The 144,179-nt window shown below is 36.0% G+C and overlaps 4 protein-coding genes across 5 annotated transcripts in view; 2 read left to right on the top strand and 2 right to left on the bottom strand.

Annotated features, from left to right (window-relative positions):
* LOC134530589 (ATP-dependent RNA helicase vasa-like) overlaps positions 1-52,542 on the bottom strand; it is a 59,271-nt gene extending 6,729 nt beyond the window's left edge. Inside the window, exons 1-9 of the mRNA XM_063365563.1 lie at positions 52,213-52,542; positions 43,424-43,478; positions 39,182-39,923; positions 31,416-31,537; positions 30,947-31,132; positions 24,349-24,747; positions 18,260-18,455; positions 9,983-10,180; positions 8,781-8,953 (exon numbers count right to left, since the gene is read on the bottom strand). Of these exons, the coding sequence (XP_063221633.1) occupies positions 8,781-8,953; positions 9,983-10,180; positions 18,260-18,455; positions 24,349-24,747; positions 30,947-31,132; positions 31,416-31,537; positions 39,182-39,923; positions 43,424-43,471 (2,064 nt within the window). The 5' untranslated portion in view covers positions 43,472-43,478; positions 52,213-52,542. The remainder of the gene's footprint in view (positions 1-8,780; positions 8,954-9,982; positions 10,181-18,259; positions 18,456-24,348; positions 24,748-30,946; positions 31,133-31,415; positions 31,538-39,181; positions 39,924-43,423; positions 43,479-52,212) is intronic.
* Positions 52,543-70,966: 18,424 nt separating this feature from the next.
* LOC134530585 (uncharacterized) lies at positions 70,967-79,954 on the bottom strand. 2 transcript variants are annotated; one of them, XM_063365558.1, is made up of 3 exons: positions 79,753-79,954; positions 72,578-74,211; positions 70,967-71,480 (listed from the first exon to the last, which is right to left on the bottom strand). In XM_063365558.1, the coding sequence occupies exons 1-3, from the start codon at positions 79,826-79,828 to the stop codon at positions 71,463-71,465; spliced, it is 1,728 nt and encodes a 575-aa protein (XP_063221628.1). In that variant the 5' UTR covers positions 79,829-79,954; the 3' UTR covers positions 70,967-71,462. The 2 variants fall into 2 exon arrangements, with proteins under 2 accessions (XP_063221628.1, XP_063221627.1); XM_063365557.1 differs by having other exon boundaries at positions 70,967-71,153.
* Positions 79,955-86,364: 6,410 nt separating this feature from the next.
* Positions 86,365-117,514, top strand: LOC134530584 (uncharacterized). Its single transcript, XM_063365556.1, has 8 exons — positions 86,365-86,742; positions 93,996-94,135; positions 97,891-98,045; positions 100,787-100,898; positions 105,708-105,765; positions 108,814-110,606; positions 112,621-112,718; positions 116,969-117,514. Exons 1-8 carry the CDS (start codon positions 86,721-86,723, stop codon positions 117,141-117,143), a joined length of 2,553 nt encoding a protein of 850 aa, XP_063221626.1. The 5' UTR covers positions 86,365-86,720; the 3' UTR covers positions 117,144-117,514.
* A 4,622-nt stretch (positions 117,515-122,136) lies between these two features.
* LOC134530583 (U3 small nucleolar RNA-associated protein 15 homolog) lies at positions 122,137-143,611 on the top strand. The gene is made up of 8 exons (XM_063365554.1): positions 122,137-122,415; positions 123,634-123,726; positions 125,968-126,152; positions 126,603-126,907; positions 133,928-134,148; positions 137,692-137,987; positions 140,508-140,641; positions 143,182-143,611. Exons 1-8 carry the CDS (start codon positions 122,326-122,328, stop codon positions 143,415-143,417), a joined length of 1,560 nt encoding a protein of 519 aa, XP_063221624.1. The 5' UTR covers positions 122,137-122,325; the 3' UTR covers positions 143,418-143,611.
* The last annotated feature ends 568 nt before the right edge of the window (positions 143,612-144,179 follow it).

Raw genomic sequence — 144,179 nt, 5'->3', positions numbered from 1 at the left:
ATTTACGAGTGACATGGGGCTGTGTTGTGTGGTCTAGGGCGGATGTTGATTATATTAAATAGTAATATTTATATATACATCAAAAGGTACCAAAATGATTTATCTAATAGAATTTATTACTGAAGAGCAAATTTTGGGGCACTTTTTTTCTTTGTTAATTAAAAAATTTCGCTTAACTTTCGTTACGAATATATTTATCTCATAGAAAAATTCATTTTCGTTTCACTTTCGCGAAACTTGATAAATTTTCTTTCACTTCCATTTCGTGTGGATAAAGTCACTTTCGCACATCCCTAAACATTTACTGACTGGAACCTTGTACATGCTCTAGCGAAAAACCTCGTCACATTAACAACCCTAGAAGAGGCTGTCCCGCCACCCATGCCTCGACTATGCTCCTTGTGACTCAGCAGTGCCTCCTGTAATTCAGCCGCCCTGTGGAGAGGTGGCCATTGTGACGCCGACGAGCATCCCAACCCTTCCTCTCTCCCTTCCCGAGGAAGGAAGCTCCAGAGTAGAGGGACCAGCATTAGGGAAGGCAACACGTGTCACTGCTCCAGGACAATATCAAGCATATGGCGATGTCATTATCAAGAATACCGTGGTGTTTTATCACATAATCATCGCACATTTTATGCTATAACCAAGTCTGAGAAGAAATGGGGCAACTTTTATGTGAAAAAAGCATTTTGGTTGAAGTTGCTTTTCATTAAAACAAAACATGTATGTTGCACTGAAAGTACATTTAATTAAAAAGTATACAAAGAATGCCGAACAATTTAAATAAGTCATGCAACAAAAACATTTAGTTAGCTTAAAATATAAACATGAAACTGAGCTGTAACTAACAAAGTGTTTCCATAAGCATCATCATAGTACACACTAACTACAAGAATGCTGCTATCAAACGTAGTTTACGCGGCACAAGAGTGTGCCATAAGTGAGCTATCGATATATATATCCAAATATATGTGCACACACTATACAGGCATAAAACGTAACCAAACTTGCATGATGCCAACTAGTGCTGGCTACATTTTTATACATGCTACACTGCTGCAATGAAAATCAACATTAAAATGTTGAAAAACATATTATATATATATATATTTCTGTTTAATAAGCGGTAACATCCAAACGAATAATTGATTTCAACTTTAAATTACATAGTTTTATGGAGAGAAAAAATGTAATCTTATGGAGAAAATGGCGGGATTGAAACATTTGACTGTACTGAATAGGAAATTGTATTGTGCGGGTACAACTTAAAACTACTATAATTGTAATTAGTAGTGATGGGTCGAATCCCATTTTTCCCGAATCCGAATCCCAAACAGTACCTCGAATCCACCCCTCGAATCCGAATCCAGATCTCAAGGGTTAATTATAAAATAATTTATAAGTTAAGAGAAAAAATTAAACATTAAGCAGAATTATTTAACCCTTAAAATTTTTATTTAAAAAAAAACAAGGATTTTGACACTGTCTGGATCAAGACGATTCAGTTTTTGGTCACATATTTCTTGCAGTGCTGAACAAACGTTCAGAACACTGTCGCAGGTGGTGAACAAATATTTTTTGGACAGTTTATGTAGCCTGGGTGAACACGCAGACTGAGTTTTCCAGATTCGAGGATGTTTATTTCTGGGTTAACTGTAGGATCACGTAAGAATCTGGTCACTTCATCAATTGCTGTAGAAACCGACTTGGTGGATTTAAGGCATTCAGGCATTATCTGAGAGTACAGTGATTCACGTATCCACGGAAATCGGAAAACGAAATTCAACATCGACGGAACAATATTTTGTAGTTACAAACTTGACATTTGTTAAAAGTCCCAAATGAAGATAAACGCTTTCCTGAAATATTTAATGGAAATATTTAATGGTTTTAGGCCATAAGAAGTATTGTCGTGCGTCTTTTAAAATTAAGCATCACTAAAGCATAGTGATTAATATGCCCGAAGTTAAAAGTGACGGGGTGTTTTCTCTAGTTTATCCATTAAAATTATTTATATTAATATTAGTTATTTTTTGTGTTACTCAAAATGATCGGCTAACAAATTCATTGGTTGGCCATCATGGAATTCTCAGATAATACATATTTTAACGTTGGTAGTCTACACAAACCAAACTTGGTCCTAAAAAAATTCATAACTAGAACGTGTATCAGAATATTTAAAATTGAATCGCGATTAAAATAATAATTATATAATGTAGTAATTTTTGTCATTCATTATTTCATTATTACTACATGTGCGACCGTAACTTGTGATGAAAGTCAGCATTATTGTTGTATTACTAAGTAACAGATTCTTGGTAAAGTTATTTAAAAAAAAACAAGATTCATATTACTAGTCTAGATCCTAAATGTGCTTTATTTTATTTTTTAGCATATTCTGAGAATACATCTGTGATTTATGCCTTATTTAATGACAATGTAGCGACAATGCATCCATGTTCATGAATATGAAGTAAGTTTACCAAATCAGTACATGCTTCATAATTTTACATATACATATAATAATGAATTAAAAGTACAATACAGTAGAACCTCGTTAATCCGTGATGCGCTAATTCCGGAATTGGATAATCCGGGATGATTTAAAAGAGCAGAAAAAAAGAAGTAAAAATTGTCAGCGCTTAAAATTAACGTCACGCAGGCCGTCCGGCAAACACTGCAAGCCATCAGCCATCGCATGGGCTGCCAAACTCTGCAAGGCTGTTTGTATCAACCCTTTGTGTCGCCCCCCTTTCAGCTGTCACAAGTCACTCTTTAAACTTGAGGGGGATGTCCTGACTTATGCTTCCCGTCTCCTTTTGTTTGTTTCCACCCGCCAACGCATGGCAGGCGCCTGGCGAGTGACGTGTCTGGCTGGCATTCGGCTGTACGAAGGGAGGGGAGGGGAGGGGGGAGAGGAAGGGAGAGGGGGAGAGGAAGGGAGGGGGGGGGCTACCCAAAATTTATGTGTGCAAGGTCAGCACGATCTTATCTTTCTCTCTTCAGCTGTTGTAAATGACCGTGAACTAATGGCTAGGCAGTGCTGTATTTTTTTAAGCAGAGACACTGATTCGAAGATGGCGGGCGTGAATGGATTATCTGTGTTTATTATTTTTTTTACAGCATTTCAATTATCCGGGCATCGGCGGGTCCCAATTAACACGAATAAAAGGGAGTTTACTATTTTTTATCCATCTGCTGCCAAGGCGCAGTAGCCTCGGGAGATGTTACGTCACATGACCTTGGCCTTAACCCAGTTGCACGCAGGTATCTGAGAAGCTTGACAAGACCTTCCGGGCTTTTAATCGCTAGTCCGTGAAATTCGGTAATCCGTGATTATCAAGTATTAATTAGGTTCTACTGTACCTCAATAGGATGTGTTCCAAGGAAAATGTAAACAGGCCAAGTAAATGGTAAGTAGTGGTGCACCGATGCGGATACCGATGAATCGTAATCGGCGATTATGGGTACTTGCAGATTAATCGTAATCGGCGATTATCTTAACGATTACTTTGCCGATTATCTACGTCCCAGCGTAATTAAGTAGGTTTTTACCGTGTAATATTTTGTTACACATTTTAGGACGAAATACGGTATTATTTGTATATATTACAAAATTCATCTAACTCCGCCATATCATGATTACAGATATTTCGTTAAGTTTAATAAATCTCATTGCCTCGAACAAAAAAAAAATATTTTTCCTACACGTTTATTTACGTTTCGTCTTTTGTTTAGTGGCCTTGTACAATACTTATAGCCAGAGACGTAAAATAGATGGCACGCAATCAAAATACCACAAGCAGTTGCAGTGTATTCTATGACAATCAATCTTTTCGAGTCGTAGTAGCGGTTCAAAATCGTGGTCCCGATACCTTCTAGAGTTTATCTCTGCGTTTTACAAACTCGTTATGGGCATCTATGGTAACATTATCTGTTGTGTTATTTGTATGTGACGTGAAAAGTGAAAAAGTATTTATAATTTTATATATTCAGTCAACATAAATAAAATTGCATGTGCTAGAATTAGTTTTCAGACATTTTTATATAATTATAGTGAGATGGCGAGTAGGGAGAAAAAAAGTGAAGTGTGGAAACATTTTTCTATAAACTCAAGTGAACAAAATATAGCAACATGTTTACATTGTTAAACGGTAATTTCTCGATCCAACCTTATGTGATAGTCGATAATAATGCTAGTTTTCCGCAACAAAAACTTACCCACTGTAAATTACAATTATTAGACTGTAGTTCAAGTTGTTTACAATAACAAATATAAATAGAAGTTAATTTAATTTACACTTTGCAATGACTTAATAGTGTATTTTATATCTTTTTATACTGTTATTATAACTGTATTCTCAATTTTACCTAATCTTGTTATTAAATTCACATGGGAATAAAAATTTTTGTGTGCATTATTACACTTAAAAATTTTTTTTCATTATAATCGGTAACTGAATCGGTATCTGCCGATTATTGCTCTCATAATCGGTAATCGAATCGGTAATCGGTAAAGTCATATTGGTGCACCACTAATGGTAAGCATTTAAGTTTTTAAAGTACTACATTTACATCAATATTTTTCCTCGAATCCCGAATCTTTTCCCTCGAATTTTGAATCTTTCGAATACTAGAGATTCGGTGGGATTCGAGGATTAGAGTATTCGACCGGCCCATCCCTAGTAATTAGTTAATTTTTCCATTATAACTATGACATTGCCTGACTGCAACTTGAAAACTGATAACTTCAGCATGGTATTTTGTCCTGTGATCTTTGGCGAGGTCATGTTTACTACCTACACAAAGCGTTCTGAATCTTAACAGCAAGACAAAAAACATCATGCAATTTTTATGGAAGAATATTTTTCTCCAAATTCTGACGCTCTAAAATAAGGGTGAAGATTATTAGATAAAACACGGTAGCTTAGAAACTCTATAAAATTGATGGATGCATAGAATAGATTAAAAGACATTTCGGTTTCATGTAACATATGAAAATGTTTAAATGTACCTTAAGTAAATAAAGAACATGTAAGGTGAACAGTTTCCAGAATCTTCCAGAAGTTAAAATATATATAAAATATATATATATATATAAAATATATATATATATATATAAAATATATATATATATATAAAATATATATATATATATATAAAATATATATATATATATATATAAAATATATATATATATATATATATATATATATAAAATATATATATATATATATAAAATATATATATATATATATATATATAAAATATATATATATATATAAAATATATATATATATATATATATAATCTATATATATATAATATATATATATATATAATATATATATATATAATATATATATATATAATATATATATATAAAATATATATATATAAAATATATATATAAAATATATATATATAAAATATATATATATATAAAATATATACAGTAGAACCTCGATGATACGTTCCCGTTTCATACATTTTCCCGTGTCATACGCCGATTAATTTTGGTCCCGCCGAAAGTACTATATTTACAATGGTTTACTTTCCCGGAACACACACTTATAAAATCACGAATTTCCCGTTTCATACGTTTTTACAAAGCGGAAAAGTCTTAAAATTCACAAATTTTTTTGTTATATTCCTTAGTGGTGCACCGATATGACTTTACCGATTACCGATTCGATTAACGATTATGAGAGCAATAATCGGCAGATACCGATTCAGTTACCGATTATAATCAACAATTTTTTTTTAAGTTTAATAATGCACACAAAATTTTTTTTCCTCATGTGAATTTAATAACAAGATTAGGTAAAATTGAGAATACAGTTATTATAACAGTATAAAAATATCTATTTATATTTGTTATTGTAAACAATTTGAACTACAGTCTAATAATTGTAATTTACAATGGGTAAGTTTTTGTTGCGGAAAACTAGCATTATTATTGACTATCACATAAGGTTGCATCGAGAAATTACCGTTTAACAATGTAAACATGTTTCTTTATTTTGTTCACTTGAGTTTATAGAAAAATGTTTCCACACTTCACTTTTTTTCTCCCTACTCGCCATCTCACTATAATTATATAAAAATGACTCAAAACCAATTCTAGCACATGTGATTTTATTTATGTTGACTGAATATATAAAATTATAAATACTTTTTCACTTTTCACGTCACATACAAATAACACAACGGATAATGTTACCAAAGACACCCATAATGAGTTTGTAAAACCCAGTGATAAACTCTAGATGGTATTGGGACCACGATTTTGAACCGCTACTACGACTCGAAAAGATCGATTGTCGTAGAGTCCACTGCAACTGCTTGTGGTATTTTGATTGCGTGCCATCTATTTTACGTCTCTGGCTATAGGTAATGTACAAGGCCACTAAACAAAAGACAGAACAAAAGACGAAACGTAAATAAACGTATAGGAAAAATGTATTTGTTATTGTTCGAGGCAATGAGATTTATTAAACTTAACGAAATATCTGTAATCATGATATGACTGAGTTGATGGATTTTGTAATATATACAAATATTACCGTATTTCGTCCTAAAATGTGCAACAAAATACTACACCGGAAAAATTTACTTAATTACGCCGGGACGTAGATAATCGGCAAAGTAATCGTTAAGATAATCGCCGATTACGATTAATCGGAAAGTAACCATAATCGCCGATTACGATTCATCGGTATCCGCATCGGTGCACCACTAATATTCCTCCTGAAAAAATACGTTTTAATGATTTTATTTTGAAAAACGTTCATTGTTTACCTTTGCAAATGTAAGAAAATAACTTTATCGCACCATAGATATGGATGGCATCAGGAAGACTGTGCACCTCGCTACTAGCATCTATGGCCAGCACCAAGCGAGACTAGTGGCGCAAATTAGCAATGATTATGAAAATGGTCAACGCGCTTTACCAAGGCACGGATCTCATATTTTGTGCATTCATTAATCTTTGAACTGAATATAGCCGTTTGTTATTGTTTTCATATGATCGGATTTTTTTGTATTGTACGTTTCTCAAGTTAACATTTTATTGAAAATTGTTCTGTTGCATAAAGTTGTTTGTAAAATGAAACAAACAAGCAAAAATTTCTGATTTTCTTTTTACAATAGCCTAATTTTTTTAATTTCTATTTTAGGCTTGGTGACCTTTCCCCCCTCCAAGAAAGGACTGCTTTACTTGGTTATGGACTGTATTTTACATTTCTGGTGGTTTTATTATATGTATATATAATGATGAATTCATATCTTTCATTAATATAATGCAATTATTTACACATTATGTATTTAAGTTTAATCAATTATTGTGCTGGTATGCTAGATTGAAAAAAAATCTTATTATTGCCATTCCCTTTTCATACACTTTCCCGCATCATACACCATTTTTGTGCCCTCCGTTGAAAAGTGTATGATAGGGGTTCTACTGTATATATAAACTTTTAAATCTACCTGGAGTTTGTACGTTGAGCTGTAAGTTTAATTTAATTTCTTGAAGTGCAGTTTTTGAAACAAAATTACCCTCTTTTATCGCATAATCATTGCACACGCATAAACATCACACCCATATTTTAGGGTGCCAAAATTTGGATTAAAAAACCCTAGCATGAACGTCGCATGATGTTTTTGGTCCCGCTATTAGTTTCCAAGCGCTTTGTGTAGGTATCTTTTTTCATATAAAAATATGTATTATTAACTTAGAAATCCAATATTTATTCGGACATTACTACTTATTTCAATTACGGAAATAAGAAGTTGTCCGACGTGTAAATTTTCTTTTAACGACGTTTTTAAACATTATAACCTTTATCTGTTCGTCTGCGTCGCCAAATTGTACTGCTTATAAAAATGTAGCCAGGCTAGTTGGCATCATTCATGTTTGGTTATGTTGCCTCCTGTATAGAGAGCACACATAGTCGAATAACGATATCTTTTTGATTCATGCAACGCACTCTCTGTCAAGTGCCAAGTTAACTACATTTGATAGCCCTCACTCTTTCGTGGTGTGTTCTACGATGAGAGTTATGCGTTAGTTCACGTCACAGATACAAGTGGCTTGCGTTCGGGTCACAGATTTTGTTTTTCTATTTAAAGATGAACAAAGGTTTTTGTTGCATGACTTAATATAAATTGTTTGTCGTGCTCTTGTATATTCTACTTTTTTTTTAATAAACGTACTTTCCATGAACAGGTTTTGTTTTTATGAATAACTTTACCCAACAAAAAAAAATTTTTTCTGCATAAATGTCACACCCTTACTTTTCAAACTTGATTTTAGTATAAAATGTGCAATGATTATGCGAGAAAACACTGTAGGTTTATATAATGTACGGTCAAAAAATGTATGCTAAATCAATCTTTAACCGTCTGTATTCCTAGAAGATTCTAAAATACCACTATTATTTTGTAATTTCATGACATCAGTTGTGCATGGCCAAGGAGGTCGAAAAACACCTGGGGCATGGCAATTTACTTCTAATGCCACACAAATTTAAAATGTATGCAAACCATTAAGGTTGATGTGCCAAGTCAGGATTATTTGATTCTGTAGGCCTCCACTTTCTATTTGGCTCTTGGCTCTGCTGGTCCATTCTGAGTAACTCATTTCCATTAAACTATGGAGTTCCAAATTCCTAGTTGTTTGATGGGCACTGTCTTCCCAGCTTCAATTACAATTGTAGCACGAAACTGGGGACAATAGCAGCAACACAGCACACACACACACTGCTCCACGTGCAACTTACCTGAGATAGGATTCTGACCAGATCTCCCGCTAGCGCTGCGTCGTTCTCCGGGTCGTAGAAGCTGGTTGCCTTGCCTCTGTTGCCCACACGCCCTGTCCTGCCTATCCTGTGCACATATTCGTCGATGGCCTTTGGCAAGTCGTAATTCACCACATGCGCCACATTCTTGATGTCTGCAACCCCCAAGAGCACCAGTCAGGGTCCACCGATCAATTGGCATACTACATCACTAAATTACTAGACCTGTAATCTACACTTCACCCAAAGTATAACTGTATCTACAAGAATAATCCGCACACATTTTACGTAAACTGTACATTGAAAAAGCTCAATCAAAACTTGGCCTGTTGCATAGCACAAGTTCCATCCAAGTGGTTAACCTGCTGTTGTGGAATGAATGACATCTTTCAAAGGGTTTGAAAGTAAGCGTGTGTGTGAAAGACGCAGTTATTACCAAAGGTTTGCGGCAATAAAATTTTTATATTCAAGTGATAATTTTTTCAGTGTGCTTCTTAAGGTTTCCTGGTTTATTTTGTTTATAATCTTTGTAATGTAGCAATGTCTTTGGTCATTCATGGGTGAAATATTAATGGCACTTCATTGCAGTAAGCAAAACAGCCAATTTTTAGCTGCATCAATTATTTTAAGCATCGGTTGGAAACTATTCCACTGGTATACCATTGGTATAGGCAGGAAATTGTAAATGTCTGCCTATACCAATACCATTAAATGATTACGTTGGTACATTATTTCAACAATATGAATGGGAGGAGAAAACTGGTTTACATCTGCTTTGCAGAAAAACAATTCGGGAATTGAACTCACATCACCTTAGAGCAAGGCAAGGCAAGTGATCATAGTGGCCCAAAAAACTTAGGTTCTACAATGTAAAAAAAAACTGACTGGAGGCAAATTACTTTGGCAGTCTTAAAAAAAAAGCCACATAATCATGCCTGCTCTAGGAACATTTAATCTAAAAGCTGTCTGCATGAACTAGAACAATTGTTAGCTTTTTGGTAGAAATTAAATAATTTTTTTTGAGTAACATAATTGTAAACATTACACCTGTAAAGGTACAACCCTAACCCCACACACAAATTAGAAGAAACCTTGGTATATGGGGTCAGACGTGATTCTTCGTAACTGTTGAATATTTCACATGTATTAAATTAAAACTATTGAGAAAATAGTACAATACTGACCTAGGCCTCTGGCTGCAACAGCCGTTGCCACAAGCACATTCCTTGTGCCCTTCTTGAAATCAAACAGTGCTTCCTCGCGTTCTCTCTGCAATCTGTCTCCATGAATACTTGTTGTTGGCACATTCTGCTCCGATAGAAAGCTGGCTATGAAGTCTGCTGTGCGCTTCGTCTCCACAAAGACTAGAGTTTTTTCATCAGCTGTTAAAAACATTCAACAAATTGTTTGCTAACTAGGAAAGTTGCACTTTCAACTATACCAACCATAATCTGTATTAGAGATGAAAATTTAAACAAAAAATATCAATATGTTTAATAAATAAATATTTCATGCATTTGATTTGGCGATCAGTAACTGATTGCCAAATAAAATGCATGAGCGTTGTTATAATATTTTATTCAAACAAAAAGAAAGTAATTTTATCTAAGACGTTATTGACACGCAGCACTGCGTAGCGGAGCACAGCTAAATTTAGTTCCAAAATGCAAGGCTGGCTGGCTGGCCGGCCTAACACGCAGCCATTTTCACGCTTCACGGCTTGGTGTTATTTAGTAAATATTATAATATAACTATTTTGTGTTTTTATTTTAGGTTACGGAAATCTCTTGTTTATACGAGTTATTATAAACGGGGCACGATAAGCGTGATTATTATTAATACATGTGCGTTTTGCAACAAATTTTTCTTCAGTGAAAATCCATTGACATATCTTGTAAACAAATGTGGTACCGTATTTAAGTAAACACAGGATGTAAAACAAAATGAAAACAGTGCACGCTGTTTTCCAAGCTTTTTTTTAATACATAAAATGGTGATGTGACATAAGTGTCCTATAAACTGTTGCCACTATCGACAAAATCACGTTACGTTACGTTCATAAATGAAGGTAGGCCTAGGTTTAGTTGCACTTGTACCTATTATAGCGCCGTAGCATGGTAGCAGGTAAGGTTAGGTTTTCACGGGATTTGTTTTGTTTGAAGGTCATTATCAATTCTTGCTGTATTAATGACTTGGCGAAAACGTTAAGACAACCTATAATAAAGTGCTATAATGTCACGATGCTGGTACTTAACTCGAAACGTATTTCGAGTTTGGAACTTGATAAATTATGTGACTCGGTTTTCGAGTCTAGTCAATCTGACCCAACTCGGCTTGTCTCGGATCGACTCGACAAACCAAGACTCGACCCACCTCTATAAATTAGTTACCTCGCATTTATATATATATATATCATGTGGGAAAGGTAAACACATTCTTTCAATGTTACGTCTCACAATGTAATAACGTACAAAAAATGTTTATCTGGGCATAGTTACAATTAGAAGAGACAGGAAACAAAAGATGTCATCTTAGTGCCAAAAAATTTTTTGACATGAATTTAATTCAGTTGATTTTTAACTTTTACAAAACATAGTATTTAAATAGAATTCCTGACTATACTGACTGGCTGTTACATAATTTTATGTTATTTCTCTACTTTAAAAAAGAAGAAATTTCAAATAATAACGGAACAAACTGTTATGGTATGAACACAGTTAAAACAATATGGCCTCTCAGTTTCTTTCATGTGTTGATGGTACTGTTTTTGCCGCTTAAAATGCTACGATTTCTCGCCATTCGTATGTTTGAGGCCAATTACAATACAAACAAACCATGCAAGCCAAACACATTGCATTATAAGAGACTACAATAAAATTAAAACTGCAGACTAAATAACAAATTAAATTTGAATTGTAATAAAAATATACATAAATATTAGTGGTGCACCGATGCGGATACCAATGAATCGTAATCGGCGATTATGGGTACTTACCGATTAATCGTAATCGGCGATTATCTTAACGATTACTTTGCCGATTATTTACGTCCCGGCGTAAAGTAGGTTTTTACCGTGTAATATTTTGTTACACATTTTAGGACGAAATACGGTAATATTTGTATATATTAGAAAATTCATCTAACTCCGTTACATCATAATTACAGATATTTCGTTAAGTTTAATAAATCTCATTGCCTCCAACAATAAAAAATAAATTTTTCCTACACGTTTATTTACGTTTTGTCTTTTGTTCTGTCTTTTGTTTAGTGGCCTTGTACATTACCTATAGCCAGAGACGTAAAATAGATGGCACGCAATCAAAATACCACAAACAGTTGCATCGATCTTTTAGAGTCGTAGTAGCGGTTAAAAATCGTGGTCCCGATACCTTCTAGTTTTTATCACTGCGTTTTACAAACTCATTATGGGCGTCTTTGGTAACATTATCCGTTTGTTATTTGTATGTGACGTGAAAAGTGAAAAAGTATTTATAATTTTATATATTCAGTCAACATAAATAAAATCACATTTTCTAGAATTGGTTTTTAGTCATTTTTATATAATTATAGTGAGATGGCGAGTAGGAAGAAAAAAAGTGAAGTGTGGAAACATGATTCTATAAACTCAAGTGAACAAAATAAAGCAGCATGTTTACATTGTTAAACGGTAATTTCTTGATGCAACCTTATGTGATAGTCGATAATAATGCTAGTTTTCCGCAACAAAAACTTACCCATTGTAAATTACAATTATTAGACTGTAGTTCAAGTTGTTTACAATAACAAATATAAATAGAAGTTAATTTAATTTACACTTTGCAATGACTTAATAGTGTATTTTATATATTTTTATACTGTTATTTTAACTGTATTCTCAATTTTACCTAATCTTGTTATTAAATTCACATGGGAATAAAAATTTTTGTGTGCATTATTACACTTAAAAAAATCTTTTCATTATAATCGGTAACTGACTGAATCGGTATCTGCCGATTATTGCTCTTATAATCGGTAATCGAATCGGTAATCGTTAAAGTCATATCGGTGCACCAATAATTAGAGAGGGTGAAAAATCGTAAATACGATATAGCTGCGAATTAATGCGATTTGTTAATTACTTGCGATTAAATGCGAAAATCCCCTATTCCTGCGAATTGACACTAAAAACGTCTCGTAAACACTTTGCCGGGCAAAACTAACATAAAAAAATACATTTTACAATAATTTTTCATGGAAAATTTGACATTTTAAATGTTAATTTTTCACGTACATATAATCAAACCCTAATATTTACTCTAGAAACAAACCATGCCACCATGTTGCCAAAGAATTGCTGCCAACATTTTTTCGGCATTGTCAATAACTTTACAAACAATACGAGAGAAATAAAATATGGCAGCGGTATATTCTCTCTATGAAATTATCGAAGTTACTGCGAACGAGTAGTGTCGTTGAATCTCTTAGGCAACGGTACTACGTCGTTCGATATATCGATTGACGATTCTCGATGTATTTCCATAGCGCCATTTGCTACAGTACACATACGGTGCAGCTTATCTATGCGGTGCAGTAAATCTTTGCTTTGTTTTGACCGTTGGTTTTTACGCTGTTTGTCAACAAAGTGTAGTTTGCACGGGTTTTTGATAAAGTGCTCACATTTTACCATACAGTAATTGTTTTTACGTCTTTATGATAATATGGGGCGGACCAAGTCCGTTTCCGTACATTCGCGCGCATCGGAATATAAGGGCCATCATTTTTATGTTATTGATACGAATATTTTGATGTGTAAGCCGTGCAATCTTCGCATCAACTGGGAGAAAAAGGATACGTCGGAAAAACATGTTAAAACATCGGGTCACATTGACAGACTCAAGCAATTTTCTGAGCAAGATGACAGGAAACGGCAGGCAACATTAACAACCACACTGCATAACCAAAAAAAAGCAAAAATTGAGAAATAGGAATTTATTGAAGAGACTGAAAATGTTTCTCAAGGCTAATATCCCTCTTAGAAAAATCGATGATCCAGCTGTAAGGGAATACATCAACAAGTACATTCCTGGTTCTGGAGACATACCCCAAGCATCTACACTGAGAAAAAATTATGTCCCTGTGGTTGGTGAAGCACTTATAAAATTCTATAATATTGGTAATAAATGCTATAAAAATGCTACAAGTAAATATTTAAATGCTATAAATGACCAGAATAAATGCTATTTTTCACCCTCTCTACCAATAATAAATATGAATGCCCAAAATTAGAATACATTTTAGCCATCAGGCTTTCGATGCAACTACTGGCCTAGCTCTTCCAAGGTTAGTTTTAAGTTTTAGTTTCAAAATACTTAAATTTCATATTTGGTGTAGAACTGAGAATTATTTTTTGCTAGATTATGAACTGAAACTAGAACAGATATTCTTTAAGTAAAACCGAATTGGAACCAAACTGACTGATAAAAACCACAACCATACAGCTCTACTATAAAACCATCTAGTGGTCACAAACACAAAAATTATTAACCAGAAAGTTTTCGCGGCACCATCATTTTCACAATCAGACCAATGTGTTTATTTGGAAGGCATGACCAGACTACAACACAATAAACTATGCTCTTTTCTGTGAGCGATGTATCAATTGCTGCAGAAGACGAGGTTGAAAGACATGAAAACATCATTCATACAAGCAGTATGTTTTGTGTAGCATGTGCAGTTTCTTACAAACCTAACATGCACATTATATCCATGATATTTACATTGCAACAAATCATGTGTGGATTCATGTTAAGGTTAATTCTACTACAGGATGTTAGTTTGGCACACTAAAATGTTTAACAATTTGCATCTCTGCATTTTTTCATGTAAATTTGTAACCGTATATGACTTTATAAGTAGGGCTGTACGGGATAGGTAATTTTGGTTCGGGAAAAATTCGGGCGGGAAGCTATGATTTCCCTCGGGAAACGGGACGGGAACGGGAATTATTTAAAAGTGCAATATGTATCCAAGCAAATTTATTTATTTCAAAAATGGGCTATCAAAACCATATCATTTTAACTTTTAAAAGCCATAGTATTAAAATAATAATTTTGAAAAATAAACAATACTATGAAATGCCTCCATTTTCGTGTATGAACACCAGTTCCTCTGTATGTTCTGAGGAAAGGGACATACGCTTGGGGGATACAATGTTCCCAGCAGAAGAAAACACACGTTCACTTGCTGTTTCTGTTGCAGGGATGCCTAAATACTGCATTGCAACTTTACACACGTTAGGAAACGCATCTTTTCCTTTTTCTCTCCACCACTTTAGGGGATCATCACTTCTTTGTATAACAGGCATACTGAAATAGCAATCAGTTTCTGATGACATGATCTGGTTACTTGATTCACTCTCAGCAAGTTCGTCAAAAACACTCCAGAGAGAAGTAGAACTCTGTGCCAACTCACTGGTACCTGCAGTTGTTACTGAAAGAGAAAGAAACACCACATTCTTACACAATGCTATAGTGGCTTTTGTATAAATAAAATAACTAGGCCTACAAATAAATTAAACAATACCTGGTTGTGCCGTTGCCTGTGTGATTTCTTTTACTTTTTTATCCAGGTGGTTACGTGCCAAAAGTTTTTCTTCCGTTGGAATTACAACAGCCTTAAACCTCGGGTCAACTAACATTGCAGTATAGTATGGCTCTTTTCGATCGTAGCATGGAAATCGTGCTTGGAGAGCCAGAAGTACCTCATTTGCAAACTCCCATCCCTGTTTTGCATTGGTGTTGATGTAGGCCTTCAGACAATTTTTTAGAGAAAAAATGACCGGAATGACCATTGATGCTAATGGTGAACGTTCACCACAAAGTTGGGTTGTAGCATCATACAATGGTTGCAATATATTAATGTAAGAGTCAATAAGGTTCCATTCACTCAACTGCAGATTGTCCATGTTCAGTGTTGGTAAGTGACGAGAAAGAGGTATCTTGTTGTCAAACAATCTCTTCAGCATTAAAAACTCTGAATTCCATCTAGTCTGACAGTCTTGAATCAAGTTTAGTACCGGCAGATCTAGTTCTTCTTGAATTTGATGCAACTGTTCAGTTGCTCGCACACTGTGTTTGTATCGTCCAACAATCGAACGTGACTTTTTCAGTACCTCTTTGATCTCACATGTTACTTTAACAGCATCTTGCAATACAAGCTGCAGTGTATGTGCAAAGCACTGCAGCTGCGTAAACTTAAGTTTGCATAGTGAAAGTCCCAACTTAAGGTTTCGTCCATTATCACTCACAATGTACATGTCCACTTTGTCCCCTGCATTTTCTAAGTCCCATTCATTGAAGCACTCTACTAGTTTCTCACTAATTGCTTCACCAGTGTGTCCACCAGGAAAGCTGTAACACCCTAAACAGTACTTCTTCATGTCGAAATCTTCAATAAAATGACATGTCAGCGACATGAATGCTTCGTTGCTAGCAGATGTCCACAAATCACAAGTGAATGATAAAGAAGCAATTTTGGATAAACTTATTGCATTGGCAATATGTTCAGACATTTTTGCCTTTGTTTTGTTGTACAGTTCAGGTATTACTCTTCTTGAAAAAGTGTTACGAGATGGCACTGAATAAAGTGGTTGAGCTATTTTAAGGACTTTTTGAAATTTATGATTTTCCACTGTACTGTATGGCAACATAGCATCAGCTATCCATTCCCCAATACAGTTTGTCAGTGAAATGGCCCTTTCAAGTGTTGAAGGCCATTTGTAAGCTTCGTCTAAGCGAAGTTGCTTCTTTGTTGGTTCTAAAGTTTTTTCCCCAATATTTCCGCCTTTCCGTGTTGCTTCTATCTGTTCAAGTTCTTTTTTCAAATTTGGATGTTGCATCAGATGTCGAAGCAACCCAGATGTGCTACCAAAATTGGTTTTTAAAACCTTTTTGCATTGTTTACACTGTGCAGACACATTATCTGGCATTTTTTGGTAAAAAGACCAGATAGGAGTTTTTAATTTGGTGTGGCGACTTTCCATGATGAAATTCACGTACGTAAACACACACACCTTATGTAAACAACTTCACACTAAAATACTCGCCAACACAGATAATATCACAATGCGTTTAAAACCGGAGTAAAATACATTGAATATCTTGTTCTGTAGAGAAAGGAACCTGAATCTCTGGCGCTCGGCTTTGTGTGTGGAACAGCATCGGTGACAAACTTTACGATATGTAAATATTTAGAAATAACATTTCACCACAGTTTCTCTCAACTCCTATCTTTGCTTTCACCGTCGTTTGTCCTAAACACCAAATTTATGAACGTTCAAATACATTTCGATGTAATATACATCAGTGTCGCCAACGTCTTTCCGCAATATTTCTTATTCGTTAAAACGAACATCACCGAACATGCACGAAGACGCCATATTTACAAGACTTTGAACGTTCACATCACCAAACGTTTTACTCATGGCCGTATGGTACACCTTGGCAAGTGGCACAAAAAAAATGTTTACAATGGCAAACGAAGCTGAGAAATCGCCGTGGCCACAAACGAACGTAGTAAACTAAATACAGTTTACACAATTCGCTTTACTTTTGTTGTTCCGTCTAAACTTGTGTCACGGTTAGCTATAAAATGGAGCGCTAATGCAACATTAATTGCGGGAAATGCTTTGCATTAAACGGGAAAATAATGCATTAAAACTATAGGGAAAATGACGGTGCCAGTTAAAAAAATACGTTAATTACGCAAATTCGTATATCTCAGGTACGTAAAAATGAGGTTCTACTGTAATCACAGAAAACTTATGTTCCGTTACGACGACACCTAAAGATAGGTTACGCAGTGATTTTATCAGAAAAATTATCCATATACATTTTCGGGAAATATTACTTTCCCGAATAATTTCGGGAAAAATTCATTCCCGAAATTTCCCGAAAAATCGGGATCCCGCCCAGCTCTATTTATAAGCTGTGTGTCAGGGTTCTAGTGTACATGTTTCAGTAATAACAAAGAAACATATATCGCACACACATCTGTATTTCACTTATTTCTTATCACAGGAATTGGCTCGGACCACAAGGTAAATTGAGTAAAATATTTATTTGCTATACTGATCAAAAAATACTTTATGAAAAAATAAAATTAAAGATGGACCAACCAAATCCTTAAATACCAACAAATCTTAAAAGAATTATATATTCAAGAAAAAAGTAACGAAAACAATGGGAAGGAATTAAAAAAAATTAATACTGTTAAATTTCAAGTTCACTAGGTCAAATTTTTTTTTCTGCATACCTTTCCTGTTACCATTCCCTAAGATAGTTTACTTTTAACATGCAATTATACAGATAAAATTACAAATTCTGGAAACTTAGTTCATAAATGAAACATTTGGAGGGTTAAATGTTTCAACAGCATTGTTAATATTTTTTGTTTCAAAGGAACTTCTGGTAGGCGAAACTCACGATGCTCAGAAAGAATGTTTTTGAGGGTTTTCCTCTTCTCGAACTTGGGCACCTGCAGCACTATCTGCTGCACATTGGTGCAGGCCTCGCCCACATTGCCCACCGACACAAACAGGTAGTTATGCAGGAACTTGCCAGCCAGCTGCTGGATCTCAGACGGGAAGGTGGCCGAAAACATGAGTGTCTGCCGCTCCCCCTGGAACACACGTCCTGTCTTAGCATAGCAACGGCAAGAACCACTTTCAACACTCAATCTAGTTAGAACGGACTTGGCATGTGTTAAAACAAAGTTTTTCATAATTTGTATTTCCTTTCACAATACATGTAACATTTATCAAATCATAAAATATTGAAGTTTTTTTTTTATTCTGTGAACCTGGTTTTCTCAGGATACAATTATTTAATTTAGTTCACAGTATACTCCCAAAAATGTTGTAAAATGAGAATTATGCTTATAAAAAATTAACTCTTGAGGGACACCTTTTCTGAATGAAAACAAAAAGATAAATAAAACATAGTTTAGAGTTTAGGCTTCTGTTTATCCTATTTATTTATTGTAATTAAATTTTGTATCAAATATATTATTCATGAATATGGAATATTTTCTAATCAAATTTGAACAGAAAACCAAGAAATACCATGAAAACAGAAATTTGCAGCCCTTTATTGCGACCCCTCATGGTTCCCGAGAACAGGGTTGTGATAAAAATATTCGACCAACTGACCCACCCCTATTTCATATGACATTTTTCGTACGAAGACTGTGGTCAGCCTGACACGAAATTGACAATTTTTAAAATTCAATATAAATTTGTTTTAATAGCAGACCTCTTCCGAAAAGAAAAGATACCCATGAATAGTATATTGGACAACAGTCACCATTAGCAACAAACATGGCGCAAATGGATGTATTAATGAGCGCTACGTCCACTTGACACCAATTCCATAGGAAAATGAAATAAATTTTTATTAAAATTATAATTTATTAGACATGGACAGTAACTATATATTTACCATGCCACAGATGTCAAGAAGTTAAATGCTGTGACATTGCTTTGTTGTCGCTCTCGCTAGCGGACGAGACGTAAAATGTTATCGAAGTATGGAGAAGGGGGATGCAGGGGGAGAACAGCAGTCAGCCAGCTGTGCAATGTGTGCTGTGGTAAAAGGGCTAAAAATTTGTTTGCACTGTGAATTAATCTTTATTTTACCAACCCAAGTTCTACAAATTTCCTTAGCTGTCCAGATAAACATCGCTGCAGTAGTTGGAACACTAGAAGGGTAGGGGTGGACATGCATCTGGACAGTCGCTGTCCATCAGTAAGATTTGAAAAAAATAAATAATACATTTTTGCGTAAATCATACACTATGATTAGAGACGGGTGTTTTCAGTGAAAAAATTTGCACAATTTCGTTACTTTTTACGAGATGATTTCGGTATATTTCTCGCTATTTTATCAGTAGTTTCGTCAAAAATTTCGTTGATTTTAAAACTGCAATATGAGGTTTATAAATATACAAGCAACAATTCAACAACTATGCAGAGCATTTCCGTATTCTACTGGCAGACGGCAAGTTCCCAGCGCCTTAAAAAAAAATAAAAAATAGTGGTGTATAATTTGTAACCTGTAAGGCCTACCACAATTCCGAGTAGGATAATTCACAAGATATTATTGCACAATTTATACAAATTTTTTTTGCCTGCATTGTTCAGGTTTTAAAAAATGCATATATTTACTAGGCCTAAACATGTTACAAAGCACAGTACTGGGACTGTTTTAAAAAATTTACTGACAAAAAAAAAAAGCTCAAGTCCTAACCTAAAAACAAATAAGTAACGTATATATTTACCTATGGCTAGGTTATATCAACTTTTTCCAATAAGTGCTGTAAAAAACGTGACTCGCAGCTATATGAATATTTCAAGAGTAGGTAGGCTTAACAAAATTTATTTTCGTAACATTTCTGTTTATCTGCTTAAGAATGCACAAAACTGTTAAAATATTGTACGCCCTACCTGCAATGCACTTGTGCATCCATTGACGAAGTTTCGGGTCATCCAGTTTTTAAATCGGGATGTTTGCTTCGATAAAAGCTCGAGTTGTTGACATAATGAACTCATTCTTGTCAAATTTTGCTTTTTTTGCCGTCAACAAGGCTGATTCCAGCGAAACTTGCCTTTTTTGCACCGGATTGTTAACTTTCCTTGTTTCTGTTATGCGAGGCAGTGTTTTTTTATGTGTTTCAAGCATGTGTCTTTCCATTGCCACTCTATTCTAATGTTGCAGTACTTGCACATGAGAATTTTTTGCACTTTGTCAAAGACATAGAATCCTTCGCTCGCAAACTTCGCCGCCCTGTCAAATACTGTCACAACCATTTTAAAATCAACGTTTTACAAAAATAAACCTTTGATTACATCCAAGCCATTTTAACAAACTGTGGCGAGTGGCGACTCTGGCGAGGCGATAGCGCGACACGAATACGACTTCCTAGACTATCGAAAGTCGTTAAAAATCGATTATAATCGACTACTGTTATCGAGTCATCAAAATACGGACGTTTAGCTATTTTCAGTGTGTTTTTTCTTAATTTTTTTTCGTGATTTCTCTAAGTAATTGATAATTATACATTTTTAAGTTATGGATATTAATTTAGTTAATATTTCGTGATTTCGCGCATAGCGAAAAACACCTGTCTGATTCAATCAATGTTAGTGAAACATGCACCATAAGTAAAGCAACAAACACATCAATTGTTTAATGGACGCTTACCTGCACAAAATCTACTTAATACCTAAAGGACTAAATTAATTTAGTATTAAAAAAACAAACAAAAAAAGAGCCTAATACAGTCAAATATAGGTAAACAAGAGCTATAATCCATTGCTTTAGATTACAATTAAATATTTTTTTTTTTAAACATCACATGAATGTACACAAATAAAATAAAAAAAGAACGTGGAGTCTTATGTTGTTTTAATCTATAGTAATATTCTTACGTTGCAGCTCTTCCGTAAATATGTAATTCCGAACACTAAAGACAGTCATTCCTCTATGTACCCTGAAAGCAGCAATTAATTTCTGAATAGTTTGAGAAATTGCCTTTTGTAGGTTACCGAGGCAATTTCTTAGAATATAGCAGTAGTTTTTGTGCACTCGCCACTGTACTATTTGGCTGTCTGAAGTCAGGAACATTTTCCAGAACAAATTTTCAGCGTGATCTGCTACACTAAACAAACTGCTATGTTCTATTAAAAAACTGCTGAAACAGCATTTCGCTTGAATCACATCTGTTGCACTGGTACGGCTTGCCAAATTAAAACTTTTTTTTCCCTCTGCAGAATTAACATTACTAACATGTTTCAAACACTTCAAGTTATTAGAAACATTATAAAAATCACAACAGGACATGCTGCAAAAAAAAATAAAATAAATTACAAAAAAAACAAAAAAAAAACCCATAGTTTGGGCCTTTTTTCACTTCTATACAGAAACAGTTCTGATGTCAACCTAAACACATGTCCATACTGTTTTTTAGTGCTCGATAAATACCTATTATGATGGCATACGCAACCTCGCTGAATACTAAATATTTTCAAACACAAGCATTCATCTTTCGAAGACGTACCAAAAAATACAACCTAACACACATCACCATTTCCGCCCCGGAACTAGATGTCACGTGAATAAGTTTCCCTTTAGGTTATTTAACAGAGAGGAAAAAAAAAGACAGGTTAATTACAGTTGGTTCGCTCGATATAGTTCCGTTCAATATTTCTTTACCTTCTATTGTTTGTGTGACAAAATACTTGGAAGATGAGCTGCCAATTGTAACAGAAACAAAACGCAATCAATAAAACAATTTCTACTACCAGAAAAAATGGCCAAAATATATCTTAAGCTTGAAATGAAAATGATGTTCAGAATTTTTGTACAACCATAAAGTAGATTATTTTTCCATACAAATTACTGGAAAACAGTAAAAGTAGGCATGTATGTAGATGTTTTCCACCAGATAAACACAGTTTTTTCACAGCATTTTGAACGAAACTAACCACTTGGCACAGCGATGTGCACTGTTTTACAGACAAATATAAAGCCTCATCAGTTTGCTCAAGTTCTAATACAATTTAAACTTTTACAATAAAATTAAGTATGCCGATAACACCGTTGTTAAGACTAACAAACCACCTTTAATCTGTCTATTTTCACTCACTTTACATCAGTGAATGTGGAAAATAAAAACCCTTAAAGTGAATAGACCTAACACATTTGGGTCCATGCTCGAGCTCAGATCAGGCAGTGTATTTTAATACAACTAACTGCAATCAAGTCTAACTTGAGCAGACATTTCATGGACATATGTGCTTGCTTGAGCAGAAAACAAGCTTAGATTGTTACACCCGCTCTACACAGTCTTAGTTCTATCGGTTGACGCAAGACGTCACGTGCTGTACCGTTTTAAGTGTGAAGTGGCCTTGGGTATGCTGCAACATACCAGGCGAATTACAAAGTTTCTAATGCGGTGGAAATGGAAAAAAAATTGTGATGCAAGAGTGACATATTTAGGATCAGGACAAATTTAATACTTTTTCTGATTAAAAATCTGACAACTGCAGTTCTGATTCTTTGTATGAACTATTGTCTGAAAGTTCAGTTAGATCAGGTTTGCATACAATTATTCAAAACCTACCGAATGTGCTTGAAACACATCTTACGTACGTCTAAATACACCCAATTTTGATACTATCTTACCAAGGGTGATTTTGTTTTATATTAGAGATGATGTTGCAAAAAGCTGGAAACAGAAGCGCAGTGTTTCTTGGGAAACCTGATCTAATATTGTACTTTACAAAATAAACAAAACTGGCGCTGACCACGTTGATCAATTACTCTGTTACAATCCCTTACAATATAAAATCAATAAAATGGTGGGAATGAATTTTTTTCCACCTCTTTAATATCAAAATGAATTAATTCATTTTTTTCAAAATACCCAGGGTAAATGGCAACAAAACTAGCATGGAAAGTTACACACAAGCTCTTAGGAACCAGCTGGCTTTGTATGGTGCTACTGACTGATCTACAGATCGTCATTTTCTGAAGAAAATTTGGCCAACTGAAAATAAATACAACCCCAAAAAGATAAAAGTATGTTTCGATGTGGGCAAAGCCAACAACGGTAAACAACTGAGAAAGGAAACTTGTGGTGCAAAGACTTTGGTTTTGCTCTGTGCATGCCAGATTGCTTCCAAACATTTCATACAAAATTTAATTTTTAATTTTTTTAAAAGTATTTGTATTATATACTGAGGTGATTTGGAAATATGTGATAGCTGAACTGGCTTAAAAAAAAAGTCATCACATCTTAGAATACCAGGTGTATAAGAAATTTTATTTATGTAAAACAAAGTTTATTGTATTAATTAAATTATCTGTAAATAAAAATAGATAAATTATGATTTAAATTTGTTAAGAAGCATAAACACTACATTTTTTTATCATATTAAATATTTTACATATCATTAAAAGTATTTAAAAATAAGTAAAAACCATAAAAAAGTAGAATATTTTGTGTTAAACCAGTCTTAAGCAGTTGACTAATGTGAATAGACCTAACAAAAACCCAAAATATTTTTTCACCCCTACCCAATTGCAATTATTTTTAGCGATCATAATACTTCCCAAATTTTTGTATCCAGCACAACTGTACTTTCTACTTATTTTACACAAATCTTAAGCCTCTTTGTATAAATATACTTGAGTCACCACACATTTATTCACAAAATCAACCTAATATCATAATCAACAGGTCAAAAAAAATGTGTGGATCAAAAAAGTTAAAAAAAAAAAAAAAAAGTGTAATAAGATAAAAAATAATCAAAACCAAGAGATGTTTGAAACAGCAAAAATGCAAGTTATAGTAACAGAAACCAACACATTGTACATTGTACTCTTAAGATGCTATTCAGAATCAAACACCTAACAATCTTACATGGTAAGTAAGTGGCAGTTTACACCTAGAGATCTGCATGCACACTGGTTAACAGCCCAGCCACCATTAACGACCTGGACAAAGTACTCACAGTGGGGACCATAGTCGTATGACTCATGACCTTCTCGATGTCTGGCAAGAAGCCCATGTCCAACATACGGTCGGCCTCATCCAGCACCACGAAGCGTATGGACCCAAATTGTACGAGACCGCGGTTGACGAAGTCGTTGAGGCGGCCAGGCGTGGCCACCAGGATGTGGCAGCCCTCCATGAGCTGGCGGATCTGATGGCCGGTTACCGTGCCGCCGTACACGAGGCGTGTCTGCACGATGGACCCGCGCGCAAACTTGCGGGCTTCCGCGTGTATCTGGATGGCCAGCTCGCGTGTCGGGGCGACTATCACCGCGTGAGGCTCCGTGTGCTCTCCCGAGCGCACCAGGTCCCGCTGATCCTCCAGCATGGCGTTGATCATGGGCACCAGGAATGCTGCCTACAAGCACCGCATCATCAGCGCTGGTATCGCACACCAATTTGTTCCAACAATGCAAATACTAGGTGAGAACACACAAACTGGTAATGAGTTCAGACGTAAATATGGAGTCAAAAGTATTGAAGAATGAGAAATTACAGTTTCATGGTGATCCTCACTTGCAGATATCATTTCATACACAATTCCTTACCGCATTTGGCCTCTTACAATTAATTTTTTTACACATTTCGACTTTTTCATCAATTTTTTTATTTATTTTAAAATTGTAACATGACCACCGGCAGTCATAATCAACTTTACTGGTGGACACGACACTGAGACAAAACATAATTACAATTACAAAAATACAAACATCAATGTTGATATGTGGACTCCCACCCTCATCGGTACCACAGCAGGAAAAAGTCTGCAATTGCAACACGAGGCCAAGAGTGCCACACAGCAAAAGTGACAACAACAAATACAACTGGTACATAAGACATAACTACGAATAATGATATAACATACACAAAATATACACACACCTAGAACAAAACCAACCATATCACACAATATAGACATAAATAACAAAATAAACATAAAATGAAATAAAATAAAATAAATTACTGATGAAGTTAAACTTTTGGCTTTAGAATTCCAATAACTGTTATTCATGATTAATCTGTAAATAATGTCATAATTATTATGAATAGTACAGTATTTTTGTGGTTGCTGGGTATTAAACAGGTGTTTTCAGCCCAGTATTTTTAAGGAAGTAGAATTAATTTTATAGTTATAACAATTTTAACAAACAGAGAATTTAAGTAGACTACATTAGTAGAGTAAAAGGGATTAGTTAGATGGAGGAAGGTATCTATTATTTAGTAATTACATACTTGGTTTGTACATTTTCAAATTTATAACTTATTAAAGCAAAATAGAGAGAGAGGATTGAACCTGGATTGGTGGCATAAAAAGTAATAAATTTGAGTAGAGCAAAGTTTGTAAGAGGAAAAATGTAAATAATTAAAATGTTTGTAAAAAATAATTTAGAATCTAGAATGACACTTAGATCATTAATTGTAGAACATTTAGTGATTAGAGTGTTTTCTAAAGAGTAATCAAATCTAAATGGTTGGTATTTCCTTGTGAAGGATATTATATTAGTGTTTTTTTTTCTTTATTTAGTGAAACCAAATACAATTTACACCAATTGTTAACTTGTATAATATCATTTTGTAGTAAGATATAATCATTGAGTCTCGCTATTTTCCTATAAATTTTTAAGCCATCAGCAAAAAGTAATCCTGTAGAGTAGTTGAGAGACAAAGACAAATTATGGTTATTAATAGTAACAAAAAAGTTCTGTTTATTAAATAACTGGAGAACCAATTTATATTTTTTCGTTAAACCAAAGTTAAATAATTTGTTAAGTATAGAATGGTTAACATTAACATGTGTAAAAGTCTCTGGCTAAATCTCAGTAACAGGCATCTACCTGTCCTCTGTTGGCAACTTCTCTGTATATATAGGATAAAGAAAGGAAAGTTATAGGTGGTCAACAACCTTTTTTCTAATACCATGTTAACTACTTGATAAACAGTTGTTCATTTAAAAGTTTAAAAATTTAAGAATTTTTTTTCCTTCAAAATTTTTAGAAAAACCATTGTATGGAGATAGGTCAATAGTTATTATCAAGTTTAGAGCTTTTTTGTGGATAGGTATAACTTTGGCTATTTTCCATTGAAACAGGAAGACAAAGGTTTTTCAACTAATGTTAAAAAATATGTAACAAGAGATGTACAAATAAGTGGGAGAAACCTTTTATAGTGAAATCTGGAATGCCGTCCGGACTAGTGGATTTAGATGTTTCTAGTTTTAATACCCCAGTACACAAAACTTTCAAAAATTGTAGGGACAGGTATAGACACTAAGGACATACAGTAGAGCACCCCTCAACCGTAATTACCACAAACGGAACTCCCAATATCCGGAACTAATTTTCCAAAAAAATTAAAACATTACAAAACATCTCCAAAACATTTCCGCACTGGAACGAGGCGTTTTTGCTTTTGCCTGACTGTAAATGTCTTGTAGGCGCGTGCGCGTACGTACGTCTGTCAGAGAGCTAATTATAGCCTGTCTTTCCCACGCATTGCGTAAATATACAGCTGGTTTTCGCGACGGACGTGAATTACTATAAAGATGTTTATGCTATAATTAGTTTTATTGTTTCACTATGTCAAGTAAACGAAAAATTCCGGCCAGCCCGAGAGTATGTACACAGACTCCCACTATACACGCTGACACACATGATAGCGAGTAACATTTACTTCCAATGTGTGATGCTTTCAGTTTATAGACAATAATTTAGTACCTATACAAATATGTATTATGTACATATTTATACATCAATACAGTAGAACCCTGTTATAATGTTCCTGCATATAATGTTTTCCTGCTTATAATGTCATATTTTTAAAGTCCCAATATTTCCCCCATAAGGACAATGTATTTATTTCCTGCATATAACGTTCATAAAAAGTGTAATTTCCTGCTTTTAATGTTTGCTTTCTAACATTCAATAAATGGGGAAAAAGTGTTTTAAAACCAAATTATTCCAACACTTATGATAAAAAGTTTCCTTTATGTATGTTTATGTTTACAATCACTGCCATTCAATACATGTTTGTTAAAATACAATTTTATGCTATATACTGAAGGTACACAATGTTCATATTTACGTGTCAGTTGGCACCCTTAGTCAACTCTTCTCTTCCTTGCCATTCCAGTGGGTATTCAGATGCACGTACATAGTCCTACGATATTTAAGTTGCCAACCATTGAGCGAGGGCATAACAAAGTGTTTTCTATTGCTTACAAATAATTTTTTTTTTCATTCATACGTAGGAATCCCAAAATAAAACATTTTCAGGTGGCGAAAGAGTAGACATTCTCACTCTTAATGTTGTCATCATGAATCGTGAGACAGTTTTACAAAAAATGTGGCAGTGTATCTTTAAGGACAAACAAAATTTAACCAGGGAACAAGACAAAGTTGAAAAATTGTTGGCTTGTTTCAGAAAATTCATGTATCAAGTATACTATCTTTGGTTTTAACATTAAAGTTGTTTACATAGCTTGGTGAGTCCATTGGTACAAAGCTCGAACACTATTAAGGGTATTAAGTGCTAAATTGAGATTTCCTGCTTATGTTTTTTTCTTGTGCTCCCTTGAAAAACATTATAACAGGGTTCTACTGTATATAGTTAAACAGTCTACATTTACCTGAATTTCTCTATCTCTTGTGTTTTTAAACGATATGCTTGAAGTGTTATTCTTGTGTATGTGAAATGTAAACTGTGCATGGCAGTGACTATACACTCTCCAGGAAGTGTGAATCACTAGCAGGTCAACACAGAAGTAACACAACACTGCAGCTGTAGTCCTACTACCTCCCCCGAACCCTCTTCATCATCCTCTTCGCTCACGATCGCATCCACCCACAGAGATAAGAAACACCCGCTTGCCAGCTTGCTAGAATGAAGGTAATTCAACCAGCCCGGAGTTTTACGACCTGGCACGTTTTGAAAACAGTACGTATGTAGATCTACATATTTTTTATTGTATGGTTTTATAACTGTGGAAAATATTTACAGTACAACTTTGGCTATACATATAAGTTAATGTGTGCAGCATGTAATGGCTTTTTTCTTTGCCTCCCTACCGCAACTCCCCTTACCCGGAATTTTCCCATAACCAGAATAGACCTCCCCCCAATGATTCCGGTTGAGGGGTGCTCTACTGTATTAGTTGACAAAGGATGTTGGTGTAACCATTGGATAGTTTGCTATGATCGTTCGTAATAATGCCAAAAAAATTTTGGGTTTGATTTAATATAGTTATTAGTATTCCGATACCATCGAATTTTGTCCCTTTTTATTAAGGAGTTTACTAATTTTCGAAATAAGAAAAAGTGAATAACAGGGATTATTATTTATTTTATTGTTTATGAAAATGCTTCTTAGATTTTAAAGTTTATACTAAATCAGTATAAAACCAGATAGGAAATTTAGAGGATTTGTTGGTAGATATAGGAATAAACTTGTTGATTTTTATCAGATATACAGTTAGTGAATTGTTCAAATAGTTCATTAACATAAAAACAATTTTAAAAAAACAGACTAGTAGTGGTTTTTAGTCATAAAGACCGAGGAAATCAACTTTATTAGTTTCTGAATACTCATTGGTATTTTTAGTGAAAGATTCAATAGTAATGTATAAAGCAGGATGATATATATCTTCTTTGATAAGAACATTGTAGGCTTTTTCATTGAACAGATGTAGATAGATGGTTAAGCACAAATCTAGAAAATTTATATAGAGCTGGATAATATTACAGTTTTAGTCAGAGGATACATATTAAATTAAGTAAATGGTGCACCTTAGTGTTGTCATGTGTAGGTGCTGTATAAAAGGGGGAAAGATTAATCCAGGCAACGCCAGGTACATTAAAATCACCAAGAATCATGTCATCCTTAAATGATGAATGTTTATCTTCTAAAAACTCTATAGTAGTAGTATCCCGTGGGTAGATATTTATTATCAATAGTTAAAGTTTTGAAAGTAGACATTTATATTTTCAGACATACTGCTACAATACCTGGAAAATCAAGTGTCATTAGGTTGAACTGAGATAAATTTAGACTTAACGGCTGTTAAAACACTGCCACCTCTTTTCTTCGGTTAGTTGAGGATTTCTATAAATTCTAAAAACATGGTATTGGTCGGTGAAATAGTGTGATGTTACGCTGTTTCCATTGAGCCAAGTCTCAGAGAGGTAAAATAATATAATGAGAACTGACAATATCAAAGAACTCATTTGACTTGGTCCTTAATCCTCTGAAATTCTGGTAGTAAATTACCAACTCCTTAGGTTTTGGCAGCACAGTTTAAGAGTATAAGGTGCACCTCCAGGCACCTGAGAAGATGTGGAAGCACACACACTACCAGTTGAGAGTTTAGGAATGAGCCTCATCCAGTTCTTCATTGTTAGTTTCATTACCGATAATTGTTCCGGATGAAGTTTGCCGTAGAAGGGGCTCATCATGCAGCTGCTTGGCCAGAAAACGATATTTATCCTGTTAAGTCATTTTCAAGTAAAGAAACATGAAAAGAAGCATATTAATTATATTTGGTTCCAAGTTTATCACCTTAATTTGTGATGAATTTAGTTTGTTAGATATATAGTCAAAAATTTATTTTTTCTGGACTGATGTATTGAATCTCGTAATGAACAGAGCCTTGGTTTTCATGAGGGGTGGTATAGATATAGTTTTCAGTGTATGTGTGTTCCTGATGCCCACTTTCAAAGGCTTTTTGTTCTTCTCTGGCTCACGTTACGCTTCTGAAGTTATATTATTTCTGGGTTTTTGCACATGTTGTATTACTGTCAGCACGCTGGTTGTTGCTGAATGAGCACTTGACAATGCTCGAGTCACACTGAGTAGAATGTAGGTCATCAGTTGGTGTGTAGTCGCCCGAACCGGCAAGACACTCGGTGGCATCAGAAACCTCATTACTTACAGGATTCAAAAGCAACTGTACGAGGCTACCTGATTTAGCTGGACATTCAGACTTGGTCTAATGTGAATCAGTTCCCGCTCTATTTCATAGGTCTCGTTTCTGGAGTCCAGGAGATGCGTTTTCAGAACCCGGTTTTTGCTTTTCAGGTCCTCCACCGTGTCACAAAGACTTCATAAGCCTGAGTGACTCAACGTACGCAGTATCCAGCCTGGTAGTTTCAGGCTTCAAATCTAATCGGCAAATGTTGATCCAGGCATCCTATAATTGTCACAGACCATTTATTGGTTGGAGATCTAATCATGTTCATGTAGTCGACTCGATCCAACTCAGTAGAACTGACATAACTAAAAGAAAAACTAAACTCAGGAACTCTTGTTTGATGAGAGAAGACTCAATTCTGATAAAAACATTAGTACACTAAACAGCAGAGCAAGATGACTCACAAACACAAATGGCCACTACTGGACGCACGGCCACTACATTAACTTATTTTATGTTAGTTTTAGCACATTAACAGCTGGAAAGCAAATTTTTATTTATTTACCAGCAAAATCGCTGTACCCATAACGAACACCAGTTTGCATATGTTAGACTACGTAGAGATAAATTTCTGCGATAAAAAAAATGTACTCACAGTCTTGCCAGAGCCAGTCTGGGCACAAGCCATCAAGTCCCTTCCTGACATGACGATAGGTAGCGAGTGCTTTTGGATCGGCGTGGGCTTCAAATAGCCGCTCTTCAGCACATTGTCCATCACAAACTGCCTCAGGTTTGCAGCTTCGAACGTATTGATGGGGGGTGGAATGTTGTCTCCCGTCACCTAATTCGCACAGAACATTACATTACTTATAGTAATGCAATTCATTACCTTCATTTACTTTTAAACCACCCACAAATCAACAAATTAAATAAATACAAAACAAATAACATAACTTAATTGAAAATGTTGTTTTCTTACAGTGAAAAGCTACAAATAGATTTTGCACCAGTAAATATTTCATGATCATATAAAAGAGACACTGAGAAAAGATCTTATATTTCTTAAATAACAAGTAACAAGCAAAGTACCTACTCTCACACTACAATCACAAGTATACACGTACCTTGACCGGGATACTGTCATAGTTATCAAAGTTAATGCCGCTACTAATTCCAGAACCATAAATCTCGCTTTCGTCTTCCGTTGGTGCTGGAGGAATGTACCGTTCCTTTGGCTTCTCATCACCTGCAAAAATTGACAACTAATATAATTAGGGTATCCAGCAAAACATACAAATAGATTTCCTTAACTTTCCCCTGAATTCACCTATTTTATAATTTTTCACTGACTGAAAATACATTTGCATAGAAAACCACCCATAAAAAGTTTTGATCTACTTCCTAAAACTGACAATAAAGAAATATTTAATGATTCTTCATACTGTGACAAAACTGTCTAATCAGTAACTAAAGACTGGGAAACTACAGACATGATGTATCTTATATTACTCTCAAGCAACATAACATTTGGAATTCAGAATCACTTGCCAAAAAATACTTGGCAAACCAGAGCTAAACCCTAATTTAAAATTAAGTTTTATCCAACCATTGTTATTTATCACATACATTTTCACTTTTTATTTTTATTTTAAGAAATTCATAATTCCCTGAAAATTCTAAGTTTTCCCTGTTGTTACACAACATTTATGATATAAAAGTAATATCAATGAAATACCACTTCAGTTTTGCCAAATTCTCAGTCTAATCTAATTTTGTAAAATTGCCACATAAACTTGCCTAAATACTCAGCAGATCAAATTTTGGATTTGTGAAAGTTGTCAATGATCACAGGGTTCACTCTGAAGTATATTCAAACAAATAAAAAATCTTTCGACTGTTTTCATAATAGACACTTAAATGATCGTAATAGGAACGTGCCACAGCAAAAGATTTCAAGTAGCATTTTAAAAATTCTACAGAACATACAAGAAGTGGTAGGCCATTTACAATTTTTCACTACAATAAACTTTAATTTCAAGAAATGACATGTTCAATTAATACTTCAAGAGTGAGATTGAATGCTTGATTAAGTATGTGTCACATGCACACAAACTCTTCAGATTCTTAATTTTTCTTTTAAATTCCTATAAAAACAGTATTGATGTCCATTAGTCCAGCATGACCATGGTCCAGAACGTGCTGTATTAGAGAACGTTTACTGTAACACTGTTCAATTCGCAGCATTTTCAAGTAAAGAAGCCAAATTAGGGCATGTTTTTAAGTACGGTAGTTGTCATGGATTTGAAGGAGCACTCTTATAATCTGTATAATTTTTTTTCTTTCTGTGTGTACACAATGGCAATGGACTTGTATTAACAGGTACAATGTAAAAAATTAATAATACGAATTAAAAATAGCTTTTATGTTCCTGCTTATAAAGTTTTCCTGCCTATATTATTTAAGTCCTAACATTTTCCCCACCAGGAAAACTTATTTCATGAATATAACAATTCATGAATGGTGCATTTCCCGCATATAACTTTTGCTTTCTAAATTTAAATAAATGCAAAAAATAATTTCTTTAAACCCTAACTATTTCAACACTCATTCCATTGGTGAAGTTTAACATGCTAAACCATTTACTTTACAATTTTTAATTATAATCACTGTTGCATTCTAGATGCAGATTGTTCAATTAGGATTGTATGCAAAAACAAAATGAAAGTGTGTCAGAACACTAGTGCTACCACTTCAAGTGCCAGCTAACGCTGTGCATTCAATATACTGAAGCAGGGTTGCCATCCAGCTGGACCTCCAAAAATAGGGTGTTTTAGGGACTGACAGAATAAGAAAAGAGACCTTTTAGGGTCTTTTTAGGGACTGAAATTTTGCGGAAACCTTAACATTTCTAGAATTTTTCATACAATTTTATGGTCGAGTACAACAAATAACACAGTATTAACTCAGCATACCAAGTAATCCAGTATATAAAACTTGAGTCCCTGTTCTGCTACAACCAAAACCACAATAGATAATGTGTTCAATACCATCGTTAAAAGAATGGTCACCCTTCTCCCCAATGAGCAAAAATACAATGTGTGTATGTCATTCCATAATATTATACTTTATAGTTGAATTTACCTTGAAGTTTTGCGGTAAGAAATGTCAATTTTCTTATTTTTCTTTTAAAGTCTTGCAATCTTCAGTGTTAGAAAATATTTAAGAAACATTTTGTCAAATATTACTAACAAGTAATGCAAATAAATGCTGTTTTTGATTATAAATTAATTTAGGGGAAAAAACATTATATATTTTGCTCATACCATTCCCTTTCCACCATAACTTTTATTCTGGACTCATAACCCCTTCAATCATTCATTGCCTGTGCAAGACTTGCTTCTTCTTTTAAAGCAGCAATATCATTTGACTTAAGTGCCTCTTTAAGTCTTTTATTAGCTTCTGAAAATAACCTTTCAGCAGTTTTCCTTTTTTTCTCTTTTTTATTTCTCAAATCTTTCACTTCTCTTCAGCTTGGAAAATAGACATCTTTTTTTTCTCCAACATTATAGTATGCTGCTTTTCTTCAACCTTTTTCCTCTGTTCTTCCAGTTTTTTTGCTTCCTATCCTTTTTTTGCTTTATGCTCCTCTAAATAAGCACATTTCTGATGAGCACACCTTGCAAGATTCAGGAGCTCTATTGTTACAGGTACCAAATGTGGCTTGTTGTCATATATTTTTAAGGCTGAATTTACAATTAACACAGCATTGAGAGTGCGTTCTGACAACAAAGACCTGTCTTCTGTTAAAATTCTCACTGAAGTTGAAAACCCTCTCTCTACATCTGAATTTCCATGTGATACTGCCAATGCAGCTCGACTACAGTTGAAACTGTTGGATACTTTGGAGACCCTAAAGCATTTTTTAATGTCATGAAATGATACCAGTATTTGTCAATTCTTACTTCACACTTGTAAATTATGTCTTGATCTGGTTCTGACTGCAATAACTTCCACTCATCAAAAAGCAGGTTTGTATTTATGTTCAATGGAAGAGATTTGCTGATGGTAACAATATCAAGTGAACTCTGGTCTAACACTCTCTTGTTAGGCTGAAGACACTGAAAACATTTCAGTATTTGGTTTAAGTAATGACGACTTTGTCATTATATGATCTGCAACTAGATTATAAGCTATATAGAAGGTACCTGAAATAAAATGCTACAAACAACTTATGTTATACCAAGTTGGAGCATATGTGCCCCTCAGTTAATCTTCACTGGGGCTTAAGAATGTTATCTCCCCCATAAAATTTTAATTTGTTCACACAATATTTTTTAATAAAAACATTGAAAGAATAATAAAACAATATCAATACTGTAAAACTTACATGTAGTAAGATGCAGGAAAATGTAGCTCGACAGATGCAAAACTTTATGGATGTGTGGAAGCGTGTTGATGGCCACTGTTCATGACACATTCATAAAAAATTAAATAAATATGCTAATTTTCCAATGAATCCATTTCAAAATTTAAAAAAAAGGGACTTTAGGGACCTATCAAAATATAGGGACTTTTAAGGGACCTATGGAAAAATAGGGACTTTTAGGGACCAGTGGCAACCCTGCTGAAGGTACATAACATTTGCAGTTACATACATATCTACTGGCATCCTTGCTCTGGAAAAAAATAAATAAATAAAATATATAATTACATTCCTTGCCATTCTGTTTTGTTTTCAGATAAATGTACATAGTCCTAAAATATTTAAGTTTGCCAACTATTCCATAATGGCAAAAAAAATGTGTTTTCTATTACTGATGGAGCAGGAAGTTAAATTTATTTCATTTGTAGGAAGGAATCTCAAAAAACATATGTTCAAGTGGCGAAGGAATTGGACATAGGCATTTGCACTTTAAACGTCATTCATTGTCATGACAATCTTACATAAATTTAAAATATGACAGTTAAACAAAATAGACACTGGAAGTACTGTTGGCTTTGTTAAGCAAAATCCAGCATCCGGTGTACCCATCAGTGGTTTTAAAATTAAATTTGTGAGCGAGGATGACATGAGAGGCACGATCCACACACAGTCAGCGGGGCATTACACAGCTTGACTCCATTAGTAAAAACTTACACAGGCTTAAGTGATATTTCCTGCTTGTTTCCTTCTTTTTTTCCTCCACTTTTTGCCCACTTGAGAAAATTTTTAATAAGGCTTCTACTGTATTTCCTTAATAGCTATTCACTGACTAAAACAACATATTTACATAAGCCAAATTAAAATGGCACCTATATTTTTGTTCAACCAATATTTTATATATTGTATTTTTGACGTGACGTCTAATAAATCAAACGCCGGCTGCACGCACAAAAAAGTGTCCCGTTACGCACATTGTCCCGTTATGCTCATTGTACGCTTGCGCCGCATCTATCTCTCTTCCACTCGATTGGAACAACCATCAATTTGACTGTTTCAAGGCACATTAAACTTGAAACACTCCCATTTGTTTCCTACTTTTCCTATCATCGTCCTATCCTTAACAGAATAACACAGATTGGAAGATGTTAAATAGCAAACATGTATAAAAGTTATAGTTAAAATAATCTCTTCGTTAAAGTAATAAACATATTTGAATTATTGAGTGCAAATAAAAGTAAATTTATCAATTAAATTGTAGATTTCATTTCACTCCTCCTTTGTATTCATACAAAATAGTGATAATTCAATAAAAATGATTCAATTTTATTCATAGAAGTATGCAATCATTTCATCAATGTTTTGTTATGACGTTCTCATGTTAAACTATCGTCCGTAAACAGACTTTACACACAACCAATTTTTTATAAGTAATTTGTACATGTGCCTGGTATTGTGGCAGTGAGTTTAATTTTAGGCTATCACACAGTAACATGTAATAAGTATTAAATATTTTTTGCTTACTATACTTACACAATGATTCTACCACGTTCCAACAACAAAAATCAGTGACTTTTTTGGTGACTTTTAGGGAGCTTTAAAAAATTCTTTACAAACTGAAATTTTAAGTATTATGCATTCAATTTTTTTAATAGGAAAACAAATTCAATGTTTTGAAGATAAACTTCTCTACTGCAGCATTTCAATGGAAACAAATTAAAAAGCACTGGATAAATAGGATAAATTGTTCATGTGTACCTTGCATCACTGAGATGATTAAATTAAAAATGAACTTGTAAAGGCTTTCTTTTTATCCTATTAAAAGATTTTGCATCTTTCAACACCTTAAGATGTTCAGAAAACTTTGTGAACTCCAAGAATCTCTCCATCAGCAGGTGCTGACTGTGTGTGAGATAAGTTCCTGAATGGTAACCTTAGCTATAAGAGCTCTAACCGAGTATAACTATTACTGAAGGACACAAGCAAGTTGAGCCCAACACAATTCTCTTTCTCAGAGGACTCTTTTCATCAAGTTTGGCAAATAAAGATAATATAAATTTCTTACAGTAAGCCTAAGTTTCAGGGAATCAAGCTTCTTCACCTTTTTGAGACAAAGTGGCATCAACAGTATTTCATAAGATATTCATTCTCATTCTTGATATCCAGACTATGTTTTTCATCAAAAGAAATAACTCTTGGTGAATGATAGGAAGAAGAGAATCATTTCTATGAAGTTTGTCAGAAATTCTTACTCTCCTCAGCAATCATAGCAGAAAAATGCAGTTTGGCTTCCAGAACAATATTCCAAACCTGGCTTTTTCAGTGCCAATGCAGTTTGGCTTCCAGAACAATCTTTTAACCCTGGCTTTTTCAGTGCCAAGTTTCTGGGTGTTGGGAGGGTTTTTCTCAAGCTCTTTTCCTGCAAGGTATTTTCTTCAGAAATGGAATCATTTCTAGACATCTTTTGATTACAGATGAGTTTTCAGTTCACCGCACAGCACAATTTTTTTTTTTGAAAAAACCTCTGGTACCAGTAATCTGAGAATAAACAGCACACTGATATATTTTCTTACACAGTTGATACAATGCTCCAAGAAACTCATTAAGTTGGCAAACAATCTGTGTATGCAGTTTTGTGGGCACCATTACGTGCAATGAACAAGTACCAATATCTGAACGTTCCTTTTCATTATAAAGCATACTCTTCATGTAACTTTTGAGATCAGAAATTAACTTCAGATTTGCATTTGGTTCATCAGTAGATAGTTGAATTAAATGTTCTAGGAAAGTTTTGCTTTACTAACACACAATAGATCTTTTTCAAGCAAATCTACAGCCTTACAATGCTCAAGAAAAGCCAATGTTAAGTATAGAGTACATGATATGTTTTCTGAATCCCAATATTTAACAACAAAATCCATTTGCTGTTTTTGGTAAATATCATTCAGACTTTCGTCAGTGCAAAAAAAAAAAGCTTTTCTGTACACTATCAGAAAATAATAATGATGCAAAATGAGGCCCAATGCCCAACACAAAATGCTACATTGTCCTTTTGTAATTTTATTTTTGAAGCTATAGTACTATCTGGAAACACAAGTTCCAATGCAGCTGCTCCTGAGCGGGTTGAAGCATGCGTACAGATGCAATGAGCAGCTCACACTATCTCTGATTTAGTTGCACTATCACTAACAAGAAAAGTGGAGAGTTTTTGTTCTTGATGTGTCTCCCTCTCCTGGGATAGTACTATAAGATGTGTGCTGTGAACTGGGACTAGGTGCAGGCCGAGATGAATCATAACTGATTGCTGGGTACAGGCTTTGATGAAATAGTGATGTGCCTAATGAGGGTTGCAGGTACCCTTGTACAAAAACAGAGCTTTTGCTTCCTGTCTTATTTGTGAACATTGAGAAAGTTTTTTTTTCCCCATGGCATTTAATTGTGTTCATTCCAGAGTGAGAAACATCCACATATCTTTTGCATAGCATACAAAGTCTAAAACGTACCCTAACCAGCTCTTAGCCACAATTTCCATTCTTCTTCTTCTAACTAAATATCTTGGAAATGACTCTTCCCTGCCATTTTTATCGCTGATAAAAACACTGCAAAATACCAGCTGTAGGTGTCCTGAATACATCTACCAAACATTTTTAACAATTAAATTTTCACATGCAAACACACTGAAAATACAGAACATAATAAAAACATTGAAAACACATTGGTTTTGTAAACACACGTTCTTAAAACACTGTTACACCTGACTGGTACACTGTCACTTTTTATCGGTAACTTGTTACGCAGAAAACTGTCAATTCCGCAATAATTTACTAATTTTTTTGCTTCTACTGCATACAAAAATGTTACTGTTAACTGCACAGCCGACCTCACATGTCACAGACATGCTGCCATGTTGTTCACCTAACACTTCACTACCCATCATCATGCCACCCATAACAGCCACTTGCACGATAAAACATATTTGATATTTACATTCTTTGATTAAGTATTTGTTTACATCCAAATATGTTAGTTTTTCATGAGAAGTTAAAAAAAAAAAAGAATTAAAATTTTAATATAAAATGAAGCTTTAACGTATGATAAAAAAAATGCCTAGGCCTATTTGTTACTGACAAGCACCCACAGTTATAGATTGAAAATTATTTCTCACACTGTAATGAAAAAAAAGTGACCAATATGGGCACTTTTATGACTTATCTGTGACAAGATAAAAATTGCGACTTTTTTGTGACTTCCGTGACCTGTATACACCCTGATACACAACCAGTGTCAATAACGTTTTTTTTCCTACTTTTGTTAGTTAACTCATTTTTGCATAAAACAATCCATTTTAATGTGTAATATCTCTGCTACATGTGAGAGGTAAACATCTTGTCCATTATTACAAATAGTGCATTAATTAACATTTTGCCAAGTTATTAAGACCAAATACACAATACTAACTGTGAAACTTACCTTCTTCATTACCGCCACCATCTTCACGTCGACGGAAACCCCCTCCACCACCATCTTCATCGTTGTTCCTTTTCCGAAATCCACCGCCACTACCACCGCCCTCTTCGTCGTTGTTTCTTCTTCGGAATCCGCCACCACCACCACCACCCTCTTCGTCGTTGTTTCTTCTTCGGAATCCGCCACCGCCACCACCCTCTTCGTCGTTGTTTCTTCTTCGGAATCCGCCACCACCACCGCCCTCTTCGTCGTTCCTTTTCCGGAATCCACCACCACCACCGCCCTCTTCGTCGTTCCTTTTCCGGAATCCACCACCACCACCGCCTTCTTCGTCATTGTTCCTTCTTCGGAATCCTCCGCCACCACCGCCCTCTTCGTCATTGTTCCTTCTTCGGAATCCTCCGCCGCCACCGCCCTCTTCATCGTTCCTTCTCCGGAATCCGCCACCACCACCTTCTTTGTCATTGTTCCTTCGGAATCCTCCACCACCGCCATCTTCATCAAAACGTCTCTGACCGCCTCTTCCACCCCGCCCCCCGCCGCGACTGCCCCTTCCTCCATGTCCACGGCCTCCATCTTCGTCACGAGAACTATTGTTGTAAAATCCACCAGATGATGGTGTTGGGTCATCGTTCCAGCCATCATCACCACCCGAGTTTACTGAAAGGCCTCCAACACCCTGGGTCAGGAACGACATACCACGGCCTCGACCCATCAATGCATGACCTTTATCTGCTGGGTTATGCTGCAGAAAAAAAAAGAGAAATTATTAAGTTAAAGTGAAGTTTTTCTCAAATCTTAATTATAAAGAACAATCATGAGTTCAGTTTTAGATTTCAATGGATCATGAAAAAAGCTTAATACAAAAAGAAATGTAAAAAGACCAAGATATATAGTCTACCATACCTAAATATAAATATAGAAAACATTTTAAAAACTAAACATTTTAATTATCTCCTTTTGCAAGATTATAATTCTATTTATAGTTTCATTCCTCCAGTAAAAACAGTGGCTCTTGGCTTACAGACCAACTTAGCTGTGCAGGATCTACTTTTGTAAAGAGTAGAAATTTCAGTTATAACAAACAGCTATTTATAAAATATTTTCTAAGTGAAACACACAAAACTATCAAGTTTACTAATCTCACACATTAGAAAGTACTTAATACTTCTTTGGTGCAACATTCCATCATATTAAAGAAAACCAACAAAACTGTACATATCAAACCATGTACATATGTTCTAACACAATTTTTTCAGCTAATTCCAAAATTATACATAAACCTAAAGAAACCCAAATTACAGAAACTGTGAATGCTGGTTTCAGCATTACCATTAGAAAAAAAAGTACATAGCTATTAGAACAATATTAAAAATTAGGGATGTTTGAAGCTTCGAAAAACTAAAATTCAGATCGAAGCTTGCGGACTTTGAGACCAAGTTTACATGAATTTTCTTTCAAGGAATCATAAGAGTTAAATTCTTGTAGTTAATTTAACACTGACGTGAAAAGTGTCAAACATAAAATTAAGATTTATAAATTTAAAAACAGGCTCATTTGTACTGCGTTTTGAAAATAGTATATAACGATCAGCAGAAAGATTTATTTAACTATACACACATAAGAAAGGCTAGCATTACCTACAATAGACTATGTCTGTGACTTATTTATCAGTACACTTGAAAGATAAGGACATCTGAAGTACTTCTAATAACAGTAGTTGATTATTGTGGTAGCATCAAAAGGTTATTGTGGAGTCACCGTTTTTTTTTTTATAAATGTAACCAAATTTATGAATCAACTTTAAATTACATGAATGTTAATTTTAGTTTCAACATAAAATAAATAACTATAATGCAGTATAGCTGATGTTAAATATAAAAGTGTAGTTTGAAAATTAAAGTATTAAAATAAGGTTAAGGTAGTGATGAGTACCTATTTTGTTTACTTCTTTTTTGAAAAGTTATGGGTCACCACAAAAACTAACAAGAGTTTCCAAAACGTGGTTTTGGCATTTAAACACATGAATTTCCGGGTGCATGTCGAAATTCACACGTAAACAATGCCAAACTAATTACAGTGTGCTAATGAACAGTTGCGATATATTTGACTGTTAGAATTAGTTGCAGAATGACTGTATTTCCCCACCTTCAGTACACAAGAGACTAGTTTAAGTTTTGCTTCTGATAGATAGTATACAAATCCATAACCCCGGAACATTATTCCGATTGTGTGAATAGGGCCTATTTCACAGTGAATAGGGCCTATTTCTCACTAACCAGAAAGTCGGATAAATGACACCTAGATAGTGCCTACATGAACTGAGTGGATTGTCATGCCTATTTCACACTAACCCAACAACTGGGTAAACGACATTTAGCCAGCGCGAAATAAGGTACTAGCATGAATGGTCTTACATAGACATTGGAGGAAAAGAATAAATAGGATGCAACGGCCGATCTCTTAAATCACATCCTTCAATTCTTTGAAAACGTTCATCGAAACATTTCTTGTTAAAATTCTGTCATAACCCTTTTTAGTTTATCCCATAAAATGGGTGAATCCATGAACGTAATCAGTATTTCAGTACCAACTTCCACCATGCTAAAATTTTTTTTTTATATTTTAATAGAAGTAAACCAAATTATAAAACAAGGCGAGACTACAGAAGACAGACAACTAGATGTGTTCTCCAATACCTCTCGCACCCCACTACCTTCCCCGGCTTGTTTAGCCGACACTCACATGGTAGCTGTCGGCTTCCCACTGCAATAGCATGACAAGTCTAGTGTCATATACACAACCACGACATGTCGGGCAAGTATGAAATGGCTCGTACACTCCTCCCCACAATTGTGTGCCCGGCGTCATTCACCCGGCAGTCGGGTTGGTGTGGAATAGGCCTAACTGGTTTCAATGGATGTTATCGTGAGGAACTTTTTAAGCTACTTAAAATAAATAATTCATTCACAAACAATTAAATTAAAAATAATTCAATAAAAATATGCAATTATTGCTACCCCATAGTTAAATTTATTTTATTCATTGCTTTTTACACTAAACAGATGTATTTTGTTTATTTTGATACAGTCACACATACGGGATAAATAACTTTTAATGAGCAGCACCTTCCAGTTTGCAGTTTCGAACTGACATATTATAAATACTGAAAACATCTGAAAAAATAAAATACATTTTTCCTACACCAGTGTGTTAGTAATATAGATAATCTTTACACAAAAATTTGAATGCATATATAGCAGACAGTGGGGGAGGAAAAAACTTACAACTTTGACTTATAAATTTGGAATTTTAAAACCGAATTTAGTTCTGATCCTAAAAAAATTAACTTTAAACACTCCTATTTAAAGTATGTACAGGCATATGATTTTAATTTTTGTTACATGAAATACTTTACATTCATTTGAGAATGAACCACATGACTTATTGCATATCTTGTGTTTTAACACAACTGGACGGATCGGCATGCTAAATGGATTTCATCCTGTTACATGGTTGCGCACATTTTACTGATGCTAAATTTCCACCCTCAATCTGCCCAGTACAACGTCCAGAAATAACATTTATATGAAAATTATGCAAATTTAACTTTACAGCATTTTCCTCTAATAAATTGCTATGAGCTAGCTGTTCATAACATAACAGCCAGTTAATTTAAAATTTAAATTTCATTTAAGAAATGCCAAGGATGGCATAATGTACAATTTTTGAGTCTCTTGAGGTTGACAGATGTTAGTAGAAAAATGGAATAATGAAATTTATAATTGTGTAATTTTGGCAGCCATTACATAACAGTAAACTAAATAGCAAGAATCAATTAATACAGGGATAATAATTGATAAAATTTGAATGCAAAAATGTGCCTAGCTTCAAAATTTTCAAAATATTTCAAAAGTGCTATTCAGATTATGCTCTATATTTCAGTGAAGCCATACTTCTTTTATTTCAGAGACATGTTATTGACTTTTTTTTTAATAGTGTATAGCAACATTTCAGATTAATAGCAATAGCTCAAATAAAGTGAAACTATAATTGTTTTAATATTTTAACATTTGAATAGAAAGAAGTAATTTGAACTTATCTTGAATATAGTTCAAATTAACACATTGGTACAATAACTTGCACACTAGTTCATAGAGTTATACATTATTATATTTGCTAGACCATTTCAGTGAGCACAAAAAAAAAAACATTGCTGTCACAACAGAAAAATGTCAAACATACCTGAGCAACAGCTGTTGTCCCTCCAAAATCATCCCAATCATCACCCATGGTGTTACTGCAACAATTTTTTTTTACTATCAGAGCATATCATAAACATGTAAGCGTATAAAAATAACGAGTCAACATTTTATGCCAATATACGTTGACCAAAATCACTGTAAAAGAATTAATAATTTTGTTGTTTCCATTTTTTTTTTTACAAATATTTAACATACCGGTACCTGCTTACTAATATCAGGCATCTATACTGATAAAAAATTCAGGGTAAAAAGTCAGTATATATTTATGGAAAGTCTATTGTATACTACTATTTAAATTATTTGGAAAACAAACCAAATTAAATTTTTGTCTATTTTTCTATTTCATCTTGCACACACACTATTATTTCAAATTCCGTGTTCTGACTTATCAGTCAGAACTAAACAGTCTGAACTGTCTTGTGTGTGCAAAGACGGTGGACTTGTCAGTAGAAACTGATGAACTGATGATTTTCCATCAAATTGGACAATGGGCTCGTGAGCCCTCAGTCAGAACTGCAGTGTGTGGGAATAGTGTCTCTCCAGTCCAAACTGTCAGTCCATCCATCAGCTGAGTGTTGTGGCAGACATCTTTGGTTATACTTTGGTTGCTTTACTATTTTTCTTTTTCTATAAGTGCAACTGCAATTGCAACATCCCAAGTTTATTCCATATTCTATGATGAAATGATACATCCAAAAGCAACAGCAACCACAAGATTGAGCGTGTGGGAAGGCTTCAATTCAGTCCAAACTGCCAGTTCAGACTGACCAGTTCAAACTGGAAGCTGAAATGATCTTGTGGGGGCCTACTACAAAAAAAATATTTTGATGTAACATTTTGTATTACTAACATATTTCTCTAACTTAAACACTACACTGTATATTATTACAAATTTACACCCAAAAGGGCTAAATATAGTTTTACTAAAAACTTTTCTCATAAGCTAATCAAGCAGAAGTACCTTTTCCTTTTAACAATTTTCAGAAATCCCACACCTAATGGCTGTAAAAGGGGTGAATTATTATCTTTGACTACTAGAGCTTAAGGTACAAAACTATATACATATAACAAACAGTAATTTTTTTTTTTGTAAATTGATTGCAAAGGGGCGAAGGAAAATATATTGGTTAGACAATAGCAAATAACCCAGGAAAGCACTGAGCACAAATTACATAATGAATAATCTAGTTTTTTTTATTTTTTCATCCATTAAAATCTGAGTCAAGGGAGTGAAAAGGGGATAAGTTTGGATATATACTATACCTCCAAAGCTAAGCAGGAGGTAATAAACTGAGCACCAATAACATACATGATTTACATCCATTATTAAAAATTTTAACAGCAAAATGGGTGAAAAGGGGGCAAGTTTGGTTTTATTTTAACAACTTAAGATATACTTCGGAAGCTAACCAAGAGAGAGCAGGATGTCTACAAACACCTTGTAAACTAATTTCAGGTCAATTGCAGAACTTTTCAATAAAAGTTCATTACAACTTTACAAGGTCATTATATTTATAAAATATATAAATATAATATATATGTATATTATTTACTTATATATATATATAATTAGCAAAATAAACATAATAAAATAAGAAATACATGCCTTGTTCACAGAAGTATAGATTTTATTTCAGAAAGCTAAAACATTTCCACAAATAATTAGCACAAGATTTTAAGCGGATAGTGACCAAGTATTTATATTAATACTAGCTGACCCGGCAAACGTTGTTTTGCCATATAAATTATTTCTAGGGAATTTATAGCTGCAGTACCCGGCGTTGCCCGGGCTGAATACATGATGAAGGGTACCTTTTTCGAAATCAGATGTAGTTAGTAATTGTCTTCTTAATTTGAATGTCAAGTGTGCAAAATAATTTATATCACTTTCAGATCCCGACAGACGTTTCTCTGCCAGTTTATAGTTATTTACCTGGTCTGTATGTAATCTAGACTCTATAAAGTAATATAGAAAAAAGCTTAAAAATAAGAGATTACAAATATAGAAAAAATTCAATTATCTAGCTAATGCTCAACATGCATTGCAATGCCTCATTCAGCTATGTTTTGTAATATGTTTGAAGTAGTTACACATATACAAATCATCTATCCATCTCTCTAAACATATATTTATCTCTATCTACATCTTTATATATCTATGCATCTCTCTATCGCTATTTATCTCATTATATCTACATATTTACATATATACCTCACACTATCTCTATCTCTTCTATATATAAATCTCTATATAGCTATATACATCTATATATCTCTTTATCTAACCCATTTCATTCTCTATACCTCTCTCTATCTCACTCTATATATATCACTCTATCTCTGACTCTCTTTTATATTTAAATAAATTATGTCATTAGTGTGCACTTATACAACAAAAACAGACGAATTACCGCTATATAATATGAAATAAACACATTTTTGAAACGATTTGTGCTCCAACTATTGCAAAATAGTTATACCGTCTCAGAAACCTTCACGGGCATGCACATTACAACTCACCAAAATTGCATCGCAATTGGATGAATGGTATAGTAACGCATACGGCACAAACAAACGAAAATTAAAGACATGACAAACGCATCAAACGATGGTGTGTTTAAAATTCAAGGCAAGTAACTCTATCTATTGACGAAGTTAAGAACAAAACGGTTATGAGCGCCTTTATTTTGCTAGCCGCTGCGAGCTCCACTAAGCGGGCTGGTCTCACCAAGGAGAAAAATATGAATTTGCCAGACCTTACTATGTGTATGATCGTGTGGCAGACATAAAGAAATGACACTCCCTTACTATTTGTATGTCTATGACCTATGATTTTATCTGTTATAAAATGAAATTATCACTTTTTCACTCCCTTAGGGATGGAATTTCATATTAATATGTGGTCTATGTGTTAATCCAGGTAATGAGCTCGCTGTAGGCGGGGAAGGTTGTTCAAGTGTTAATTGATCAGCTATCGACCGGGGTTGAAAAATATAAAATTCTATTAAAAATTAGGGGTTGGGGGTAGAAGGGTGAAAATTTAGGGTTGTGTGTATTTTTTAATGCCACATTATAAAAAAAATAAAATAAAAAATTTTCTCCAAAAATTAAAAAAAAAAATTTAGGGGTGGACTACCTTTAACATTTAGGGGGATGAAAAATAGATGTTGGCCGATTCTCATAGATACCGGATAAGCACAAAAAATTTCGTCAAAATCGGTCAAGCCGTTTCGGAGGAGTATGGCAACGAAAACTGTGACACGAGAATTTTACATACTAGATGAGGCTAAAAAATTAAGTGAGGTGTCAAATAACCAAATTTATATTTGCAAAATGATGCTAGAAATTAAAGTTGTGACTTCCAGCACGGTTGCTGTTTTGCTTCAGGACGTTTTGTGATTTCTGTGACCTGCAGACACCCTGGTGAAGATTTTCAGCACGAGTAATATGTCATGTCCACTAGTTTGGCCTCGGCTGGTATGATAGCACAAGCCCCAAGTGCGCCACCCATCCTACATAATCTATGGGGAGGAAAGTTAGTTCGCCACCCGCCCCTAGATGGCAGACAAAGGGGAATGTAAATTAAGGAAACTTTGTCTACCTGCCCAGCCTAATTCAGGACAAATATGTAAATACCCAGTGTTGTATCAAGAAGCCTTTAAATTATACAAGTGAATGTAAATAGTATTGTAATTTGAATATGTATGCACAGGAAGGGTACAGATGTGCCCTCCCTGATGAATATGTACATACATTGTATATTTACTCTGGCTGAGCTAAGCCAGGGGGATATGCACAGGAAGGGTACAGATGTGCCCTCCCTGATGAATATGTACATACATTGTATATTTACTCTGGCTGAGCTAAGCCAGGGGGAAAGCTCTTCCCAGTAATTCTGGGTAAATAAAAGTGGCAAGAATACTTGAGCAGTATTATTTAGACAGCGACCTCTCTGGAGGACCGCTCCTCCTTCCTACCTCTCCCTGCTCTTGGGCAGCGACCCCTACTCGGGGACCGCTCCCGCTCTCTCCCCCCCCCCTGCTCTTGGGCAGCGACCCCATCTCGGGGACCGCTCCTGCTCTCTTCCCCCCCCCTCTGCCTGATCTCTCCCTGCTCTTGGGCAGCGACCCCTGCTTGGGGACCGCTCCCGCTCCTCCCCTCTGCCCGATCTTCCCCTGCTCTTGGGCAGCGACCCCTGTGCGGGGACCGCTCCCGCTCCTCCTCTCTGCCTGGGACAAGTCAAATAAACATACAAAATTAAAAATTCCTTTACACCACTTTCCAAAATTCAACTCTTCAAGGGGGATAATAAATGGTTTCATCACAAAATATAATATATAATAATGTGTTGTAATTTCCTAGAGCAATATTTTTTTGGTAAAAATTCCAATTTTCTTTTTTCAGTACTACTTGTGCTAGTAATTATTTAGTAGAGCGGTGCATCCTAAGAAAAGGCAAATAACTGTCAAATTTCTTTATAAGCAGCTCCTGCATTCAAAAACAAGACATTCCAAATGTTTTATATTTTACCATTGTAGTGAGTTTAATACAGAAGTGCAAGAACGTGAGATTTCAATTACCTACCAAAGTTTTGCAATTAAAGTATTGTATTCATGTACGTAAATTTGGCAAGCTGTTTTATGGTTGTGTACGTGATTTACAACTATAAGAAAAGGCTATTTTTTTTTAGTTACCTGCATTTGATTAATTAGTAAATTAGTATTACTGCCTATGTGTTTCTTGTAATTTAAACCCGCATAATGAGATGGAGGCGAGAATATCATTCTGCATTTGTTTTTTGCTTATCATCTGGTGTGTTGCAACGCATCAATTTGCTAGGAGAAGAAATTTATGGTTGTTCATAGTGGATTCGTCAGTTTTGTACCACTGTATTTTCTAAATAAGCATGGTTGGTGTTTCCACAGTTTATAATATGAGGCAGAACGTACATTGGTGTGATCTGCAATACCTAATTAGTTTTACATTAAGAGTGAAAATTTTCTTTAATGTTCACTTGAAATGGGAAACAAATATGGGGTAAAAACAAGTCTGTCGTGACCGTAATGTACCGACATTAAATGCACAGTCTTTTTGGAAAGTCTTTGCTACACTGTATTTGTAAGAATATCAAACAAACAATAGAGATGCTGCTAGTATCAAGAAAACAGTTGTTACTGCAAAGACTACCTCAATTAACCTGTCTTTATAGTAGAAATCACAAAAAAAAAGACGCTCTTTGATTACATAAAAACTATTTTCATTATTAATAAAATACCACACTTGACACCAGTAGCAATACCAAAACACACATTTAACATTGCACTATTGATATATCTAGTATAAACACTTTGCAAATCAATTAAATGTAACAAACTTGTCTTGAAACAACCACCACAAAGTTAGAACTAAAACAAAATTTATTTTAAAATAAGAACATTGGGTAAATATCTTACATCACTGCTTTTCCGCAAAGTAAAAATAAAATTACAAAAATACCATTTTGCAACACTAGACATTCCTGTATTTATCTTTAAAACAGCGTTAATAAATCCCTACTAGTTTCCGAGAAATCAGTTTATATCTTACATTTCAGTACCTATATTGCCGCCTCCATTAATTGTTTACCCGTGTCAGTGTTTTGGAGAACTTTATTCAAATATTGTGAATGGTCAATTAGGTAAGGTTAGCTACATTAAAAATACTTTCAAACATTGTGGACATTTTGGTTGGTTTAGTGTAGCTACATTTAAAAAAAATTTAAAATATACCAATTTAAGATGTGGCTATCCTCACCTAACCAACCGTTCCCATGATTTCACAATATTTTAAAAGTAGCTATACTAACCCAGCCAACCGTCCACAATATTTTAAAGTATTTTTTATGTCAACCTAAAGCAACACGATTTCAAAGTATTTTTAACGTCTCTATGCTAACCCAACCTACCATCCACAATATTTTAAGTAATTTTTTTTAATTTGCTAACATAACCCTCATGATTAATATGTCAGAAGAAAAAAATACCTTAGAAAATGAAATAAAATTCCATTTTCAAAAAATTCTAGAACTGGTTACAGGCAAAAACACACTATCCAACAGAGTGCATGCAACTAACAAAGGCTACAAACTGACAAATTTTCAGATTTTTAAGAAATGGGGTTTTTGAGTAATTGTCCATTAAAAAATGCACTTTGGTAAATACGTAGTGCACGGATTAGCGCCAAAAAAAAATCGTAAAAATATGAAATAACTTTCATTATATGCTCTTTTACGTCCTCTTTTCATAACCGCCCGCGGAGATAAGAAATTCCAAATACTTTAGGAGATATCGAATTTTTTAATTATCATAATAGGGCGAAATTCGTTAAAAAAAAGTTTTAATTCCGAAAATACTTTTATTCTGTGCTCTTTAACTTCCTCTTTTCATTAAACCCGGCGGAGATAAGAAATTCCAAATACTTTAGGAGATATTGAATTTTTTAATTTTCATCCTGTGCACTTGTGCGGCGTTCATTGTTGCTTGTTTACAAGTATGATTTTTTTTTTCGACGTACGTGATACCTAAAATGCACATAAAGTTCTGCCATCCCCGATTACTCCCGAACAATTCACCTTCGGCTAACCACAGGTTTATTTATTAATATTTATATTTCTAAACCTGTTTATTTTAATGTAGCTATACTTACCTAACTAACCGTCCATAGTGTTTTAAAGTGTTTTAATGTAGCTAACCTAACCGACCACTTTCAATATTTGAATTCATTTTTCCTGCGCAAAAATAAAACAAATCCCGAAGTTGGCTGAAGGTGAATTGTTTGGGTGTAATCGGGAATGGCAGAACTTTATGTGTATCTTAGGTCTCCCACGTAAACGACTACATCATGTAAAAAGAAAATTACGTGAGTTCTGTCGGTGGTCGTCTGTTCATCCTTTGTCCCGGTTTGTTAGGTCAGGTCAGCTACATTATAAATACTTTATAACTAAACAACCATTAAAATTAATTTTATTATTTTTAATTTCCGTTCAGTTTCAAAGTATTTATAATGTAGCTGACCTGACCTAATCTACCTTTGTCCCGTTTTGTTAGGTCAGGTCAGTTACACTATAAATACTTAAAACTATACAAGTAAAATTAATTGATATTTTTAATTTACGTTTATTTTGAAGTATTTATAATGTAACTAACCTTACCTAATGGAAAATTTCTGTTATTTAGGCATTCACGCGCACACGGAAAAATATAAAATGGCGACGGTCGAATGATTATGTACGTCTTGTATTGCAAAATAAGAACGGAGATATCTCCAAAAGTAATTGGAATTTCTTATCTCCGCAGGCGGTTATGAAAAGAGGACGTAAAAGAGCATATAATGAAAGTTATTTCAGATTTGTACGATTTTTTTTGGCGCTAATCCGTACACTACATATTTACCTGCACTTTTGTCAAATTTTGCAAAATTTAAGTTAAATGTTTATAATTCTGTGCATCATAGAATTAAAAACAATTTTTTCTGTAAAACTACTGGAATAGGTCTACATATTGCCAAATTACTTTTTATGAAAACTAATTATTCCATGTATTTTTTTTTAATCCAAAAAAATTCAAAATTTCCAAATTTTTTTAGATTTCCCTTTTTAAAGATATTGTTATGGAGCTGATTGGAACTATATCACTATGTAGTTCAATATAATAGCTACAAAAAAAATCAATTGAATCTGTTTTAAGTAGTTTTGAAATGGCGCTCATTTGAAAAGCATGCTTTTTTCCACCTTATTTTTAGTTTGAATAAACTTCAAAAGGCTATAACATGGGTAAAAATTTTTTTGGCCAAATCCTTTTAGTACACTTATTGTCTCCACTGTTTGTAACTGCTGTAATTTTTTGAAGCAAATCCGAGATGGTGACCTGACAAGCTCCTGCCTGAAATGAAATGGCTCAATTATGTCTAGTGTTGGAAAATGGTATTTTCATAATTTTATTTTAACTTTGTGGAAAAGCCACGACGTAAAATATTACCCAAAAACTGATTTGAGAAATCTTTTTTTTGGGAATCAGTTGCTAAACTAGAAATTTAACCTCCTTCCACATGTGAGTGCACTATCAGATCCAATACCTTTCCCACCGCTGATAATTACCCTCATCTGTAAAAATGCTGTAAAGTATTATAACTGCCACTAACCCAACCTAACCAATAGTTCAAACCGTTGACTGCCAGTAATAAAAATTGAAATATCACCAAAGTTTTACAGACTCAAAACATTTGAGGGGAAAAAATATTATTTTCAGATGTTTAATTCTATTTTATTCCAGAAGAGCCATTACTCTTGAAAAATTACCCTAAATTACTACTTCTGTAAATTTCAGTTCAGCTTCACTATACTACTACACCTGAAAAATTACAAATAAATATAAAATCGTATCTCAAGACCACTTGAAACATGCAAGCTTGCAATAACGTAAATCACACTGCACATAATTCCTATTACTTCCGTAAAAAATGCAGTGTCAAATAGGAATATGGAGTATGTACTACAAAGGAGTTTGACTGGATCGAGACATTTAAATTAAACACTGAACTACACGCCTTGATATTTTTGCTGAAAAAAACCCAACATTTAGTAAACGTATGATTCATTTAATTAAACAGTTATTTTTTAACCAATTAACTAATTCTTTACAAATGTTTCAAATTTTACAGCACTTTCAAGGTACTATAAACCCGGCTAACATTAACCAAACCTATGGCCTAATTTACCTGGACAATACTTACAGTTAAACAAATTGTTAAGTTCGGATAAATTATTATCTACTCCACCATCCACCTACAACGAATAACTACAAGTCAGTGAGCTGTGAGCTATGAACTGAAGAATTCAATTCTCATACCACACGACAAAGAATACCCCTCAGTGGCATGACCGGAAGAACACAAATGGCGATGTCCCGCCAATATGTAACTAAAAGTAAAGAAAACTAAAATGTTAAATATGTTAAACATTATTTTGGAAATTTCATATTATAGGACAAATTGTAGCTAATATGCAATAAAATTAACAAAACAATAAATAGCAATGAATAAACAAAAATGCATTCTATTTTCAAAGAGAAAAGCAAATTTAAACAAAGAGTAAGAAGTTAAAAGAATTTTAAAAAAATAGTGCGTGGAGTCCCTCCGTGTGGAAGAAGTGAAACTTCGTAATGTGGAAATGAAAATAGGAAGGGGTAGAAATTGAATTTTAGTGAAATCACATTGTATCAAATCAAACTACAAAAACAAGTAAATGAAATAATGAATATTATAAATTAAAATAGAACAATAAAATAGAACAAGTACGTATTTCAGCTGATTTCACGACGCTCTCACTGTTTACTTCGCTGCATAGCAAGAATACCACGTGCATATGCTTGGAATATTGGACACTACTCGTTGCTAACGCTCGCACTGGCCTGTAACAGGTATACCACGCGCATGCGTTCGAGTGCCACGCATTCACTCTCGCTCTGTCTCTTTCTATTCCCCCTCCCCAGGAGCGTTGAACGTTTAATGCAACAGTGCTTTCATACCCCCTCCATGGTAGTGTTAAACGTTTAATGCAACCTTGTTGCAAGTCGCATTAGAAGTTTCACTTCAAAAAATTAGATTCTTAAACATAGTAAACACCGTCATTTTGACTGTACAGTTATGATAAAAAAAGTTAAATAATCTAAACTTTACAAAAGAAATGTTCCAATTCTTTTAACAATATTAGTATCAGACATTTTGGGCAATTGGCAAGGAATCCACATCCTTTAATCACTATATTCCTCCCCTATCGTTTTAGTCATATCCACAGGTTACATGCATCTATCACTAAACCCCCAATGTCACGGGCGCCAAAACAATTTCCGAAACAGTGCTCATTTGGGTTTGCTTATGATCAACCTGTCCTTTGTGACTCGTAATCATGTTTGTTTGAATTCTTCCCTCCTCTTTCCAGCTGTCAGCTGAACTCATCCTTATGCAGTGCTATCTCTCAGCACCTCCTGGCACATTACTTAAACCCCCTCCCCCCCCCCCCCCACCAACAACAAAACAACCCACACAAACACCATAATTCACATATCGTCGGTCTAATTAGCAAACCTCGTAACTCCACTTTTTGTCAAAAATTGTTTTTTGGCACTATTATATACTCAGTTAAGTGTTCTATTACCATTCCAAAGATCATAACAATAAACAATCCCTATGGGCTACAATCCTATTTTCAGAAAACCTCTTATCTCCAGCTGTCGATTTTCTGCATATTAGCATACCTCGTAACTCCATTTTGTTAGTAAACAAATACAGTGTTATTGTTGGACTGTCTATTAATTTTTTTAAAATATTATTCTAATTGTTTCGATATTGTTTGAACGTATGGAGCAGGTACATTTTATTATTATCTCACACTTTAACTATTGTCCATCGGTTATTTATGCGTGCAAAACACTTATTGCAATAAATTATACTTTTCAAACTTTTGTAATACAGGCCATAATATCAAATGTTTTTGGAGGTAATGTCTAAACTATTTTATACAATTTAGCTATCCATTCTTCATTTCAGAATGTCAAGAGCCAATAATGATTTCGGCATGGATCTCATGAGTATTCCTTGTAGAACATCGTACATTCTTTACGATATTGGCACTTTCATTGTTTTCTTTTACTGTTTTAGATTTGAAAGCCAAAGATGGCTTCTGTTATCTGTGGAACGAGACTGAGATGGGCCTTGGTTCAAATGAGTTTGCTACAATAATTTGCAACTTCATCTTGTCGCAACTACCTTTGAGGAACGATGCCGACAAATTGATACTGTATTGTGATGGTTGCTGCTATCAGAACAGAAATGTGACTATCGCCAATGCACTCTTACAGATATCGGTGACAAAGTGTGTAACGATAAAGAAAAAGTTTCTGGAGGTCGGACACACACAAATGGAGGCAGACTCCATGCACTCGAAGAAGAAAAAAAAGCTGAAAAACAAGAAGATTAATGTTCCAGCTGACTACATTGCAACTTGCAGGGAAGCACACAGAAATCCACGTCCATATGAAGTTCATTATTTGACTCACAGTTTTTTTTTTTTAATTTGATCATGCTCAAGTGTATAGCTCTATCAGACCAGGCAGAATAACTGGGGATCCATGTGTTACCGGCATCAGAGCCTTGAAGTACACTCCAGATGGGGTTATTTCCTACAAGTTTGGTTTCACAGAAGAGTGGAAGAACTTGCCTATTCTCAAAAAGAACATTACTGATAAGCCATTTAATCGTTTGCCAGCACTGTACACTGAGAGGCTGAAGATAAAGAAAACTAAATACGACCATTTGCAGTCCCTGAAAACAACTATGGAGTCAGACTATCACTTATTTTATGATAGCCTTCCTTTTCAAAACTGAAGCATTGATTTTCTGAGGGGTAATTTTTTTTTTTACAATTTATTGGAGTAATATTTATTGCCTCAGTTATCAGTATTTAAAAGCTAGTTTTATCTTGATGTTCTTTCAAACGAATTCATAGTCAATGTTGATTTTATGTACTATACAATATTGCTGTTGTGTATTGTATACTGTCCTTACTGTTCAATATCGGAAATAACCCTTGTATTGTTAGAGATACTTTTTTATAATACACGAATAAATTTGGTGCTATAACTATTCATCTCAAAATTGTTCTAATATCAATATTAAGTTTACGCCAATAAGAAGATTTATATCTTATCAAACCTCGTATCTCCATATTTAGTTTGAATTTATGATTGTAAAACCTCGTAACTCCATTAAAAAAAGGTTTAATAATTAAAAACTGACACAGAGTTTGTTGACAAACGTCAGAGGGTGTTTTAACTTTTATGTGATGAATTAAACACATATTTAGTACAAACAAAAAAGTTATTCAGTTTTTTGCTTCTCTTGTAAAATTTGTCTTCAGGGAGTTACGAGGTTTGCTAATTAGACCGACGATATGAAGATTGTTCGCAAACACTACATCATCCTTGAGCGGCTAACCTATGTTGACAAAACAGTCAGCACATATCCTAACCTGTTCTACATGCTGTTTTATTATTTTCTACATGCTGTTTTATTATTGCTTAATTAATGCTCTGAGCTTTCTTTCATGTATTTATATAATACCTCAAGTTTTTTCTAACTAAAGTGATTCTTTTTGAGTAAACGATATTTGGTATTTATGTAACTGCTTAAGGTTCATTCTAGTGCCAGTCTCTCATTATGCATTGCATAATATTTACATTGTAGTTTATTTAAAGTGTACTGATGTCATCCCGCCTGCCTCGGCCAATGCAAAGGTGAGTGATTACCCGAAGCGCCAACTAGCGGAGTGTTACTTGAACTAGTAGACAAGACTCTTCTTAAGGATGGTTCTTGGTCATGTGGCTCGATGCAGCAGGTTGGTGGCTCGACAAAAACCGTTTGATCTGTACACCACTCAGGATGCAATATTTCTTAAGAAATAAAAGATGATTTTCCCGAACTACGTTTATTACGCTGACGACAGTCGTCATACCCTCCCAGATGCAGAGGCCGTACCTGGCCACCGACGCGGGCCTGAGGGGGCCTGTTTTCCCCCCCAGTGAACCCCAGTGTGTGCATCGGCTAGGGACGCACCCGCGTGCGCCCTAGCACGCCAGTGTTATTATGTAAATGTTTCTGTGTGTATATATTTCTTTCTAAATGACAGTGACTTCGTTTAAGTGTGTAAATAGTGTAACTGTAATGTATGTATTAACTATCGGCAATAATCGTGTAATTCTTGTAAACGTGTCGCAGTGTCTGTATGTAAGCGCGGCCTGGCGCTCATCCGCGTCGCGAGGGGTGGCGCTCTCCCACGCCGGCCGATTTCCCCTCCCCTCCCCCGCAGCTCGCGCGCGACGGCCCGCGGACGGGCGGGGGAGAGCAGTAGTTGAACTCAGGACTCGAGCAGCGGCGGACGTGCGCTCCGCTCCGCGCTGATCGCGAGACGGGTGTCGAGCTCACGGTCCGGCGACTCAGCCATAGGACGAGCATCTCTCGCAGCAGCCGTGCTGCCTACGACGTGCCGCCCACGCGATTGGGTGTCCGAGCTGCGGGTACGTAAGTTACGTCACGAACCGGTCATTACGGGGCGCGTAAGCTTCGTTACGTGTCGCAGAACTTTCGCCGACGTTACGAGTCAGTACGTAAGAACCGCGCATGCATCAAGTGTCTTTGTGAGGGACATAGTTACTCTCTGCCGAACCATCGCCGACGTTACGAGTCAGTACGTAGGGACCGCACACGCGTCCCGTGCCTTTACGAAACAGTTGACTATCAGGAACTTTGTTACGTGGGGAACCGCCAGTACGCGTCGGGACGAGTGGGCCGTACGAGACGGTCACCGGGAGTCCGGGTCATCGTGGGAGAGGCGCGCAACCCGCGACGGATCCGCCAGGCCGCGGCAAGCTCTCTGAACGCAATAAAAGAGCTCGTGAACCGATTAACAGCGAGTGGTCCTTTCGATCTACCTGTCACTCTACCTCACCATCCCTCCAGGTCCCGCATTTCCAGGTCCCGGCCACGTCGGCCTGGACCCACACCTCTCCGACGAGAGCAGTACGGGCATAACGGACATTTCTAGCAAACAGGGAAATAGGGACCAGAAGCCGAGGGACGTCAACGCATACAGCCCTCTGTCCCTCTCGTAGAGTCAGGGTTCGTCTCGGCATGGGATTAATTAAGGGGCACTATTGTTTCTTCGGGCAGTTGCTGGTCACCATGAAATTGTCTGTTGGTGGTACGGTGGTCGTTACAGAGTCTGTAATGGGGAATTATAATGTAATGTAAGCCCTGGTTACAAATACAAAGAACCACTAACTAATGGCCCTCAATGGCTGCCACAGTATGACTGCAGTGCACATAAATCCTAATTATAGTTATTCAATGTTAATTGTCAGCCATGTGTCTTGGTACGGAAAATTATAGTTATTCAATGTTAATTGTCAGCCATATGTCTTGTTACGGAAAGTTGTTACATTACACTTAATCATTCATACAAAGAACACTATGCGCTGTATGACCTGCAGCTGAAGGTGTGATAATTAATAACATACCTAACTGATATGATAACTGCGTGGAGGGCATTATATAAAACTTTTTACATGGGTGCGGTGTACGGCCCGCTGAAGAAATCCTGAATGAATGAGACGTAATAGTGTCAGGTTGCCCATTTGGTCTGTGTGTGGCCCTGTGCAGGCTAAAGTAGAATGATTTGCGGCTAAGTCCAAGTTACATGAAACCTGCATCACAACTCATGGTAAGGTGCAAACAAAGAATTGTGTATTGAAAAAAAGTCTCATGGTGTAGGCTAGATTAGTTAATTATGCAGCTGTTGGGTTAGAGTCAGGCCAATTGGGACCAGCCATAGAGCCTATGAGAAAAGATTAATAAAGTCTTACACTATTTCAACTACCACAGTAATAACAAAGGATGATGTAGGCCCACAGCGAGTGAACGTTGACGCCGTCCCTGCTACCTCCTATGATTTTTACGTGATTTTTGCTTGGGTTCGAGATCTCAGGGAGGGTTCGGCCTTGTGGCTAGAGGGAGGGGTTAACGCAGTAGGGCCCCCCGAGCTGTTATGGCCACTTGGGACGCCTGAAGAAGAACACAAAGTTTCTGGAGGATATTTGATGAATTTACTACGGCACAGCCCTATACATAGTGCTGCCCGTTCTGGCCGTAACGGTTGTCCCAGATCGACTAGTCACACGCGCAGCCCACTTCCTCAGTGGCGGCTCACGATTTTAATGCGCGTGAAGGACGTACTTTTACACACGATGCGGCGGTTACAAAATAAACTCTAACATGACAAATTATACCTTGACGAACAAAACAAATCACTATTTCACGATATTTATTATACTGGGCTATCGGCACGTAGGCCTGTGTCTCCGGCGACTCTACGTGATTCCTAGATGTGTCCCAGGGACTGATTCGTTAGTACGTTTGGTGGCACGATACCGTGCGGTGGTTAAAATTAAACTCTAACATGACAAATTATACTTTGACGAACAAACACTTCACTATTACACAACACTTATTATACTGGGCTAGTGGCACGTAGGCCCGTGTCTCCGGCGAATCTACGTGTTTCCTAGACATGTCCCAGAGATTGATTCGTTAGTATGTTCGGTGGCACGTGTCGCCTTCTGGCTGCCCCGTGCGGGCCAAAACTAATTAGCCGGTAAGCTAAGTTGGGGCGTGAAGCGCCGACGTAACATCTCGTAAACGTCCCACAGTACTTACGTAATACGTTGAACACTCATCTTGGAGCACTGATTTAATTAAGTGAAATACCTCATGGTAAATTGAGGCCGACAGCGGAACTGTACGTAAAAGATTAAGAAGAGATTATACTATTGAAACTACATGTCGGTGAAAGCAAGAGTTGAAGGTTCCGCATCGCGCGAAGGCTGCCGGCCTCCTCGAGCTCCTGAAGGACACTGACTGTGTCGCCGCGCGCGACCCCCCTTCCCCCCGCCAGCCCTCCCGCGGAAACGTGTGAATTTCGCGGGAAACTGGACCGGCCAGGTTCAGGACAAAGCGCACAGTGAAACATGATTTTGAAAGGACTGAAATATTAATTGATGAAAATAATGTCTAATAAAAACCTGTGGAAAAATATACATAAATTAATTTGTTGTAGTGCGGCAGAGGGATATGCCACACCCGGCCGTATCCTTCCACCGACGTAGCACTCGTTGCCTGGCGTTCGCCTTGTCGCACGAACTACACTTTGCTGCGCGCATGAGCGCGTTCGGTGCACACGCCTTTGCGAGACGTTGATGAGGCATAGCGGTCTATGCGACATAGAGGAGCATTGGCGGTCGGCGTCAACGTATTTCACTCTGGTGTAGGTGAGATCCAACTTAGAGAGGCCCCACATGGTAACCATCCACAAAGGGATGTCTTTGTGCGCAGAGAGTGGTAGTCGAGCTAGGTTAAATTTTAGAATGTATTCGTTCATTGAATAATATTCATTAATTTCATTATGAATAAAAAAACTGATAATATTTTACAATGAGTACATTGGCATTTAAACATATAAAATACACTGTTCTGATCGATAGTCGCGCAGGTGATTGTACTAATCGTTGATGGTGATGCTTATTCAAGATGTTGCACTGTAATCGCACTATGCTGCCCTGCACTTGCCCCAGAAGGGATGGCAGTAGGATGTAACGTCCTTTGCGAGCCGAGGGAGCACCAATGGGTGTTATCAGTACCTTGTAGTACTAAGGGTACTTAGTGTAAGAGTGTGATGCCGCCCGTCGGTGCTCCCTCTGAGGGCAGAGGCTGTTATGTGTCCTCAACACCTGATTAGGTCGAATGTAACAAACACGCCATCCGGGGCAGGAAGAGTGAGTTAGGGCAGTGCACCGAACGGCGTGACGCTAGTCACGGCCAACTGTGTTGTGTGACGCGCCCGGCCGGGTGTGGCAATGCGCCATCGAAACATAGTGCACGTGTAATTGTAATTCAGAGAAAAACTAAAACTTTTTAAGTCTTTAAAATCCCTAAATAATTAATTCATGTCGATCCAGGTGCTTTTGTGTTATAATGCTGGCCGTCACCATCTTCCCGCGCTCCGTAACTTTCCGTGGGAAATCGAGCACTCCCTGGCCGGGTTGCCAGGGAGCGGAGTCAGTCGCCATTAAGCACTCATCAGGGCCGGCAGCCCCGCACATGTGGAGCCTTCACTTTCGCGCCAAAACCAGCATGTTGTTTTCAATAGATTGACATAGTCCAGGCCTTGGCCCCCTTTTGAGTCCGATATGCCACCGCCCAAACACCACCCACCCTCCGTTCAAACCTCCCGCTTACGTGTGTGTGTGTTAGGTGGTCACCCGGGAAGAGGGCGCTGTAGAGCCAGTGCGCCGCACCCCTAAATATAATTAAATTCATCATTGTAAATTGTTTTATTGTTTCCCGAGTGCGACGTGACGGCAGATCGGCCGGGTGGGTTTTTATGTACTTTTATTTAAAATTGTGTATTTAATTATAAGGACGTTTCCGGACATTCACGAAGCACACCGAAGGAAACCGAAGCCAGACACTTTTTAAATATATCTTTTATTACTTGTAATTTTTATTATCCTTTTTTAATATTCAGTAAATGTCACGTAAGTTTTCAAGAATCTTTTTCATGTTACTTTAGTTTCCCGTGGCACGAAATTAAAAATACCATTAACTGCAATTGTTTCGGCGGGAGGATGCCATGTTAGGCTAGCAGAGCCATGAGCTTAACCCAGTCTTCCGCCATCAACGACCGAGAGCAGACGCTTCAGCACTCTGGGGACCTCACTGCTTGTTCATCACTGCTTAGTAATTCTGTTCATCTTTAATTCTTTTCAAATCTTTTTTCGTTTAGTCCTCGGAGCTTCTCTCGGTCGGGGGACTGCTTTAATAGTTACCTCCGTTATCGGTCTTTTCTTAAGCTTCATACGTAAGTCGAGGTGTGACCACGTGGTTGGTCACTGCACTTTAAACCGATTCGTGCCATGGCCGTTTGTTACAGTTTAAATTGTGTGTGTGTGTGTAATCGAAGTTTGCCAAATAAATAAGGGCGTGTAAATTTAAATGAATTCTTTTATTTTTAAATATGTGTGACCATGTTGAGTGTGGCGGTGTGTGGGACGCCTAAGAGCCCACTGCGTAGGTGATAGCGTGCCCGACGCTGAGAGCGGGCAGGTATTAGAACTAGGTTGGCTTCAGGGGGAAATTAAAATCATGTCTCACATGGGCGATGTCACGACCCTGGTAAAGAGTCTCTCATAGGTCCGTGCCCGTTGCACGGTGGCGCCCTTAATATCCGAGCATTCACCGAAAACCCCGCTTATTAAAGATCAGACGCCACGGCCCCGATTACTACGTCATAAAACAACTGAGAAACCCTATCACACACGAAGATTTCCCTTCCCCTTGAGTTCTAGCGAAGCCCTCCTTCTGTTGCGATCGTTAGGGAGCATCGTTCTAGTACAAGCCAGAATTTTATGTATTGTTGTATTTTTTTTTTACATTTTAAATTTTTTATTATTTATTTGCTATTTATAAAATATTTTTTTCCTGTAATTTTATATCAAAGAAAACGTGTGGTGTTTTTCTCCGTGTGCTCCCGATTATTCTTGTCATTATGTTTGCTCATGAATATTCTTTTCAATATGTGTATGGTTTTCTCCGTGTGCTCCCGATTATTCTTGTTAAAAATTTGATGGTTTTCTCCAAGTGCTTCTGGTTATTCCTGGCTAGACATCTAATGATTTTCTCCGAGTGCTGCTGATCATTTGTGAGAAATCGATCTCTGCATGAAGGATGTTTACTTAATGAGTCATGTCATTTTATTCAGAGTTACATTTAATTAGTGAATTTCTGCTAATAAATTGACACTAGCAATAATTTAACCAGGTGGAATTAAAGAAATAAACAACCATTACTCAGTCAAATAATATGCCATGAGACATCAGCGAAGCATTAACATGTAAGACGAACTTCCTTCTCCTTGATGTCTAGCGAAGCCCTCCTTCTTTTGCGAACGTTAGTGAGCATCCCGCATCCCGCAAAAAAGAACTAAATATTATTATTTACCTGCAAGTAACATGTGGTGACATCTGTTGTTGAAAAGCAGAACTACTTGCAACAAGTACCTTTGAATGAGATAAATTAATTCTCGCTGATGAAATAACTAAAAAATTCTATTTAAGTAATATATCTAATTTAAAACTTTTAATTTGCGTCTGGCATTAGTCTCAGTAACTAATATGAATCCTGATTCGGGATTAGTTGCTGTATCAAAACGTCATCACTGTAGATCCTGTAGCAAGGTGTTTACCTTGAGAAAGAATGCTAAACGACATGAGAGAAGCGAGTGTAATTTGGGTCCTTGTCAAAAACCATTTCATTGCAGTCAGTGTCAGAAATCCTTTGGTAGAAGATATTACTTGGATAGACATTACAAGACCTGTACAATTAAAATGAATAAAGATAACGAAGACTGGGCTACAACATCGCGGAAGCGGAACGAAGGCGAAAAAGTTAATGCTAAAATTACTGATCTAGATCAAGATAATAATTTAAAATTTAAAACTAACGAAGGAAGTTGTAACCACATTAGAAATGAAAATATATTTACTCCAATATCTAGTCGTTTCCATGAAAATGTGAAAGATGGAGAACCACCTGAAGCTTACAAGGTCGAAGTCTTTGATGAATCATCTGAAGCTGGCATGATTGAAGATTGTGGTGACACATCTGAGGCTGACATGATTGAGTACTGTACTGAAGCACCTAAAGCAGGCACGATCGAAGAATGTGGCGATGTCCTGAGACCGAAACGATGGAAACGTCGTGTTATAATAAATTATCCTGAATAAGTTTGTGATGCTGACATGATTGAATACTTTGGTGACACATCAGAAGCTGGCATGAACGAAGACTGTGCTGACACATCTAAGGCTGACATGATTGAGTACTGTGCTGAAGCACCAAAAGCATGCAAGAGCGAAGACTGTGATGGTGGTTTGAGACCAAAACGATGGAAACGTCGTAATAGAATAAATGATCCTGATCAAGCTTGTGATAATCACTGGCACGATGACGAAAGTGACCTTGTGGTTGGTGTTAAAACGATAGACACCAGAGATAATAATATTTATTATAAACATGCAAGGATGATGAACGCAGCAGAATAGATTGATTATACCTCATGGGAAGATCCTAACATATTGGTTGACAGGCTACGACTACTACATGGATCGCTTTGTGCAGGAAACTATTCGAACATTAAAGAAATATCCTTCATACTCAAAGAACTGAGGGAAGCTGGCTACATACAATAATGGCTTAAATTAAATGTATGTGTATAAACTTGAAGATAAATTAATATATTTTCTTTCCAAATGGTATCTACCATTTATCGAAATCTGATTTCTAAATAAAACTTATAACTTTAAGGTGCAAAATACGTTACCACTGCCAGTCAAAATGTATACTAATAAAGACATGTTAGTAATCATGCCAAGTTCGATAAGAAAAGTAATTGGAATCAATTGGAACCAATTGAAGATGGAGCTGTTGGAGCAATTGGAGCCTTTTGAAGCATTTGGAGCCTTTTGGAGCTGTTGGAGCCATTTGGAGCATTTGGAGCCTTTGGAGCATTTGGAGGCTGTTGTAGCATTTGGATCCTTTTGGAGCATATCGAGCTGTTGGAGCCATTTGGAGCATTTGGATCTGCCTTAAGCATTTGGAGGCTGTTGGAGCATTTGGAGCCTTTTTTTGGAGCTGTTGGAGCCATTTGGAGCTGTTGGAGCATTTGGAGCCTTTTGAAGCATTTTGGAGTCATTTGTAGCATTTGGAGCTGTTGGAGCCATTTGGAGCATTTGGAGCTGCTGGAGACATTTGGAGCTGTCAAGCATTTGGAGGCTGTTGGAGCATTTGGAGCCTTTTGAAGCATTTGGAGCTGTGTTAAGCATTTGGAGCTGTGTTAAGCATTTGGAGGCTGTTGGAGCATTTGGAGCCTTTTGAAGCATTTGGAGCCTTTTGGAGTCATTTGGAGCATTTGGAGCTGTTGGAGCCATTTGGAGCATTTGGAGATGCTGGAGACATTTGGAGCTGTCAAGCATTTGTAGGCCGTTTGGAGCATTTGGAGCCATTTGGAGCTGTGTTGAGCATTTGGAGCCTTTTGGAGCTGTTGGAGCCATTTGGAGCGTTTGGAGCTGTTGGATCTAAGAAGTAGTCGTTGCACGTCTATGCAGGGCTAAATGTTTATAAGATTGCTGGCTTTCTCAAGTGATTCTGTAGTAGGATAGAAATTGTGTAATAAATATTATGTTTGTAAAAGACTTTGTGGTGTTTTATTTCTCGAACCTTACACTTTTCTGGTACTTTTTTAAAATTAAAGTTGTTTTGTATCGGCCAGGGATCGAACCAAGCACCTTAGTCGATCTAATCAATCAGTATATAGATTACAAATTTATTTAATGAATTTTGAACTTTTTCCCGAATCTCTAGCATTACAATTACGAATTTCCAATATGGTGGTCTTGATGTCTGATAGTATGATGGTAGTAGAGGATTTAAAGTCCCTTTAAGAATTTTGAATATGGTTTATTGAAATTATTATTTTTTACATAAAATTAAACATTATTGCATCGATCGGGTTTCGAACTGAGGACAGGAGCGGATCGAATCAATATGCAAATTAATGAGTGATTTATTTAATGAATTTTGGAACTTTTCCCGAATTTCTAGCTAAATAATTACGGATTTTCAAGATAGCGTCCAAATTTCAAGATGGCGGGTGTCATAGCAATAATTGATTACTGCACTGTAGCGGATAAGAACTAAACTAACATGTCATCAGCGCACTCTCGCCGACGATACAATGATGATGGCTTCCAGCATCGAAGACAAGATGGCGGACATGACGTCATACTAGGTGACGATATATATGCTTTTGAAAAAAAGTGGTGGGAGTCAGTATGCCAGCAGCCACCGCGGGGGGAAGGATCGGTCGTCATTTTTATTTTTTTGCACTCGTCGGGTTCGAACCGAGGACTCCGAACTCCGTGTCGTAAATGTTTGTTTTTTATAAAAACTTTATTAAAATTTTATTAAGTGAATTTTTTTATAATTTAAAAAAAATTCATTAAAATCGGATAATAAAAAAAAGTTAAAGATGGCGGGCGTAACGGAAAATGCAACAGTGACGTCATATTTCTAACTGGCGGAAAACACAATGCCGGAATGTTCGAGAAAACAATGACGTCATCCAAAATGGCGGATCCAAGATGGCCGCCATGATATACTTGTCCCGTTACGTTATGTCCCGTTACGTTTTGTCCCGTTACACTCGTCCAAGATGGCCACCGTGACGTCACAATCAAATATGGCGTCGACAATCTTCAATCCACCCCCTGGACCGTGATCTCGGAGCCCCATTTATACACTACTAACATGGATATTGAAATCGCTACCTTGAGAAACAAGACGGTCGTCACCAAGATGGTCTCTAGAGATTGCTCAAGACAGGACTTACCCATGAGTTGAATTTCCAAGGCATATATTCAACTGGCGATGCCCAAGCACTTAGAAAATGTTTGGTAGTAGCTTTAGTAATTTAACTATTGATATTCTCAATAAATTCAATGTTTGCTGTTAAAAAAAAAAAAGTAAATTCTATCCATCACAAACTAGTATCTTAATAATGAGGCAATTCAAGCAAACATACAGTACACCCTTGTTAGGTTTAATTATCCAAACACTATGCTATAATCTACTTTTGCTCTCAGGTCATAAACTTAATGGAGTTTATAAAAGGAAATTGAAAAATTTTTATAGCTAGCTCCAGCTTTAACAGCTGAACTAAGAAAAAAATGTTAGCTTTGTTGGACAAATACCAGGCACAAAAACAGTTTCAGTGGCACAAGCGGAAGCCTCTCCACCAGTAGTCTCACCATATGATTCAAATCAAAGCATTCAGAAGTTCAGCCACTCACACCCCTCCTTCCATCTCTCCACCATACACCCACCATCGCTTCACCACCGTTTGTCCTGTTCCACCAGTGTTTCCCACTACCAACACTCCCATCCCCATGATTTTCAGTACAATCACTGCCATAAAATCCACCAACCACAATGTCATCTATTTTCGCTCTCGCTCACAAATAATTTCCCTCCCCTTCCTCGTCGGCATTTCAGCAAGGCATTTCGCCACTTCCACCACCAACTCCTATCACAAACCCTAACCTCCTTCTGTTTCCCCTCACTTTATAAACCCCCCACCCCCAAATGACCTCTACACCTCACCCTTTTGCCAAGCCTCATCCCTACCAAACACAACAACTATCCCCCCCCCCCCAACCAATCAGTCTGATGTCTGCCATTCCTTCGTTTCCCTGTGCCCAACCTCATTTTTCATACTATTTGCAGCTTCCGCCAGTCATCCCAGCCATCACATCCAATCCTGCTAGCATCCACCAACCACCATCAACCTCAATCCCCGCTTTCACCTCACCGCCATGCTCACCCACCGGTAACAGCTCGTGGTTATGAATACAAATAATAATAAGAAAATTTCTCAACCCATTGAGTGCCTATTTTCTGTGCACCACAAAGACAATGAGCATGACCCAAAAAAAATTATTGGAGTTTTTGACACCTCCTCAAACTACATCAGAAAGGCTACACACCAGACTAACATGTGTTTGAAGTTTTTTTTTTTCCTTTCGGCTGGCCACTACTAAGTGAACATGCTTCTTTGGCTATAGAAAGAATTTATCTTTTGATCAGGTTCATGCGATGTTTTAAATTTCTTTATTCTCTATAGCCAGGGCGTGGCCACATCTGCATGATTACATGGTAAGGATGTGGAGCCTTTTTTTCTTGGCTAATTTTTCCACTATATTTGTTATACGCCCATAACACTGACTGAAGTGTATTGTTTGCAGTGTGGAAACAGTTTTAAATGGCTTTGTTTATTAAAGTAACGTTTTTTAAAGATGGATATTCTAATCCATACTTCCTAACCCTCATTAGACTTGGTGGGGCACCATTTCCACAATGTTTTAGGCGGAAACATATGGCGATGGCGAGGTTAAAAAGTGACTTCACGTAAGTCACAGCAAGCTGTCTCCTGACAATTCCTAACTCCATGCCTATAACATGCTAACCAATATCAGACTGAAATGGCACATCGACCAAACAGTTCCCAAACACCGTGTATGATTATTCGTCTTTGATATGTGAATTAATTGCATCACTGCAGTTTTCAGAATGATTTAAATAATTATTACATTTTCTGAGCTGTCATGCTATGTGATACTTCGAGCGATTGTCCTTCAAAAGTTCGTAGCCTATGTGATTTATTGCGTTGCTGCTACGATGAATGTGACTGATTTTTTTATAATTAATCTAAAACGTAAATATTTTCCCTTGAACTCTTGCACGCTAACCGCAACGTATCATCTTTATCCTGGCTTTTGTTTTATCATAAACCATCAGACTGTATTGCTTGCACCAAATCATGAAGGAATACTTCAAATATATACACTCAAGAAATCCTGGGAAAAGATTATTTTAGCTGTGCAGATTATTTTTTTTTTTAAATACAAAGGAGTCTATGATAAGTTGGTAGTTACAACAGACTATCTTATTGCAAGTTGTTCATTTTTAGTAGTTTGTTTGCCAGTCTGCGTGATTGTATTATAGGCTATGCGGAGATAGGAATTAGGTACACCTAGAAATACAAAAACGTCCGACACATTCATTATGTATTATAAAAACAATCGCGTGGGTTTTTTCTTTATAAATTCCTTTTTTATGAGTGTAGAGTATGATGTAAATGACTCTATTTTTTTATTTTTTATTTATTTGCTCAAAACATTTACCTTATTTTATCCTTTTCATTTGCTTTCGCTTGTAGGCTGCTCCAGACACAGTATATTTCGCATACACGCTGCAATAATTCCAGATATCCATATACCGCGTTGAAGTGGCTAGTTGGTGAATGGACGTCGGGTGAGAAGGCAGGCTTGCGTGCAGCTGATGGCGGAAATTTATTTCCGTGATAGATTCTAATAATGAACCAACAGGAATATGTACAGAGCTGGTAGTGTAATAACTTACAGCCCAGGAAACAAACGTTTCAATCAATGAAAAATTTGTCCAGTCAACTATGCTTAGTAACATACCGAAATTTAATATTGTAGAACTTATGCGTACCACCGAAAACGTGCAGTTAAGTTCTAGATGACAGGGATTACAGCAGTCGATTAAAATGCCTACTATTTACTAATATTTTTTAAGTAGACTTCAAAAACTTATTTTAAAAATCTAGAAACGCTATTACACACATTTATATTAAAAAAAGGTTCCGAGTGTTGATACTAAGTGTAAGAAATAAACTGATAATTTAGGTAATCAAATATTTTTTTTAAATTTGAGTCTCAAGGAATAAAAACCCGATTCACATACAGATGAAGGGTCCGACGTAATAATTACTTAAACAATACTGCTTTTTTTATTTCTTAAGCTTGAAAACTACACATTTTTCAAGAGGTTAGCGAATTGATTGCATCGCTAGAGCGTTCCGAGCGTAGCAGTGTTGTGTACGAACTGCAAGCAAGCGCTCGGGCGACTTTCGCTCAAACGATATCGCGATTTTTTTTTAATCTCTGTAAAATTGTCTTCAAAGTGATATTTCGTACAATGGTGATATCAACGTTTTCTAGTGTAGTGTAAATGAAAATTATTCCTGATTGTTGTTGAAAATTTTATGAAACGAAAGAAATTGTTAATACACCCAACTTACACTTCGGGGGACCTGGGCTCATTCACATCCCGCTCCAGCCATTCTGATTTTGGTTTCATGATTTCTCAAAATCACTGGCAAATACTGGATTGGTTGCATCTGTGAAAATTTCACTGCCAATATTTTATGATGGTCATTTCTTCAGTGACAAATTTTCCCAGTCCGTAACCACTTTTTTATTTCTAATTAATGTTTATCTTCTAGGTAGTCAAATTGCTTTCCTTGCGAGGTTTCAAGTGTGTTAGCTTTTAAGTTCATTTTGAGTCCTCAGATAATGTTATTTCAACTTCTAACTGTGCAAGTTATTATTATTTTTTACTTAAAATATCCGTTATAATACCAACTCGCCCTCTACAATTTTCAAAGCCCATAAAATATATGCCGATACAGTTATTAGATTTTTTTCTTTTGACCAAAAGCAACACATTAATTTATTAATTATTATTTTTTCTGAATCATAGTCCAGATACAGCATTAGTTCAATGCAAATAAAATATAATGTAAATGCATTATCACAAGAAGTAACCGGCACAGAATTGTTCAGTAGGCAGCACTAATATACTATTATCATCTAATACAATTTCTCTAAATTTAAGAACGGCAAATCATTGTACGAGAATATTGTTTAAAGTTAAGGTACGATTTTGAAGTCTCGTGGCTATGCACAGAAAGGCTAAAGCGACGGGATCTACAAAATCTCAAGTTGCCTCCGAAATATTTGGGCACCTTACCGGTGATAACAAATAACTAATTTGTGTTATTCCGGAAGTAGGGATTGGACCTTGCCTCGACGTGCGATCTTGGCACGCACAGTCACTGAGGACCATAACCGTACATGGGGCTGAGGGACTGCCGGATGTGCTCGGTACACTTGAGGCGTCTGCTGGCGGATTCGGATAGTTATGTGCCAGATGTCATCCGCCAGAGGCCGTAACCTTGCACGCAAAGCATTGCACGTTGCACCCACAGCAATGCACTTGATGCAGGATTACGGCCACTCAGCACTGTCTTGGTGGTCCCTGCAGACTGCTCAGCAGTCTTGTCTGCTGCATCCGTCTTCTGTTCGTTAGGGAAAGATTTACAAAAGCACCATATATTTATTTTTATTTTTACAAGTTTTAAGAGACCAGTCTCCGCTTCTAAACCAACGAATGCATGGAATAATGACACTTCCATGGAGTGTACTGACGAAAATTATGAAACCTCTTTGCTTGCGACAGTTTCCTCTGTTACTTACGTTTCAGGTCACTCTGGTGCCGCTGTTGTATGGAGTGTTCTGCTGTTTATGATTATCTCACTTATGGCAAGGCAAAACAGAACTTTATTTTGTAGCAAATGAATGGTAAAATATGTGGTATATTATCATTTATTATTTTTAAAAAAATGTGCACTTAACATTTATCAATTACTAGTTAAAAATTTTAGAACTTGGCCCACTAACATCAAATGTGAAATACATTTCAATAAATACCATACTTCAAATTTCCAATTACTTAATCAAATGGGTAATTATTGTTTTATTAATATAGATACATCATTAAATTCACCAGGTATTCCTAAATTCTTAAAATAAAATAAAAATAATCCACATGAACAGTTGACAAACAACAGTAGAACGACAACACCATCTTTTGGATAGTACCAGTATTATTCCTTTAGGAGGTATTCTAATTATTTGTGCTAAACTTGAGCAGTTATTGGGAGATAAAAATCAAAGTAAGTTCAAAACATTTGACAAAAGTTATTAGTTATGTCCATATATGGGTAGGATATTGCTTAATTTAAGTTTTTGTAAATGTTGCAGTAAAAAATATTGAAGTGAATGAATATATTTTGGTGAGTATGTATGTTTCGATTTTCCATCCTAGACTTCCTGTTTAAAACCAAAAATGGCACTTATTGTAGTTAAATTTTACATATGTGTGTGTAACGATGGTTTTTAGATTTTACAAATACATATTATTAAGCTACCCAATTTTAACTAAGTTTAGTTTTAATCAGTATAAAGTTTTGTTGAAGAAACTGTAACAAGAATATGAAATTACAACATAAAAATACACATAAATAAAAGTTATTCGTATTCGTGTGTGAGAAATATGACTGGTTTTTGATTCACAAATTATTTATAAAAATCTAGAAATAAAATAAAAGATAAGAGTATTTTATTGTGCATTTATTGTAAATCGAAACTACATTACAAATTATTAAAAAACGTTTTATCATTCACTCGCCCCTCATTTCTACATACGTTATGTTGAAGACTTATTATTTAAATTGCTACCTAATTGTGATTGTGATGGTGGCCGTGGTGCTGAGGGATGCCATCGTCTTGTGCGCCTAGTAGATCCTGTAACAAAGCCATTGCCCTGCAGCTACACTTGATCATCTCAACTTTTATCATTTGCTAGACTTCGGTTATCGCCAAACATGGAACTTGAACATTTGCTCTATATGGCACATATTACTCCGGATAAGATTTTGCTAACATCAGATTTTGCAACAAGATGTGAGCAAATTGTGAAGTTCTTCAGAATTTTTTTTCAGAATGTTCACGAAAACGACAGTGAGCTCCTATCTCTTCTGGCACACCATCACACGAAAAATACATATTTTTTTTTCTGGAGCTGTTAGGTGAAATATGATGGTTCAGAGTTCTTTATACTGGCACTTTGATCTGAAACAAATCCCGAAAGCAGACTGTCATGATTCAAGTTCCAGTTTCAGTAAGCAATAATCTAGCATTACCTTAGTTAGAATTACATGTAATTTGTTCTAAGCTATACAATGATGGATACATTGAGTTAAAATCATTCGTAATATTTTTGCTGCATGGAAAATTAGAAAATGTTCTATCTGTCATTTTGTAATATTGTATTACATAAATATGTTATGTACTTTAAATTCTTAAAATGTTCCAGAATTTTATAGAAGTTTCCCAAATATTTCTAGAAGAAATAGGTACTTCAAAATCTACCTACGCCTTAGACTGTGCCGAAAGGGATTTTTTTTTTTTTTCAATATATAGTTTACGCTTAACACATTGATCTATTCGAGAGGCTTGATAAACATCTCAACTAATTTGAAATATAATGGACTTCTGTTCCTGGTAGTAGATACTGTCAAAACACATGATATGAGTAATTAAATCAATGGAGATAGTAGGTATATTACATTATTTAAAACCATTATTTTGAAGATACGCCATTGCTAGTTTGAACTGTATGTCATAAAGAAAATACGATGACATACAGTGCAAACTAACAATTGCGCATGTCTAAAATAATGATTTAAATCAATCTTCACCATTGCAAGAATCTTTCAAAGACATGTATATATTACAAACTGTGTTCTGATACCGTAGTCAGTACTTGGATAGTGGCTTGCGTATAGATATATAGGTATAATAAAATAAATTAAGCAAATAAGATTTATATTTACAAGGGAAAATATTTAGGAACCAACTTAACCATTAATTAGAAGTTATCTTTTCACAAAGTTTTCGTTTCTGAACACTTGAAACGTCTGCAGAGAGAAATTTTGTGGACTCTACTAACTCTTGTACTTATTAACACGCTTGCTTTTTTTGGTGAATGGGATAGTTGGGGAGTGACTTGCAAGGAAAACTAAACTTAATTTACAATAAAAAACCTTATCCATTTATTATGTACCCGGTATTTAAACCCAGAACTTCATGCACGGAATTTGATGCTGCAACCATCTAGGCCACAGAGGTCAGCAACATCATTAAGTAAAGAGTGAGGAAAGACTAACCTGCAGCTTGAGACCACCTCCTTCTTGTCCATCAGCTTCTCCACCACCTCCAGCCTGGAGGATCTCTTCTGCTCCTGGAGGAAGAGACTGGTAGCCTTGGTGCACTGCCATTTTGATCCCCCTGCGTTGCAGTTCCTCTTGTAACCCCTTCTTCTCCTCGCTACCTCCAATGCTGGTTGAATTGGCCATCCCCTGCACTCGATCCTTCAGTAAGGCCAGAAGGATACTGTCGGTGGATGGGGTTGGGTTGGTGGGTTGCTTGCTAACCACCTTGTTTACCGAATCCGTCACATCCTTCTCCATCTTAGCCAGGCTGTCAAATAACTGGTCCAAGAACTTGAGCTTCTGTTTCAGCGGGGCTGTCGGATCGGGCGTGGGCTTACCCATAGCAGCTGCCCCGCCCCACATTCCAGCGTATGGCGAGGCGAATGGTTTCTTGCCTGGGACAAAGCTAGAAGCTGCCGTCACGACCTCCTTTTGCTTCTTCACGATGTCGTCGACAGTGTCCAGCATGCTGTTCTTCACGCTCGTCATTTCTGCTATGATGGAGCTGACTATTTTGCTCTTCGCTTCCACCAGCGAAGATACAGGGTCAGTAGAAGTTACGGGAAGAGCACTTCTGCGTGCCACACCGCTGGGCTGTTCCACTTGCAGAGATGAGAACAACTTATCAAGGAATTCATTCACCTTCTCGGAGTAAACATCTACAGGATCTGCTGGTGGTGCGGGCGTGGTCTGCAGAGTGCTGAATAATGTTTGCAGGAACTTTGCCTTCTTGCTCATGAAAACAGAAGGATCCACAGGCAAGGCGGTACTTGTGTTTGCAGAGCCGGGAGCAAAAGGAAGCCAAAAACTGGGCGGGACTATGGTTGGTTTCATCGTGGTGCTCACTGGTTGTACAGCTGGAAACCAGAAGCTAGGCGGTACAATTGTGGGCTTCACTGGAGGAGCAGGTTTGATGAATGCTGACCAAAAACCGGGCGGGACTATAGTTGGTTTTGCCACAGGGGATTTAGCTGCTGCAAACGACGACCAGGACACAGGCTTTTCAGGGAAGCTGCCTTCACTGTCACTAGGAGAGGCGTCGTTATTCAAGAACAGATTACTCAGCATATCTGCAGTGGCATCCGTGGAAACAGCTCGTTTAGCAGCTGAATTCGCGCTGGGAGTTGGAGACGCGAGCTGTTTTAGAAGAATGTTCAACAATGCAATTTTATTGTACGTGGCAATGTTTGGATCGGCTGTAGTTGGTAGGTCTTGACTTGTGTCCTCGGCAGCGTCTGGTGGTGGGGTAGCAAGCTGCTTGAAAAGCTGGTTTAAAAATGCAGTCTTCTTACTGATGAACACATCTGGGCCAAAAGCCATTGGACTGAAGCCTGCAGCGGGTAAAGTTCGCTTTGTTTCATATGTCGCTGGAGTTTTTCCGGGGACGAGTCCTGCAGTTTTAGACGAGAACAGCCCATTCAGGAGAGCAGCCTTCTGCCCGATAAAGTAGTTGGGGTCCACAACAGGTGGAAAGAAGGTAGGCTTAGATGGCAGGAAAGGCTTCAGCGATAGGAATGGATTCATGGGGTTATAAGGACTGCCTGCAGGATTGATGCCATCTGGACTAGATGATATTGCTCTTCTCACATCTATTAAAAAAAAAAATACATTCTCTTATTAATATTTACCCGTTAAATACCAAAATACAATAATTATGCTAAAATGAATTATGATTCACAACTTTTAAAGAATTATGTTGCCCAGTAAAATAAAAAGAATTTATAATTAACATAGATACTTTATCTTACATTATATTTAAGGATTTTATTGAGATCATCAGTGCTTCATAATCAAATAATAATTCAAGCTCAAGTCTCACACATGCAATATTTAGGTCTAGTAACAATTAATCCTGCACTGCATGACTAAATTGTTAACATATTTTAAAATCGTATTTAGACAAAAACTCGCATTTTCAAAGAAAATTCAATAAATTATTTACAAAATTAAACTGAGAGTTTCTATAAGTCGTGCAATAATGCACCCAAATAATAGGATATTTTGGTTCCCAACACTTTCTGGGAAAAAGCTAAGTAGTTAAATAACATGTCACGGCTTGAAAATGTAACTTAAGTGGTTCGGAGCCCATTATAATCTTGGAGGTCCCATAATCCTTAACATCCTTACCGCATGTAAGTAGTCAAACTCTTCTTTTGAGGGTCCATAGTGATCTTAACGTCGTCTTAGCAGTTTACATATGGAGCTAATCAAAGGAGAAGGCATTTTTTCAAGAGGATATGTTTTCAGTCTTTTGGGTTTCCTCCTATGTAACTGACTACCAGACAAGTATAATCTCAATCAGTGGCGGATACAGGAATTGTTTAGGGGAGAGAGTATTTTAAATAAATATAAAAATAAATAATATTATAAATAGTGTATTCAAAACATGTCAACACAAGGGGTGCGGACAGTTATAATATCAATCACAACATTAGTCACTTCCTGTATAGCTTGTTGTTTCAGGTGTTGTAACTGCTCAAACTGCATCGCCTAAAATAGCATACCGCCTTCACTGAAATATCACAAATTTTTTCATTACTTTATTTTTTTGAGTTGAGGGGAGGGGGACATCACCCAATATCCTCCGCCCTCCATCCGCGCGCCCGTCACTGATCTCAATTATGGATTAACTGGAATGTGGTACTCAGGAACTCGTTGCAAGGCAACTGGGGTTGGAATCGGTCATAGCGTGTAGCAAGGAACCACCCTAGCATTCGCCTGGAGTGATTTCCAGGAAACCAAGGTAATGAGGATGGCCGTATCCGCGTTCTTAAGGCGGGATGGCACACGCCATGTTGATTTTTGAAGTTATACTTCTTTAGGCGCGTTATGAAAAACTGACGAGGGTGAATTTTTACGATGCGCGCGCAACATTCAACGAAATTTTCACAGGATGGAAGAATAAAGGGCTGTATACAAATAAAAATCATGTGCTTTTAAATCTTATACTTTAGTGATTTATTTATTGTCAATATTAGTGATAGGAATTGTGTCTGTAAACTTTTTCAATTGTATTTATATTAGTTAAGTTAGGTTATAAGTCTTTAGACGCGTTATAAAAAAATGGTCAGAATTAATTTTTACGATGCGCGTGCAATATGGAACAAAAATTTAAAAGAAAAAAGGTACAAATAAAAATTCTATATGTGTTTTTAAATCATATACCTTAGTGACTGTTATAGAATGCTGTGCCTTATAATTAAAAACATTTTTTTTATTGTGAATACAGGTATTAGTAATATAAATTGTGTTTTAAATTTATTTATATAAGAGAGGTTATTTTCCCTTATGTATAATTTATTTGCATTATCAGTTATTAACTATTACATTATTATTGAATTTAAAAAAATTAATATTAATATATTAGAATAAAAATTCGGCCTATTTATTGATTTTCATTATTAATTAAAATTCATCTCGATTATTTTACTAAATTAAATAATTATTTTAATACACGTGTTTAAATTACCTTATATTGAATACTGAGTATTTATTTTTTTAAATTTGATTTTATTTATACTTTACCAGCTGTATTTATATCACTCCAGTACTTTTATTATTTTGATTATATTAATAATTGTCATGCAAAATTAAAGTTCAGTTTTTACTACACCACGTAAGTATAACTTCTAACGCGCGTACAGAAGTACGTGCAGCCATTTTTTTTTCTTCATTTTCTCGTCATTATTATTAGATAAGGGCTATTTATATAAATTTTCCACCATACCTAGTTTGCATTTGTTGTTCTGTCACAAATATACCTATTTTTTCACAGTTATTTCCTAAGAGTTATATAAATGGTGTTATAAGGCGCACAAGTGATGCCAACTAAGCACTTGCGCACCTTTTTAAACCCATTATATAACGCTTTAAAAATATATGTGAAAATCTAAATAACAAATGCAAACTAGGTAAAATGTTAAATTTAAACAAATACGAAAAAAAATATCAAAAAATCAACATCGTGTGTGAGACACCACCCTAAGGAAGTAGTATACACATTTATTTTGCTTTCAATATATTAGGTTTTTGAACAACATTTTTAATAAATTCATTATCCAAATATATTAAAATATTTATAAAAGAGTTTATTCTATTAAAATAAGTTATAATTAAATGGTTTAAATGATCATATATCATTAAAGCATGTAATTATGATATATACAGTAGCCTTCGTATTAAATATATTTATTTTTAGTATGTCTATATACATAAAATAGGATGTTGGTAAGTATGTAGGACATCGATAAACTCCGACACCCTTTGACCAATCGCCATGAAAATTGGCAAATCGAAGTGTTTTTTCGTAGAGAAGGATTTATGTTATTCTTTTTTTTTTTTTGTAAATCGCCGCTAGATGGCGCTGCAGCGCATTAACTACTATCACTTTCATTTGATCGCCGTAAAAATTGGTATATTGTGATTTTAACTGTCCTTTATATTCAATAACAACTAATAGTAATTGTGACTATGATTATTATTTGGTGAGTGAGTTTAAAATGGAATACCTTTTCAAATGAAAAGCTTTATTGAGTCTATATTACATAAAAACTATCTATTTTAGGTATATAGAGGTGAATAAATAAACACTGGCAGGACAACGTTTGCCGGGTTCTGCTATTCCCTTATAAATCAATAAAAATTAGGCTTTCCTGAAACTATAGACGTAAATAGCTTAGTTTTAGAATTTAAAAAAAAACGTCATTTTTATTGATTTGTAAAAGATGTACTTAAAATAAATACTTTTAAGATGAAGAATACATACGAACGGTCATTATAAAATTATTGGTGTACCACATGATTTCGTGCTTTCAGAACATTCTAGGATTGACATAAAAAAGTTTTTCTTAAAGTTCATAAACACCATAAAATAAGTATTTTTTTTAGTAAAAAATAATAGTTTACAAGACAATTAAATAAGGTTTTAATTTACTTAAAATAATGCGTATAAACACTTAATATTAAAAGCAAAATAATTTATGATTCACAATTGAAAAAATAACATTACTTACAATAATGCTGGAATCACACTATCGGGACGGCGCGACTCCTATGATGCGATGCAACGACAAAATATCGGGCTAATTCCTCAAAGTGAACATGCGATTTTTAAGTGTATGACAACAAAGATAACCGATTGATTTAAAAGTGTTTACGGTGGATTTTACTTTTACACACCAGACATACAACAGCCATCAATGCTTGCAAGTTTTTTTAATCACTCAACATATTTGAGAGAAATATGCTTACTTCATATTTAATATTCACTTGAAAAAAACACTGTGTGAACATGTTTCAGGATAAAGTATCACAGCTAATTATAGGGGGGGGGGGGGGGAAATAATTCACGAATGATTTGAAAAATAGTGTTTACAGGCTGCTGGTCAGTTGTCGCGGGAAAATCCTACTTAAAAGCTGTTTCCGAATACATCCTTAAAGGACTCTTTAGCCTAAAGGATCACTGAGAAGTTCGTCTTAAAGGATGTCAGTCACTTTGTTGACATTCCGAATAGTTGCAAGGATGCTTACAGATTCGTTCACATAGCCTTTCATGCACCCTTGTGGCCTTTAAGATGTTTGTGGCGCTATCGTTTTAGTGAAAATGTAAAGATAATTTGCTGCTTAGCTATACCACTTCTGCCTACACCCTTTAAGATAAGCGTTTGAATCACATGGACGCCACTGATTTAAACTGTTTTTGGAAATTTTTTGTATCTTTTAATATAGAAAAGTGGTCTCTGTTTAAGTATAGATCGCCTATCAAGGCCCGTTCTACAATGACACGGAACCTGAGACGGATCACGTAAACGGGGAAGGATCTCCCGAAACATTTCACTATCGTGTCTGCTGCTTCCACACGGAAACGTAAAAATGGCAACCAATGATATTGCATTTCATGGTTACGATATATTAATTTTATTAAAAAATATATTATGCTCCAAGACCATATCACGGACAGAATATACCTACTAATATAATAGATATAACCCCCAAATTAAAATCGAACACTAGATATGCTTTTCCTTCAAACAATTTTTAACGTATTTAAAACATAAACAAACATGGCTACCACCGCAGTTAAGTACTCGGCTTCTATTAGTCGCACGGAGCTACGTAAACGGAAGAGCTCAGCATTGCCGAGCTAATCCGTACGGGTCGGTCTCCGTTTGTGTGCTGCTGTAGACACTCTGTTCCGTGAGATCGGCCTCCGTTTCCGTGTCATTGTAGGACGAGCCTAAGAAGTTTAAGAAAAAAAATATATGTTTATGAACAGTATTATTACAGTAGTAATCATCCCCAAGAAAAATTAAATAGTATATACCAATGACTTCAGAAATAGTTCAAAAATTGTTTCAAGTACAAGAATATCTAGTGTACTATTCTGCCCGTTCTGTGGTTTCGAAGCATTATTTTTTTTATTGACGTGACAACGTCTAATAAATCGCTGAACGCCGGCTGCACGCAAGAAAAAGTGTCCTGTTACGATGTGTCCCGTTACGCTCATTGTATGCTTGCGCCGCATCTATCTCTCTTCCACTCGATCGGAACAACCATCGAATTGACTTTTTCGAGGCACATTATATTTGAAACACTCCTATTCGTTTCCTACTTTTCCTATCATCGTCCTATCCTTAACAGAATAACACAGATTGGAAGATGTTAAATAGCAAACATGTATAAAAGTTATAGTTAAAATAATCTCTTCGTTAAAGTAATAAACATATTTGAATTAATGAGTGCAAATAAAAGTGAATTTATCAATTAAATTGTAGATTTCATTTCACTCCTTCTTTGTATCCATACAAAATATTGATATTTCAATAAAATGATTCAATTTTATTCATAAAAGAATGCAATCATTTCATCAATGTTTTGTTGTGACGTTGTCACGTAAAACTATCGTCCGTAAACCGACTTTACAGACAAACAATTTTTTTTTTTTTTTTAAGAAATATTTCGTAATCTTGAAAGGCAAGCTCATTGGTTGCTGTTTGTTACGTTTCCGTGCATTGCGGAAGCAGCAGAGACGCGATAGTGAAACGTTCCGGGAGATCCGTCTCCGTCTCCGTGCCACTGCAGGACGGGCCGCGGACGAGGCGCTGCGCGGGGCCAGCGAGAGGAGATGTTACCTGAGGCGGCAGGCACGCACAGGGCCGGTGCCAGCAGTGCCAGCAGCAGCAGCAGCGGCACGGGCGGGCTCTCCATGGCGGAACAGTCATGGCACCCGCCCCCGCCGGCCCTATATACCCTCCCGCGACGGGGGGGATTATCGCCGCCGGAGGGAAACACACACCGTTCACCGGCCCCGAGTCAGACTCTCGAATAATCCACATCCGTGCATCTCGAAGTGACGCATCTTGACAGCCGGTAGGGGAAATCGAGGCAAAAGATTCCGGAGAGAAGAGTGGGAGGGGAAATCAACGCGGTAGAGTCAGACATATGTAAGACTCCTTACGGGTATTTCTTCTCCATGTTTGTTACAATTGCGAATCTCCAGTGTACTTCAATTTTTAGTTTTATCACTCAATGTATATTATTGAATTTTTTTTTTTTCGTTTAAGTGGATTACTGAAGTGTGAAGTTTCACTTCTAATGCGCGTGACAGCCTGGCATTCCCCCTCCCCCCTTTTTTTATGATGCGTTAACATCTTAGCTCTCGGTATACATTTACTAGGAGTAATTTCGTGAAAATGGAACAGAAGTCGAATGAACGTAAATGTGTCATAATGATGGCGAACCCACTTGTAGCATCATAAACCCGTATATAGTCACCTTCGTAAACACACCAACGTATTGGTGTGCCCTATGAAACCTTATGGTAATGAAATTACTCCGGAATATATTTGGCAAACTAAAATAGTCATAGTAATAAGTAATCTCATATTTTAAAATACCTAATAAAACTAGAATTACAACGGTTATAAATTGAAATATGCCAACGGGCTCGAAAACATCCTCAAGGGATGTGGTTTGAATCTCGTCATTGAAAAATAATTTTTAAAACATTTTTAATAACATTATAATATTATATAATAAAATGTTAAAACAGCTTAATAAGGTTGTTTGTGTGAAGTAATTATTTACTGTCGTGTTTCAGTCTTTTAAGCGAAAACAAATATACAAATATAAATACTTATATTTATAATATGTATTTTAAAATGTTTCAGGTTAATATTTTAGTAATGCCATACAAGTACAACTTCTAACTTGTGCGAAAAATGTAAAATATTAAGTTTTTGTGAATTTTAACCAGATACACTGTAATTTAATAAAATTAATAGTCAGAACCAGGTCCCAAGCCGGGGTTTAGGATATTTTCAGGGTTTCGTGCTTCCATCTGCGGGTGATGGTGGCAAGCAACATTTACGATTCAGGCAGCGAATTCTAGTGGCGTGCGCAAAATTAAGTTTGTGATTCGCTTCTAGAAATTTTGGTATGTTCTTGAAAAGCGAATATTTTATTGATCAGTATATTTATCTCGCCAGGCATTGTTTTAAAGTTTTCTACTTTAAATTTAGTGTCCGAGTTTCGTATTATAATTCGCAACATGAACAAAATGAGAACACATGAATTTGCACGTTACAGAGGTTATAAGGTTACATATCACTGGCGAGTACTGGAAGTCTCGCTCGCTTTTAGGTAGATTTCAAATATATACTACCTATTTTAGCCGTTATCATGGTGCAACATCCGGAAAATTTTTATATGGTTTTTCGTTTCATGGTCTATAGACCCCAAAAACCATCGTCAACTCAAAATTTATATGTATATATAAATATATATTATATACATAAACTTTAAGCTGTATTGTTACGAGAGTAAAAATGGCTAAAAACGCGTGTTTGCAAAATAAATTTTAGAAACGAAGCAATAGACACGAAGACTTTGCGGGGCCCTGTGCTATTTTTTTTTGGAAGTCTTCCCCCGGAAAGTTTAAAAAAAATATTACACTATCAAACATTTTTAACTCAACCTGGAACTTAAATTTCGACGAGGGTTTTGCTAATTTATTTTAGGATATTTTTGATATTCCATCCCAATGAATTATCATTGGGTCAGTTTTATAAATATACTTAATATCAAATTTCCGGTATAATCACATCATTATACATAGCATTAAAATTTTTGAAAGTTTATTTTTCTAATACGAAATAATGAATTGAAATAATTAGTGCCAAGTACATTAAGTTACAAGATAATACAAATTTTATTTTCCTTTACGCCATTAATGTCAGTGTTGTTTTTTTTTTTTTTGACAGGACACCGGGCAAACAGAAATAAATAAAAATTAACTGAACAACTGGTAGAGATTCTTGAAAGCATTCAAGGGACTTGCAATACGCATTTATTATCTTCATCTCTAGGCCCTAAAGTTTTATGGTCACGGTTCGAATATCACAGTTGCCGTATGCACGGTGAGGAGACTACGCGCCAACATGGCAGCCTTGCGCTTAGAGGCGACGCCGCGCCAGAAGAACCAGCGAGCGTGGCACTTATCATCCCGCCCCACCAACACCAACGCACCCCTGACAGGGCCGGCCGCCGAGAGCAGGTGACCCCGTGACCCCTGGCAGGTGATTGCTGTGTCGTCCGCAAGTGCGCGGCAGCTGCTGTGGCCGATGGTTTGCGAGAGCCGGGAGGGATGAGCAAGGCTCAGCCGCTAGCCTCGTGACGCAACGCGACTGTCCATCCTTGTTAACTATTCGCCCGCTAGAGGTCTGTGAGTATGTACTCGAAAAAAACTTTCTATATTCGTGCATGGTCAGATATTCGATGATCATGAATATTTTGATATTAGATTCGAGTTTTCAAATTTTTTTTTTCTTTTCGAACTATTTGTTACCATGTCAGATACATTCACAAAAAAAAATTATTCGAAGAAAAAAAATTAACATGTTTGACGCTAAGATGATTTATTGAAAAATTTAGTTTTGTACTGCAACATAATCCAAATATTGTTTTATTTTTATTATTAAAAATATATTTTATGTATGTAACCATATCAACAAAACAATTTTCAAAATAAAAATTTATTGGTTTAATTAATGTAATGCCTGTGTTTTTTTTTTAATTTCCTTTACATTACACCCCTTTGTAATTCAAATAAATAGGTACTACCTATTGTAGCCGTTACTATGGTGCAACTAACGGAATTTTTATATATATTTTTTCGTTTCATGGTCCATAAACTACAAAACCACTGTCAACTCTATATATACACACACACACACACACACACATACATATATATATATATACATACATATATATATTAAACATGATAACTGCCGCAATTTTTTACAAATTACTTCCAAACTGATACATAAAATACAGTAATGGAAATTGTCAGTCGAGTTCGTTAACGGACAATATCCGACTAAAGGGGTAGAAATGGGGAAGGTTTTTTTTGAAAAACAAAAAAAAGTCGTTAAAACTCCCATAATATTACGAATATCGCATCCGTTTGAACGTATTATAACTTGTAGGCGTCATACCATAAAATTTTGTTTAAATACATTTTTATAGGGCCAACCATAACTGCAAGGGAAATCATGGGTAGGAGGGGAATAATCATAACTCCCTTCGAAGGGACACCATCGAATCCGTTCGGATTGATTGTAAATTATAGAATTTTTTATCTAAAACTATTGTCTGAAACAAATTTTGATTAGACAAACCATTGCTGCAAGGGGTTTAAAAAAAGGGTAGAATAAAAAAATTTTAAAAAAATCTTTACTGAGTACTGTCAAATACGTCCGAATTGTTCGTAAACCTTATAAATATTGTCTAAAACTTTCGTCTGAAACAATTTTTGATATAACTAACCATTGTTACGAAGGTTGGATGAAGACGGGTAAAAAATAATTTTTAAACTACTTCAGTAAGACATCCACCGAATCCGTTCTAATTGTTTGTAAATCTTATAGTTTTTATCTAAAACTTTTGTTTGAAACAATTACTTATTGAACTTTTTAAATATTGTTTAATGTTAATTTTACAAAACATACCATTATTGCAGGAGGAAGGAATAAAAAGAGTAAAAAGACAAAAAAGTCATTACCTTTTTAATAGATATAGGTACTATCAAATACATTATAATTTGTTACAAAACCCCTAACGTTATCCAAAAACTTTGGTTGAAACAATTGTTGTTGATACGAACCATAATAACAGGCGCCTATAGGCTGTGCAGAAAGGTTTTTTTTTTTGTTTTTGTTTTATCATGGTTTTGATAAATATTTCTTGGACTCCTTATGAAGTGTAAAGGAAAAAATTTTTCACTGTGTATTAAAAATTGATTAGAAAAATATTCTATATTCGTGATTTTGTGATATTCGGTTTGATATTCGTATCTAATGAGAGAGAAAAAAATCGATATTCGCAGACGCCTATCATCAACCCCACTTGCACCTGACTGTGCTACTGTGAGGTGTTGCAGCCAAAGGATGCGTTGTAACGTTGAATCAGATATTCAGAGTTTCGGAGCCCACTAATATCTTCGAGTTCTCGTTGCCTAGTACTGAATAAATTTTTTAATGGAATCAGTTTAGTGAAACGTGGAACTTTCATTTCATGAAACCATTCAATGACGAATCCAAATATGTATGCATTTTTAATTTCTAGAATCCAAAATTATATATAGATGTGCAACCAAGGGTTCATGACACGTGTTATTATGTTTCCGTGCAATATAGTTTTTTTCAGTTTTGTATGGAAAGTTCAAGTAGCAATTGGAATCATTGATATTATTAGGCTATATGGTGGGTATTTGGTTCCTTCATTATTTGGTGACGATGTCGAAAGGAGTTCATGGTTTTGTATCTGAGACATTATGTAAACACTTGGAGCTTGTAACTACTGTGCTGTTTATCAGGAATAAGTGGATGAACCCAAAAATGATTTTTTTATTTAACAGCCACCATCACAGCATTAGCACTCCCTCTTCTTTGTTGGACGTCATTGTTTAATTAAAAAAAAATATATAGTTTAATTGGTGTGCGGAAAACATGAAACAAATTTCATTAAATTAATTTCATAAAATTAATTTAATGAAAATTGTTTCATAAGCTCTGATTCTTCAGCGTACAACCGGCCTTAAAACTCCTCTGTACATAACTGTGCGACTTATAGCCCTATGCATTTACCTTAAAACTTGTACTTTATCAGCCAAAAGATTGCTTCTGACACTTAGAATGCACAACTATTTTTTTTAAATATAATATAATTAATTTTTCCTTATGAAAATATAAACAAGTTTTAGTGTTTTTTTTAACCAGATATTAACAATTTATTCATACAAATAAGAGTTCTTAAAAGTATTACATGTGATTTTCCAACCCAGTATTCTTATTTTTTTCCCTCTGATTATTTATGTTGTGAATGTGAGTTTTTATAGTTCTGCAAGTCAGTCCTGTAAAAAAAATCTTATATTTTTCCTTGTCACAAAATATTTAAGGGGTGGAGGATTTTGCTTCTTTAGAGTTTAAAGTTTCTCGCACTCAATCAGACACTTATTGAAAAAAATAGCCAGTTTACGGTGCATAATGCATACCTACATGTTAATAGTTCTCTCCCTTGTATTCTGATGCTTTATCGTTTGTTGATATACAATATATATTATACAAAGGCCAGATCTGGTACTCATGAATCATAAACGAAATAATAAATGGGCTTAATGTCTCGGGAACATAACGGTCACTAGAGGCATGACGATGAGGCGGGATGAAATAAGAATGGGGAATTGAAGGAATCTATTTTGGGGAGCACCCCTACGAGGAAATCAACTGGCACACAACAAAGTCCATCATGCTTCCCACCAGGAATCGAACCCGGATCACTTTGACCATTCAAAGTAGTCCCTTTCATGTATTAAAGGTTTCTTTAAAAACAGACAAGTTTATTTTGATATGAATATAGGTAACTAAGATTTCTGAATTTTTCGGTGACTTGATAATCAAACGTCTTATGTGTAGGTTAAAAGCCGTACAAATTCACTTTCCAAGTCCCAAAGTAAAGAAATTTAGCTGTAATTAAGTCCAATGGACGTTTTGGACACCATCTTGATTTCAAAACGTACAATAATCATTTTCAGTATCTTCTAACAAAGAACTCGCTTTTGAGTAGTTCAGGGACAAGATTACATTATGTACAATGTCTATTACTTTTTACTTGAATTGTCGCTAATAGCACATTCAATTCAGGGACAAGATTACATTATGTACAATGTCTATTTACTCGCTAATAGCACATTCAATTATTATTTTATTATGTCAAAATGCAACTTGTAATTTATTAACTTCAACAAACTCGTGTTCTGTTGGGCAGTGAATATGTAACCAAACGCTCGTATGATTGTTTACAACTGCTGATTTTGACGGTTCAAACGACAAATCGCAAGCCAATGTTGGCTTCTTGACCAGAAAACATTAATTTTCATTCCTTTGCCCATTACAAATCTATGGCCGCGAACCGCATGCTTGCTCAATGGGTTTGCTACCGCAACACTCACTAATTTGCATCACTTGCATAACTTGTTTTGTGGGCATTTCCAGAAAAAAAATTATTATATTCCCTAAAATACACGTTGATATACTTTAATTAACAAGATTTCCATCCGATACCTAGCTTTACAGTGAATAACAAAAGCTACATCAACAGTTGGCTGAACTGAGCCAAATAATTTCAGCCATGTTTGCAGTTGGTACACAGTATTTGGTATAAATAATATCCTATTTACAGTCGCATTGTTACAGTTTGGTTACAGTTATGACGTGCTCTAAACTAAAACAGAGGTTAATTCTACCAGCACTATATGTTCTAAACAGAAAAAATGTTAAACTTTTAAAACTTAGTTGATGAGTTTCTGTGATTGTTTTTTCCTTCTTTTTTATGGCTATTGAATTCGTTAATTTTTTTATGTGTAAAAATGTTGTTTGCGACGACAATACAGACACAAGCCGCAAGCTTGAGTTCTCTTTAACTTGTTGAAAACGAAAACTTTAAATGTTTAAAAGGAATGTGCTTTGTAAGTTAGGATCGAATACAGCTGCGTGAGTTTTGAAGAATAACTCTGGACGTGTAAAAAGTTACAAAGAAAATGAATGGGACAACAAACTTAGGTTAGTAATATAACTTTTTGAATTATTATTTTATTTGACACTAATATTTAAATGTAATTGAAGAAGTTATATCTGGCAAACATGTTTTAAATGAAGTCTGACCCTTTACAGGTCAATTTTATTCTTGACTATTTAAGCATGCATTTACAAAAGCTTTTCTGGACACTAATCCTGTAAGATACATAGCTTCATAAATTTTAAAGTTCTCATTCAAATTTGTTCAGTAGGGTTTCGCTTGACTGTTATTAATAGGAAAGTTAACAGTTTTAAAACTGGTTCCGGTATTTTTTATTTTAAAACATATTTAAAATACATTGATCTAAATTTTTCAGTTTTGAAAATTAATTTTAAAGTTTATGTTAACAAAATTTTATAGTATAAAATACATAGTTCACTATTGTACTGATCATGATGTAGCCTAATATTTACCTTTTTTATAATATTTGATTTTAAAAAATATGTGTATTTTAGAGTTATTTTAGATTACAAAATTCTAAATTAGTGGGGTTTTTTAAACATTAAGTTTTTATAAATTAAATGTTAGTTACAATTAATTAAAACTTCGGTTTTGACACAATTTCTAACTTATGATTGTTCAAATACGGTATTGTTGCTTGTAGTTCTATTGTTTAAATTTTTGTGATATAAAAGTAAGCTCTTTTATGCCATTTTATAAAATACCTAATAGTTTCAAGCGATTCCTGGAAAGTTAGAGTCAAATATGCCATATGATGGTTGTTACTGTAAACAGATAAGCTCAAGTGTTATATTAATTCTTTGGTTATCTATCCAAAACTAACGACTAGATTTATTAGAAATACATAATATTTTCTCTGGAAATTACTTTGTTACACAATCTTAGAAACCCACACTACATTCAAACATCGTTCTCTTTTTTTTATTTTTTAAATTCAAGTGTGATTCCATTCAAGAGAACGGAATATTTTTTTCTGTTATTATATCATGCCTTATGTTATTTTATTTACAAGCCTAATTATAACATGAATAATCTAACTATGCATAATTAGTTAACTGATACGTATTTTAAGATTTATTTTACTCATTTTCTTATTGTGTTTAATTCTTTTGGTACTTTCAGTACCTTCATAAAACTTGGTTAACTCAAATTCTCCCTCTGTCTCAACAAAGGCACATGACCAAAGACATCAGAAAATTTATTTCATAACCATGTAAGCCATGTATTTTTTTTAAATTTAAAAACAGTTTTAATAATAATTCTAAGAAATTGTTTCTATGGCAGAATTTCAAGGTGGAAAAATCAGCTGTAAGACAAATTTTGAAATGCAAAAAAAAACTGAATGTCAATTAATTCAACCGTCGCTTATTCCATGGTATACGTTAACTGTTTGAGTTATTTTACGCAATGAGCTGATGCAGCAGATACAAACATTGGTTCCAAGTGTTTATTTTTTTTGCTATTGTTTGCGAATCGGACTTGCGCATCGTGAGTTATGTTTCATGCGTAAATGTTTGTTCTTAGCTTGCAAATTATTTTAGATGAAGTAATCTTAGTTTAAGTGGCCTGTGCATTGTTGGTGTCCTACAATTTTTATGAATTTAAAATTTATATATCGCTGTTTTGAAGTTAATAGCTAATAAAATTGTTATATGTATGTAACATTAACAACTCGGAAAGTTTCTCGCATATATACAATAAGTGCAACTAGCGCTTTACATCTAATGATTACACACACACTTACGTAATAAAAAATATTTTTTTCCAACTCTTTTTGTTGTAAACGAAAAAATTACAAAATTTGACACGGTCTTCATAAAAGCATGGCTCACATAGTTACCACAACAATATGATTCAATGTAGTCAGGTGAAAAAACTTAAAAAAAAAACATAATGTATAAATAAACAGAGGCGCTAGGATGGTGCTTAGCATTAAAAACAAATGTAGTACCTACTGTATTGTTGCAACGAAAACGCGCATGGAAGGAAAGGACAATACTTAGAAACGTGCGCCCATGGTTAATGCAATAACCTTAGCCGCATATACAGGTTGGTTTTAGAGGAAGTTTGCAAAACGTCTTGATTTATCAGTTTCAGTTATTTATAGAATTTGTTATAATGTAAAAGCACAGATAAAATAATTTAATTTGAATTTCGCTCTAGTGTAAGTTATAATAAACAGACTCAGTACGCAACTGCCGCGCTAGGATTAATTAACTAATAATTTCACGCGGACGACTGTAGATAACGTAATATTTACACTACGCCACGGCCAGTTGGCTTCAACAAAACTCCAAAGCTATAGCTGTGGTTTGGTGAGAAAAAAAAAGCCTTCATCACACACTGCTAGATGTCATCAGTTATTTTTTATTTACAAATGACGAGGTAAACTTTTTGTTTCTAAACTTGGCAGAACGTAACTGAAAATATTTGAAGCGTTGCACTTCAACGGTTAGAATAACTGCTCTTCTACGAGAAGGTTTTAAACCGCCTAAACTCACCCCTTATATTAATTCGGCTTTGATAACAATAAAGTTAGGCCCATCTGGATGTTAGTCTGTACGGAGTGTCCAATCATGGAGCTTTTAAGTGATGTCTTGCACTTTATTGAAGGAAGTACGTAGGCCTATCAAAGTTCAAAACAGTCACTTTAATTGTGAGAAAAAAGTAAATTCTTTATATTTGTTTTGAACCATTAATGTTAAGAAAATGCATCATCACATTGCTCTTACCTTGGAATTGTACATTTGCAACATGTCATCAATGCTAAGTCTTAGTACGTAATTCAACTTACATATGGACATAGGTTTTGGTATTTAAATATACCCATATAATATAAATCACGCGTCTATAAGTATACTTAAAAAAAGTGAATGTTCCTAATTTTTATATTTACTAAGAACTTAGAATCACTAATCCTAAATTAATTTTATTGTAGAAGAATTACTATTACGTCAAAAATAACCGTTATTTGTTTTTAGCGCCAATATTTGTACTGTTCCGATGTTCAGAGGGCCCTAGCCAATAGAACGGAGTCTAGAGAAATGAACAAGTGTTCCAGAAGTAATCCACACCGCGAGCGTACAAAGAGGCTTGTGGCACTCATCGCGTGCACAGCTGCGAGGAACGTGTGTTTCTGCAGATGAGGCCTGGGCCCTGAGCCCTTAGCCCTCAGCCCTGAGGTCTGTGACCTGCGACGACCCAAGCTCGCCAGTAGCGCACACTGTAGAAAATGTTTGTACTTTTTACAAGGAAAATCCTTCGTAAATCCAGTTGCCAGCGATATCACTTGCAAATCTGCAAGGTAGAACTGTGTAAAACTGCAAATGGTACCAGACTCTGCCTTGCAATTTTATAAGTGATATCTTTGGCAACTGAGTTTCCATGGACTATCCTTGTAAAAGTACAAACTTTTTTTTTAACAGTGCACTCCGTTCAGGAAGTGTCGCATTGTTGACAGGAAACTCTGACAGCTAAACATTCTTATACAATTACCGCATTAATTACAGATACGTGAGTATTTGTTCTGATTGCATTTGCATCTGTGTTTTGTTTATTATCTCACAATCTTAAACTGCAATATTAGGTATATTCGCTGAAGAACCTGTCCAAGTGACCCGTTATCTGGAACAGAATGTACTCTTATTACTCTGCCAGATGGCTTTATGAGACGGCCTGCGGCTAACAGATGTTCAGTGTCGGTTAATTATTATTTATCGACAATTTTCGAATATAATTATTAAAAATAAGAAATATCTCAACCGTTTTGTCATTTAAGCCTCGATAAAATTGAACGATTTAAATACTTACGAATTCGCACTCGCTTACTAACCAACTCGCCCACTGTAAATTCACTGACTCGCTTACTCGCCGCTTTACTCCAGCGAGTAAAGATGAAGACAGGTCGGTTTTTTTTATTTTTTATGCTTCCCATTGCTGTGAAGGTTGTTGATTGGTCTTTTGCAAACTCGATAAGCAATGAACGAGGGCTGCGGTAGTCAAGTCAATTCAAGTGGCCGGTTCCGGCGTAAACGAGGAAAGTGACGGACGTTGTCGTGAGCACATTAGTTCTCCCGCAAATTCATCCTGCCAGTGCTCAGTGCTCAGTTCTCATCTCATCGTCCATCATAGTCTCTAATGATCCCGATATCGACGAGACGTTACGCTCTTATTCAGTATATCTATATCTAAAGACCCGGAAATTTCGCGGATTCTTCTGGCCTCAGGATATAATTCAAAGTTATAGGTATGCTCGACCCATGTTTACTTTCCCATTGGTTGATTTCTTAGCGAGAACATTTTTATCCTTGTTATTTGGCACTACCTGATTCGCTTACTTCTCTCCTAGCTGGGCATCATTGGCTCACGGTCGGAGACGGGCGTGTCCAAACAACTGCGTGCCAATCATGAACACAGTGCGATAGTGTGAAGGTTTGCATTCTAGCTTGCGACTAAATGAATACGCGAAACATCCGGGTCTCTATCTATATCCAACATTAACGTATGGTTTTCGAAGCATTTCATTGTCACGGGTCGGATAGTTGTATGATAAATTTCTGACACAAGTTTTTTTTTAAAATATAAAACAAGCAACTGCAATATATATTTTTAATATAACTAAAATTTATATCTTATACTAATAACTTTCCAACAGGAAGAAATGCCTACATTATTGTATTTGGAAAAACCCTGACACATACTTCTGTTACGGGTGGGACATTCGTCTACAAACATGAAATGTTTCTTCCTTAAATATCAGTGAATTTATTGCACATTTTTACGTAAATTATACGTTTTCTTTTACAGCTAATGGTCATGTACAATGACAAAAACAAACACAAATACGTAATTATCACATTTATAAAAAAAAAAGCTAAATTTTTCATGTCACGTTGGGACAAAATTTGTCACGGACAGAACATATGTAATTTTATTGGAAAAATGGGAGATTTTTTTCAATTAGTTTGGTACAAAATAAAATGCAAACACAATAAAAACTACTGCAATAAGTGAAAAATTATTTATTAAAATTATTGTGGCCAATGGGGTAGCATTAGGGGTGTTGATGCCGAGTCTGGTTGTTACGTCTGTGTGTGCCCGTCTGGGCGTTTAGACAACAGCCTGTGCTCGGAATCACTTATTCTCGCTCAGGATAGCTGTTTATCTCGAAAAAAAAAAAAAAAAAGGTACCGAGTGGTGACACCGGTTACAGTCTATTCCAAGAATATTAGTGTAAAGTGTTGGAAACTGGGGGGAAATTATATGAATGAGAATCGGAAGTGTTTGTCCGATTCCCCGTGGAAGTAGTTGTTAATTCATCTGGCCATTCATTGGTAGTGGGTTGTTTAACTTTGCCACCAATGAAAACTATGCAGTTATACTGCATTATTACATGTAGCTAGTGTTGTGAGCTTATAGTACGTCTGGAATGCGGGTGAATCGGTGTAATATGAGATGTCCGTGTGCAGCCTCAAAATAGCTACCCACGTTTAAAATGGTCCCATCAAGCATAATAATAATAATAAAATAAATCTTGAAACATGGGACGTTTAAGCGATACAAAGGTGTTTCCAGGGTGCATGTCTTATCATTACAATATTGTAAATAATAATCTCATGTTATCACAAACAGGTATTTCACACTTTTTTTTAAGTGGTCACTGACAAGTAAAAGTTTAAGTTGTGTATGACAAGTGCAGTTAGTACACATGTAACAAAGATGATTTATCACCACAACTAGGCCACTCGTAATCAACAAGCTTTGGCAACAAAAACATACCTGTAGCTTAAAATATTTGGCAACATAACTTATAAAACCGTTATTATTTTTAATTTGCAGCATAAATGTGGTTATGTTAGTTAACTTCTGTATTTGTTATTTTAACACGTTAAGGGAAGAACTAGACAACATATTTCTAAGAGAATTGTTACTTAACTTCTAAATATGCAAACCTACCTAAAACGTGAGCTAGGTAGAAAATTACAATAGTAGTAAACAAGTTTGTGTTCGCTGCTAATTTTCTAAGTTAATAAGCCTGAGAAAAAATATGCTCTAGTTCTTCCTCACAGGATAAAAATGACGGTGGTGCAGCTGCAAAGATGTAAAAGAATATGTTTAGGTAGAAAATAAACATTCATTTTAAGCCAGTTTTAAGCTGGAATTACAATAGCCCGTCGGCTCCGTCCGTCGATCACGTGACGTTGCACCCAATCGGTTGCCCCCCCCCCCCCCCCACCCCCAAAAAAAATTATATTCGCCCGTCCGTCAAAAGCTTGGCAACCTTTAACTTTTGAAATACGGACGGATGGATTATAAGTACCAATGGTTTGGTTGCACTAGTCACTTGTCACAAGAATTTGCCTGAGGAGTTAGTATTTGTTCATTCTGATGTTTTGCATAATAAAATTGCTGTTTCCAAAACTCACGTCTAAACAAATCATTGACGACTCTAATTTTTTTTCCGAAAATATGCTATACGAACAGGAACAAACATCTATAACATATATTAGAGGAAAAAAATGGATTGTTGACAGCACTGATTTGTGAAAATATTTTGACGGACGTATGAAGTCATGTTGTAGATCGCTTGTCTGGATGCGTGACGTTGACGGACGAAGAAGCGACGAACGGACGGATGTCGGACGGAAGCGACAGGGCTATTGTAACGCCGGTTTTGCCGGTACATGAATTAAATGAGTTTATGTTGCCAGATATTGTTAGCTATGTGTGTAGCCTACCAACACCAGCTACACTAGTCACGCACAAACAAAACTTTTACTTGTTGGTGACAACTTTTGGAAAAGCTATGTGAAAAGCCGGTTTTTAAAACGTTTGATTACAATAGCTTTTTTTTTTAACTAGCTAATTTCCGACATGAGTTGCAATGTCTAAATAAATATTTTTTGTAATTTATTTGAAGTCGGTACACATATACAAAGCATCTCTCTCTCTCTCTCTCTCTCTCTCTCTTTATAATTTTCTGTCCTCTATGTAAATCTCAATATTTCTTTCTGTCTCTATAGATATCTCTCTATGTCTATATCTCTCTCCCCTAATTACCAATGTCACACCATAGCAATGAAAATATTAAAAATCTATGTTTTAGTGTCTATTTTTTTTATCTATATATCCGAATGCAACGTTGTGTCAAAATTTCAAAGCGGCCTGTGAAGAACTTTCTGAGATTTAAGATTTTGAACGAACGAGAATTTGCAGTTTAATTTCCATAGATGGTTGACGAAGAGACGGGTGTTGTAGTTGTTCGTTTGTCGCGCAGGCGCCGTGAGCTGCGAGGACCTGCGCGCGCTGCTGACGGTGCTCAGCCACAAGTACCGCCACCAGACCGCGGTGCTGGCCACGCTGCTCAAGCTGCTGCAGCTGTACGACCCGGGCGACGGGCCCGCGCTCTACCTCAAGGTGCCCCCGCCCTGTCCCGTCCTGTGCTCGTCTCCCCTCGGTCGTGCGCACGGGATCCCACCAGCGTGTTTCCCAGCCTGCTGACTGGGCTGTCGTGTGCTTGGGAGAGTCGGATGACGCAACAGCCAATGAGACTAGAGCAGTGGCGTAGCCAGGATTTGTGTATGGGGGGGTGTTAAGAAGCATGACCCCCCCTGTATTAAAGCGGGGGGTCCGGGGGTCCTCCCCCGGAAAAATTTGGATTTTAAGGTGTAGGTAAAATAGTGCTATTTTAGCAGTTTTCGGTACTTAAATTTAAATATTGTAATGGCAAAAATTTTATTAATTTTAATATGAAATTTGTTTGAGTGATGAATAAGAAATTAATTAAAGATTTGGTGCTAAGGGGGAGGGTGGGGTTTGAACCCATAACCCCTGGCTACGCCTCTGGACTAGAGTAGGATGACAATAATTTTGGTAAATTATCAATATCATTGCGGCAAGAAATTTGTCGAGGCATTACAATGATCAGGTGTGCGTAATTTCCGCTTTAAAAATTAATTATTGCTATTATTTGTTTAAAAAATATAAAAGTCACTAGCAATCAATTTGAATAAAAAAATGTTTCGCCGGTAGAATGGAAAACTAAAAAAAAATTACACAACCCAAATTTATTGTTATGTTGAAAAACTGTGATCACAAATTGCTGTTCAGATTTTGTGGGATAATAATTTGGTAGTTAACATATTTATTAACTAGCACTACCAACAGATGTCGGACACATCGCGAAAATTCATTGCCTGAAATCAACAGCAATATGTCAATTGTGAACACATGCCGTGTGCACAATCGTGTGCTCGGCCTGCTATGCACTTTCTTATGTTTTTTTTTTTTTTTTTTTAAATTGTGAACCCAGCTGTACTCATTAAGTTGTATGTATCGTTTATGTGTATGTAGGCTATATATGCTTTCGTATATAATATATGTATACGTTTGTGAAAAATTAGTTTATTCTTCTTATTTTTCACGCGTGGCGAAGTTAATGCGCTGGACGCCTTGTCTTGAGGGGCCCCTAGACGGTCGATAACATTGTCGATAGCATTGTCAACGATGCTCAATGAAGCGGCCAATTGTTCGTGCTGAGGCAATCATTCATTCTCGGTGCGTTCAACGCACAAAGAATGTGACGAACAGGCAGTTTGTTCATGTTTCACAGAAGAAAAAAAAAGGTCATTAGTTAAATTTAGTTCACAAATGCATGTAAATTTTGTTCCTGCTAGAGGAAATGCCCGTCTAAATCGCATCACTGCGTCACTACGTACACGTCCGAACAAGGAGTGGTATTGCGATTTAGCAACTCGTTCAGTGATGTAGAAATCCAAAACTATTTGACGCTATAAATTCTATGATGAGAGAAGTTGTGCACCCTTAAATGTCACGAAAAAATAACATATGAGAGTCAAAATGAAATCAGTTTTTAACTATCATGGACGTATTAAATGCATTCGCTTGGTTGAGAAAACACACAGGTACAAGGGTTCACCTCGCAAAGTATCATTCCGGAATAATGTGGGGCTTTAGAAACATATCTCAAAAGTTCAATACTACATAGATCTTTCAGACATAAGTGACGCAGTCCTAAAAACTCAAAACCGAAAGAAAAGTTGTCCATCGAAGCGAAAAACATGATTCTTTCTCTAAAAATATAATTATGTTCATGGGTTCGCACCCTACCCCTAGAACGTCTCAAATTTATGAGCACCGAATTGGTTCCCAAATGGTCTGGAGGGAGTCCAGTCCACTGAATTTCCCGTCGCCTTAAGCATCTGTGAAAAAATACAAGAACACGTGCATTACTAGTTACGGGAGTTGCATGCTGCAGACCTTATCAGACGCGTCGCTTGTGCGAACAGTGTTCTGTGGCGCATTCCAGACAACCTGATAATTTTGGAATCGACATCTGAAAGTCATCTCTGTCAACGACTTCTCAAAATTAAACGTAAGCATAGCCGATTTTAGGCTAGGTTTACAAACTATGCAAGAAACGCAATAATACGAGATGCAAAAATTCTAATAACGACGTTTTCAAATAAACATTTACAAAAAAAAAGCAAGCTGGTAAAACGCAACTCAGAAATAAGCAAAACTTCAAAATCTACCGTTTTGGCTTCGGGTTCCGCCTTGTTTATTTAATGTGAAGTGTTACGAAAACTTATGAAGATGCAGATGCTATTTATATTATCACACGCGTCAAATTTTCACTTACTAAACTATTGCACAGTTAAAGCGTAGGGAGGGGAGGGGGGGAAGGAGGAAGCTTTAAAATCAAATATCTAAGAATTTTACTTTTTCTCGTAAAAAAATCTTAACTCTGAAAATAAGCCCAAAGGAAAAATAATTTTCTGCATTTTTACAGTTTCAAATTGTAAGGTTGGTAATATCTTGCCACTTGCGTGTTCATGAAATACTGTAGTTTTCTTGCGTTTGTTGCGTGTTGCGTTCTTGCGCTCTTGCGTTTGTTGTGAAGTTTATGACCTCAGCCTTACACCTGTTCTGACTACATTTCGGGCAAGTATTTGCATGTGCGGCTACAGGGCCGATCTGGTCAAGTTTCGCGACTAGCCATTTACATTTTTATTTTCCTTGTGTGTCTAGTTTTCTGTGAAAAACATCTACATTAATGAGGAAAGAAAAGTATTCAACTTTATCAGAATGCAAATCAGAGTGCTGGTCGATACCTTTTAGATTTCAATTGTGTTTTCATGTAATGACGTGACTTCACCGGAATTCGATCATCAGCATTTCTAAAACTTACTCGAGTTTAATTTATTAGGAAAAAATGTCATATTTTGTTAAGATAAATTAGGAAAACATTTGCTGAAATTTTAGTTCGAGGTTGGTTTAAAAACGTTGTTTTGAATAGTTTATTTTAAAGATATTTCGGAGGAGGGCTATTCCATACTTCCCAGGTGCCCTGATATTCTCAAAAAGTATGTCCATAAAATAATGTCCCGGTTATAAAATTTATTAGTCTCAACTTTAAGCGTTGTAGAGTGTTGGTTCAAGATCAAATTAAAGAGTAACTCAAACAGTTTTTAATAAGCGCTTACGCGAATACTGTTTTGTTGTTTTCTCGCTTGCAGCGCGAAAGAATGGTGAACCTGTAAACTTAAATTGGCAACAGGATGGAGCCCCTCCTAATTGGAATCTCTTTGTACGAGAGTGGTTGAACGTCTTAAATCTCTGACCGTTGGATTGGTCGTAATGGTCGAGACGACAGAGATCTTTCTTCGCTGTCCTCCACGTCCGCCTGACATAACACAATGATAATTGTTTTTTTTTTCCTTTGGGGCTTTATAAAATATCGTGTCTACGTCCCGCCGCTACCTTATTAATGATTTACCAGAGTTGAGACATAGAATTGAATAGGTTATTGCTTCCATTACTCCGGACGTGTTAACTAAAGCGTGAAGAGAATTGGACTTCAGGTTAGATGTAGGTATGCCGTATAGCTAAAGGTGCAAACTAAGTTAGTTTACCTTCAATTTGATGTACGATTTGTTGTAAATAGACTACCGTTGAAACTGGAACATTCTTTTATCGGACACCCTATTTGGGGCCTCGCAAAAGTAAATGGCTGATGGCCCCGCAAAGTCTGGGGCCGCCACTGAGTGTTTACGCGTGTGTGTGTTAAACTGCTCGTCGTCTGTAATAAAACACTCGTGACGAGTGTCGTCACGAAGAAGTATAAACGCAGCGTGTCTGGTTGGTCGCAGTGGGTGGAGATCCTGAGCGTGCTGCTGGAAGGCCTGGAGGCGCAGCTGCTGTGCTGCCTGGTGTCGTCGCTGCCGCTGCCCGCCGGCGCCGACCAGGCGGCGGTCAGGCTGAAGGCCCGGGACATCATCGGCTCGCCCCTGCTGCTGCCCAAAGGGTCAGCCACCTCTGCCTCTCTATCCTTCAGTCTCGTGTTTGCAAACTATTTTTTTTATTTATTATTATTTGAGTGCCTACCAACAGTCAGAGCCTTTAACAGGTGGGCACTTAACAAAAAAATACAAAAAATAACAATAACATACACAAAAACACAATAATAACACAACAATAAAATGGGACCACACAAACATAAACACATGACAAAAGACACTTCAAAAAAATATAATAACTGAATTTGTTAATTTTAAATTAATTCATTATCAATGAAATAACAATAATACATTATTTACATCAGAAGTTATCTTAACTGCAAGAAAATTAAGGATTCAAAATGTCTTTCATTGAGATTTTTGCCCTTTTGAAAGGGTCTAAATCTTTCAAAATATTATTACAATTATCAGTACACCGTTTTGATAGCTCATTTTTTATGTGATACGTTCTAAAAGATCGCATTGTTCTACGCAACAACGCAACATGTTCAGCAGTCACATTTCAGAATATCGGTTTATGAACCACGCAAGTATTGTTCAATTTAATGCAATTTCTTGGACATACGCAATTGCAATTTTTCACTGTTTTGTCATGGAAAAAATTCATAAATGAAAAAAAAAATGAAAACATAAACCCACAGAAAACAACCCTAAATCAGCCTGATGTCAAACAGATAAACCCAACGATGAACCTAAACAGGTATAATGAACAACACAACGACGACGGCACAGACGAAAACATTCAAACTTTAAATATCAGACAGCTCAAGAATCCCGTGGAAGGAATTAAGTCATAAAAAATAAATAAATAACAGCACAGACGAACACGGTGGGCTAACAACGACGAGACAGTTTCAACAATAACAACAAATCCAGGACAACGCAGCAAATGTACGAACACAGCGATCAAGATAAACAGATGTGGACAACACAACGCCAACAACGCCGACGAACACAGTAGGTTTCCTATGACAAAACAGTTGCGACGTTTCGGGAACTGGCATCTGTACCCGTCATCAGGGACAAACAGACTGATCTCGGACACTGGACAAGTATTGTTCAACTTACCACTTTCTTGCGTTTTTAACATTATTAAAGATAAGTGTTCCGATAACTGTTAAAGACACAGGCATTTTGTGTTTTGAAGCTCACGGTATTCCTTTTGCTGTATACATCATATTTAAAAAAATTTAACTTTTACACAGTGAAAAAAAAAACACCTTTAATTCAAATTATTGAAAATTTATTTTGTTTTCATTAGAAATAATAATTATCAAAAGAAGCCCGGGGTAGAACTATATTTCCTATTGTTTTGCAATTTTAAGCTAAGGGTTGGTAGCGTCTTGGGAAATGCATGCTTTATAAACGACCGTGATTTTCTTGAGCTGGTTGCGTTAATTGCGTAGTTTAAAACACGGGCTCGTGAGTTCTCTAGAGTCGTTCCATTGTGTCCTGAATTCAAACTCTACTTAAATTAGGGATGCAAACGATACATCGATGTTTTCAAAACATCGATGTATCGTTCATAAAACATCGATGTTAGCATCGATGTTTTGAAGAGTGATACATCGTCGATGCATCGACGAAAAAGTCCAAAAACATCGACATCGTTCATCATTAAAATTACCCTAGTTTTTTATAATATTTTGGCTGTCATTTCATAAATATTTATTGAATATATAAAAAAACATTACGTTACGATATTTAGCTTTTAAGATACAATTTGTTTAACTGTCTATACTTACTATAAAAACCTACATTTTTAAGTAGGTATCAAAAATGTGGTAAATACTGAACTATTTGGTTGATTTCAGTATCAATTTTTTTCCAGTAATTAAAGATGTGTAAAATCATTTGGAAAAAATAAATACCGTTAAAAAAATTTGTTTACATAAGAAGTTCTTTTAAATTTTGAAAAATATAGGGGGAAAAGCAGCGAGACTTTATGGACAATTTCATAGCTTGTTGTACATACAAGCTATTGATTGGTACCGATACGGTCTCGCTAGCTCTATCGAGAAAATTAATGTTAGGTACATTCTAAACCTGCATATACACTTCATGCTTTTCCCCTATTTTTTTTAATTGCTTTTAATACATGTGTTTGTTCTGCATGAGACACAGCTGTAAATGGGTTGTGGATATTGTGGTCAGGAACCTGTAGTAGGTATGGTTTTTGGCTACATACTATAATTTAAATCATTTTGACATGTTTTTCCTGATATTAAAAACATCGGTTAAAACATCGATGTATCGGTTGTCAGAACGATGTTTTTTGACATCGATGCTTTTTCGTTTGAACATCGATGTTCGTGATATCGATGTTTTTAAGAGCGATGTTGCACCTCTAACTTAAATGCTTATCTGACCCTCTCGTTGTAACGTTGTTTTTTTCTTTTTTTAAACGTACTTTAAAGGAAATAATAACGCTCACAAAAGTTAGTTTGTTAATGTTTTATGTCTACGCTTGGAATTTCTTCTCTATAATCCATTCTATTGAATTCACAAAACGAAACTGAATTAATTATTCTGAATGCTATATGAAAGAAAATGTCATTAATGGTTAAGTAAAGTATTATATTGACAAAAATAATTTTTAAAATTTAGTTATATTCGCAGTAGGACTTTTTTTATGGATGTGTTTGTTTACACAACAGTTTTAGTTTTTTTCAAAGCTGTTAGTGCACGCGAGAGGTAAGGCGGTGTCGCCACGCGGCCACCGGCTGACCGCCTCTCACGTGTGCCGCAGGCAGGAGAACCCCCGGGAGCGCCGCTCGCAGCGCCTCGACGCGGCGGCGGCTGAGATCCGCACCTCGGAGTACGACCTGTTCATCGCCGAGGGCGCCTCCCTCGACCGCGACGTGAGTCCCGTCGCAGCTGGCTCGGCCACGATGGTGGTCGTGCCGTCCGAGACCAGGGAACGTAGAAGTAAACAGAGATTTCACTCCCAGGTTAAACGTGATTCCTTTTTTTTTTTTTTCCTCTGAAATCGGCCAGAAACGATTCAGACACTACCAACCACACAGCATAAAACAAAAGAAATTTAGTTTTGTCCCGAACGATGTCGGGATCTAAATGTATTTTCCAGAATTCCTCGGGTTCAGGATTTTGGTCTCTTTAATACTACTTTTATACGTTTTAATAAAATATCGTTTAATTTTTATTTCCGTATCTTGATATTCATGACAAAAAATTCGCTCTTATCTTTGAATGAACTAAAAATTAAAAAATGAAATTTAAATTTAAGTTTTTTGGTCCATCAGCCAAATAATGCACCACAACTCTGAATGAATAAAAACGTGGGGTGTTTGATATACCTAATTTGTCTTAAATTTTCTGTCAGTAATAATAATAGGATTTTAATAGATTTTCTGTCACAAATTGTAGGATATAGTCATTGCGAAAATTTTAGGATATAGTCATTACGAAAATGAAAATATGAACTTAATAACAATAATAATGAACTTATAATTAGTAATGGGGTGCTTCAGGGGCGCAAATCTGTAGGATTCGCAAGAGGGGCCCGTGGCGGAAAGTTACAAGGGGCGGGTTGGTGAGGGGGGGGGGGGGGGGGGGGGTGCGCAGCCCGAGAATTTTGCACGTGTGGTTAACCGACACGTCATATCTAGATACGGTGCCCGTATGCTGTACACTGCCCCTTTTTTATTTTGGCCTACATGCATGCAATTAAAATATACAGAAAGTTTTCTGTAAGACATAGCTTTGGCATCAAACGCGTTTCACAGTCACGCTTTTGCAAGTGCAGGCAGACCCCCTTAGTGAGAGGCTTCTTAATTCCAGGGGGGACTGGGCCCCCCTTCCCCCCGGGGGATCGACGCCCAAGGGGTGCTTTGATATCATATGTCTTAAATTTTCTATCACTAATTTTAGGATATAGTCATTAAGAAAATGAAAGACGAGAGCACCCACGCTTTTAAGTTTTATAGAGTTGTAGTGCATTATTTGGCTGTTGGACAAAAAATTAAATTAATTTTTTTTTCATGTTTATTCAACGATAAAAGTGAGGCTTTTATTTAAACTATTAAGTTTATTTAATTTATTTTAGTCCCAAAATAATTTTAAAATATTAAATATGAGTAATTGAAACAAATTAAAAATACTAAATATGAGTGCTTAAAGTATTTATTTGTTACAATCAACTTAAAATTAGTCATTAATCTAGTCATTTCAGCTAATGCGTCAACATAACATGGAAAGTTTCTTGTTATCTTAGAGAAATCAAGTTCTTCTATACTTGGAAACCATCCTGTGACTTTACGCGACTAAGAACTACCTAAGCCTGTCCGGCAGCAAAGACACGCGATTCCAAATAAACAACTGCATGACCTGCAGTGCAGCCTTGCATTTTACGCACGGTAGCAGTACCATAGCTGTATTTCGCTGGAAACTGAATGGCTATTGGTTTAATTATAGGTACACTGTGCCGAAATCAACACGGACTGTAGGAATCTCTTGATCACGCCGAAGAGTGGCCAGATAATTTCAGATTTAGTACCCATATAGCCATTAACGAAACCCGGTCACATTTTCCACCGTTACCCGACCTTGAAAACACACTAAATCAAAAAGAACATATTTTCAAATTGTTAGAAATTTAGGGGCATTACGTCCCCCCTCCCTTTTTCCGAGGGGGAGGAAGTCGAACCCCAGACACATTTTCCACCATAATCCGACCTCGGAAGCACTCTTAATCGAAAATAATATATTTTTAAAATGATCGAAATTTAAGGGCCTTACCCCTCCCCCCACTTCACTCTTCGGGCACATTTTCCACCATTACCTAACCTTTTGTATCGGAAACACTTCAAATTGAAAAAGCATATATTTTTAAAATTTTCGAAATTTCTGGTCTTTAACTCTCTGCCCCCTAGTGACACAGTCGACCCCGGGGCAAATTCCCACCATGCCCCGACCTCATGGAATCACAAAAAGCCTAGTTATTACCCATAGCTCGAAATAAAGTTTGTTTTACCCTCTGTCCCCTCCCCCCACTCCACCTTAACTCTAATGTCTTAAGTTATCAGAATATTGTATTGTCAGAGGTTCTTTATATGTATGCAAAATTTCAACACAATCGGAGGTCAAAAAGTGAGCAAAAATGAATGGTAAAATTTTATTATATAATCCATTCATTCACAAATAGAGATCAAGCTTATAAAAGCGTGGTAATTAAAGATTTTCATAAGATTTTGTTAGAGACTACAGGTGGTGTTCGTTGATGGTCTAAAAGAATGTTAGGTTAACCTAGTTGTTCCACAATTTATTACAATCTTTATATCTTAACATCGCTATATTAATTTACATAAATTTCCATTGAATGCAATACACAACATTGGCTTTGTTTAAAGTGGTAGCTATAAATACTGAAAAAACTCAAATAGGAATACACAATTAGTGCTTTCAAAGAATTATCTGTTACATTCAAATACACATAGGTGCACAAAAATTTAACATAAATGTTGGTATTTAAACATAATCGTTTACCGAGGCCTCCCGATTCCTTTAAATTTGAAGCGTATAGCCTACATTGTTTATTAGTTATGCGTTCTATTTTTTTTATTTTTTTTATTTTTAATACATCAGACAGGCATGTGCAAAACACAATGATCTTTCGAAGAGTGCGATTAAAAAAAATGACTCCAACCTGATGGTGAAACCTTTATTTGAAAACTTTATTTATAAATATTTGTAAAATTGTTTTCTCGACACTATGTTGTACGGGATAAAATAAAATCGTATTAGGAAAGTAATATTACAGTTTGTCCGACTTTTCTCATTGTTGAAAAATATTTATAATTTGGCTCTGAATGTGAATGACATACTGATGTTTGTAGAGACGAATCTTTAGTGTACAATAAGCGTATCGTAGGCCATATCTATTGACGTACAGATGGAGCATTAGACGTCAGATGTGAAGCAGTTTTTTTCCCCCATTTTTTTCTTCTGGTTTTCACATACCAATATGTCGAATGTTTGTTTATATTTGTATCAGCTGTTCTAGTCTGCTTTTATTAAGACTGTAGTTAAGCTATTCGGGAGAAAATTATATCTAAATATTAGTGATTAGTTTGTGTATATCTATATTAAAAGTTCAGAACGAATCTTCATAATACAAATGTAATGATATGAGTTGACATTTTTCTTCGATTTAAGGTACAGTTGATACATTTGTAAACAAACGGCTGCCATATTGGTACGGTAGTACACTGAAATCACTCTCCTATTTTGCCTTCACCCCCCCCCCCTTCTAGAATCGGACCTCATACTCCATCTGTATATTCACCTAATCTCTGCCTGGCCCGAGCCATGTGGAGCTTTGCATCTCATGATACTTAACTCACAGCTGCAGATGTTTTCTTTCATGCTTGTGCGTTGTCTAGTTTATGAATTGTAGAAATATTCGCACTGCTAGTAGCGCAAAACAATAACATTAACAATCATATTCGTACGAACTCGTTACATGTGAAACAGATAACATTTATCGGGTATTTAAAAATGCTGATCACCCTAACATCATCCTTTTATCACTAGAAGCATCACATTGTAGGAAATCTTCTACAATATTGCAAACCACCAGAATCCAAAACGGCCAGCCGGCTAAGTACTAAAACCGGATGAAGCCTTTTATTTTTCAGCTTGTGATCTGCGCCGTGTTTGGTTGGATACCTAAAACATTGGCTGAAATGTAAATTTTGCATTGTGAAAATAGTTTTAAATGACTGTACTTAATGGAAGTGACTGTGTTTAACGGAGGAGATTTTAATCCATATCTACTAACAAACCTCGGTCGTGGTCAAACATCATTTCCGCAATATCTTCTGGCGTCACTATATGGCGGTGGTGAGGTAAAAAAGTGACTTCAACCACGTTAGCATGCCGCCTCCTGACAATTCCTAACTCCATGCCCAGAAAACACTATAACAGCGGCCATGGCAGCTTGCAAGAAACCTTACATCATGGCATGTCCGCTCGTGTGTTTAATTTTGTGTGCTATGTTCTTTATTGCAGTAACCACTGGTATCTTTAGGCCTATAAAATGGATATTTCTGAGACTAGGTAGTAGGCCTAATGATTATGATGCGATTAACATTCGAAGAGCAAATATCACGATCGTTAGTAAAATAGGCAAGAGTATCTGAAATAGATGTAAACAAACGAACACCAATTGGTTCGCGAAGCAAAAGAAAAAAGTGAAGAAAAAATTCTGCTTTACTTCAGAGTTCAGAAGGATAATCATAAACCCTGATAATGCTTTAATGTGCGCTCGGCTGGAGTGGGGAGCGCGGTAAAACGCGCACAGACAAAACAAACCTTCGCTCACCGAATATCGCCAACTATTGCGAGCTAACAACACGAAACAGTTAACTGCAGACAAGAAAGAGGCACTACCAACGACTTGTATTAAGCGTACTTCATAGAAAACAATTTGTAATGACTGATCATTCTTGATTTTGCAACCAGTGTATAGTAAAGTTTTATTAATAATTTATGCTTCCCCCTCTTTTTTTCTCACTACTATGAATTTCATAGCGAGTATATTAACTTTTTGATTCGCATGCGCATTATTAACGCGTGAGGGTAGAAGTGAATATCACCTTGGAGATGTTTTGCGTATTGCGAGTTGTGGTGTGTTCTGTTTGCATACGCAGGACCAGGTGGACACAGTCGCAGACGTGAAGGCCACTCCCTGGGAGACTCTCGTGCCTGGTGAGTGGCTTGGCTGTCTCTACAGTTCAATGGATTAACATGCTTAACTTGGCAACATCGGGCTCGGCAACGCAACGTCCGACACGTTTCTCACTTGCGAAAAACCGATGTTCGACCCCCGCCGGGAAACTAACTCAAGTCGGTTTGGTGGGAAGCGAATGACATGACCACTACAATCACCCTAGCCCAGTTCATCAATTGCAATGTCTGCTTACAGCAGTGATATAGTTTTTAACCATAATTTTCATCACAATATGTACTCAACTAGGTCTTACAATTTTTATAGTAGGGGAAAAATTATTATATGGAATAAAAATAAAGCATTTTAAAACTTTAATTTACAAATTTTTAAAAATCATGAAAAACCATTTAACTTTAGCAAAAATAAATATAAAAATTACTAAAGATTTAGTCCATATTTTGGTAATCATTATTTAAGAATTATTTTTAGACTTAATGCAGAGTAAATGCTTAATTTCTATTAGGAAAATTGTAAAAATTACATTTTCGAATTTAATAGTTGTCATCAAAGCTCTTATTCAAGCATCATTCATTAATTAACATAAAGTTTATAAAGTGTAATTCCGCAGCAATTAACTGGTGCTAGGGATTCGTAAATATATTCTGTAGTTTCAATCCCAGAAAAAAAATAGTTGTGATTATTGCAAAACAAAAGTTAGAAATAAACTGGCAACCATGTAAGAAATGTTAAATAAGCCATGCATTATGTCCAAGTTGTATAGTTCTGCACAGTGTAGGACATACTTTTTCGGCTTCCTTCACTTAATAACGTCTATTTAACTGTGTCAGTTTTTTAGAAATTATGCATAAAGTTACTGTTACTATAATTGGGTAGCTGCGGACACATGCCGCAGTAAAAAGATACATCAGGTTCAACTCCAGCACATTCCTCGTGTGCTCATTCCTTACACATGCAACACTGAATACAGTTTGCATCAAACGATTAACAGTTGATAATATGCACATCTTTAATTTTACTAGTGAAGATTTTTTCCTTGCCACTTGTTTCTGACACTGCTTCAATGTAGATTTTCCTAAGTTCAAAAATATTTTACGAGATTATCTTGGCTTTCTGCCGTGTCTTCAGATGCAATGCTTCTTTATAGGGGCTTGAAGTGATGATTTCATTTCACTGAGCTTTTCTTGTTCTCTTTGTTTTTCTCTTGTAGCTTGCATTTGGAAGAGGTGTCTACTCCCACATACTCTGATGTTGAGGGTTGGCCGTCTCCTTGAATATGAGAATTTGTTGTAATGGTTTATATTACACGATCTATGGAGTTTTCAGACAGTTCTTTTTGTTCTGTTACTTGAGGACAGGCTGAACTTCAATAGTTGTCTAGTAACAGCAGAAACATTGCAATCAGCTATTGTATTCGTAACCTTGATTTTTATCACAATTAGCTGCTTCGGATATTTCTGTTAGAAGTGATAGAATAAAATCTAGGCCAAAAAAAAAACAAGGTTCAAAGGATGAACTCCTGTGCAAGAAAACTCGTTGCTTGCTACATAAGTCGACAAGACTTTCTATTTGCACTTAAAACCAGTTCTGATATTTCATTTTCTGGGATCCTAAGACCAGCATTTTGTCACATCTACATTGCACAACATTCAGCACAAGCATTCGTAAATGGCTTCATAAACGTTCTGTCTAATGGCTGAAGTTTATGAGTCGTGTGCGGATGTGTACTTATCACGTGGATATTGTTTTCCCGAGCACAACATATTACAGCAAGGTCCTTGTGGCTAGAATGCCCATCTAAAAGTAGTACCTAATACAGGCTTCTGTGGTGTAGGCTGAGTATACTTAACTAAATGTTTTAACCAGATTAGAATTGGATTAACAATAGCTTCATCAGGTGCTTCTATCATCAGTCTGTAGTTCGCTTTCAGCCTTGGGACAGTAAACATCGGTGGAATGAAATGGCCAACAATGTTCATGCAAAACAGGACAGTGACATTTCGGCCTCTTTCACCTGATGTTAATTTTCCAACTTATCTCTCGCCTTTAATGGATATGACTATTTGATTTTGATGTACAGTTTAAACCCCCGTTTCGTTTGCATTATACATTCTAGAAGGTGGGAAATTGTATTTACCGACCAGTGTGCTTAGTTTATATATAAAAAAAATAACTTGATGTTTATTGAAACCAACACACATCATCAAAACAGTTTATTATGGTGAGCGTATAAACTCAAATGAGTATATGGGAAAGATTTTTATAAATCTTTTATGGATATATATCCATAAAAGATTTATAAAAATCTTCCCCAGTGCATTGTTCGCCCTGTTGAATTTGTGAGGAATTCTAAGTGCCTCTGCTAAGTCAAATGATAACTTCAAAAATTCCTTTCTACTTAATTCCATTTATCTACCATCAAAATTGCATTTCTTACACTCATTTTACTTTCTAATACGTGGTCCACAGCTCTTTTTCATATGTCTTCAGTGGATCGTTCTTTGAAATTCTTGATGATTGTTGCGCCGAAAAATGGTAAAATATTACACCATTACATTAATAAATATCATCAGTTTTCTAAACATGGGGTCATTATGTTTTTGATTTGACGTGGTGTGTCCACGGCTACCCTCTTTATAAGTGTTCATGGCTACCCTTAGTGCATTATCTCGTTTCAATAAACATAATAAGATAATAGTGGCCAATATGCGCATTCCTGCATGATATGTTCAAAAACACATTTTAAACAAGATCGCTTACATAGAATTCAATTGCACTTACAAGTGGTATGAGATTTTCCTTATATTAAATTTGTCCTAAAGGTTCTTGTAACCATTAACAAACATATGCACAGCATCCACACGCTTCAACGAATACTACTCAACCCTAGTAAACTGTGTCGTATATGGACGGAATTCAAGCCACAGATGGACAGGCTGACACCGCGGCTACCCTCAGTCCATGGCTACCCACCTTCCACCTATATGGTAAAGTGATTGGCTGAAAACAGAAAACTTACTTCATAACCATTATTCTTAGAGTAATGTAAACTGTTTGGTTTTTTTTAGGTGAGAGGTCGATGGATCCTATTCCCAGGCAGTATTTTGGAGCTATGAAAGATCATAAAAAGAGACATGTGGGCTATGAGGCATCTAGTGAAGCTGTATCTGAAGTGATCGATAAGATGGCTGGAGGGGAACCTTTCAGCATGTCTATTTTGCAAGCACAGACAAATGATCCAAAATTTGAAAGGGCAATAGAGCACAAATTTGAAAGGATTGAAGAACAAACTTCATTTATTGGAAAGAAAAGGCCTTTAAAGAGTTCTGATAGTAGTGATTTGTATTCTAGTGACACAAGTTTAAGTATAGATGTAGCTGATTCAAACAGCGAAGGTCCTGCAGTGGATACGAAATTTGAAGAGAATCCTTTAATAACAAGCTTTGATAATGGTTCTACTGTATGTGAACCCAGCGAAAACAGTGATGCATTAGATCGTAAACAAGTTTATGAAACTATAGATCATGTAGAATATAACCAGTTATCCACCAAAAAAGAGCATTCAAGCAATAGCCATTTAAATAATGAGTTTCCTCAAATCAGTCCTGAAGTCAGTTTGAAAGTACCGGTAAATGAAGAACCTATTGACGAGAATGTGCGGGATTATGCAGGGGCCGTGCAAGAGGAAACCGTGACAGGAACTGCGCCTTTTGAGAAGAAACGAAGATATTCCATATCACCTGCTAATAGTTCTGAAGTGAAGCTCCCAAACTTAAAATATCCGCCCACATGTTCCACTTTGAAATGGACTCCTAAGAACGTTCACAATGTGTTTGGATTCCCAATAAAAAAAGGGAAGCTCTTTGATTTGTCTTCGGATGACAGTGATGCGGAGAATGACCACAAACACGAAACTATTGGTTCTCTTGTTTCAATTTCAGACATCAATACTGCCAAAGCATACCCTTCGCCGACTATAAATTTTGAAAATAAAAACAAGGCAGTTTCTGATACTACGACATTGGCTAGTTCTATTGGGAAACACACGCATGAAAATTTTAATAATGATTGTAAACCCGAGAGTAGTTCCACTTCTAGTCCAACCGTGAACACTACAGGTGAAAATATACCAGTACCTGTCAAGTTGAAAGGATCCGAATGTAGTTCTACGTCATCAACTGCTCATTTAGGAAGGAAATCTGTAGGAATAACAATGCAACAACAAAGGGATCAATGCCTCCCTTCTACTGTATCAACTCCTAAAGACGATAGAGAGAGGTCACAAACAAATATACAGGATGAAATCAAAAATGTAAATGTCTCTTCAGCCACATCAGAGGTACATATTCTCAAAAGAGAGTCGCAGATGAATTTCGAACAACAGGACACATCGGAACAAAAACATTCCATTCCAATGCCAGATTCTGTTATAAACAAACAGGAACCTGTTGAAAAACCGAGAACATCTCAATGGAGTCAACCTTGTATGCCTGTAAGCCACCCTCTCCACATGTATTCATCAGACATGTATAATTCCCACAGAACTGAGTGGATTTCTACTAGTATACCGGTGTCAATCCCAACGCGAATGGACTCAGCAGGCTCCTCACTCCAAGTTCACAAAGCTGCAAGTGTTCCCTCTCGATCAGAGCCATGTCATGTCAGTGGAGAGACGACTGGATCTCTGCTGAAAGGCCAAAACTGCAGTGTAGGCTATCCAGTGCCTTATTTCGTCAGGACGGCGAGGGGAGGAATGTTCCGCTCCTACACGACACTCGCTCAGGCGAGTTTCAATACACAGCCGACAGCAGTTGTCCGTCGACCTGTCCCATGCGTGCAGCAGACAGGAGTGCCAGCCATGGTAAGTATAAACATGACGCCAGATTATGTGTCCGTGCATGTTTTTAAAGCATATCGATGAGTTTGTTTTTTTCTTCTCTAAAGGATTTAATTCACTCTGAGTCAACAGTTTGTTGGAAACTATTTACAATTTTCTTTGTGAAAAGACAAAGTTAAAATAGTACTGACTTTTATTTATAACTAACTTTAAGGATGTATACTACAGTAATTTGGAATCTATGGCATAACATATGTGTTTTTCTTTTTTTACTTTTACTTTGGGGATACGGAGGCAAATTTCATTAAAGTTATACAGTTCAGAAAAACTAGACATGTATTATTTCATTTCTATTGCAGTCCAAATATTTATTTTATTTTGAATACAGTTAATTATCATATATGATTTTTTATATGTTCAACCAACAAACCTTTTTGATAGTTTCACATCCTAAAGCACAAAAATTTTAATTCATTAAAACAATAATTTACCTGATAGAAACCAGTGGTGTATAAGTAAAGGTGTGAATTTGTGTACTGTTTCTCGGGACTTCATAAGTATTTAAGACAATATGAAACAATGATCTCGATCGATGGTACTTCTGTTGAAGCACTAATTTTCCATTTACAGCACAGTTTTGAAATAATAAGAATAAAAACAGCCATAATATAACTACATAAATAGCAATTTTTCTGAGTAAAAATATAAAATAATAATGTGACAACAAAAGCCTCCGGCGATCCCTCGACACACCCAGTAAATAGTGACGTACCATTAGAAAGTCAAGTCCATAGTACTAAAACGTATGGTGACTGTATCTAGTCAAACGGAAATTCCAATCCACCGGATTAAGACATTAACGAAAAGCTAAATAACAGTGGGATACCATCTAGTAGGGATATCTAAAAGCATAAGTCTGTGTAAAATAATTCACGGAACATAGGCTTTATTTGCATATGAAATAAAATCAATTCTAAGACTGAAGCACCAAAAAATATAATATAAAAACTTAACAGTTTAGCTTACAAAAATTACGCGACATACGTGTACAAACTCGTACATGTGGGGACAATTAAATAAGTCGATACCTCATGATAAAACACCTCACCACATCCAACAAAAGAGAAGGTTATTAATCTAGATTAATTTTACCGTCTAAAAATGCAGGAGCTTATACGCTTATAAAATAAATGTATCTGCAAACAACAAAATAGCTTTACCATTTAACCTGATTAGAAAACACACAGGGTATACGATCTCGCGGAGATCCATGGAATGCTTTAAATTAAGACCAATACAAGGCCATACAATTACTCAATCAGGGAAAATGAGGGTTTACAAAACTTGATTAATCAATATTCCGTGGACACGGCATTACTCATGAACTCCCAACAAAAGGAATAGTTCAGCCTTTAAGGCGAGCTCAAGAAATTCCCGACGAGTGCAGGCAGAGGTTCTGATCATGGCGCAAAGTCAAATATTAAAGCGACGACGCACGACGGTGCTTACTCAGCTCGCACAGGCTGTTATGTCCCATTGCCGACCCTCCTGGGACACGTGCGGGAGTGCGCGGCCCGGACGAGTGTAATGCAGTGCAGTATAGTGCGACGCCACGAACGAGCGCTGCTACCGGGGGTTCGCTAGTCGCCCGAGTCGACTATCGATCAGGTGTGTTTTTACTATGTTTGATAAACAACAGAACTAATATAAGACATTTCCCGTTCACTTATTGTCCTAAGTAAATTAATAATAATTGCTCGTTGTGAGATTATGTTTTAAAAAATGGCCTAACTCGACCACAGTTCTCTACTCGCTTGGCGCGCCAAGTCGAACCGTAATGGTCCGCGGCCATTAGGTGCTCGTCCAGTCGGTCACCACCCCGCGCCGGGGTCACACGCATCCGCGCACCACAGATTCTTCATCGTCTTTGTCTTCACCGAAGTAACTGCGCTGGTGCAGTGCAGTGAGAGTGTTCATTTAGAAGAGTGCTATGTTGTGGAGGAGTCAGCTGCGAGGGAGGAATGATCTGTTCTTGTAGCAGCAGCAGGAGCGGCAGGCACCACTGAGAGCAGCCAGGCGCCTTCAGATGTTGCATGTACAACCCGCTGGCTGGGGCTCTGTCCAGCAGCTTAGGAGGTGAGCCCAACTCTATTCTTTGATTGTCCCTGGATCCCTATAATGTGGGATCTCATTTCGTTGTGTTGTTCAAGGTACACAACATACCAAACTTACAGAGTGGGAGTAAATGCGATCGTTGACTGTACATGTGGTTTTGCACATTCGAATCCGCGCGTGTGTTTATGTACCTATGTCACACCTGTGACATATAAAAGATAGATAAAAAAAATATGAGATATAGATAGAAATATAGATACATAAGAGATATAGAGAGAGATAGTGTGATAGAGAGAGATATGAATACATATTGTTACGATTTAATGTGAAGAAAAACTGGGTTCGTAAGGGATAGCCCAATTTGGTTTTTTCACAGTTTTATTAATTACTAATATTTACATTTATCATAAAAAAATGTACTGAAAAAGGTCCGTTCACAAATCACTGGCACTTAAAAATGTTTATTCTCAAGTCATTCAATGTCTGTCAAGTTACGCAGTTCGCACTCCTTACTGGAGCTAGACTCAACAGTGGTTCACCCCTTACCTCGCGCCTGTCCACACTCACAGTCTCGCGCCACTCAGCCGTACTCTCTCGATCTCGTCGCTCCACATCGCGCCACTTTCGAGAGGGTCTCTCACCCTCTTCGCCGATGTCGCACTTCCCTTCACTCGCGGAACTCGCCCGAAACTCGCTCGAAACTCGCTCGACACTCTCGCAGAACTCGTCGTGGGAACTCCGGAACTCACGCGGCACTCCGCGGAACTCGTCGTCGAGCTGTCGCGGGACTCCTGGCGGAGCTCTCCAAACTATCGGAACTCACTCGGAACTCGGAACTCACGGCACTCCCGCGGAGGCCAGCGTCGCTGTTTAAGTACTTGAGGCGCCCTTCTCGAACCGACGAGAGCGGCAACGACGAGTCGCGTCATCCTGGGCCGATCTGACGCCCGAAACGTCCAGAAAGGCGTCGTCCCTTCACGCCACTCCACGCGGCGACCCGTGGAATTCCCAAGGCCTCTTAGCAATATATAATAGCTCCTAGGAAGGGCGTTGTGCGGGGAGCGGAGGGATGAGGGGCTAGTGACGACCCTTGTAATCCGGCCAGGCGCGCGTGGTATGCCTTACGTCAGTGGACCGCACGTGACATGGCGTATGACGCCAGTGGCCGCGCAGGGCTACCAGCCAGTTCCGAACCTGGCATCGCGGTCTGGTCTCTCGTGTCGTAACAAAATATAGGGATATAGAGAGATACAGAGATTAGTATGTGTGTGTGTGTGTGTATATATATATATATATATATATATATATATATATATATATATATAGTGAGATTTATAGAGGGCCGTAATATAGAGAGCGCTACCAAAAATTTACAACAGAAACAAAAAAAAACCTACAGGAGTCTCAGTGTTTCCTGTTGTGAGACAGATATGATTTAAGTGTATTTTATTCGATTCTGTTTGTTCTGTTGTAAACACAATGGCTTTATCGGGTTCCAGTGGTTTCTGTTGGGAGAAATTGGCTCATAAACGCAATAGTATCAGTGTATTCTGTTTGTTTCTGTTGTCAAAGCTCACTGAATTAATTGATTTGGATTTTATAGTGTTGTGAACTAATTTTGAAAGGAATTTGTAGGGTTATTTTGTTTTCTTCTGTTTTGAAATAGTATGTTACTTTCTATTGAGTTTTAGTGTTTTCCATTGTATCTTGTTGGATTTTGTTGGTTTCTGTCGTAAAAAGTCGTTTGGTATCTGTTCTGTTAGTTTTTGGTGGTTTCTGTTGTAAGTTATTTTATTTGTTTATGTTGTATTTGAGTTGTTTCAATTGTAATTAATTGTTTTTATTGTGTTTTTCTAATACAAGGCACTTTTTGGGGTCTGTTGTTTTCTAGAGTTTTTCTTTGTATTGTGTTGGTTTATGTTGTTTTCTCTATTAATTTCTGTTGTTTTCTCTATTAATTTCTGTTGTTTTCTAGAGTTTTTGATTGTATTCTGTTGGTTGTTATTTTAATTCACTCTATTGGAGTCTGTTGGTTTCTAATGTTTCCAATTGAATTATTGTTGCAGTTTATTGGTTTCTGTTGTAAGGAGATATATTGTTTCCTCTTGTATACTAGTGACTTCCATTGTATTATATTGTGTTTAGTTGATTTCCACTGAAAAGTTTTATATTTTATTCAGTCGTAAATAAGTGTATTTATTTGTGTTATGTTGGTTTCTGTTGTAAAGCATTGTTTTGTTTTCTAGTGTTTTCCATAGTATTCTGTTGGTTTCAGTGGGAGGCACTGTTTTGGGTTCTGTTGTTTTCTAGTGTTTCCGATTATACTCTGTTTTTATGATGTTTGCTGTTGTAATGAATTCTATCAAATTCTGTTTTTTTTTTTATTCTGTTAGTTTTTTTTCTGTAAGTCACTCTGTTTGGATCTGTTGTTGTCTGTTGTATTTTATTGGTTTATGTTGTAAGGAGTTCTGTTGTTTCATTTTTTAGTGACTTACTTTGTTTAATTGTGTTGTTGGTTTATATTGTAAAACAGTATATTTTTTCAGTTGTAATTTACTGACTCCCATTGTGTTCTATTGGTTTCATTTGAAAAGCATTATATTGAGGTTGTTTTCTAATGTTTTTCATTGTTTTATTTGTTTTTTATTGGTTTCTGTTCTAAAACAATTTCTTGTTTTGCAGCATTTTCATTGTATTTTGTTTATTGTTGGTTTATGTTGCAAGCATTATTTAGTTTTCTATTGTTTTTAATTTTATTATTCTGTTATTTGTTTCTGCTGTAAAGCATTCTGATGTTTTATAGTGTTTCTCATTGTATTCTGTTGGTTTCTGTTATAAGGCATTTGGTTGGAATCTGTTGTTTTCTAGAGTTTATATTGTTTTTGGTTGGTTTCTGTGGTTTTCGTTGTATAGATTTCTGTTGTTTCTTGTTCATTTTAGTGATTTATATTTTCAACTGCTGTATTTTGTATGTTCTATTGCAAACACCATTCATTTTTTTTATAATTTTTTATAATATTTTTATTGGTTAATTTTTGTAATGGTTTCGATTGTACGAATTGCTGTGGGGTTATGTTGAATTTTTGTGCATTTCATTGGATTATAATATTATTGTTGGTATTTTATCGTAATGATTTTTACATAATTAACAATAATCTGAAATAAAACAAAAAATAATAATTTGTAAACCAACTTAAACAATAAAAATTACTGAAGCGATTTTAAAAACCTGTTAAATAAACAAAACTTAGCAAAAACCAAGGAAAATATGCTTAAAATAATTCAAACAATAAAAACCTAAAATATGAAACACAAATCAATATAAACCCCCAATATCATAATAATCCCATGGAGTTCAATCAGCTAAATTAAAGTAACAATAATACTACATAAACTTACAGAATGCAATGAAAACACTCAAACTACAGAGTATAATGTAAAACATTTATACACAAAAACCTACAGAATGCAATGGAAACTATTAGAAAACCCCAGACCCAAATAAAGACCATTTCAACAGAAACCGACAAAACAAAACACATTTTAATAGCAAACATTAGAAAAAACAGACTACTGTAAACAAACACAATTCAATACAATTTAAAATACTAGAAAACAATAGTATGATATAGAAAAAAAGACTATAAAATTGAAAAATATAAAACATAACACATCATAAAACAACTCCTTATAACAGAAAGAAATGGAAAACGTTAGAAACAAAAGTAACCAAAAGAATGCCTACAATGGAAACCAACATAAACCTACAAAAATAATGGAAAAACATGAAACAACATATCCCAACAGAGTGAAATTCTACACAACCAAAAAAATACAACTATATATAATGAAAAATCCTAGAAAACAACAGATCCAAAAATAGTAACTTGACATAGAAAACAACAAAAACTAATAGAATATAATTTGATAACATTTAAAAAAAAACATGAATGCATTGCAACAGAAACTACTCAAAACCAATAGAAGACACCAGAAAACAAAATAGTATCATACAACAGAAACAAGCAAAAAGAAAAACAATAATACGTATGAAATCACTAGAAAACAACAGACCCCAAAATTGTGACTTACAACAGAAAACAACGAAATACAATAAAAAAAACATTAAAATATAACATAAAACTAATAGAATGCCTTATAACAGAAAACAACAGAAACCATATAACATTTAAGATATTTAAGATATTTCTCCCTTTCAAGCTGATGATTACAGTGCATTAATGATTAATGGAAATGTTGACTGTCTACAGGGTCATGACTGGACCAGGTGGCCGTGGTATGGTGTGGACCCCGAGCAGACAGGCTGTGTTGGTAAGGAGACAGCGTGTCACCCCCCAAGATAACATCCAAACCCAGCCCCACTTGAATGTTCGGAGGCACAACCTGGAGGACATTGTACAAGTGCTGCGAAACAAGACATGTTAGCAGTGCATCTCTTCTATACCCTTGGGTGCGCGTTTCTTCTGTGAGGGTCGGGAGTGGTGCAATTTTTCTGGAATATCTTATGAATAGTTTGATGATCATAAAGAAAAACACTTAACCCTGTCTTTTAAATTATTTATTCTTATAAGTATATTAGAAGAAAAATCCCATCATGTTCTAATGTCGAGAACGAAATATGACATTGTGAGTATATACGTACTTGTTTATGCATTCCTGTTTGTCCTGTAAAAAAAAAAAACCAATGTGAATTTGAATTATATTTTAGACTCCATGATTGTGAACTTTTACATTATGAATTTTCATTATCAATGATTTCACTGAATAAAAAGAATCTTTTTTTTTTACAGAAAACATTTTGTACGGTGTTTTTATTTTGCCCAAGACATTTATTTTTCCGAGCATTTCTACATTAAGTGTTAATTAGAATAAGCCTTAAACATAATGTGGTAAATTAATTTTATCATTGTACATCTTCGGCATTATCATTGCTTTTTTGCATAAATGTTTATTCTTAGTTTAATATTTTTTGTGTTACAGTCGTGGCAAAATGCAGGTGTTCCCATAGGAGGTTTTCATAACTAAAACTGCATGATGCGGGGTGTGTTGAAAATATACAGGTTTTAATGGTTTTAAAACATTATATTCTATTTTATTATTTAATATTATATAAATTTTTTTTCTTTCCGAGTGGATATCAACAATGTTTTTTATAGTTTTAATTTAGCATGGATTTTTAGTCTGTTATTTGTGGCATGCTGATACCTAGTATGATCTTGAATTATAAATATGGCAGTAATAAGTTTCCTGAGTAGGTATTTAAAATTAATATGCGTACACATATTATGACAAGAAGAAGATTCCAGAAGTGGCAGGGAGATGCGGCGAGACAAAGTAAACATTATAACCCACTGCCATTGAGAGAAACGAAGAGAATGGGGGCAAGTAATTTTGTTGGGCCCCTCCCCTTATTACTTAATGTACAATTTTTAACTTCACAATTTAAAAAAATCTAAGATTTTAAACAACATGGTCATAACTGTAAACTTGGTCTGCGCATATTTCATTAGCTCGCAAGGTTCCTTTGAATTATTTTAACAATAGACTTGTAATTTTCGTCGTATCAGCGCATTTCACAAACAAACAAATCTTTAAACTCAACCAGGGCACCTAGTTGTGTCCGGCTCTCGGGGAATCTGTTCCCTTTGTGGCCCACCCTCTCCCTGGCCCTGTAGAACACCACAACCTCTATACCTAATGCCATGAATTCATACACGACTTCATTGCCTCCTAGTTTCACTATTACAATTTATTACTTGTAATGGCGAATTCCAGCAGCTACACAGGAATGCACTCGCTTTGAAATTAGTTCAGTGGTTTTCTTTTTCCAAGAGACTGTTCACCTTACTTCAAATGAAAAGTCTTGAACAAAAATATTTAAAGGGAATGTTGTGTGATCAAATTTTTTTTCATGGTGTGAGGAGGGCTTTAAAAATAAGTCGAATATAGACCTTTTCTGCGCAATAGGGTAACATTGTTTTACTATTTTTAACAGGACCATTAAATACATTTAATAAAACATCTAATAAAAACAAGGCCTTGTTTTCAAATATGCTGCAGTCATGTGTGTTGCGAACACGTGTGTGGCCATTTAACAATATTAAAACTTTTAGCAAATATCTATTGAGAAAATTTGAGACAAAACATAAAATGCAAAGAGCACTGTCATGACAAACTATCAGGAAGATCCCTTAAATAATAGTTAATTAAATAACCATAATGATGTGTGTGATCGAAACTTAATTTGGTCTGCATTAATATCTATTTAAACTGAATAACAAGTTTGTTAGAGTACCTTTTGTAAAGTTGCGTGGCCATTTATAGATGGAAAATATTGTTTAGTAAATATCTGGTGAGAATATTGGTGACCCATAAACAAATGCAAGAGAGCTATAGACATTAATTTGCAAGAAAAGGACTTTAATTTTAGTAATAAGGCCCTGTCACGCTGTCAACTATTTGTCTCCAATATAGTTGACAATAGAGATGGAATGGTAGAATTGTTCAGAAAATGGCTTTCAATTTTCACCATCAGACATATTTGGACTGATAACCTCAAACATTAAATCATGTCACACTATAAACAATTCATTTCTTTTGGCCTGAGCTATCTAAAACCTTTCAATTTTAATCTAAATTTTGAAATTAAACAGTGCTGGATCGAATTTATAACTTGTTACCTACTCTTTATATATATATATATATATATATATATATATATATATATATATATATATATATATATATATATATGTATGTGTGTTGGTGTGTGTGTGTGTGTGTGTGTGTGCGTGCGCGCGCCTGTGTAAAAATGTATTAATTTAAAACACAATAATATTGATTACACAATGAAATAAATGATCTGTGATTTTTTAAAGTTTTAGAAACATAACTACATTTTTACACATAAAATGTTTTCGTATACGAAATTCATATTAACATTATTTTAGTTATTTCTCTCGTAAAACCTATTGCTCATGTGCTCTTCGCCATTCTAAACGGAAACGTATGTCATTTCCGTTTTCGCTAAGCACAAATTCGATCGGCTGATTTCATTCAACATTCAAAATTTTTGAGAACCAGTCAATGCGAAAAAATTGATGAAAACTCAAGTCATCTAACATGTCAAGCAAACAGGCTGTGCTTATGACATTTCGGTGATTTCATAACCATCCAACTTTATTTGCCACAAAATATTGGATGGTGTTGGAAGCGAAAATTTGACAGTGTGACATGGCCTTTAACAAACACGGGATGCAATAACAAATATGGCGTTTGGGAACAAGCCTGGTTTAGACTTTCCATTGGCACCAGGTCTCCATAGACATGCTACGGTTTGCCAACTCGGCGACCAATCACAGGGCAGCACAAAAAACCAGCGAGTAGACGCCAGATCTGTGAGGAAAAAAAATTCCACGACCAGTACTTTATTTCAACAAATCGTAAAGAAATAATTAGGCTACTAACATGTTACAGTGAAGAGTGTTCTACCATATTGAGCTTGGCCTCTGCTTTCGCATTCAGTGCAAATATACACCTCAATGTTGGGCATGGCTGTGCTGTGGTGCGATGCAACGATTTAAATAAATAACCAGTGGTAGATATTGTGTCATGTAATACAGTGCTTGCTTGGGATTTCAGTGAAAATATACACTGATCGAGTTGATGATACTGAAACTAGTGGGCAGTGCCATTGCATAGCAGGATTACATCATCTGGCCATGTAAAACTACTACAAATACTAATACTCTCTCTTCATTGACCTCTAATTTTCATACACTATAAAGCTAGTATTTTCCTAGCAGTAATTAGAGCTGTGTTAACTAGTAGGTACTTAAGTGCTATTTCCTAATTATTAATCCTTAATAAATATATAAAAAAGACTAAGAAATATTTTAATTTATTGTAATAAGCCTAATCTAAAGCAATGCACACCCATGCCTCGGCTGGGTGTGCTGTACAATTAGTAACCTAGTGCCTAGTTTGTAAATTATTAATTATCTTTTCTTCTTAGTTTTTTAGTTGCCAACTGTCAGCAGAGTGGTAAGTGTAGCCACTCACCACTAGGGGCTCTTGCGCCCCTGATCACAAAACACAGCCCTGGATAAAATATAAAGTGGTCCACGAGTTCAAGTGCTCAAACCCTCCGCATGCTTGTATACTCAGAATAACTGTTGATTAAGACCATCCTCTGTCTCCTGTATCTTCCTACACTTAATGCAAGCAAATTTTCATCCTTCATAACAGTGCCCAGGGTTTTACCTTTGTCTATGCAGGTTTTACCTGGGCCCAACCTATCTACTAATAGTCTAAAATTAAGAGTGAGGAGGGGAGTTAGTCATGGCATTAATCGCTGCTATGGTTGGTCACTCCTCTCCTAGCACACTATGCTTGTGATCCTTCCCTGTATGGCTAATTCCAGTATGACTAGGCACATAGATCTTGTCCCTAACCCAGACACATCCAAATTCACCTAGTATTAATTAGTGTTTTAGGAAAGGGAGAGGAGTAATTAGGAAGTGTTATTTTTGCTACAGTTTAATTAAGTTTTCAATCATTTAAATACCATGAAGCAATGGAAGCATATTTTTAATGAAAAACTTAATTTGCTTTTGCCAACAACTCTTCAATTTATTATGGGTTGGTAACAAGAAAGACTTCACATTCCTACTGGATCGAATGAAAATATTTTAAAATACAAATAATGAAAATAGTTGACCAGTTTTAAACGGAGATAAGTAACTGGACCAGATGGAACATAACCAACACTTCTTGAAGCTAGCATTCACTAAGCAATATGGCGCCTATGTAGCTGAGAAATTGGTTACATAAACAGCTGTTTTAAACAACAAACAAACACACACGTGTTGTTATACTTCTAAAACCATTAAAATCATTAAAATGATGATTTTGAACGGTTAATTGGGTTAGAATAGCTACATTTAAAAAAAAATTGGGAGATTGTGTAAATAGTTTGTTAGGTCAGGATAGCTACATTGACGTCGTCCGACCAAAGGCCACCCTAAAGCCCGACCTGCAACCACCAGTATCCGAGCCCGCTAACGGAATGCACCCCTAGACATGGCCCACCCGAGTCAGGCGAGCACCGGAACAAAAGGTATAATTAATATATCATGCTTTATAGATTGTCACACTGGTTAAAAATCACACATTATACTGTACTTCTGAAACAACCAAACTTTTGAGAAATTACAACAGATTCACCTACTACACTCAAAAACCAAATTAACGATACATAAATTAACAAACTATCAACTATTCACAATATAATCAAATGGCGAAATCAACGATTTTATTCACTAAGCAATATGGTTAACCTTCCCCTTCACCTTTAATCACCTGACTTCAAATCCCTCAACCATAGGATGTATTTATGTTCCATCTGGTCAATTTACTTATCTCTGGTTTGCGATTCTCACTTTCAATTGTTTTAAAATGTAAATAAAATAATGGGCAGTTTTTATCTTGTTAAAGCACGTGGTGTGCTTGTATAATTAACTGTTGAAATGACTTTACAGCATCCAGAAAATGCGTATATTTCGCTGTCAGTGAATATTGATAATTTTAAATAATACCTGAACTAAAAATGAACACTTTTAAGAGGACCAATGTTGACGTTTACAAAAAGTCAGGTTCAAAAGTAACGCCTGATACACTTCACTGGAAGAAATTCGATGTATGTATGATAAGCTTAAAGTGTTAATTTGTCAGGGTTGTTTTCTAAAGTAGGTGCTCGCTTTATAAAATCAAATAGAATCTAAATGGTTTAGTGAGTAGCTACAATTTGTCCCCAAAAATGCTGTTATTGTAATTTGAAAGTCGCTTACTTAACCTAGCGAACTGTTCTACTGAGCAGAAGTTAGCTCCATCCGCCGGCTCTATTCGGCCCCGCGGGACACAGCTTGGGACAACAACAGCCTAAGTTATTCCACGTAACTGCGGTAATTTCCAACCGAGTTTTTATATTTTAAAACAATATGTGCAAACACAACGATAGAGCAGTTACATGGCGTTCTTCATACATGTGTGTACTATCAATTAAAATTAAATTTAGAGTGCGAACCATCGTACAGGTTGCACCAGGGTCTCTTGAAGTCCTCCAATGCGTAGCCTCCAATGTAGCCTAAGGGGAAGTGTAATAAAAATTTTTAAACAAGAATAACCGGCACCATTGCCTCACTAATAGATCATGTATTAACTAATAACGTTTCCCATGATATATAAGTTATTAACTTTTCAATATATTTTATTGATCACAATGCCCTCTTGTTTTCTGTAAGTGAACAGTGTGTTACAGTTAGGCAGTCGAGTTAGGTCACTCTTTCTAGACATTAACTTTAGGGCAGCTTTTAAATACTTAAATGAAAACCTGTATTCAGTAAAATAAAATAACATCTTGGTATAAGTATATTATGATAACTTTATTGAATATTATATGAAAGGAATTATTGAATCAAATGGAGTAACTAAAAGTCTGGGGGGAAAAAAAACCAAAGCAAGAGTAGCATGGGTAAGTGAAGAGTTCCTTAAACTATCTAAAAGGAAAATAATTTAACGGAAAAAATTAAAACAAAATTCCCAAAGCCTATTTTTGAAAAGTGACTGTGGTGCTGTGTCAGTGTAAATAACTTAAAACGTACATTAAAAATGGATTAATACACCAACAAATTCAATGTTAATGCTAAAAACCCCAGGGTAACACATGGAAAATCATAATGAAATTATTCATAACAAACCACGTGAGAGCTACTATGAACAAATTAATTTCACCAGTAATGGTAAGAGTATTCTTGCAAATGAAGTAGGTAGCTGATGAGTTTAATATGTTCTTTTCAAATGTAGGTGAGCAGTGAAATAAAAATAATAATTTTCCAAAGAATTGTTTGTATTACAGGTCCCTGTATTGGTTAAAGAATTTGGGCCTATCGACTACATAGACTTTTCACCGGTGGAACCTCATTATTTCGCTGTCACGTGTTCCGTGAGGGTAAGTACCGAAATAAGTTACTACTCTTTGTTTTACATTGTTTACTTTTTTTTTTAGGTCGGCGATTTGATGCTGTTGTACGTTAGTACCTTCAGAATTTTTTTTTTTTGCATTATGTTTTACAACCTTCCATAGTAGTAGTAGTACCAGAGCGAGAGATGTAACATCCGTAATGCATTGGCTATCCTTAATTGTTTTTAGTAAAAAATAACATTGAAAAAAAAAATTCAGTAGTTTGGAAGATTAAGGGTAAATATGTAGAGTCGCGGTATATGTGAAAAAAAATGCTAAAAATCCGAAAATACTTTTATTCTATGCTCTTTCACTTCCTCTTTTCAATAAACCCGGCGGAGATAAGAAATTCCAAATACTTTAGGAGATATCGAATTTTTATTTTCCATCACAATACCGACCATTGTTGCTTGTTTACGTTTATGATTTTTTTATTTTCGCGACGTAGGTAGAACGACTACATCATTTTCTACTAATGGCAAAGGAATTGTACCCGCCTCTAACGTAGGTGAGTTTTTAACGTTTCAAATTTTAATGTTTTATTTGTTGAGCAAGTAATAAGTAAAAAAAAAATTACGTGAGTTCCTACCGTTCATCCTTTGTCCCGGTTTGTTAGGTCAGGTCAGCTACATTATAAATACTTTAAAACTAAACAACCATTAAAATTAATTTATATTATTTTTAATGTCTGCTTAGTTTGAAAGTATTAATAATGTAACTGACCTGACCTAATCGACCATTTTAATTAATTAGGCATTCACGAACGGTAAATCAAGATGCACATAAAGTTCTGCCATTCCCGATTACACCCGAACAATTTACCTTCGGCCAACCTCGGGTTTATTTATTAATATTTATATTTCTCTGTTTATTTTAATGTAGCTATACTAACCTAACTAACTGTCCATAGTGTTTTAAAGTGTTTTAATGTAGCTAACATAACTATAATAAAAGTATTTTCAGATTTTAATAGATACTCCTAAACAAGCAACAATGTAGTCGTTCACCTACGTCGCGGAAAAAAAAAAATCATTCTCGTCTCGTAAACAAGAAATAATGGTGGCCGCCTGAATTCACAGGTATTGTGATGAAAATTTAAAAATTTGATATCTCCTAAAGTATTTGGAATTTCTTATCTCCGCCGGTTTTAATGAAAAGAGGAAGTGAAAGAGCATATAATAAAAGTAATTTCAGATTTTTAGAATTTTTTTTCGCAAATACAGTTACTCTACATGTTCAAAATTAAAAAATTCCATATCTCCTAAAGTATTTGGAATTTCTTATCTCCGCCGGTTGATTTGAAAAGAGGAAGTGAAAGAGCATATAATAAAAGTATTTTCGGATTTTTAGCATTTTTTTTCGCATATACCGTTACCCTACATATTTACCATTTTCCAGGATTTCACATGATTTTATATTTGTTGTTTCGTATGTAGTGTTTTTATTTAAATGTTTCCATTTTAGGTAGTTGCATTTTTCCTTGGTGATTTTTTGTTTAAGTTGGTACTGCTGGCAAGATGGTTTCTGGAATGATCCAGTAGATTTTTTATACAAAAGAAGTGTAATTTATTGTTCAGTATTATGAACTTTTAGGGACTAAATATTTTTGTAAATGATGATTTTTGTAGTTATTTTTGTAGTTAGGTATTTTTTATGAACTTTTTGCTTGGTAAAATGTGGGACTTGAATTTGATCACTATGGTCGGTGGCGTATGAAGGCGCGGGGGAAAGAGGTCGGCAGCGGGGGAAGGAAGTGGCAGCCCAGTGTTCGAGGCGGACAGTTGTGTGTGTGGGACTGACGAACGATGTGTCGCGGGGAAGCAGCTGATAGGCAGGCAGAGCGACCACCTTGTGGAATTTTGAGTGCCTGGAGTGTGATAGTTTAAGTAACAGGTTTTTTCATCAAGTTTGCGAAATATGTGAAACTGTTACGCGTAGCACCAAAATATGACCCTACAATTAACATTAACGTGTTATTGGAGAGTTAACTTCTGACAAGGGTGTAGCAAGAAATTGTATTGTCTCTATGCTACTGTCTACTTAATAGTTTGAATTTTTAAATATTTTTATAATTTACTGTTTAAAAATCTGTCATAGTTAATTTAGGAACATATGAGAAGTATTTTTTTTTTTTAAGCCTTTGTTATTTAGTCATTTAATAATAGTATCACTGTAATAGTGTACATTTTGTGGTCAGCATAGCTCTTTAACAATTTTTTTTACCACCAGGTTCAAATATATAACTCAATCACAAAATTAGTCCAAAAAAACTTGAACCGTTTCCAAGAAACTGCATATGGAGGTTCGTTTAGGAAAGATGGCCGGCTGCTGTGCGCTGGCGGAGAGGAGAAGCATGTCAAGTTGTTCGATGTGTCGTCCAAGTCTCTGTTGCGAGTTTTCCGAGGACACACCAGGTAACTACAGCGTGAGTCACAAGCCTGTAGGGCTAGTCCCAGCATGATTACCTCTGTGATGCGCAGTTCACCTAAATGTTATTATTCTTGAAAGATATATACATATTTTTTAAATTTTTATATTCAATAATACATGTCCAATGTTTATAGTAAAAAAAAAATACTTAACATTAAAAAACTTTTTTATATATGTAGTAGTAAATCATATTTATTTATTGCGTGGTTCTTTTTCAATCATCGATGTAGTGTTCACATAATGTGTAATGTCTAGCATTCACTTTATTTATATAAACAAGTTATTGTGCTCACTGGCAGATATTATCCACATTTTCTTGAAAATACATTATTGCAATAAGTCATGCAAAGGCAAATAAAAGAGTAAAAAATGTTATTTTTGAACTGTTGGAGCTTGAACCCTGGAGGCTGGGGTTGACACGGGGTGTGCGTCAGTGCCGTGCACAGGTGTGCCTTCACGCTGGCCGGCCTGCAAGTGGCCAGCTTCTCGGACGACAAGAGCGTGTGCCTGTGGGACATCCCGAGCGAGAAGGCCGTCCTGAGCTACGGCGAGCACTCGGACTATGTCCGGGCGGGAGCCGCCTCGCCCGTGTCGCCGGAGATTGTCCTGTCGGGCAGCTACGACAACACGGCGCACATGTACGACACCCGCACCAAGGCCCGGGTCCTGGCGGTGGACCACGGCTGTCCGGTGGAGAGCGTCATGTTCCTGCCCACGGGGGGAGTTTTCCTCACCGCAGGTGACTCCACTGTGCTGTTTGTTACCTGGTGCATGTCTGCTCAACTGATGTGCTTGAAACACTTGCAGGCAAGACTTATGGTTATTACAGTCACACATGTTATTTCTTTTACATTTATGTACTTTTATTTTTGACACTTGTATACTACATATGTCTTTCATCTTTGAATAGAATGCACTATGCAACTGATACCATGTTCCTATGTGCTGAAAAAAAAAATATTGGCTGATGTTTTACTGTGCAATTTTGTCATTGGCCAGAGATTGTGTCTACGAGCACCCTTTTTTCTCTTGGAGGTAGATGGTGGCCATGGCAGCAGTCACGTCTCTGCTAAGTACCGATAGGTTGCATGTCGTCCAGTGGCTCAGAATTAACATATTAATGTGGTGAAGAGACAATTTTGTGGCTGTGGTCCGGGCTACGCCAAAGTTAAAACTTTTTTGGACATTTTAATTAAAATTTGTTTAACCACGGTCATCGTAATAGCCCAAAATAATGAGTGAGTAACTTTGTCTATGTTTCCGGGGGTGGAGTCCTTCGGCTTACACCATGAGTTGCAAGCAATCACAGGATTTTCTTTCGAATTTTATGTAATTTTCCACTTTCTGTATCTACTAACGTGCTGTGAATCTGTTTTGAGTTAGTGTGTTCTTGTGAGAACAGTTTGTATTTTCGACATGATTTGTTTTTCATTGTCGCAAGACTTGTGAATTTTGATGAAGTATAAATAAAAACAGTAAAAATCTGAGAGACATTATATCAGTATTCAATCATCAACAGTAACAGTTATTTTGAAACTTAAATATTATTTCAGCGCCCAGCAAATTCCTTTAAGAGGCCGTGTCACAAATTTGCGCTCCTATCTATATCAATGTTATTTTAAAAGGCAGTTTTTCTCAAAGTCTATAAGAGGTAGGGGCCGGAAATTTTGCCTACTGAAAGTATACAATACATTTAACATAACCGCTTTTTCAAATTTAGTTATCATATCATATATTATTTCTGTGATGAAAATAATATTATCAATATTTTGATTTGTCCAGATTAAGTGAAATTTTGCTTATATTTATAATTATTTAGCAAAAACTGAAAAGACCATTGAAATGTATTGCACATAACCTTTTGATCAGTGTCTTCATGATCATGATGGGTTTAAAAACCTGGGTGTAATCAAGTCTTTAACTGTTACATGACAACATTTATACTTAATAATTTGGAGATAGGCCTTTTTCATCTTCAGCCCCTGAGCTTTTACTATCTGGTCTGGCTACCGACCTGACACTCTTCAACCACCCCAGGGGTCTCCGATTGCACATCCCATCAAAAAAAAGCTGTTCGTTAATTTGTTTTTTGTGTTCGAGCGAAGGTTTACTTCTCCACAAGTGCCACAGACTTCACACATTTATGCCAAGGTAATATTCCGCTGATGTGACGCCATACGAATTTATTATTCGCGACCATACAACTTTTTTGTTTGTCATCGGGAAAATGACGCCGCAGTTTGATTTTTTGTGGTGATATAAAATAAATTTTCTTGCTAGGGAATGTTCATTTTGAATTGAGCATTTTTAAATGTCAGCGTAGAATATGCTTATCTGCCCATTTTGTTTATTTCCATAATAATGAGTAAAGTTAACATTGTCATAGACATTTTATTATATTCATTTGCCGTCCAAGTACAAATGTCACACTACATCGCACGTAATTATATTTTTTACTAATTTGTTAGTTGTCATTTTATTTAAGTTACAAATAACAGTAATAAAAAATTATTACTTAATAGTCCAGAATAGAGATTGAGTTATTATTCATTTAATAGGGGTTAAAATATGGTACTACATACATTATTTATATTATCTTGTTGTCTTCTTTGTAACTTTACTGGAAGAATGGTTTTGGTATGTATGTTAACTCACAATGAAAATACTTCAGAAGTACTCAATTAACAGTGAACAACCTAGGGCCTATACTAATTTCATTATGTTCATGAAATAAAATTGAAATTACTAATAAAGATCTGTATGTGTTTCACGTAGAGATATCGTACGACTGTATGTGGTACAGACCAACATTTGCTAAGACTCTGTAAATAATTAATTTCAGTTAATGTGTAGGGAATATTAAAAGTTAGAAATAATGATATATATAAAACAATGCAAAGTTATCAGCATAAAAATAGAAGTTATTTTTACGTAGCGCCTACTGGAATGAGTATTTTGTGTTGAATTATGTGGCATGATTAATATTCTCTTATGGTATGTGTGTTTTGTTAAAATCTTATAAAACATAACTTACTGTTGAAGGATTTTCAATTTTTTGTGATCTTACTTAAACAAGTTTTAATTATATTACACATGTATATTTTAAAAGCATTTTAAAGTATACTTATAGAATTGTAATAGGCTTTATACGGACTCTTACGATGCATGTGAGCATCTATAATTATTAGAGACCGGAAAAATTCGCGGATTCATTCTGCGATAGGCTAGAAGTCAAATACATATACCTTTTAGATGATTTTGCTATTGGCTTACTGTTCATCTGGACGAATCTCAACCAATTATAAACCTCCAACCAAAGAAGGATCGAATCACAGACAAACCAGCTGAGACGACTAACAAGTCAGCAGCAAATGAACTGGCGTTATTTGCCCAAATGTACAGGGGAATGTGCAGTCTATCCTGAAGGCCGTCGAAACCGCGAATTTTTCCGGTCTCTAATCTACATCAATATTATGGCCGTTTCACAAGATCAAATATTTATTGAATTCAATCAGTTGCATTCATTGTACATGATTTTCAATATGTACATTGAATTCAATACAAATTGAAGATGTTACTCAACTAAGCTTATTCTTATTAACTTATAAGTATTTTGTTTGTTCAGTACATAAAAGTAAAAGTTTCTTTATTATTTAAATAATGAGCATTTATAAGCAATAACGTTTTCAAAATATTTACATAAACATAATGGAATATATTTTTTAAATACTTTATATCTACGATCACATCAACGGCAGTATTATGTAATCAATGAGGTAATGAAATATCTTATAAGGATATTTTCTTCTCTGTAAAGTAAATTTGTAATGCAGCCCTCTTAATGTTAGTCTTGTGAGTTATTTCGTCTTCTAATATGCTACAGCAATATATAAAATTAAGTTTTGTTAGTGTTTTAGTCTTGTGTAATGTTAAAGTGTAATGTAATAAATTCAATAATTTTTTTTGTAAATTCGTATTCATAAAGGTAGGCTACATATCGTATTAAGATAAATAGTAATATTTGTAAATATAAATTCTTTGAAACAACGTCGATAAGAGGTTCTCCTACCTCTGTTAAACTGTATGATGGTGCATTGTAAAAAATTAGGTAGTCTGACTTAAGTGAGATTGTATTTAGATTGTGTGTGATGCATATGCAATATCTAAGCATATGCATTTATGTTATTATCCTTTTAAAATGTTACATGATGAATTTCGTATACTTTTTAATGTCAACTAACATTATTTTTCACGGACTATTACATCCAGATAAAGAATAATTACCACATGTTTGAAGATTAATTGTATTCCGATACGTTTAAAGTATTAAAATTTTTAGTTTTAGTTTTAGATACGACTCATACTACATTTGTTAAAGTGAGGTTTCTTGATTCTGAATCCCTGCATCCGCAATTTCCTAGTGAGCCGCCGGTCATATTGTCATCCTCTCAGATTGTCGAGGAACCAGATACATTTTTCGTTGAGTAAACTCGAGCTGTCAACCTTCCCACTAATCCTGTGATAAGGGTATAGTAGCTTTATCACGCGCTGCGGCTACAGTTCCTTCGGTTGAAAAAGCCACTAAATCTCACTGTTAAAAGAGAGAACTTCTAGAGCAGAATATTGGAAATAAACATTTACTGACACGACCTCTTAAGTATTCATGTAGTATGTGCACTCTTGACCAATTTAAGCTAGTTGGAGCTCTCAAGTGTTGCAGTCTCGTGTATGTATTTGCTGTTTAATAAATTACTGCTCCGAGTGTTATAATAGTGAACATTCAATATCAGTTGGAATTTTTCCTGTGATAAAAATAGGTTTACAATGATCCTCGTGTCTTGCACCATTTATTTATTATTTCTAATTGCTTTCTTGTGGAGTGTAAGGAGATTAAATATTTATACTAAGAACAAAAATAATTTCATTTTGTAGATGTCGAAGGAAAGTATTCAGAAGTATAATATTTGTGTATATTAAAAAAAATATTTTAAGCATACCTGTGTTTTATGAACGATTATCTGTATTGTATGAAAATGTTATTATTCGGTATTCTATTCAGTTTAATTTGAATGTATGGATAATTTTATTGGGATTAGGCAAAAATTAACTTTTTCATAATTAAATTTGAAAGGGTTTTAAATTTTAAATTTAAATTTTTTCACCATAACCCAAAATGACTGGGAGACAGTACTTGCCTTGAAAACATTGATCTCTATTTTTTGTTCAAAATTATGTTGTAATTTTATTGCTCCAAATTGTAATATACTTTTAAGTCAAAAGCGTGATAGAATGTTTATTTTTGCTTTAATATTTGTAATGCAACTTCCCTGTTGCTTTAATATCAAATTTTTTCAAACATAACTTTGCGTCACTTTTTTTTAAATTGAAATGATTTGCATGATGCAATCCGTAAATGAATTTTCGTGTTGTGCGCTCCACTGATTGTGTTTGGAAAATGGTACAATCAAGATATATCTCAAAGCCTTGTGACAGTTAGATTTATTCTTGAACCAAGACAACAAACCACAATCCAGGTTAGTATTTTCTGCATAACAGTGTTTAAACTCCAAGCATTTTAAAAATAAATATTTAAAAATTAAATGGAAACAGATTGTTCTTATTAGAGGGTAGTTTCATAGTTCACAAAGTTTTGAGATGTACTATTGTGCAGGGATGAACCACATGGAGGGAATGTATACACACACACCCTCCTTCCCAAATTTCAAAAAAAAAAAAAAAAAAAAAAAAAAAAAAAACCATTCCCATCAACAAAAGGAAAGAATTTGAAAGACAAACAACATGCAAAGAGGTTTCTCCTCTTCCCTCTCCTCCCCCCAAATGAAATTCTGGTAATGCTCCTAGTGTTTTGCCTACTATAATGGTGCTTTTGTTAATTATTAAGCTAAAAATATTAATGTTTCTTTATTGTGTCTCAAGAATGTGTAGTAACAGGATGTCCATATTCTGGAAAGTCAGGTGAATTTCACATTGACAGTAATTTGAGGTGTAAATGTCATTATCTAGAGACTAGACTGCCATCATTTGAAAGTAAAAGCATTTTTTTTCTTCAGATGGTATTTTAGTGCATAGTCTTATATGTACTGTTTAATGGCGTATGTAAGGCTAGCTGCAGTACCCGGCGTTGCCCGGGCTGAACACAGGGTGAAGGGGACCTTTTTCGAAATAAAATGTAGTTAGTAATTGTCTTCTTAATTTGAATTTCAAGTGTGCAAAATAATTTATATCACTTTCAGATCCCGACAGACGTTGTTCTGCCAGTATATAATTATTTATGTGTATATATATTTACCTGTATATCTTATATATAAAATTCTCGTGTCACAGTGTTAGTTACAATACTCCTCCAAAACGGCTTGACCGATTTTTATGAAATTTTGTATGCATATTCAGTAGGTCTGAGAATCGGCTACTATATATTTTTCATACCCCTAAGTGATAAGGGTTGTCCACCCCTAACATTTTTTTTTATTTTTTGGACAAAAATTTATTTATTTTTTTATAATGTGGCATTAAAAAATACATACAACCCTAAATTTTCACCCTTCTATCACCAACCCCTAATTTTTAATAGAATTTTATATTTTTCAACCCCGGTCGATAGCTGATCAATTAACACTTGATCAACCTTCCCCGCCAGGGGTCTACCTGTGTTACTTCTCTACCCCGTAAACAGCACTGAGTAGGGATGAGACCGAAGCCAGTCTCCTGTTTCTCTCACACAATAAGCCTTTTCTCACTCCCTCCACAGTTTTAGGCCATTATTATTGTTAATGCATCAAGCGTAGTAGTAACGTTTACAATTATAATTTTACTATCTCAGTGTAACTCTCATATTAACTATATTCTCAAGTAAATTTATTATTAACAAGGCAGTGCTGATTCGCTAAATTACCCAAACGTCTTTAAATACCGCCCTAAAGCTCTCCTAAGTATTATGTTTTTGCTCACATTTTCTTACCAGATATATACTTCTTTTTTTTCTGACGGGTGAAAAGTCACGCCAGTGTTCATTCATCATTACTTACGTGACATTTAATGGCTTGAAAATAGCCCTTATTTTATATCTGATAAACTTATAGCGCCTGCGGCATTGTCAACACACACTTTGTACGTGTACTGCATGTTGTATCTAACCCCCTCCAACGCATTTGATTCTAAATTGGACTTTTAGTAAGGATCCCTAATTTTATTGATAATATAATATAGCTTATAGCCTTCCTCGATAAATGTACTATCCAACACTGAAAGAATTTTTCAAATCGGACCAGTGGTTCCTGAGATTAGCGCGTTCAAACAAACAAACAAACTAACTAACTCTTCATCTTTATAATATTAGTATAGATTCTGATAAAACTAGTACATCTATAGAGATGGTCTTTATTTAGTTGAAAAAATTTTAAATTAGCAAATCTTTTAAAAAGATTTGTCTGGATTTTTTTTTTGTAATGGAAAGTCATGGAAAAGTCAGGGAAATTTTTCTACAGATTTGTGTGGTCACTGGCAATGTTCTGTTTAAACTTGGCCAGCTATGGGGATGGTACAGGCTGAATTTTCTTTATTTCTTCCAGAAAATCAGAAAGTAGGTAAATTAATTAGAAAAAACAATGGTCATGGAAATTGGTAATCATGGTCAGAGTAATTTTGTCACGGGATTTGTGTGAACACCGCGGGTGAACGTGGAGCCGGGACTGCGGGGTGACCGCGAAGCCGGCAGAGAGTGGGTGTCGCTGTTGGGCAGGCGGCACGGAGGTACGGGTGTGGGACGCCCTGGCCGGCGGGCGGCTGCGGGCCAGGATATCCCAGCACCACAAGACCATCACCTGCCTGGCCCTCGCCTCCGGCAACAAGAGGCTGCTGTCCGGCTCGCTGGACCGCCACGTCAAGATATACGACATCGCCAGCTTCCAGGCCGTGCACACGCTCCACTACCCGGCCGCTGTGCTGAGCCTCGGAGTCAGCGTGAGTGCATCTTAAAAAATATATATATATATTAGGGATGGGAAAACCGATTCCCAATTTCATCGATACCTACCGATTCTACTTAAATAATCGATAATCGAGAATCGATGATAAAAGTCAATTCCCGCATGTAGCAAAAAAAATCATTTCACAACATTGCAAATCTGTCAGATACAATTATATAACGACTCTTTGAGTGGGGTTATGACCGACTAGACGCATATATAACAGTCATATTCCCCCAAATAAACAATATCTAAAACTTGGGTTGATGTTATACACAAGTCAAAGTACAAAAATTATTTATAAAAAAATTATCACTGCGTATTAGAAGGGGCCTGTTCTTTTCGCGATCGTGATTAAACGACGATAAACGCGAAATCACTGTAAAGTACAGTTTTTACCCGAAATCGCCACAACACAGCATTTTTCCACGAAATTTAGTATTAAAACATGAAATCGCAATGTTTTTACGGGAAATTTAAATACTGGGTAAAAGATTTGTCTCGTTACTGGTAAACAAACACCGCAACATGGCCGCCACTGAACATTAATCATAAATGCACTAAAGCAAACAAAAGCTTACACACGCTCACGTTATAATGTTAAACCCAAAAATATACTGTAAAAATACGCAAAACTACGGGCGAACGGTGTTTGGAACAGCCTTACGTGAGTGGCCATACCACGTCAGCCGGGGGCGCTGGGATATAGTTAGAACAGCGACGTAGTATCAAGCAGATTATCGGGCGAACCATACTACTTCGTCACCCAGCCGTACGGGGCAGCACAAGCATTTTAAATCGCGCCAAAAAGCGGAAAAATGTAAACAAACATTCATTTTCAAATGGTGTGACGATGATGATTAGTTGGTCAGTGTTTTATAGATTTTGTTGGGTCGTTACCACAACGCCGAAATAACAACAAATGAATTTGTGTTTCTTAAATGTAACTTAACGCCGAAATACCACAATCAAGTACAAAACTTTCATTTGCTAGTTCTCTAGTTGTTGCTTAATTTTGTTACTGTTTCATTTTACAAATTTTTTAGTTAATTTGTACCCTTCTCTAAGTTAGGCAAGTTGTATGAACAAAAATAATTTATACTGCTCAAGGAAAGCTTAAAATTTTTTTTTGTAGTTTATTACGTATTATAAAACAAATTTTAGATTAGTTTGACCCCTTTGACATATGAGCCATTAACTTCTAATGATGTAAACATTTATATGAGTTAATGTTATTAACTTAGTTGTGTTCTCAAATTTGATAAATATGAATTTATGATGTATGCTACATCATATATGTATTGAAAGCTGAAAAAAAAAAAATGTTGCAAATAGAATTTGAATTATTTAATATTATGTTAACTAGGTGAGTATCGAGTATCGAGAATCAAAGGATTTTTTAAGGAATCGATAATCGGGTATCGGAATCGAAAATTTTGGAATCGTCCCATCTCTATTGTATAACGTCTTTGAATATATATACTGTATAGAAGTCGCCAGCCCAGGTTAAAATTTCTAATACGGTTTTGAGGTAGTTGGTTAATTCACCGCTGCAATCGCCACCATCGCTAGGGCATCGACTTGTGGTGATCCCTAGCGGTCAAGTTTCGAACTCTTCAAACACCCCTTCCCCCTCCCGTTGAACGACGTTGAGCTGCAGTGAATGATGGATGAGGGGTGCGGGGAATGACAGCGGGCGACAGCGCTGCGCTCTAACGTGTAAATAACAACTAAGACGATACAGGGCATTACGGCAGCGCACTGCAGCGGTGAAGTTCCCAAGCTGCTCATCATACGCTTTTGAAAAACGTAGAGTAAATCCTATCCACTCGCGACTTCTATACAGTATATATATTCAAAGATAACGTTAAAAACTGCTGACTATTAAATCATGGTCTAATGGTGTAGTTTTGCTTTAATTTGTTTTATTGTAATACACGGTGGATAGCAACAGGAAGAACATGGAAAAGTCGGGGAATAACAACAACAGGAAAAAGTCTGTGAATTTTCTAGGTACACAGGGAATTTATGTATTTCTTTAATGATAACTTAAAAAAGTTATATAGTCAGTCTCATGCAGTACAGAGCTAATGATAACCACGGTTGCTAGATTGAAAATACCCAGCTTGTTATAAATTAAAAATAATATTTCATATGCCATTGTTAGTTATAATAAGTTTTAATATCCTTAAATTTTACTATTCGTAAATGTTTATAAGTCAAGAAATAAGTGTCTAAGACAGTATTATTACAGTTTTAGTCAGTCTGACAGAAAAAAAATTCCATGTTAAGCACCAATTATTATGTCAAATAACAAACTATTCTTAGCAGTTGGTCATTATTAATAAAATGTTTTCCATAAAATTATGTGCAGTGTTCCAAAGAGCAAATGTTTTAAATATAATTTGATAAAAAATGTTTAGCAAAAACCATTGCAAGTTAGAAACCAAGGTGGCGTCTTTCAGGGGCGGCTCCAGGAAGCTTTTCTGGGAGAGGATATCATAAAAATAAAGGATGCAATTGCAAAAGTGTCATTATATAAGTTAGAGGTTGCCATGGAATATTACAAATCATGGTCTAAGGTACCAAACTTCAATAGTTTAATACAACATTTGTGAGGAAGAAGTTTAACACATGAATTTAAGTATTTAAGTAAACATAAATATTCTCTCTGAAATTCATAAGTAAATTTGGGCTCGGAGGGGCTATAGCCCCCATCGCCTCCCTTCTGTAGGTACGCTTAGCGTCTTTCAGTCAACGTGTCCTAAAGATATTAATTAAATTTTATCAGTTGATGTTTTTAAAAAATAAAGGAAAATGTATTTAGAAAATTCTCATTCCAAATTTAATTTACAAAATAAAATGTTTAAGATACATTTAAAAAAAATTTTCATTAGATTACAAAGTTGTGTCTAAAAAAATTTTGCTCTATGGCGTATATCTGGAAACAGTACATTGAAACAATGACAGCGTTAATGGCAGAAATTGTGCAATGGAAAGAGAGAGTAAAAGCTTATTTAAATGCGCACTGCAAACTAAGGTTGAGGTACGCGGTAGTAAACGTTTATTTTTATTTCTACCAGTTAAACGTACATATCCATTCTTCTCCATTTTCAACCCATTTCAGAGTGTTCCATTCCTTTTTCGTCTTATTATACTATCAGCACTTAATTACGCACATTGACTTCAGTGTTATCAACCACAGTGCCATAAAATATTTGATAGTTGCCTGTTGCAATTGTGAAGGTTGGTAAGCCTATGAGTTGAGATTTTGAACTGGTAATTTTGATAGTTTATTTGCAAATACCTAAGGGAACATTTTTGTCTAAGTCTGCAAAAGTAAGGATTTTTTCTATCAGAGTTTTGATAGCCATCCTGAGTAAAATTAATTAAAAAATTAGTCAATATTATCAATGTAAAATGGAATTTAATTTAGTGAAACCATTTTTGCTTGAAAAGTTGAAAGATTTTTTTTTTAATAGCGTCGACTACATTGCCCAGAGAGTATTTGAAAGCGTGCGTGATCTTGGTGGTTCAGGCCGGAGACGAGACGGTGGTGGCCGGAATGGTGGACGGCCTGGTGTCCATCTCGCAGCGCCAGGAGGACGCCCGCCCCACCAAGAGGGAGCGCCGCAAGCCGTCGTACCGCTTCGCGGGCAGCGACTGCCCTGCGGTGGATGCCCTGGTCCTGGAGGAGACCCACCCCGTCCTGGCCAAGCACGACACCCACTTGCGCAAGTTCGAGTACAGCAAGGCCCTGGACTCGGTGCTGGTGCCGTACGTGGCCGGCCGCAACCCCCACGTCACCGTCGCCGTCGTGCAGGAGCTCATGAGGTGGGGCAGCGTGCACCCGAGCGGCACGTCTGTGGCACACTGCATGCTCTCACACAACAGTTTTACACATTGTACGTAATTTATTCTTCCTTCTGGGTTTGATATTTCAGAAGCTCTTTAATAAACACAAACCAATACGTACTATTATACTGTAGAACTCAGTAATACTTATCTTGAAATCTACTATATAAAAATAAGTCGGGTTTTCCTTCCTGACGCTATAACTCCAGAACGCACGAACCGATTTCCACGGTTTTGCAGTCGTTGGAAAGGTCTCAGGCTCCGTGAGGTTTATAGCAAAGAAAATTCAGGAAAAATTCAGGACAAACCAACATTTTAAGTAGATGGCGCCGGCAAAATACCACTCACTGACTCACTCATCACGAGATCTCTAAAACTATACACCCGATTGACTTGAAATTTAGCATAGTTACTCATTTTGTGATGTAGACGCTCACTAAGAACGGATTCTGTGGAAATCCGATCCCAAGGGGAGTTTCGGGGGCGTAATATATCAAAATTTCCAGTTTTTGGTAGGAAATCACCATGGCAACTGCTGTTGCTTTGTTGATGCTTCATTCGTCTCTATGGCAACGACTATTTCATTGTTAGTGCAGTCCTCATCAGCGTTGAAATTTTTCGGGTACTTTAAATATCAAAAATTGCCCTTTTTTTCAAGTATATATATTTTACAGATTTGTAACTTCACAGTAATCTTCCTTATGTTACACAGGATGACATTTTCCGAAATTAGATCCCATGGGTGGTTAAAACAAGGCAACAGTGGGTACTTTGTGTGCATGAGAACAGGATTTTGCATTGTTCATGCCTTCTGCATCTCCATGGCAACGGGCATCGCGCGGCAGTGGCGTACCCACAAGGAGGGGCATGTAGAATGAGCGGCGCAAGAGTGATCTGCCTGTAGACTGCCGTAGCGAAGTACGGGTACATCAGTTGTACCTTGCGTGCACGAGTCGGGAAACCATCGGTGCTATTCATTTTCTCTCCGGTACATTATACAGCATTGTAATACATTTTCACTGAATTTTTTTTATTTACCATTACCGTAAATGGGAGGTGTGGCTTAATTTTTTTCAATTGGTATAACCGTGCGAAGCCGGGTCGGGCAGCTAGTACTGTATAGAAGTCGCGAGTGGATAGGATTTACTCTACGTTTTTCAGGAGCGTATGATGAGCAGCTTGGGAACTTCACCGCTGCAGGGCGCTGCTGTAACGCCCTGTATCGTCTTAGGTTGTTATTTACACGTTAGAGCGCAGCACTGTCGCCCGCTGTCATTCCCCGCACCCCCCATCAATCATTCACTGCAGCTCAAGGTCGTTCAACGGGAGGGGGAAGGGGTGTTTGAAGAGTTCGACACTTGTCCACTAGGGACCACCACAAGTCGATGCCCTAGAGATGGTGGCGATTGCGGCGGTGAATTAACCAACTACCTCAAACCATATTAGAAATTTTAACCTGGGCTGGCGACTTCTATACAGTATATATATTCAAAGCTTGTATGTATTTTATATGAAACTAGCTGCCCGACCCGGCTTCGCACGGTTATACCAATTGAAAAAAATTAAGCCACACCTCCTGCTTAAGTTCTGATCCTGTATTTATGTCACAACTTAGCAGAAATACTGGTACGAGACATAAACTTCACAAGATAAAATAAGCGGAGTCTTGGTAACTGTTTTATACATATTTTATAATTTCGGAAGTATTGTACAGTTGATGCATATTTTTAAACCAACCATTTATTTCTGGGGATTGTAAATAATAATTATTGGTATCAAGACATCGCGATGAACGTAAACTTGAACACGTCACGGCAGCGATAAAACTGGTGGGTATACCAATAAACTGGTATTAGAACTGTACAAAACTGGTACACGAGAGGTGGAGCTTATATTTTTTTCCGCTAAGCTCGCTTCTATTGGCTGGCTGCTGATGTAAGGACACGAGTCTGGGGGGAGTGTAGAGTGAGTTATACTGCGCATGCGCAGTTCAGCGATCAAAGAGAGCCAGCCGGCGGCCACGCCGCGCCGTAACAGCAGCTGACCGAGAACAATGATCTTTCTCCGCGTACGGCGTGCTATTGACGGTAAATTTCTATCAATTTGCTGCCTTTTTTCTTCTTTTTTTTAAATTTTTTAAAGTGACGCAATGTGTATGTAGCCCGTATTTGTTATAAATGCTGCAGGTTGCAACTGTATTTTAATAAACTTTAACGTAGGAATTTTTACACTTTTCATATATATTTTTTTATTTTTTGCCTCATTTTTCACTTTCTGAAAATCTGTATGTACGACCGAGGTGTACGTACGAACCGGGGGCCGTACGAGCGAGGTTTTACTGTAGTTGTTATGCATTACCGCAAGGTTTATTTGCACTCTTGTGTATGTTATTAGCATAAGCTATTTGTTGGTTACTACTACTAGTCTATAGCATGTTTGGTGAAACCACCATACTCGTTCTTGCGTGGTACGAGGCCTGCTCCATGCTCTCATTTCCAGACGAAAAGGCTTGGAGGCAGCGCTGGCCTCCAGAGACGAAGCAACGCTGCTGAAAATTCTCAAGTTTGTTGTCCGCAACTTGAGCGATGACCGTTTCACGCGTGTACTAATTGACTTCACCAACATCTTCCTGGGTGAGTTTCATATATGGTTACCTGGAAGAGAGTAACATTACTTACAAATACCTAAAGGGATGTTGACTAGGAATGGGCCAGTCAAATTCTCAAATCCTGAAATGCCATCAAATCTTAAGTGTTCGAAAGATTTGAGAAAATTCAAATATGTAGTATTACATAGTTAGTATCTGTGTAGTTGGCAAGAACTACATTATGTATCCCTACAAAAGCTGTCAAATAAATATATTTGCCACAAACTACAATGCACTGGGAACATTTTTGACACAAATAAGATTATTTTTTGTCTCATATGCTTTTTTAGTTTAAAATAGAAAAATAAGAAAAAATGGCACATTCCTGTGAATAGTACAGTAAAATCCCATTTTTACGACCCCATTTATAACGACCACCTCTATTCTCTTAGAACCCTTTTTGAGGTACTGTGAAAAGTTTGTGTTATCAAGTAAAAAATTTGAAGGTTTTGTGTTAAAAACCAAAAATTTGAAGAAAATGGGTCAAAAATGTTGGAAGCACGTTTGGCTGCATTTATCTTGCTAAGCAATAAGCACTACTAAATGTGTCACCGTTGACACCTCCTTCCCCAAGTAACGGTTCCATGGCACCAACCGTCCAGCACCCGCAAGCCAACAGCTAACCATTGTGATACTGCTTGCTCTTGGGACACATTGCCCTCACTGTTTATTTCTGTTGGTACTGAAAATTTTGTGAACATGATAAACAAGAAAAATAATGTAATTTGTATTGATTATGTTGAAATGTGATTTTTTTTCTTTCATCTTTAATACGAATTCCTACAAATTATAGGCTCTGATTTTACAAACTATGTATACTGAAAATGGTTTATCGTAGAGAAAAATTGCATAGAATAAAACTTGTTGCATAATTAACCACTTTTATTGGCAAATCTCCATATAACTTGCTGTGCATCTATTGTGTACTTCCGCTGTGACTCCAAGCCCATCTAGACCACTGTCTCTATGGGAATAGTTTATTTGAAAAACTACACGCTCTGTCTCTAGACTGTGTTACTTTTGACTGCCTCCTGAATCACGGGTGTGACAGATGAGATAGCTTCGATATGTGTGGGGGTAGTGGCAGTGAAATGGGGAAGGGAGAGAGAGTTGGCGTATGTGTATATATGTGTGTGTGTGTGTGTGTGTGTGTGTGTGTGTGAGAGAGAGAGAGAGAGAGAGAGAGAGAGAGAGAGAGAGAGAGAGAGAGAGAGAGAGAGCAGGAATTTTATATGTATATATATATGTGTGTGTATAAAGAGAGAGAGAGAGAGGGAGGGATAAAGATAGATATAGAGAGAGAGCTATAAAGATATATAGAAAGATAGAAAAATAGAGTGATGACAAAGAAACTGTTGTCATAGCGCTTAAGTTTCTTAATTTCTCTGTTGTATAGATAGTTATGGCTCATATCTGATAAATGATTACTTTAGTGAAAAATATTTTTCATTTTCCTATTGTAATTGGTATAAAATTTACTTTAGTGCTTTTAAAAGATACAGTCATTAGAACATAGGCTTGGAGTGAAAAATTGCATATTTTGACATACAGGATCAAGGGGTGTTGGGCATTTGTCTGTCCAAAATGTTTATTGCGGCCCCCCCTCTGTCACGACTCTATTCCTGGGAGCCGTGTAGTCGTTACAATGGGATTATACTGTAGATACACGTATTTTGTATTGTGCTTAATTTGCTTACTACATACTACGTATACAATTTTTTCATGTGTTATGAAAATGTAAAAATGTTATGTTAAAAGGTGTTGAGAAAGTCTTCAAACTAGTTCACTGGTTATTTGTAGACTTTATGTATTAGGCAATAGTAATATTTTTGCTGGCTTAATCAATTACAATATTGTAATGGGTTAGGTGAACTAACCATTATTATATTATAAAACACATAAGTTAAGGGCCCTGCCTACCTGGGTACACATATGGTATGCAGAGCTTCAGAAAAAAATCACACATTTTGAAAACTGCTGAAGATATCACAAAAAAAATATTTAAGGATACATTGAGGGCAGATGGGCAGTTCTGTTTCTGTATTTTGTTTTAAAACTGTTTTTTTAGAAAATGGTAAATGGCTGAGACTCATGTTTTCAAGATTATTTTTAGGCGTGAAAACCCAATACAGATTCTTGAAAGCACTCAAGGGACTTGCATATCTTTATTTGTCCACCATATAATTTTACGGTTAGCACTCAAATCTCATGGTTGCCCTATTCACTACGAGAAGACTGCACACAAGTTCAGAGCTGTGCACTAGAAGCACCAGCGAGCGTCTACCTTATCTTCCTGCCTTACTAACACAGATACACCTCTGATTAGGCCAGGTACCCTTACACATCTGAAGCAGTACGTATGTTTTATATTTGATTTCTCTTTGTGGAGCGATGGAACAGTTTGTTCAAACAAGTAGGTAATTAGTGTTAACGAGGTTTGTAACTTGAATGTTTCACTCTTCAATGTTTCACTGGCTGCTTGTCTGTGCCAGAAGCCGGGTTGTGCACTGAGATGTTGTGTTGCAGACGTGTACGAAGGCAGTGTGACCCAGAGTTCGCAGCTGAGGAAGATGATGGAGAGTCTTGCAAAGCGAGTGTCCGAGGAGGAGGCCCTAGTGCGGGAATTGGTTTCCCTGCAGGGCTGCCTGTTCATGCTGACATCTGCGGCCAGTTGTACTGGCCCTGCTGTCCCCCAGCCTCAGCTCTTGGCCTTGAAGCCATCCCTGGCCGCGCAGAACAGCTCTGTCATCAACGTTGCGTGATGCAGTACGTTCCAGCTGAAGCCTTGCACGAGCAAGTGTACCTCGTAGCTTCATGTGCACCGAGATTGATGAAATGACGTTAAGCTGTATAGTGAGCGATTAGTGGGGTGAAAAATACAGAAGTGAGAATGCATGTCTTTTTAGAGCTATTGTGATATTGAAACCTAATGTAATAAATGACCAGAACTATGGTTTGTAGTAGTATCCTTGGTACCTATATCCATTCTGTCAGTTGTCGTGTGTTGTGGAACCTTACATACACACCATCTTAAATTTCTACTCTCATAGCGAGTATCTGAAGATAACTTTGTTGTCTACTATGTAATTGTAACAGTTGCGCGTTAGTTCACGTCACAGATTCAAGTGGCTTGCGTTCGCGTCACAGATTTTTTTTTTTTATTATTTAAAGTTGAAAGGTCGCATGAATTATTAATTTAAATTGTGTGACATATATTTTGACTGAAAGGTATTAATCTTTATGTTATAGCATCCTACATAACCTCAATGTGTGTCATTGAAGGTTACCCAAAGACACTATAACATATGAAAGTTTCAGACATGTCGGATCGTTTACATTTACTCCACTATGTTATTATGTATTAACCCAAGCCAATGGTGCCCTGTTGGGCGTGTAGTAAAATCATAAGAACCTTGAGCCGACTGGGGAGGCCATATTACACAGGATAAAACAGTTAAATATTAACTAGTCATAAAATTAATATGGACAGTGGTTTTAGTTAAATAAATACAACAATATCGTTT

The sequence above is a fragment of the Bacillus rossius genome, chromosome 3 (genome assembly GCF_032445375.1).
Source record: "Bacillus rossius redtenbacheri isolate Brsri chromosome 3, Brsri_v3, whole genome shotgun sequence".
NCBI lineage: Eukaryota > Metazoa > Arthropoda > Insecta > Phasmatodea > Bacillidae > Bacillus > Bacillus rossius.
The sequence above is the reverse complement of the archived record's forward strand: the minus strand, read 5'-3'. Positions and strand labels throughout refer to the sequence as shown.

Bases quoted from the DNA above. Each gene is read 5' to 3' on its own strand.
- LOC134530583 (XM_063365554.1), top strand. From the start codon at position 122,326: ATGAACACTTTTAAGAGGACCAATGTTGACGTTTACAAAAAGTCAGGT. The intron at 126,153-126,602 runs GTAACTACAGCG...GGTGTGCGTCAG, and splicing joins GTTTTCCGAGGACACACCAG to TGCCGTGCACAGGTGTGCCT. The intron at 134,149-137,691 runs GTGAGTGCATCT...TTGGTGGTTCAG, and splicing joins TGCTGAGCCTCGGAGTCAGC to GCCGGAGACGAGACGGTGGT.
- LOC134530584 (XM_063365556.1), top strand. From the start codon at position 86,721: ATGAATGGGACAACAAACTTAG. The intron at 94,136-97,890 runs GTGCCCCCGCCC...GGTTGGTCGCAG, and splicing joins GGCCCGCGCTCTACCTCAAG to TGGGTGGAGATCCTGAGCGT. The intron at 112,719-116,968 runs GTGAGCCCAACT...GACTGTCTACAG, and splicing joins TCTGTCCAGCAGCTTAGGAG to GGTCATGACTGGACCAGGTG.
- LOC134530585 (XM_063365557.1), bottom strand. From the start codon at position 79,828: ATGGAGAGCCCGCCCGTGCCGCTGCTGCTGCTGCTGGCACTGCTGGCA. The intron at 74,212-79,752 runs GTAACATCTCCT...TTTTTTTAATAG, and splicing joins GTGCGTGCCTGCCGCCTCAG to ATGTGAGAAGAGCAATATCA. The intron at 71,154-72,577 runs GTTAGTCTTTCC...GCTTTGTTACAG, and splicing joins GAGGTGGTCTCAAGCTGCAG to GATCTACTAGGCGCACAAGA.